Source organism: Mya arenaria, chromosome 2, assembly GCF_026914265.1.
Source record: "Mya arenaria isolate MELC-2E11 chromosome 2, ASM2691426v1".
Classification (NCBI taxonomy): Eukaryota; Metazoa; Mollusca; class Bivalvia; order Myida; family Myidae; genus Mya; species Mya arenaria.
In genome coordinates, this window is record NC_069123.1 from 641,339 (window position 1) to 781,787 (window position 140,449).

General features: G+C 34.8%; 7 protein-coding genes and 1 non-coding gene across 16 annotated transcripts; 4 read left to right on the forward strand and 4 right to left on the reverse strand.

Annotated features, from left to right (window-relative positions):
* Positions 1–2,566: 2,566 nt before the first annotated feature.
* LOC128225267 (uncharacterized) lies at positions 2,567–4,351 on the forward strand. 2 transcript variants are annotated; one of them, XM_052935381.1, is made up of 2 exons: positions 2,567–2,683; positions 2,897–4,351. In XM_052935381.1, exon 2 carries the CDS (start codon positions 2,991–2,993, stop codon positions 4,116–4,118), a length of 1,128 nt encoding a protein of 375 aa, XP_052791341.1. In that variant the 5' UTR covers positions 2,567–2,683; positions 2,897–2,990; the 3' UTR covers positions 4,119–4,351. The 2 variants fall into 2 exon arrangements, with proteins under 2 accessions (XP_052791341.1, XP_052791340.1); XM_052935380.1 differs by having other exon boundaries at positions 2,573–2,749.
* A 10,783-nt stretch (positions 4,352–15,134) lies between these two features.
* LOC128219944 (uncharacterized) lies at positions 15,135–19,666 on the forward strand. Of its 3 annotated transcripts, none has more exons than XM_052928154.1 (4): positions 15,135–15,260; positions 16,040–16,600; positions 17,249–18,428; positions 18,692–19,666. In XM_052928154.1, the coding sequence occupies exons 2-3, from the start codon at positions 16,257–16,259 to the stop codon at positions 18,399–18,401; spliced, it is 1,497 nt and encodes a 498-aa protein (XP_052784114.1). In that variant the 5' UTR covers positions 15,135–15,260; positions 16,040–16,256; the 3' UTR covers positions 18,402–18,428; positions 18,692–19,666. The 3 variants fall into 3 exon arrangements, with proteins under 3 accessions (XP_052784114.1, XP_052784096.1, XP_052784105.1); XM_052928136.1 differs by lacking the exon at positions 15,135–15,260 and adding an exon at positions 15,682–15,795; XM_052928145.1 differs by lacking the exon at positions 15,135–15,260 and adding an exon at positions 15,775–15,885.
* Positions 19,667–25,205: 5,539 nt separating this feature from the next.
* LOC128220454 (IQ domain-containing protein K-like) lies at positions 25,206–30,438 on the reverse strand. The gene is made up of 7 exons (XM_052928865.1): positions 30,302–30,438; positions 29,769–30,020; positions 28,845–28,942; positions 28,337–28,389; positions 27,840–27,917; positions 27,432–27,516; positions 25,206–26,481 (listed from the first exon to the last, which is right to left on the reverse strand). The coding sequence occupies exons 1-7, from the start codon at positions 30,354–30,356 to the stop codon at positions 26,281–26,283; spliced, it is 822 nt and encodes a 273-aa protein (XP_052784825.1). The 5' UTR covers positions 30,357–30,438; the 3' UTR covers positions 25,206–26,280.
* Positions 30,439–30,561: 123 nt separating this feature from the next.
* Positions 30,562–33,820, forward strand: LOC128218778 (ragulator complex protein LAMTOR3-like). The gene is made up of 6 exons (XM_052926471.1): positions 30,562–30,646; positions 30,935–30,969; positions 31,159–31,217; positions 31,925–32,058; positions 32,711–32,774; positions 33,348–33,820. The coding sequence occupies exons 1-6, from the start codon at positions 30,611–30,613 to the stop codon at positions 33,419–33,421; spliced, it is 402 nt and encodes a 133-aa protein (XP_052782431.1). The 5' UTR covers positions 30,562–30,610; the 3' UTR covers positions 33,422–33,820.
* A 6,027-nt stretch (positions 33,821–39,847) lies between these two features.
* Positions 39,848–70,215, reverse strand: LOC128205015 (zinc finger protein DPF3-like). 6 transcript variants are annotated; one of them, XM_052906419.1, is made up of 13 exons: positions 70,047–70,215; positions 69,202–69,368; positions 68,230–68,349; positions 65,981–66,037; positions 63,624–63,838; positions 62,645–62,732; positions 57,463–57,570; positions 56,361–56,396; positions 49,805–49,834; positions 43,749–43,874; positions 42,886–42,998; positions 42,236–42,317; positions 39,848–41,622 (listed from the first exon to the last, which is right to left on the reverse strand). In XM_052906419.1, exons 1-13 carry the CDS (start codon positions 70,085–70,087, stop codon positions 41,555–41,557), a joined length of 1,251 nt encoding a protein of 416 aa, XP_052762379.1. In that variant the 5' UTR covers positions 70,088–70,215; the 3' UTR covers positions 39,848–41,554. The 6 variants fall into 6 exon arrangements, with proteins under 6 accessions (XP_052762379.1, XP_052762372.1, XP_052762395.1 ...); XM_052906412.1 differs by having other exon boundaries at positions 65,981–66,043; positions 70,047–70,206; XM_052906435.1 differs by lacking the exon at positions 65,981–66,037.
* Positions 70,216–70,234: 19 nt separating this feature from the next.
* Positions 70,235–80,065, forward strand: LOC128205052 (E3 ubiquitin-protein ligase CHIP-like). The gene is made up of 7 exons (XM_052906461.1): positions 70,235–70,456; positions 71,506–71,704; positions 73,159–73,324; positions 74,003–74,093; positions 74,803–74,859; positions 75,878–75,994; positions 76,396–80,065. Exons 1-7 carry the CDS (start codon positions 70,367–70,369, stop codon positions 76,519–76,521), a joined length of 846 nt encoding a protein of 281 aa, XP_052762421.1. The 5' UTR covers positions 70,235–70,366; the 3' UTR covers positions 76,522–80,065.
* A 45,333-nt stretch (positions 80,066–125,398) lies between these two features.
* On the reverse strand, positions 125,399–125,475 carry Trnah-gug (transfer RNA histidin (anticodon GUG)). Its single transcript has one exon. It is a non-coding gene; the product is annotated as a tRNA-His (tRNA).
* Positions 125,476–135,328: 9,853 nt separating this feature from the next.
* On the reverse strand, positions 135,329–135,853 carry LOC128204847 (neurogenin-1-like). The gene has a single exon (XM_052906258.1). The coding sequence runs from the start codon at positions 135,851–135,853 to the stop codon at positions 135,329–135,331; it is 525 nt and encodes a 174-aa protein (XP_052762218.1).
* Positions 135,854–140,449: the final 4,596 nt, after the last annotated feature.

The window sequence follows — 140,449 nt, forward strand, 5'->3', positions numbered from 1 at the left end:
AAATAAACGTTTAATTAAATATGTGGCATTGACTAAATACTTATTTGACGATATTGTTTCGTACGCACATTGATGGCCCAATGATTGTCTTTGATATGGAACAACAATATATATGCCTATAATATGTGTATATTTTGGTTTACTGACCATGCTGTTACCCATTATCGGTTTGATATCTTTGAAATAGAACAAAATACTTTCCTTGTGATTTTTTTTTCAATTACGAAGATATCCTATTCGTTTGTATATCAATCTAATGCAATCTTTTGACCTCTTAAATCCCTCTTTATCCATTTAAATAAACCTAAAGCTGAACTCTCACAAATTAAGCGTTTTGAGATTTTTTTGTCTTCGAACGAGCCAATTTTTGCGAAAATCCATGGCCACCAGTTATATAACACTGCTGACAAAAGATAAGATCGCAGATTTTTATATTTAAGTTAGAAAATTGATGTTTAATGCATTTTTCTTAAACCGTTAGTAACGGTTTAAGCCATAAAACATTAATTTTCCAACGGAATTATGAACATCTACGGTATGATCTTTTGGCAGCAGTCTTATATCATTAGTTTACAGATATTAACGCAAAAAATGCTCTTTCCAAGACAAAATATGAAAACGTTTTAAAAATAGTAAATCTGTTAGAGTGCAACTTTAACGCTCTCGTACCAAACCGGCCCAGAGTTGCGATCGCAATTACTCATAAAACGGCCAAGTGTACAGTTTTCTGTTTTGTTTATTGATGTTTGACTGCAAAATTGTCCTTTTGTGTTATTGGGACTCGTTCACATTTTCACCCAATTAAGTACTCGAATATTGCGCGTGAAATAAACAAGACCTGTCACAAAAACAGCGCGATCGGCGGCTATTCCGCCGATTATTTGTTTAAGAATTGCAAAGGTTTGGTGAAATTTGCATGGATCACTTTAGAATTTGATTAACCAGATTAACCTTAACCAGAACTTCTTATTCAAATCACGAAGGGGCAAAATTTGCATTATATGCAATAAATAGCTATCATACTTGGTTGTATATGGTTTCAATACTTTACATAAAGTATTTCTTGATTTATTGACTAACATGCAAAACCTTAACCTATATTTCGAAGTCCAATACTAAAGCAGCAATATATATATATATATATATATATATATATATATATATATATATATATATATATATATATATATATATATATATATATATATATTACTTTATTATTTAAGACAATTGAATGGTTTGGAGACGTAATATAATGTTTCAGTGCAATACATCATGTATTTGCTGATATATTGCCTTAAATGTGGTAACATGCAAAATCTTTCCATATTGGTGCGTTTTTCAGTTTCTCTGCATTAAGTATAAACATATTGTTAACAACAATTGTGAAAACAAGATATTACAACATAATGTCTATCACTCACGATGACACTATATTTCACGAGAGTGTGGTCTTGTGATGTTGGTAAAAGCGTACTTGGAAGAAACCAACTTGTCGGGCTTGGTGACCACAAACTGTGTCCACATCCGCCTAAAATCGCTGCAGGGTATACTTGTTTTTCAATCGTCATTACTCGACCATCTCCGGCAAGCTTCGAAATAGATATTAATGCTGTTGGATAATGGCCGAGTTGTTTCGTTTGCTATTTTTTGTCTCGCTATACAAATGCATACAATGCAAAACTGTTCTCAATACACATATTATACAAATGCAATGTTTTAAATTTAAAACACTAAGATGTATGAGTAAATCTAGCCAATAATGATCCTTTTTAGCATAGCATGTCATCCTGAGTTTCAATGAGTTTTAATGCGCAATGAGAGTTTTAGAGTGTTTTTTTAGTCATACTTTTGCTTTGAAAAACTAATTTTTGCATGTCAATTGCATGCATGTTCATTTCAATTTTCATTTTTCATAAATGTATATGAAATTATTAATTTTAAGATTCCTTTACTATTACTATATGACTAGTTTTTTTATGTAATAGTTAATAGGCCGTCTCAATCATTAAGATATTACTTCAGGGCATCTAACTGACCTAATGTACAACCTTATTGGCTGACACATTGTAAACGCATAAAAATTTGACGTAGGGAGTGTGTATTGGATGTGAAGCATTCGGCGGACCTTTAAAAACCGGCGCAAGTTGGAACTCGTTAGGATTTAGTGTAGTGCTTAATGATTGTTTATCTTTAATTTCTTTGGGTGAAAGGTAGGTTGTATTACCCATGTTGGGTATCATATTCTAAATTTAAACATGAATATGCCGCCATGTCATTTATGCTTATTTTATATACCTCATTTGTCAAAAAATATGATATGGAAGAATAACTGTTGTTTGACTTGAGTTGACTATTCTAATTCATCATTAACGTTAGTCACTTGTTTTATAGTTTTACTTTTAATAGTAGCATTGAATAGAATTATTATTACCGTAGCATAACAAATGAATTGGTTTTTCCATCGCAGATCGTGGGACTCCCAAATGTTCTTTAAGTAGAGTATTTGTCATGGTATAAATAACATTTAATTTTAATTTCAATAGTTTATTAGCTCAAACATTCACGTTGATCGCCTTTACTACTGGCGGTTACATTTTATTTACATACAGGAGAAGAGCATGATAATAAGATATCACAGATTATTGACACTATTAAGATATTATTAATTCAAGTAAAGAAAGTAATTATTAATGTGATATTGCTTGAAAAACTTGGATTGAGTTTATACTGCGTACTACTGCATTCGGTATCTTTATTGTTTTATACTAATTATAATGATTTTCTTCATGTTCTTCTTCTTCTTGTTCTTCTCATTATTATTGTTTAAGATTTATAAGATATTTTGGCTCCAAGGTATGTGAACGCAAAATATAACATATAATTTACATTACAGGTTGTTTTAATGTCGAGGGATCGAAAACATTTCGGGTTCTGTCGCTTACTGCTCTTATACAACGACCGAGCACATAGAAGCACAACTTTTGAAAATGGATAGGTGTTCGTGCGGAACAAATACGTTTGATGAATACCTAGGCAACGATAACAACTTATTAGGCGTAAAATGTAAATCATGCGATCAAGAGTGGCTGAGAGAAACCAGGAATCCGAGAGAGAGAATCATTTTACAAGGACAAGAAATGGGCAAATACACTCATAAAGATCGCGTGGAAAGTGGCTGCTTAATGACTAGGTCAGAGCGATCCCATATCCCCCCAAGCGATATGAATTCGTTGAGAAAAGCGGATCATATTACTTGGCATAGGACGTGTGGAATCTGGCATCATGCCATTGTGTTAAACACATTTCCGTCGGAATTCATAGAAATATGCCATTTTGATTCAGGCAAGTATGGATGGAAAATAAAAGCGATTATCAAAACCAAAAAGATAAATCTGCGAAAGGAAGATGGTTTACTGTACAAAATAAATTACAGCAACATTCCTGAAGAAAATTCTGCTGAATTAGTAGTCGCGAGGACAAGGGTTTTACACTCACTGTCAAGAACTGGCGAGTATTGTTATAACGTTTTGACGAACAACTGTGAAAATTTTGCGACATTTTGTAAAACAGGCACCAGCATCAGTTACCAGTTTAAGTGGTTGATATCACAGGTACAACGAGCGGTAATTAATGGCATGCAAACTACATATCGTATTAAACGTCTGTCCTTTCTGCTACGACATATACGGTGTATAAGTGACGAAAAATTAAGTCGCTTTATAGATGCCGTATGTGCTGGTGTGCTGGTGCTAGGTGAAGTAAAGATGTGCTACGAAGACATTGGTAAAATAAACTCAAATACAGGAATATCAGGTGAAGATCGCTTGCTTGAAAAAGTCAAGCGGATATCTGAATGTGTAGTAGGAGTGATTGCTGTGGGTGTTGGTAGCTACGCGAGGGGACATTTCAGATCAAGATTCGGTAGCCTGATCGGTGGTCCATTGGAACTTTGTTTTGGTAAGATTGTTGGCGCCTGGGTCGGTAGTCGGATTGCAACAAGTGTAATAATGAATAGAGGTTTTTGCATACGCGATGTGCTCATGTATTGTTGGACTGTGCTGTGTAAGCATTCTTTTATAGGTATGGTTTTAAAGTTTATTGTACTGCTCATATAATACATTTGCTCAAAACATATTAGTGTTATATCGAATAAGTCTATATTTTCTTTTGAACAGTATTTTAAGGGTGAAGAGACACAGTCGGATTATTTGTTCCTATTCATTTCCAACATGCATAATTATTTATGACATTCTTCTGCATATATTGTACAAGTAAACATGAAAATGCGCGTATGCCATTGTATCAATGTAATTTGATATGCAAATAAATAGTTATGTTATTTTTTCGATTCCTGTTTTTCTTTTTGTTATTGTTTTGTGAAAATGATTTATTAAAAATGAAACTATTTTGAACTTTGACATTTTATTATCAAAATCGCATTGGATTCAAGTTGCTGAAACTTTATGGGCTATCCTTTTAAAAATATTATTATTACAGGCAAAACCTAGTTCCCTCTTTAATAAATATAACCTCCAAGTATAATGTATAACACAAGAGTGTAATATAATGTTGCTCACTAGCTATTGATCAGAACAAATATCAGAACCTTGGCCTTTTCCCCTCTGATCTCAAACTCTATGGCGTTCATCTGCTATTAATGACCAACCTGTCTACCGAGGTCCCTGGGCTTAAACACTCGCAAGATGTTTATCGGAAATCTTGGGGATAGACAGACGGACTGTTCACTTACTATATGAAGTCCTTGAAAAAACAGCAACAAAAAAATGTCAAAGAAAAGTATACAACTTATTTCCAAAGAAACATGAATCGGTATCATTTAAAAGAGCAAACTATGAACACGAAAATAAAAGACACTGCACGATAGAGTGGATGTCAACTCGTGCTTGTTGTAAGTTTAAATGAGATTGATTGGCTTTATAAAACTTGTATGATTATTGAACTTTACTCTGATGTTAGATTATAAACTGACGGTTTTGTTTTTATGAAGCCTAGAATAGGAAAAAGTTGTATTTTTATGTTAAGGAGAATGAAGAAACAAGGTAAAAGTAGATTACTTTTAAGTGAAATGTGAAGATAAATGTACTGATCATGTTTGCCGTTTTGTTACTCCGGTACCTGTTTTCAGTAGGGGTCACTGCTAATAGTGTTCACAACGTCCATGACCTTTGACCCACTGACCTCAAAATAAATATGATTCCTCTAATGGTCATGACCAACCTGTCGTGTTCATGATCTAAATTCATTTAAAAAATGTTTCTTTACAAGCTTTATATCATAACCTTTCTTCTTATGTTTGGAATTCTTAATCCTTCGGTGCATTGTTTAGTGACATAAAAATTACACAAATAAAAATAATGAAGGTTACAGTCTCTTCAGTATTTATGCAAAAAGCTTAAGGACTAGTTTTTTAGACGTTCAATTGACATATTCAACATTATTATAATTAGAATTATGAGACTTGATACAGGCATGTACATTTTCAGTGGTTAAATGTAATCTTAGAAAAAGTTCTTGCCTATTTTTTATTTGCTCAAGCTGTTGATAAGAACTAGCTTGGTTGAGAGTCACACACCATAAAAAGCATCAAATAATCACTAAACATTTATCCCGCAAATTGATCACCTGTCGGAAGCGCCTTTATTTTTTCTAGTAAATATCATTATGGTCTTTGACTTCAAAATCAACATTGATCTTCTATTGACCATGACCATTATGCATACCAAGTTTAAAGACTCTATATGATGTTACAACAACAAATACTCTAAAAAGGGAAACTTTAAAGGGAATTCTATATTAACACATAGAAGTTCTTAATGAGTATGATATCTACTGATATTATAGGATCTCACGATGTCTACTTACAAATGCGAAAAAGTAGAACAATCGATTAACTACAAACATGTGATTAAAGAGAAAAAAACAACAACAAAAAACCCAGAAAAACAAAAGAAAAAAATAACTATTTTTCTCCAAACGTTTTACCTTTTCGAAAAAATAGTTATCATATCATGATTTTCATTCTTTTTTTGCAAGTACAAAACAAGCGTCTCTAAACTCGCCTTAAGAATTAATTATGTTTATATTTTCACTTCGACTATTACTTATCATATATGATTTATATATTGCTATTCCAATGTAGGCTAGCAGTAAATTGATATCACTATATAATTTATGTAGTGCCACTTAACCGGGTTTATGTTTATACTTTTTGCTACTGAGCTTGTTTCTGTAGCTTTTTGCATAAATATTCATATAACAATATATTAAAGTGATTCAAATGAATGGTGAAAATTACAACTTTGGAATATACAAGTTATAACTTTCCAGAAGTTTCTACATATCTGCATTGAATAAAAAAAGTCGTCGAAATATTCCGTTATATTACACACGGAACACATTGGATTATATCGCATTTTTTCAGGTGTATATGTTTTTATTTGTAGCTGTTTTTCTATGAATCAATTTGAACTTAAATTGTTTGATTCGGTTCTCATTTTTTTTTATTTAACACAAAATAAACCGAATTCCATTCAATATCAGTATCATCAAGTTCTATTTCTCATGACTCTTGTGTGTATGGTTTTGTGAATGTCTTGCCAATTAAGAGTTGTTTTATGCTCTTAGAACTATTCATAAATATTTGGTAAAACTATAGTACAGTCCATTCTAACGTTTGCTCTTATTGACTGATGCGTGTTAAATGCGGTGAAATTCAGATATCCAATTATATTTTGATTTTAATTTTCTTAAGATATATGCTTCATTAATCTTTCCATCTTTGAATATATCGTCAACATATATAAAATTAGATTAAATCCAGTTATTGAATACAAGGGATATCCCTTTTTCGTTAATAAAGCGATTACCCCATACGATTTGCCTTCTTATTATTGTAAAGGATGTTGGAAGACTAACAAAAGCAGGGTTTTTTATTCAATAAAAGCGTCCGAAACACGTTTATAAAAAGTTCTAATTGTACTTGCCGCATATTTATATATATATTTAGGTATAATTGCGGTAGTATTTTCCAATTTGCCATTTCTTGATTCTTGAGTGTGATATGTTCGGGATTAGATATTCTTCTTTGTTTATTTTTAGATCACTTAGTGTCTTTATTTCGTACCATTTTCCATTTTCTGTAAGCTCAATAGCCTTTCTTATTGTACTGTCACTTATCGATGCTGATTTTACCTCATCTAATGTCATAGCATTTGGAACAGCTCTTTCAGCGATAAAATTCACATATTCCTCTGCTAGGTTTCTATCGTTACCAACATCTTTCAATGGATGTCTTGACAGGTAGTCAGATGGATTGTCTTTTCCAGGCTTGTAGACAATGTTCATTTTGTATGGCTGAAGTCGTAAACCCCACCGTTCAATTCTTAGAGGCGGTTGTTTTTTCTTCCATATGCATTCTAGCGGCTTATGGTCGGTTATGACAGTGAAGCATGGAGCACCACGAAGATACATGTTATAGTGTTCGCATGCCCATACAACACCTAACGCCTCTCTTTCCGTCTGACTGTACCTAGACTCTGTTGGTGACAATGCCCGACTTGCATATGCCACGACTTTGCCCTGTTGGGTAAGAATTGCTGAAAGTCCCACCGGTGAAGCGTCTGTCACTACTTCTATTTCCTTCCCTGGGTCGAAATACACCATCACTGCGTCACTTGAGAGATCCTGTTTGAGCTTCTCGAACGCGTTTTCTTGCTCACGTTCCCATGACCATGGTGTTTCGTTTCTTGTCAGTCTTCGGAGAGGTTCTGTTATTGTCGCATATTCCTTTATAAAACGGGAGCAATATGCTGTCATTCCAAGAAAACTTCTTATTTCTGACACATTGGTTGGTTGTTCCATTTTCCGGATAGCTTCCACTTTTAACGGATCTGCTGAGATCCCTGACCCATTGAAAACAACACCAAAGAACGTAATCTCTGACTTGTTGAATTCGCATTTTTGTTTATTAAGTGTCAGTCCGTTGCGATGAAGTGCATTGAACACTTTGTCTATTGCAATGTCATGCTCTGTTTGGTTTTTCCCATATACAATTATGTCGTCTGAAATGTTCTTTGCTCCTGGAATTCCTGCTATTATTGAACTTATTGTCTTTTGAAATACTTCGCTTGCGGAGTTTGTCCCAAAGTTCAATCGTTTGTATCTGAATAGACCTATGTGCGTCGAAAAGGTTGTAATTGGGCGTGACTCTTCTTCGAGAACTAGTTGATTGTATCCAGATTTCAAATCCATTTTACTAAACACCTTTGATCCATTTAAATCATGTATAAGCTCATCGATGGTTGGCATTGGGTGTCGTTCCCTTTCAATCGCTTTGTTTGCTAATCGCATATCAACGCAAATTCTGACGTCACCATTTTTCTTCGGTGGTGTCACGATTGGAGACACCCATGGCGTTGATTCATTCCTTATTTCCTCTATTATGTCGTTTTTTAACATTGTTTCAATTTCCTTTTCGACCTTTTTTCGCAAATGAAAAGGAGTTCTTCTGCCTTTTTGTGCCACTGGATGCACGTCCTTGTTTACGTGAAGTTTCACGGTTTGCTGCTTCAATTTCCCAATACCTTCATATATTCCTGGGTATTTCCTTTCGATCGTTTCCTGTGAAATGTTGACATTTTGGAATATTTTAACAACACCTAAGTCTGAAGCCGTTTGAAATCCCAAAAGTGTCCCGTAATTACCTTTGACTAGGTAAAATTTGTCTACAACTATTTTGTCATTTTTCTCAGCTGTCATTTCACAACAACCTTTCACTTTCAAGTTTGAACCCCCTCCGTATGGTAATAATTTAGGTAAATGTTTCGTTTTAAGTGTTGGTTTTCCGAGGAATGCGTATGTGTTTTCATCGATAATATTTACACTCGAACCGGTATCTATTGTTACTTTTATTGCTATATTGTTAATTGAGATGAGTGTTTTCGGAGTCTTGTTGTTTTTGCTAACACTTTTTACACTGACTTGGTAATTGTATTCATCTTCTGAATCGGACTGTAGCTTAACTTCCCTAATACCCCTCTGTCGGCAGCACCTACTAAAGTGATTAAGCTTTTTGCAAAGATTGCAAGTTTTGCCCTTCGCTGGACAGGTCTGCTTGTGTGGATATTCATAACCACATGCTCGGCAGGTATTTTCATTCAGTGGAGCGCGATCACGTGGTCTCGCCGATAAGCCAGGGTGATCACGTGGTTTCGCCGATAAACCTCTTCGCATGCCAGAATTTGCATAATGCTGACCACCGCGCTCTCGTTTATGTCCACGCCTGTTCACACTGCCACGTGGTCGTTGTGAAACCCTTTGCACAGTGTCCGAATTCTCCATAACAGCAGCCTGTCGGTCGGATTGCTCCAGCATTCGACCCATTGTTAATATGTCGCATAATGCCTTATCCGGTTCTCGCAGGGCACGACGTCTTAATTGGTTCGATCTGCAGTTCTGAATTACTTGTTGTAGAATTTCCTTGTCTACGTTTGTGAACTCACAATTTTTTGCAAGTGTCCGGAGTTCTGTCACGAACTCATCTAATGACTGCGTGTCATGTTGCTTGCATGACCGAAAATTGTATATTTCCATTTGAACATTCTTTTTAGGGGCGAAATAATCATTAAGCACTTTCCTCGTTGCCTCGAAGGTCGCATCCGTGTCCCTTTTTTCTACATCGTATATGTCATACACTTTCTCACCAGCGTAATGAAGCAACAACGCCCGTTTTTGGTCATCATCTGTCACTTTTAATCCTACAAATAAATTTTCTAACCGCCCTAGCCATTTCTCCCAACGCGTGCCAGCGTTTGATTTGTCTGTGTCCACATCAAAGGATGGAAAATTCGGAAGATTATTCATTTTATGTTCACTGTTTAACGTCTTTATCCATTAGTTAAACAAAATGATCATTAATCCAAATATTACACTATTAATTCACAGTATCCTCGTCGCCAGATGATATGTTCGGGGATTAGATATTCTTAGAAACAACAGATGACCGTTCACTAGCTTTATTCATGATAGTATCTCTTCCGGAAGTCCCGGTATCATATTACATGCACATACATATAGAGTGGCTACTGAGGACACAACAGAGTGTTTTAACCCATTTTATTTGAAGAGTTTTTTAGAATGTAAATATATCAACCATTTCTAGTCCTCCATCTAATTTATTACCGATAAGTGTTTTTGTTTGATTTTCTCACTTTTATTGGACCAGAGAAAATTAAACAATAATGTTTTCATTCATCAAGTACCTTCTATGGTGTGATAAGGGATTGCCTTATATATGATAATTTAGATATAAGAATTTATTTTATAACCGTTAATTTTCCAGAAAATGTCAGTGTTCTTTTGCTCCATTGATTAATTTTTACTTTGATGTTTTCCATCTTATCATTCAAATTCTGTTCTAGCATCTGGCTTATAAACGTACCGAAGTAAACACCTAATACTTCCATGTATGTTTAAAATTGATACTAGAAACGTTTTCAGTTTCACATTAGCTAAGTTTACCTATACATATTGCCTCGGTTCATTTGGAACTCCTCGGCCATCTTTATCGAAAACATTGCTATAATTGCTGTCGAAATTATCTCGTTAAAAAAAGGCTAGCGACATTAAAGTGTCAAAGAATGCATGCATGAGGATAAAACAACTTGCAGATGATACTACAGTATTTGCAAAAAATGAAAATGATATCCCTGTTATTTTAAACATAATTAATGAATTTAATCGCGTTTCCGGGTTGTATTTGAATAACTTCAAAACCGAGGCCATGCGGAGCTCCTCGGCCATTTTTATCGAAAACAACGTTACTCTACTTAGTTAAAAAGGAATAGCACATTATACAAAGACAGTCCCACTGATTTCAATATTCATAATAATATATCTACCAGTTTTGTCAAATGTTGTATTTACGACTTTATAAAAAAGTTATCTTTTAATAGTATAGAGAAAAACTCTGCTGGATGAATAACCTTATGCATTATGTGATTACCAGTTTTTGAACTCTGAATTTAACGTATTGTTTATGTCTTGCTTGAAGTGTGTTTCTTGTAAAAACAAAATATCTGCATTTTGTTGAAGTGACCACTGAAGCGGTCTAGCTCTTTTACTTTCATCTCTAATTAAGGCCCTGTTCATTCAGGGATATAAAATGTACTATTTTATCATTCATTCATGATATTATTTAACTGTTTGTTATATTTTGATTTCAAGAGAGCATAGATAGTTTTAAGATAATCAAGAGTACTTAATTAGCCGACGCGAACGACACCGGATGCTCCTATCTTGTCATCAATGGAACGAACAATTTTTAATCGATATTGCTGTGAATAAGAATATTTTAGTGTTTTTGAATTTGCAAATAAAACATTGAATGAAATATGAGGCATTGACTAAATACTTATTTGACAATATTTGTTGTACGCACGTTGATAAAATGGTCCAATGATTGTCTTTGATATGAAACAACAATATAAATGCCTATAATATGTGTATATTTTGGTGTACTGACCACGCCGTGACCCTTTATCGGTTTTATATTTTTGAAATAGAACAAAATACTTTACTTGTGATTTTTTGGTAGTTACGAAAATATCCTATTCGTTTGTTTATTAATCTAATATAATCATCTCATCTCTAAATATATCCATGTGAATAAACTTAAAGCTGCACTATCACATATTAAGCGTTTTGGCAACTTTTTTATTTTTTGTCTTGGAACGAGCCAATTTTTGCGAAAATCTATGGAAACAAGTTATATAAGACTGCTGACAAAAGATCAGATCACAGATTGTTATATTTAAGCTCGAAAATTGATGTTTTATGCCATAAAACATTAATTTTCGAACCAAATATGAACATCTACGGTCTGATCTTTTGTCAGCAGTCTTATATCATTAGTTTGCAGATATTTACGCAAAAAAAATGCTCTTTCCAAGACAAAAAATAAAAATGTTGTAAAATTGGTAAATGTGAGAGTGCAGCTTTAACGCTCTCTTACCAAATTGGCCAAGAGTTACGATCGCAAGTACTCTTAAAACAGCCAAGTGTACATGTTTCTGTTATATATATTGATGTTTGACTGCAAAATTGTTCCTAAAGAGACTCGTTCACACCCGTTTTGCACCCAAATTTGTACGCGAATAATGCATGTGAAATAAACAAGACCTGTCTCAAAAACACCGCGCTCGGCTTTTCCGCCGATTTCAGTTTAAGAATTGCAAAGTTTTGGTGAAACTTGCATGGATCACTTTGATTTACCAAATTAACCTTAATCAGAACTAATCTTGGTCAAATAATAAATGGGCAAAATTTGCATTATATGCAATACATAGCTATCATACTTGATTGTATAAGGTTTCAATACAATACATGAAGTATTTCTTGATTTATTGACTAACATGCAAAACCTTCACCTGAAATTCTAAGTCGAATAATAAAGCATCAAAATAAATATTGATTTCAGACAAGTGGAGTGTTGGGAGCCCTTGTATAAAGTTTCAGTGCAGTACATGTTGTATTTGCTGATATATTGCCTTAAATGTTGCTATATGCAAAACCTTTCCATACTGGTGCGTATTTCAGTTTCTCCGCATTAAGTTTAAACATATTGTTAACAACAACTATGGAAACAAGATAGTACAACATAATGTTTATCACTCAATCCGGCACCATGTTTCACGATAGTATGGTCTCAGTGTGTGTATACCACGTGATAAATTGCGTCATACATGCTACGTCGGAAGGCACTATTTTGATTTAAAAATAATTTAAAACAAAAGGGCCCTGAAGACCCTGTATCGCTCATCTGATCCAATTCAAGTGTGAAATAAGTGTTTTCGGCCAATTGTGACAGGGGGGTGGGGTGAGTGTTTTTTTCAGGGCGATGGAAAGTGCAACGAGAGGGGACTTAATTAAAACAAATCTAGGACTAATTTTCAATGCTACACATTAAATATTAAGTTAAGGGTGTTACAGTTTTAGAGAATTTTCTGGTGGTCTGCTACCTTAGAATTGATGCATACTTGTCTTTGTTTGTACATTTTTATTTTCTGTTCTTGTTATGGTTGGAGTATAAACATGAAAATTGTTTCATTTAATTCAGAATGTATTTTAGCAGTGAGTGTTATTAAAACACTTGTTCTACATGAAAATGCACGAAACATTGAAAACGTGTTATACATACTTTTGACTACATCATTGAAGGACTGTTTTATTAAATTTCAGAGTATATTTTCAACAAATCTGCATATAATCATGAGGTATGGAATCAAAACATTTATACCTGCTGGAATTAAAAAATATATTACTTAGATCCTTCTTATTGACCAAATTTTTAAATATAGATGATTTCTTTTAATATCACGGATGACCCAGTTGCAAACCTGACCTTGCTGTTATAAGTACATTCTGACCAGATTTCATATAGATAAAGTTGAAAATATGGCCTCAACAGTGTTTTAACAATGTTTTCTATGATTTGACTTCGTGACGTAGTTTTTGAACTCAGGTAACCCAGTTTTAAACTTGACGTAGACCTCATAAACACAATCGGTCTGACATAGTTTCATGGTGATCAAAGAGAGAACGTAACCTCTACAGTGTTCACAAAGTTTTTCTATGATTTGATCTAGTGGCCTGGTTTTTGACCTCTGATTACTCAGTTTCAAACTCTACCTAAAGATCACCAAGAATAACATTCTGATCAAGTTCCATGGACATATGGTCATAAATGTGGCCTCTATAATGTTAACATGCTTTTCCTATCATTTTTACTTGGTGACCTAGTTTTTGACCGCACATGACCCAAATTCGAACTTGACCTAGAGACCATTAATTTTAACATTCTAAACAAATTTCCTGAAGATACAGTCATAAATGTGACCTCTATAAACAAGCTCTTCCTTTAATTTGACCTGTTGACCTAGTTTTTAACCCCAGATAATCCAATATCGAACTGGTCCAATATTTTATTGAGGGTATTATTCTGACAAAGTTTCATTAAGGTTGTGCCAAGATTGTGACCTCTTGAGTGTTAACAGTCCAATTGTTGACGACGGACGACGGACATAGGGCGTTCACAATAGCTCATCTTGAGCACTTTGTGCTCAGGTGAGCTAAAAAAAATAACTATTTCTTCACCTTTTAAAATGAAACAACGCGCAGTATACGCCGCTTACTGAGCCCTGCCTTCGGTCTTTACCAGAGTTTGATTGAGAGTTTAGTATCTTTAAACACTTCGACAAACTTTTTCACAATACGGCCGTCCGAAGGTTTGTCGAAGTGTTTGATGAAACTAATGACTTTATCAAATTTCTGTAATAAAACAAATGCGGGTCTCTTTAAGCGGCATAGACTGTCCTTTAATTCCTTTAAAAGTGTGTTGGAAAAGAAAAGTAATCTTTGATTTAGTCATCATTTAAAGCAAAATGTTGCCTTCCTACGTAGCATATATGACGTAATTTATCACGTGGTATACACACACTGGGTCTTGTAATATGGGGAAAGGCGTACGTGGAGGAAACCCACTTGCCCGGCTTTGTGACCACAAACTGTGTCAACACCCGCCCAAAATTGCTGCAAGGATATACTTGTTTTTCAATCGTTATAACTCGGCCATCTTCGGCAAGCTTCGAATTAGATAATTCTGTTGGATAATGGCCGAGTTATTCCGATTGCTAGTTTTTGTCTTGCTATACAAATGCATACAATGCAAAACTGTTCTCAATACACATATTATTCAAATACAAGGTTTTACAATTAAAACACTAAGTTGTATGAGTAAATCTAGTCAATAATGATACTTTTAAGTATAGCATGTCATCCTGAGTTTCAATGCGCAATGAATGTTTTAAAGTGTAATATTTTAGTCATACTTATACTTTGAAAAACTAATTTTTGCATGTCAATGATGTTAATTTTCTTCATTTCAATTTTTTTCATAAATGTATTTGAAATTATTTTAAGATTCCTTTACTTTTTTACTAGTATATTTTATGTAATAGTTAAAAGGCCGTCTCAATCATTAAGATATTACTTCAGGGCATCTGACTGACTTAAAGTACAACCTTATTGGCTGACACATTGTAAACGCTAAATTTGACGTAGTGAGTGTGTATTGGATGAGAAGCATTCGGCGGACCTTTTAAAACCAGCGAAAGTTGGAACTCGTTAGGATTTAGTGTAGTGCTTTATGATTGTTTATCTTTAATTTCATTTGCTGAAAGGTAGGTTGTATTACCCATGTTTGGTATCATATTCTAAATTTAAACATGAACCTGTCGCCATGTCATTTATGTTCATTTTATATACCTCATTTGCCATAAATTTTGGTATAAGAGAATATTTACGTAACTTGACTTGACTATTCTAATTCATCATTGATGTTAGTATTTTTTTTACTTTAGTAGCATTAAATAGAATAATTATAATAGATTTTAATTTAGCTCCACTTAGAACGTTTCATTATACTGAGCTGCTTCGATTTATCATTGTGTGTATTTAATGTATTTTTTTCTATTATAAAGCCTAAAGAACCGTAGCATGCCAAATGAATTGGTTTTTCCATCGCAGATCATAGGACTCCCAAATGTTCTTTAAGTAGAGTATATGTCATGGTATAAATAACTTTCAATTTTAATAACAATAGTTTATAAGCACAAACTTTCACGTTGATCGCCTTTACTTCTGGCGGTTACATTTTATTTACATACATGAGATGATCTCGATAATATGATGACACAGATTATTAACACTATTAAGGTATTAATAATTCAAGTATAAAAAGTAATTATTAATGTGATATTGTTTGAAAGGCTTGGATGTAGTATAAACTGCGTACATCTGCATTCGGTACCATTATTGTTTTTATTCTTAGTACTATGATTTTCTTCTTCTTCTTCTTCTTCTTCTTATTATTATTATTATTATTATTGTTAAAGATTTATAAGATATTTTGGTTCCAAGGTATATGAACTCAAACGATACCATATAATTTACATTACAGGTTGTTTTAATGTCGAGAGATCGAAAACATTTCGGGTACGCTCGCTTACTGCTCTTACACAACGACCGAGCACATACAAGCACAACTTTTGACGACGTTAAATGAACACCGAGGCAAGGATAACAACTTATTAGGCGTAATATGCAGATCATGCGATCAAGAGTTGCTGAAAGAAACCAGAAATCCGAGAGAGTCAATCACACTTTAAGGACAAGAAATGGGCAATTCCACTCATAAAGAATGCGTAGATAGTGGCTTCTTAATGACCAGACCAGTGAGAACCCGTATCACACCGAGGAACGTGAACTCGTTGAAAGAAGGGGATCATATTACTTGGCATAGGACTTATGGAATCTGGCATCACGCGAATGTGGTAAAAACATTTTCGTCGGGGCAGATTGAAGTTCGTCATTTTGCTTCAGACAGAACGGGATTGAAAGCTAAAGCGATAATCCAAAACAAAGTCGTGGATCCTCTGAAGGAAAATGGTATCCTCTACAGAATCAATAACAGCAGCATTCCAGGCGGAAATTCTGCTGAATTAGTGGTAGCGAGAACAAGGTATTTACATTAGCTGTCAACAATCGGCCAATATTTCAACATGAAACTGCCGCCATGTTAATTATGCTTATTTTATATACCTCATTTGCCAAAAAATATGGTATGGAAGAATAAACGTTGTTTGTCTTGAGTTGACTATTTTAATTCATCAATAACGTTAATAATTTGTTTTATAGTTTTACTTAAGTAGTATTGAATAGAATTACTATTACCGTAGCATGACAAATGAATTGGGTTTTCCATCGCAGATCATAGGACTCCCAATTGTTCTTTAAGTAGAGTATATGTCCTGGTATAAATAACTTTCAATTTTAATAACAATAGTTTATAAGCACAAACTTTCACGTTGATCGCCTTTACTACTGGCGGTTACATTTTATTTACATACATGAGAAGAGCTCGATAATATGATGACACAGATTATTAACACTAATATATTAATAATTCAAGTATAAAAAGTAATTATTAATGTGATATTGTTTGAAAGGCTTGGATGTAGTATAAACTGCGTACATCTGCATTCGGTACCATTATTGTTTTTATTCTTATAAGTTAAACTATGATTTTCTTATTATTATTATTATTATTCACATTATTATTGTTAAAGATTTAAAGATATCATATAATTTACATGTTGTTTTAATGTAGAGGGATCGAAAGCATTTCGGATTCGATGGCTTGCTTCCCTTACACCATGACCGAGGAAGTACAAACACAACTTTTGAAAATGAAAAGGTGTTTGTGCGAACCAGAGACGTTAAATGAATACCGGGGCAACGATAACAACTTATTAGGCGTTATATGCGGATTATGCGATCAAGAGTGGCTGAGAGAAACGAGGAATACGAGAAAGAAAATCATTTTCCAAGGACAAGAAATGGGCAAATACAATTATAAAGAATTCGTGGATAGTGGCTTCTTAATGACCAGGCCAGAAAGAACCGAAATCACACAGTGGAACGTGGGATCGTTGGGAGAAGGGGATCATATTACTTGGGAAAGGACCTATGATATCTGGCATCATGCGATTGTGGTAAAAATATTTTTGTCGGGGCAGATTGAAATATGCCATTTTGATTCAGACAATGAGAGAAAAAAAACTAAAGCGATTATCAAAACCAAAGAGATAAATCCGCTGAAGGAAAATGGTACCCTCTACAGAATAAATTACAGTAACATTCCTGAAGAAAATTCTGCTGCATTAGTAGTCGCAAGAACAAAGTATTTTCGTTCGCTGCCAACAATAAGCAAGAGTTGCTATAACCTTTTCAAGAACAACTGTGAAAACTTCGCGACATATTGTAAAACAGGCACCAGCATCAGTTATCAGGTTGAGTGGTTGAAATCAAGGGTAGAAGAATTAATAGCTGATGAGCTTGAAAATATACCTCAAATTCGAAGGCTGGTCATTCAGTTAAGACATACACGATATGGAGGTAACGACCTATTTAATCGCGGTGGTGATGCTAGTTTGCTGATGCTATCTGAAGTCCGCATGTGTTACAAAGACATTGTTAAGATAATCTCAATAACAGGAATGTCAGATGAAGATCGCTCACGTGAAATAATCAAACGGATATCTCAATGTGTAGGAGGAGTGGTTACAGTGGGTGTTGGTAGTTACGCGCTGGGATCTTTTAAATCAAAATATGGTACCCTGGTCGCCGGGCCTTTGGAACTTTTTTTTGGTAAGATTTTTGGCGCCTGGGTCGGTGGTCGGATTGCAAGAAGTGGAATAATGAATAGAGGTCTGTGCGAAATATCGGATTTGGATCTTCAAGTCCAAAGTTACCAAGTTTAGCATGCATGATGCTTTCCTACATAAGCAGTAAGTTTCCGTTTTACTTTATACTTAGTATTGGTGATTAAACTACAGAAACCAAATATATGGTATTGATTAATCTATGGCATTTCTATCTTATGTAAAATGTATTAGCTTTACTGTTTTTGAACACTTTTATCGCAAGTTATTTATTATTCATAATCTGGTGTTTGTTTCTTTTTCTTAAGATGGTTTTAAAGCTTTAACCAGATCTAATATCAACCGTTACGGTAGAGGTTTCACTTTTAAGAATACAATGACATTTGCAGGGTCCATCAGAAAACCCTGCCTAGAAGCGCAAGGCTTGGGCTATGAAGAGGCACTGAACAACAGTGGACAGAAAACATAAAAAGAACATGTTGTGGTTACTGTGTTCGAACGGTCCGCGAAAATTGACTTCGCTGTGGGTTTAAATAAGTAATGTGGAATCCCTCATACTTGTCCTTCAAGTACTCGACGCCTAGACAAGACATCATCTGCAAACAACTGTTCTTGGATTAGTTGTATATTTCATAGCAAACACTCAGTGACTTTTGTCCACATATTCCTTTACCCTTATAAATTACATCCTGATCAACATGTTTAAGAAAAACGGGTGCTCAGTAGCGTAGTCAAAAGAACCACTTGATTTCAGTGTGTGAATATTTCAGAATTTTGCGACATAGAAAATACTTTCAATGCATCTTAAATGTTTAATAATACAGACATGTTTATTTAATATGTTTCGACGTCAACTCTCAATTACTGGTTGTGCAATTATTTGATAGTAATCTCTTGTTATATTATTGTATGTATGCATGTCATTATTTATAAAGACATTTTTGAAAACATTGCTTGACAAGAGCAAAAGCAAAGCTTGCGTTGGCATGTTATGTGCAATTTGTACGGTTTTGTGTCCTTGGTTGTTGACTGAGTGATTTGTAACAAACTGTATTATTGGCATATCTCATTAGTTTGGTCTCTTTCACACATCGAGGGTAATGTAAACTCAGTCAATTGAGAAATAGTTGAGAATATTATAAAATATAATTAAAAGAATCATACATGTATGATGGTATGACTTCTCCTCTACTCAAACGTGATGATATATTATTTTTGAGAGAGACATGGTCGGTTTTAATATTTCCTATTTACTTTCCTATTATATTATACATTTGACTATGCATATCATAAAAACGTAATAATACTATTGTACCCATGCGTTTTGATGTTAAAAAATAATATTTACTGTTATGGTTTCTATTCATCTTTTCGTTCAACAAGTGGGCAGGCTGAGCCATTTCAGGCAAATGGGGTTTAGAGTAACGAACATTTGACCATTCATCTAGATGTTTAAATAAGAACACTGCAAGCGGATGTCACCGCTCATATGCTGTTGCTCATATGCTGGGGCCTTACAATTGGACATATGGGGCTTGCTACACAAGGGCGTAAATATTCAAACAAATGTGATAAATGCTGATGTGCTTTTGAGTTATGGTCAAAGACCGCCTGGTTAGCTCAGTTGGTGGACTGTGAATCGGACAACCCGGGTTCGATTCCCGGGCGGACCAGGTCACCTCTGTTGTGATTGGTTATGGAATCCTTTCTTCGACCATTCGCATTGTATCACTGCCCCTGACATGTACAGAAGTTGTCAGTTCCTTGCAGGGGTGAAGGCACCTAGTACTGGTTAACCTCCCAGGATAGGTGTTGGGTGGTTGAACTGTCACTCTGGGACCCTTCGATGCGCTCACGCCGGGACCCGGAGTATAAACTACTAACACCACCAGTTATGGTCAAAACGATCATTTTGCGTAACTCAAATTATATTAAAAATACATTAAGTCACAGGGACAAACCCAGTAGTAAAATATAAATTATGTTTGAAGACAGAAGGTAATGGCCTGATTTATTAACCATGCTACATGTGCATACATGTATACAGTTATTGGTGCGATGGAATCTTTTTTGCGAAAATGCATGTTAATCAGTTATATTAGACTGCTGACAAAAAATAGATCACGTTAGAAACGGTTTAAGCCATATAAAACATTAATTTTCGAACGAAAATATGAAATCTGCGATCTGATCTTTTGTCAGCAATCTTTTATCATTGGTTTTCAGATATTTATGCAAAAATTTGCTCTTTCCAAGACAAAAAATGGAAAAAAATGTAAAACGGTATATATCTGTGAGAGTGCAGCTTTAACTCAAATGTTTTATTACCGGCACATCACTAATGAATTGGTTTTGCCATTGCAGAGCATGGAAATTCCAATTTTTCTAATTATAGACAATATGTCATGGTATAAATAGAGGCATCAATGGAGTTCACACTGCGAACTGAGAAAGTAGTAGTAGAAGTAGTTGTTAAAGTAGTAGTAGAAGTGGTGGCAGTAGCAGAAGCAGCAGCAGCAGCAGCAGCAGCAGCAGCAGCAGCAGCAGCAGCAGGTAAACACGGACGATAGTTGCCACATGCAAAAGTCGTATATGATTTAATTTACTGCGGTGCCGTTTATAATTATACTGATAATTACGCCTTAAACCAGGAATATTTAGCGGGTAAAGCTCTTAAGGCTTTAAATGTATCATTGAATAAATGTAAAGAATATGATTTAAAACCTCATTTATTTTGCCAGTTGTTTGATGTCTTTGTAGGGTCTTTATCAAATTATTTATGTGAAATATGGGGTTTTAATATTAGCCATTTGAAATTTTGTGAAATGTTATTATAATTAAGTAAGAACAATACTGATGGAAATGCAAAGCATCAAAGACGCACCGAATGTTTTTGAAACATGACTTTATTAAAGCTGCACTATCACAGATTGAACGTTTTGACAACTTTTTTAATTTTTGTCATGGAACGAGTATTTATGTGAAAATGCATGGGAACCAGTTATGTAAGACTGCTGACAAAACATCAGATCGCAAATGCATAAAACATTAATTTTCGAACGGAAATATGAAAATCTGCGATCTATTGTCAGCAGTCTTATGTCACTGGTTTGGTGATATTTACGAAAAAAAAAGAATGCTCATTCCAAGACAAAAATAAAAAAGTTGTCAAAGCGGTAAATCTGGATTTTCAGCTTAATGTCACCACGACCTTGACCTTTGACCAACTCACTCAAATAGCAAGGGTGTTGGTCATGTTTGAATGACCTTTTCCAAGTTCAAAGACACTATGCTTAAGCAATTTTCAATTATTGAAAGGAAATTTTGAGCTTGTCAATTTCTTTGAAAAATAGTTGATAATGCTTTAAAAACATAGTAAAAAATATTATTTATGCTGGTACGACAGCGTTATGTTTCAAATTATTAAATTTTCCTTTTAATGAAGAGACATGGTCGGTATATCTGTTTTCTTATTAACTTCCAATATATTTGACATTTAAGTATACATATCACAAAAAAAATGTACTTATACTATTGTACCCATGTAATTTGATGTTGCAAACTTATACGTACTGTTATTCTATTTCATTTTATCTTTCTATGCACATGTGGGCAGAGCATTTTGATGCAAAAGGATTTTGAAGTAACAAGCAGTTTGACCATTCATCCTGATGTTTAAATAACATATGCATTGTAGGCGGATGTGACCGCTAATATGCTATTTCAGTCGATCCATTGGGCATAATATTCGTTAGTTATGGGAAACTCACCTTTCACCTTCTGACCTCAGTATCAAAAGAGGTCATTCCCGTGATAGTTTTGAAACTGCCTACCCAGTTCGAGGTTTCTAGGCCCAAGTGCTCAATAGTTATTGGCCATTGCCTTTGAAATACTGACCTAATATGGCCAACATGCCTACCAAGTTTGAGGTCCCTTGGTGTTAGCGTTCTTCAGTAAGTGATAGAAAAAAGATTTTTGACTAAAGGTTACCACGACCTTGACATTGGCCCACTCACCTCAAACTCAATAGAGTTCATCTTCTGTAGTGACAAACCTTTTTACCAAATTTGGGGTCCCTGGACCGAAGTGTTCTAGGGTTGTTGATCGAAATCTGATAGGGTAAACGGACGGATGGGAGGACAGACGGCCCGATAACTATGTCGTCCTTACGGGGGTAAACAACACATGAGCAGTCACATGAATATGATAAATGCCCCCGAAAGACGTCGTTGGACAGAAAGTTTGAGAGAGCAAAGTATGAACACGAACATGACAAGTCACTTCAAGATGGAGTGGATGTCAACTGGTGCCTGTTGTACTTTAACAAGGGAATGTAGGGCATAACTGAACTTTCTGTGTAAGTGAACATTGTACATGCCAGAATTCAATATTTTAATGCAACCGAGAAAAATAAATGGAATGAACAAAACAAATGTTAAAGAGAATGAAGAAGCAAATTGACTAGAGCTTCCGCTGGTAGTGTTCGAACTGCAAACGAAGTAAGAGGTTCTAGACACAAGTGTTCATCAGTAATTGACCTTCACCTTTGACCCACTGACCTCAAAATGAAAAGTGTTCATCTGTTGGTGATGATTTACCTGCCTACCAAGTTCGAGGTCCATGTGCGTAAGTGTTCATTAAGTCATGATCGGAAACCGCATTACAGATGTACATACAGACGGTCCATTCCTTCGGGACCATAAATAAGCTAATATTTCAGCACGTCTATTTCTCACTGTGATTTCTCGGAATAGCGTTGCTCATTTTCCATCTAAATCATTGGAGGAAAATGTATGAATATTTAGCATAATAAATGTATTTAATTTACTTTTAAATGAAAACGCAATATAAACTTTTGTAAAATGTGTTAGCTACTGAAAAGAATGCTTCTGTATGGATTCATACCGCTACATTGAAACCCACAAAAGATTTGTAATCCTGTACTAAACAACAAAGGCTAAAAGATTAAAATTGAAGAATTTCAAGTAAAGATTTTCATTAGGGGTGTTCTACCTTAATACACATAAAAGGGTCATGGTACTTGTGCACTGCACTTCCTCTCATTGCTAACTTAATATTAAGTTATATTTCAATAATCAGCGCTATAGTTAGGGTAGATAACTTAGAAAATATGCACGAGAGGATTATGGTTCTTGTGCACTGCACTTCCTCTAATTGCCATCTATCTATATACCAAGTTTAATTGCAATCCCATCAGCAGTTTTGAAGTTATGGCCCGGACAAGCACTTATTATGGAAAAAGGTTAAGGGGAGATAACTTAAAAATATGCAAGATAAGAGTATGGTGTTTGTGCACTGCACTTCTTCTCAATGACATATATCTATATACCAAGTTTTATTTTAAATCCCATCAGTAGTTTTGAAGTTATGGCCTAGACAAGCACCAATTATGACCTTCCTCTCTTTGCCATTTATCTATAAACAAAGTTTAATCTAATCCTATCAGTAGATTTGAAGTTATTATCCAGACAATAAACAATTATGAAAAAATGGTTTAGGGGAGATAATTTGATAAATATCATGATAGGATTATGGTTCCTACTGGGAGCATAAAAATTGTCATAATATTTCTTAGTATACAAAGGGCAAAAGGGGCCATAAATCTGTCAATATTTAAGCATTAGTTACATTACCTGTCACAAAAGTGTGTATTGTTACTGTGAGGAAGTTTAGACATTATGAATTTGATATCCTGAACGGCTGATAAGTAATTAATAAAATAATTTGTTTTTTATCACAGACAGACTATAGGGCATCCACACTTTTTTACGAGGCCCTAATTAACACGATCTGATATATCTTTTGCTTCATATTCTTCAAAGTACTATATATATTCCTGGGTGCAAGTGTTCTTTAGTTATTGGGCGCAAACCGTTTTTTCACCTCTAGGTCATCACAACCTTGACCTTTGACCGTCTGATCCCAAAAGCATTAGGAGTCATCAACTAGTCATGACCAACTGGTATACCAAGTACTAAGTTTCCTGGTGCAAGCGTCATTTAGTTATTCAACGGGAAAACATCGTTTTAAACCTCAAGGTCACCTTGACCTTGACCTTCTGCTCCAAAAATCATTAGGGGTCATCAACTAGTCATGACCAAATGACCAACTGGCATACCAAGTATGAAGATCCTGGATGCAAGTGTTCTACAGTTATCGAGCTGAAACCGTTTTTTTTTCAACTCAAAGTTAATACGACCTTGACCTTCTGATCATAAAATCAATAGGGGTCATCTACTAGTCATGACCAACAGGCATACCAAGTATGAAGCTCCTGGATGGAAGCTTTCTTCAGTAACTGAGTGAAAACCATATTTCAGCTTTACATTTAGGTCAGCGCCAACATATCGTTTTTCACCTGAAGGTCACCAAAACCATGACCTTTAACCTACTGATCTCAAAATCAATAGGGGTTATCTACTGGCCATGACCAACTTTCATACCAAGTATGAAGATCCATGACCCAACGGATCTTCACCACAGAAACCATTTTTTCACCTCAAGGTCACTCAGACCTTGGCCTTTGACCTTCTAATCACAAAATCAATAGGGGTCATATACTGATCATGACCAGCCTGCATACCAAGTATGAAGTTCCTAGGCCCTAGCCTTCTCAGGTTATTGTGCGGAATTGAAGTGTGACGCACAGACTGACTGACAGAAAGTGCAAACAAAATATGTCTCCCCCATTCATTGGGGTGACATATTGACATCAGCGACTGATTAACCGCAGAAATATTGAAGCAATAAGCCCTAGCCTTAGTGTTATGTGTGAATGTCTTGTAAAGTATTTTTAATTAAGGCCAAGACAAAAGTTGTAGCACAATGCCACCCCTGACACCATCCTATAACAATTCTTCGAAAAACAGACAGGCTAAAACGTATTCTGAAAAAAGTGATTTATTCCCATACAATAGCTTATTGTATGAACCCAGGTAGTAACAGGGAAAGTAAAACATATAACATCAGTGGTCATAGAAGACTTTTAAATAAAAAACAAAATCCATACAATGTGTAATTTTTTTTGTTTACTGACCAGTGACAATTTTCAGTTAAAAATTAGCAAATCAGATTTGTCAATAGAGAGTACACCACTGAAAAACATGTGGACAAGCCGATTTAGCAGTCATTATAGTAAAATCGTATTTTTTTCATCAATCTGATACACCTTGTTTAAGACAAAACAAGTCCCCATCCACATCAAAGTTACATATTGCCCACTTGCACTTATGTCAGTAAGCAAAACAAAAGGGTTGTCATCAAAGCACAAGTCAATTGATAGGCCGGACTTGTCAGCCATTCAAATACAGAGTTTCATTCTCCTTCACCAGAGTGATGATACAATGCATTAGATTTATCACGATCAAACCTCTGATGAATGAGAATGTGATAGATATGCATCACATATAAATAACCTACTTCCATGGTTAACCTATGTGGGAGTAGTAATAAGATCTTAAATTTAAAAGGAAGTGTTGTAAACAGTATTGACAACAGTTATAACAATTTTTTTTGAAGATTTATGACCAAAAATGTATTTTCCAAACAAAAACTGTTTTGTCATACATATGTGAAGTTCAAAATATAAAACAAAAATATCACAGAATGTATATGCATTTTAGAACAAAAATATAATTCAATATTATCACAAGCAATTTAATGTATCAATTAATGACAAAAACACAGATTCCCAGACAAATAAAAGATTGCAAATTTGTTTGTGTTTAAATAGAATATATACTAAACAGACTTTCATAGATGTCCTGGTTCTGTACAATAAGTCCCATACATCCATTTAATATAATGAATAGCTCATTCAGTACAGGGATATTAGAAAAACCATCATTTACACTTAATTGATAGCCAAAAAATAATGAAAAGAAAATTTGAACCAAATATTTCATTTTATACAAAATGCAACAGTACTAGAAGTAAACATGTTTACTCAGAGTCTGGATCACACAGGTGGAGTCTTTACAGTGTCTGTTTTATTTTCTGTCGATTTATTTTCTGGGGTTATACTTTCGTTGGTGTTGTTTGGAGATTCTGGCATCTTTTTCTCCCAAAAGTCGCTTACACGGCGCGATACATCACCCTTTTCCTCACGCCATTCTGCCTGCCACTGGCGTAGCTCCTGTACCTCTGGATCTTTGCGAACCTGAAGGGAGATGAAACAAATGCGTCATGAAACAACTTGAATGTTTTTCAAATATTATTTCATAAATTTATTTTGACATTGTCCATGTCCATGATATATTATCTTTTATGCTGAGTAATTGGTCGCTTGAAAAAGTCCAGGAAATCAGTCCAATTTCAAACAATTTCAATTAAAGATCAGGCAATATGCAGATACCAAACCAAGACATTTTCAAGTACACAAGTTTGAAACTGCAATAGTTTTCGAACACTAACTTTCATCTGGAATAAATGGGTTGGTTTTATTGTATAGGTGTCTGCCTCTAACCAATGATGATGTTGGTTTAAGAACCACAAGTAGGAAGTCTTCTTGGTCTTTTCAGCAAGGACAATTAGTAAATGATCACCTGGCCCCAATTTCTCGAAACTTCTTAAGTCCCTCATAACAGGATTAAGCTAATCTCACTATTTTGGTTTTTCAATAATTTGTGTAATATTTACTTCCTTAACAATTTTTATACTTAAGATATGAACTATCTTGATGATAATCACAATAAACCATTTTTCACTTATCAAATTTCAATTTAAGTATGGGTTTTGGCTAATTGAAATAAGCTACTGTTAAGCTTAAGAAGTTTTGAGAAATTGGGGCCTGATTTCTATCACAGAAAAGTTCTCAGACAAACCTGATCATTTCAGTTCATTAATGTCTACAATATTTAATTAAAATCAATTAAAATGTATTTTCTATGTAGATTGTTTCATTCTTGCTTGGTCATTTTTTTCAATTTTGTTTGTTTTGATCATTTTTTTAAGGTTTAAAAATTGTGCTGATATCATTTAATCAACGAAAAGCTTTGGTAAATTTGAGTTATTTGCTAGGTTTTAAATTTGCAACATGATTGAATTACATTTAAAAATAAATAAATAAATGATCTCCATTGAACTAATTTGAATGTAAACCACATGTACCTGGTAACCCCTCCAGAAAGCCTGGATTTTGAGAGCAGCTTCGTCTTCCGTCCAGATCAAAGACAGTGGTAATGGTGGCCGTGGACTGAAATATAAAGGACAAAGTGTAAATATTAAGGATGTACATATATAGATAGATTAATATACAAATATAAAGGATGTTCTCACATATATACAAAACATCTTTTTAGTGTTGCTATATATATATAGCATGTAGAATTTAAAAAACATGAAAGCATTTACTTTTATAAAGGACATACTTTTGACACATTGATTTTGTTCCGTGAAACTGGACATCCTGACACATGTTTGTTTTTTGTTTGGCTACACAGGACATACCATAAATGCAGTAACTGAGTGTCCACCAAGCCAAGTAGTTTAATAAACAAAACACATCAAACTACTTACTGATCTTTCAGCCAATCTTTTACAAACGGAATGTCTTCCAGATTTGTCTTTGGTTTATCTTTTCTAGCAGAATTGTTGCTGTAATAGTTAAAACAAGTGAGAATTATTCTTGTAACTATATGTTTTTGTTATAGTACGAGTATGTCAACAATTTTATTCATAACTATACAGATTTTTAACTTTACAATTATATGTTTGTTAAATAATATTTCAACAATTTAATTTGTAACTATATGTTTTTTTAATAATATGTCAACAGTTCTATTTGTCACTTTATTTTTTAACAATATGTCAACAATTCTATTTGTTACTATTTTTTTTAATAATGTGTCAACAAATATATTCGTTACTATATAAGTTTTTTAATAATATGTAAAAAGAAAGATTTGTAACTATTTGGGGGTTTTAATAATATGTTTTTGATTTCTATAACTGTAAACAGGTTTTTAATTTTCTTATACTTATATCAAAATTAAGTGGAATTTGATGTAACTTACTTGTATAAAAACTCAGTTACGTAGTCAAGGGCATCAAATTTTGTTCTTTTTCTCTGAAAATAAATTGACATTCCATACAGCGCTAACAACATAAAGTTCTGGTGTCATGAAACACAAAAAAGATGTATAACTAGAAATAATTCCATTCATCAATAGATGTGGATAAGCACCTGACCATTGCTACCTTATTTTGAATTCATGATGAAAGACTGACAACATCAAGATCGAGGTATTTAAGTATATTCAACAAAACGAAAAATTTATACTTCTCAAGATCTTGAATAATTTCATAAATAAAGACAATATACTTCTCAAGAACTTAGAAAATCAGGGTGACTCTGTGTTGTGCTTGTGCAGTTTCAATTTATATTATGATAAGGGTTTGGTAGATTCAGATTCTGGTGAATGATTGATCATTAAAGTAAACTTGCAGTAAGAAATGATCTGCTGTTTTCCTTGTTATTTTTATTTATTATAGATAATTCCAAACAAATTCATTATAACATACCTCAAAGCACTTTTCCTTCTTTGCTTGTTCAAGCATTCTCTCCATTGCAGGTAGAAGAACTGGGAAAACATGGTGCTCTAGATATTCACTGGGGCTACCTTAAATAATAAAACAAGGGAAAATTACAGCCCGGACACAACCACATATACTTTATGTCCTTATATGCAGCATTCCATTGGGAACAAACACTTAGTGTGACCTTGTTCTTAAAATTGGGGACATGGGTCTTGCATGGACGCTTTGTCTTTGTATGTTGAACACATATGGCCATATGATCATACCAATGGTTTTAAACTTACTTTTAAAACGGTAACTGTGAACTCTGAAAGAGTTTATAATGGTAAGGACTATGTATGGACATAATGGTTACCAAAATAAGAGTACTTTCAAAATTGTCACAATAAACTGGTACAGAGACTGCATACTTACAAACAAGTACAATTAATAGAAGTACATATTGGAATGATTATTCAATACTACGTTAAAATTAACGAATGTTGATAACAACATCGTTGTTAACTTTCAAATCTTTACCACTCTGGAAGTTTCAAGGACACACTTGTAATCAGCTTACTTAAATCTTTATCTTAAATACATTTTTTTTAAAATAACACATTATTAGATTTCACTTGAAAAAGTTAACAACAATGTTGTTCGTTTATACTACCAGTAATTTCATAAGCTTGATTGTTAAGACAGTTGAAAGCTGATATTTTAACAACCTTCTGTCTGTTTCATGGATAAAACTAGTACAAGTGTCCTTTTTGAGAGGTCATTAAAAAGTACCCATGGTGAAGATCAAACAAACAACCTCTTGAGTGAGAGGCAGACGACGATACCATTAGACCTCTCTCACATTCTTTACAGTTAACAATGTCATAAGCTTTCATAAATGTCTAGCCAATTGGCTCATAAGTAACATACATTCATATTTTGAAGGCACAGGAGTAGGCGGTGGAGATGGTGACTTTGTTGGCTTCTCTGTGAAAGCGTAACCAATTACTGATGGATGAGTCTGGGCAACATCAACTTCTTCATATGCCAGTGTATCAGTCGGAATGTGGCTGTACATTTTCCCGAAGAACACTGGATTGTGTTTTGAAGGATCATAGTCCTGGTAGTCTGTAGCCACTGAGAGTTCATCGTCCTCTCTGATTTGTTTGTATCCAGAGAACTCTGCAAAAAGCATGTCATATAAAAACTATTGCCATATCAAAAATAACCAAAGAAAATTTTAATCTACATTTATTTGGACTATTGTTTTATCATACAACTTAAACGACAAACGATGTAAACACATACGAAAAGTAAATTAAATATTTCATTATTTGTAATGTATTTTCGCGAGTATATAAACCTAAACGTTTTCCGAAATGTCAGTGAGAATAAATTAGTTCTAACTAGATTTTACGACTTGAAAATAAATAAAAATGTGATTGAATCAACTAGCATCATACCTTTACATATTTCTTCGTATATATTTGGCTCGGGAACTTTTGTGATGACTGACATCTTGACAGCCAAACAACAACTGATGTAAACAATTCCGCGTAAAAATAGGGCGAAATAAAAAACTGGTTCTATCTGAAGGCACAATTAAGTCTATACAGGAATATTTAATTCATTTTTAACATCAATTTTTCTTATAATTTTGCTACTTTTTAAGGCTTTAATATGCGAAAATATATTTTATTTCTTTATATATTACTACGATGTTGTTAGGGACTATTTCTTGATATTTCAAGGGAAATAACTCATACCAGGAAATGAAAGTAGAAATTGGTGTCACAATGGCCACTGAGGTAATATTTTCTAATTATTGTAAACAAACCATGTTTTAAAATTTGTATAAATAACAATCATAATCCTGACAGTTTTATTTACTGATTTTGGTATGAACCATCCCACATGTTAAAGCTGTCATTACATTTTAATTATGTTATTATAAATGAAAAGTGGGTGTGCACATCACAGCTGTTCATGTACATTTTGTACATTGCATGTTATTATGATATAATGAAATTATCCTGGCAAAAATATGGATGCAAATTACAGTTCTCCCCTGTTAATATGTATGTACTCTTTTACAGGAACTAAAAGTCTATTTCACCAGGCTCATGAAGAGGTATTAAGTCTTTAGATTGAATTATTTATTAGAAAATATTTTAAGAAGTTAAAAGTCTTAAATTATGCTATAAGGATTTTTGAAAAAACGGAAGCTCTATTTTGCGCTACCTTAGCGCTGTTCTTTGACTATGCGTACTATTTATTTTCGGAATTGTTAAACAATGTAGTCTGGCTTGTTGTGTTTTAGCGTTGAAGGTCTGATGGCAATTGTGATCACAGACAGAGATGGAGTACCTGTCTTTAAAGGTATGACAAAAATATATTACCGTAGACAATTTTAGCTGGATGTTGCACTAAATTCTCTTTTTACGAGAGTCATTGTTTTGAATTGAGAGTGAAACTGTGCAGTGTGAAACTGTGCAGTTTAAAACAAGCAGTATCTGGAAAAAGGACTATTTATGGGATGATAATTCAATAGTTTTCATATTAAATTGTTTTCTTTTGACCTATAGTAAAATGCCCTAAATAAAATACATGAGGCCTTTCTATCACGATAAGGATATTTTACTAAGGATAAAGTGAATACATATCATGATTACTGGCTGAGAAATAGTACATGTATAATATTTAATTACAAATATTTAGTACATTTTGCAAGTGAGCTTGAAATAGCATCAGATGAATCTATTGATCAATTTCGTATTTTGTAAATTGGTCCTGGCAGTAAAAGTGCACTTGGTGTGGGGCTCAAACCTAAGACCACCGGAACACTAGCACAGCACTCTAACCAACTAAGCTAACCGGGCGGCTGATTCTTAGCCACACACATAACATTTGCAATCCAGCCTGCATAAATCATGATCTATTGTTAAAGTTTTAATACATCAGAAATAGAGTACATGTAGTACAAGACTTTCTTAGATGATTACACTGTAACAGCACATACATTATCAGTTCAAAAAAGTCCATACTTTATTAACATTATGGTTATACATCTTTCTTTACAATTACAGTGGCCACTGACCAGGCTCCAGACCAAGTGTTAAAGCACAACTTTCTTGGAACATTCGGCCTGGCTGCAAGTCAAGCCAGCAAGCTTGGGATGTCTTCTAATAAGTCAATCGTCTGTTTCTACGAGCATTACCAGGTAAGTAAATATTCATATGAACTAATGTATTGTTAGTAAAAAAAAAATGTTCTTTAGTATGCCAGGCCAGGCACATGTTTGAAAAAAATAGTGAGGAAAGGCATTGTGAATTCAATAACTGTTTTCACTCATTCTTATTTTGTCCCTTCTTCATTTAAGTTTTGTCCAGAGCAGAACTTGAAATTTTCTTGAAGGAATTGATAACTAATTGGTAATGTGAAGTTGTGCACACTGCAAGAAATATGACTTCTGGGCATTTTGTTATGTTCACTTGTTTATTTTTTAACACAAACAAATTTTTAGTAGCATTACTGTGAAATCTGGAACATTAATAGATGGCAATGTGAAAATTACACAATGCAAGGGTGCTTTCTTCTGAAATTAAGAAGTTATCTCCCCTCAAACTTTGGTATTTGTCCAGTTTATGCTTCAAAGATTGCATTTGGTGAAACTCAGAAAATTGATAGATGACAGTGTGAAGTTAAACACCAGCATATGTTTTTAGTAGAGATTTTAAATATTCCAAATTGTTGCTAGTTCTACGAATCTAAATCTACCGTACCTCAACTTTGTCTCATTTATTCTTAGGAAATCTTGTTTAACTATGCATTTTAAAATGTGAACCTCTGCTGAACATATGTTGTAATTGCAGGTTGTACAAATCAACAAATCACCCCTGCTTCTGACATTCATAGCTTCCAGTGAAACAAGTACAGGTATATCCCACAGAACATTTTTAGCTAATCTGCTTTTTTTGAGAATTTCTTTTTGGATATTGTCATAGTCTCAGCGTTAACTTTGGCTTAAAAACACTTTAAACTTGGTCATCACTCAGAATTGTTCAACTCTTGGTACACATGTTGCGAGAGACATTTGAACAAATGGAAAGCAAAGCCCATAATTCATAATTGTTGAGTAATGCCTGTCTTTAGACTGAGAATCACAGACGAGTGTTGGTGTTTGTGCCATGATGCTCTTGTTTTATTTCCAGCCAATGAAATGGCTGATTAAGCTTTCATTAAGTATCATGTATTCAGTATGATGCTTCATTGTTAAAAAATTCAGTTACATATAATAATAAACATGATACTATATTTGCTTCTCTTACTGAACATGTTTTATTATGTCTTAGTAAGAATATAAATCATGTCAAATCTTAATAGCTAAGATATATTTGCCCTTCTTAATCATAAATTGGTATTAATATCTAATTTTTCAACTTTATCCCAATACATGTTTGATGGCATTTTTTTTTTAATTATCTTATTTTACGTTTAATTTGTTTTCAGGACTTTTACTAGACATGGACAACACGTTTACAGACGCTTTAGATGATTTAGGTCGGGTAGTGGGTACAACTTAACTGTGCAAAAAACACCGACATTGTGAACAATTCAGGTGCAAAATATAACTTGAAAAGACATTTGTCCATAAAGATGTGTTTGCATACAAGTATACACCTAGCAAGATTATTGGAAGTGGACATATGGCTTCATACACAGTTGTTATTGCTTTAAAAGTGAAATTTATTGCAACAGTCAATATACACCTATATGCATGCCGAATAGGCAAGGTTTAAATCCAATTTTGTAAAGAAATGTACTACTGAATATTAGACTGTAAATTGATACACTTCAAGTAGTTAAATTATCACCCTGGTACTCAATATATCTTTTTTCCTTTGTTACAGAATTATGTTTGCAGAGTATAAAACATGTGTAACAAATTTGTACTAAGAAGTGCAATAAAATTATTATTTGGAGTCCTCTTTTTCAAGCATTTTTACTGTAATTATCCTTAACGAAAGAACGAACGAAAGTTTATTCAATGAAAGGCCTCCAGCCCATAATACATGTTACAATGCAAATCAAATATAACAAAATGCATATATGTAACTTAATAAGAGTTGTGTCTCTTGGTTAACAAGTTAAGTGTTATCTATAGCTAACATGAGTTTATGAATGTAAAGAGCAATGGATTTGATATGGGTAACATTTTCCGATGCCATCATATTATAGAAATGAAAAATGTCAGTATTTCCACGATACCAAGAGAACAAATAATTTTCCCGGATGTCATTAAATCTTGAACACTTAAAAAATACATGATATTCATCTTCAATAGCAAGTATGTCTTTATCCAATAAACAATAAATACAAAAGCGATCATTTCTATCAATACAAAAAAAGCGACCAATTTCAATGTGAAGTTTATGACTAGATGTTCTAAATCTTGCCAATGACTTCCCCCACAAGCTGCCTTGATGCAGACAATGACACTCCCCACATGCTGCCTTGATGCAGGCAATGACACTCCCCATATGCTGCCTTGATGCAGGCAATGACACTCCCCATATGCTGCCTTGATGCAGGCAATGACTTCCCCCATATACTACCTTGATGCAGGCAATGACACTCCCCATAATGCTGCCTTGATGCAGGCAATGACCCTCCCCATATGCTGCCTTGATGCAGGCAATGACACTCCCCATATGCTGCCTTGATGCAGGAAATGACTTCCCATATGCTGCCTTGATGCAGGCAATGACACTCCCCATATGCTGCCTTGATGACACTCCCCATATACTGCCTTGATGCAGGCAATGACACTCCCCATATACTGCCTTGATGCAGGCAATGACACTCCCACATGCTGCCTTGATGCAGGCAGTGACACTCCCCATATGCTGCCTTGATGCAGGCAATGACTTCCCATATGCTGCCTTGATGCAGGCAATGACACTCCCCATATGCTGCCTTGATGACACTCCCCATATACTGCCTTGATGCAGGCAATGACACTCCCCATATGCTGCTTTGATGCAGGCATTGACACTCCCCATATGCTGCCTTGATGCAGGCAATGACTTCCCATATGCTGCCTTGATGCAGGCAAGGACACTCCCCATATGCTGCCTTGATGCAAGCAATGACACTCCCCATATGCTGCCTTGATGACACTCCCCATATACTGCCTTGATGCAGGCAATGACACTCCCCATATGTTGCCTTGATGCAGGCAATGGCACTCCCCATATGCTGCCTTGATGCAAGCAATGACACTCCCCATTCAACATTCAATAAAGACTTAAAGCATTTATAAGTATCACAACGTGAGGAATTATTTACATCACCAAGCCATGTTTGTCTACAACAATCAGCAATTCTTATTTTAAAATGACACATAAATATATTTATATCTCCCACATCCTGGGCAATCCAAGCATACCCAAAGCCATATGTAAACAATATTTCTTTTATATAAGTTGCCCAAGTACGCCTACCTAAACTATCCAGATTTTTTATCATAATATATGAATTTCTAGGGAATCTACTTTCAGGCATTTGTAATACTTTGCACCAATATTTTACACATTTCGAGACATAAATAGTGGACATTGGTAATCTACCACATTCACCTAAAGCCACACAATTATTTACAGAACTCTTAACTCCGAGAAAATATTTACAAAAGAAAAGCTGTACTTTTTCAATCTCATTACATTCCTTGAATCCCCAAATTTCTGAGCAAAATATCAGTATCGGGGAGACCATTGTATCAAAAAGTTTAAAAAATTCATTATGATTAAACGTACCAAATGACAACTGATAGTTTTTAATTGAAAAAATAGCTTTCCTTGCCTGAACTGCTAATTTGGATTTAGCTGCAGACCAAGATAATGTTGGGAGTAAACAATAAACCCATATATTTGTACATCGATGTAATTCTGACGATGTTACCATTAAGTGTCCAATTTTCATACTGGCGTAATGGGCCTCCGTTTCTAAATACAATAATTTCAGGGTTTTTTCAGATGCATCCCATATTCATTACAGAAGTCGGAAATAGCGTTTAATTGTCGTTGAAGGTTTATGGCAGTATCAGCACAATTTGCCACATCATCTGCGTACAGTAAACAGTGTATATGTATCAGGAATATTGTCCGTGATAAAAACACCCTGGTTACAACTATCTTTAAGATATTGACATAGATCATTGATAAAAAGATTAAATAAAATTGGAGAATATAAATCTCCCTGCCTTGTCCCAATATTACACTTAAAACCCTCAGTAGCATAAACTTTTTTTGTATTTACGTTGTAGCCAAGCTAATGTATGATTTCATATTTGTTTCACACCACAATTTATTACCCAAATATTGGAAGCCTTGATTTGAAAAAGGAGATAACATGTAAGTTAAACTATATCAATAGAACTGGGGATTTTCAGTCATTTAAGGGCATAACTCAACAGTAAGTATGCGCTTTTGTACCAGTGAGCATTTATAGCAAGTTAAATGTGAAGTCAACAACACTCCGGCTATTTGTCAGTTTAATTTATTTTACTTCAAAAGGCAAAGCTCACAGGACAGTGGCAATACCTTCAACCACATAATGCCTTGATGCAGACAATGACACTCCCCACATGCTGCCTTGATGCAGGCAATGACACTCCCAATATGCTGCCTGGATGCAGGCAATGACACTCCCCATATGCTGCCTTGATGCAGGCAATGACTTCCCCCATATACTACCTTGATGCAGGCAATGACACTCCCCATAATGCTGCCTTGATGCAGGCAATGATACTCCCCATATGCTGCCTTGATGCAGGCAATGACTTCCCCCATATACTACCTTGATGCAGGCAATGACACTCCCCATATGCTGCCTTGATGCAGGCAATGACACTCCCCATATGTTGACTTGATGCAGGCAATGACAATCCCCCACATGCTGCCTTAATGCAGGCAATGACACTCCCCATATGCTGCCTTGATGCAGGCAATGACAATCCCCCACATGCTGCCTTAATGCAGGCAATGACACTCCCCATATGCTGCCTTGATGCAGGCAATGACACTCCCCATATGCTGCCTTGATGCAGGGAATGACACTCCCCATATGCTGCCTTGATGCAGGCAATGACACTCCCCATATGCTGCCTTGATGCAGGCAATGACACTCCCCATATGCTGCCTTGATGGAGGCAATGACACTCCCCATATGCTGCCTTGATGCAGGCAATGACTTCCCCCACAAGCTGCCTTGATGCAGGCAATGACACTCCACATATGCTGCCTTGATGCAGGCAATGACACTCCCCATATGCTGCCTTGATGCAGGCAATGGCACTCCCCATATGTTGCCTTGATGCAGGCAATGACCCTCCCCATATGCTGCCTTGATGCAGGCAATGACACTCCCCATATGCTGCCTTGATGCAGGCAATGACACTCCCCATATGCTGCCTTGATGCAGGAAATGACTTCCCATATGCTGCTTTGATGCAGGCAATGACACTCCCCATATGCTGCCTTGATGACACTCCCCATATACTGCCTTGATGCAGGCAATGACACTCCCATATGCTGCCTTGATGCAGGCAATGACACTCCCCATATACTGCCTTGATGCAGGCAATGACACTCCCACATGCTGCCTTGATGCAAGCAGTGACACTGCCCATATGCTGCCTTGATGCAGGCAATGACGTCCCATATGCTGCCTTCATGCAGGCAATGCCACTCCCCATATGCTGCCTTGATGACACTCCCCATATACTGCCTTAATGCAGGCAATGACACTCCCCATATGCTGCCTTGATGCAGGCATTGACACTCCTCATATGCTGCCTTGATGCAGGCAATGACTTCCCATATGCTGCCTTGATGCAGGCAAGGACACTCCCCATATGCTGCCTTGATGCAAGCAATGACACTCCCCATATGCTGCCTTGATGACACTCCCCATATACTGCCTTGATGCAGGCAATGACACTCCCCATATGTTGCCTTGATGCAGGCAATGACACTCCCCATATGCTGCCTTGATGCAGGCAATGACACTCCCCATATGCTGCCTTGATGCAGGCAATGACACTCCCCACATGCTGCCATGATGCAGGCAATGACACTCCCCACATGCTGCCATGATGCAGACAATGGCACTCCCCACATGCTGCCTTGATGCAGGCAATGTTACTCCCCATACGCTGCCTTGATGCAGGAAATGACACTCCCCATATGCTGCCTTGATGCAAGCAATGACTTCCCCAACATGCTGCCATGATGCAGGCAATGGCACTTTCCATATGCTGCCTTGATGCAGGCAATGACTTACCCCATATGCTGCCTTGATGCAGACCATGACACTCCCCATATACTGCCTTGATGCAGGCAATGATACTCTCATTATGCTGCCTTGATGCAGGCAATGACACTCCCCATATGCTGCATTTATATACACTCCCCCTATGCTGCCTTGATGCAGGCAATGACACTACCCATATGCTGCCTTGATGCAGGCAATGACACTCCCCATATGCTGCCTTGATGCAGGCAATGACACTCCCCATATGCTGCCTTGATGCAGGCAATGACTACCCCACAGGCTGCCTTGATGCAGGCAATGACTACCCCACAGGCTGCCTTGATGCAGGCAATGATACTCTCCATATGCTACCTTGATGCAGGCAATGGGGCACTCCCCATATGCAGCCTTGATGCAGGCAATGGGGCACTCCCCATATGCAGCCTTGATGCAGGCAATGGCACTCCCCACATGCTACCTTGATGCAGGCAATGGCACTCCCCCTATGCTGCCTTGATGCAGGCAATGACACTCCCCCTATGCTGCCTTGATGCAGGCAATGACACTACCCATATGCTGCCTTGATGCAGGCAATGACACTCCATATATGCTGCCTTGATGCAGGCAATGACACTCCCCATATGCTGCCTTGATGCAGGCAATGACACTCGCCATATGCTGCCTTGATGCAGGCAATGACACTCCCCATATGCTGCCTTGATGCAGGCAATGACACTCCCCATATGCTGCCATAATGCAGGCAATGGCACTCCCCACATGCTGCCATGATGCAGGCAATGACACTCCCCATATGCTGAATTGATGCAGGCAATGACACTCCCCATATGCTGCCTTGATGCAGGCAATGGCACTCCCCATATGCTGCCTTGATGCAGGCAATGACACTCCCCATATGCTGCCTTGATGCAGGCAATGACTACCCCACAGGCTGCCTTGATGCAGGCAATGACTACCCCACAGGCTGCCTTGATGCAGGCAATGACTACCCCACAGGCTGCCTTGATGTAAGCAATGACTTCCCCAACATGCTGCCTTGATGTAGGCAATGACTACCCCAACATGCTGCTGAGCAGCATGCAGTTACCTCAATATTGAAGCTAGGGACCAGAGAGTGGCACACCACTTGTCAGGTTATGGTGGTTACTGACGCCAAATCCTTTCTAAATCTGGCCATGAATGGCAATGTTATGAGCCATATTATTCATTAACTTTTGTCAAGAAGATCTTAAGTAATGGTTTTTGACTGTCAAATTTTACCTTATTATAATAATGCAATTTAAGTACAACTGATCCGAATCTTGCATGATTGTGTTCCACCAACTTGTCTTTCACACTTGAAGTAAGTTACATTAATGGCTGTTACTTAGTTACATAGTAATGCCACATATTAGCTTTTCTTTCATTTATTAAAGGGCAATTACTCTTGTGTTACTGACTTCGAGATGGTTCTTGCAAGTCCATCACCACATATAGGTTATATAATTTTCATTCTAGTATGTAGTAATGGCTTCTGACAGACAGATGGATGGATGGATGGATGGACCCAATGCCATATATATCCCTTCATTAAAATCTTTAGTAAGGGAAAACTAGTATGCTTATCAAAAGTGTATTCGGTCCCGTTTGTTAAAGCGTCTTTTTTCATATAAAGGTGATAAAATACTCGTTAAAAGTAATATCTTTCATTATTTATTATTCTTCTACATGCACATAATATTTTAAAAAGAACAACATTCATTTTATGTACACAGACATACTGTATTGTTGGAAATGATGAAATATAGATCAGTGATAAAATGAAGATTATGGTTAAGAAAATGCTGTATAAAAATGCCTGCACAATCTGATGATAAATTTGATGAAAAGGAAATGTCTCGGTCATGGTTTTCCACATATTACATTTATATTAATACAAAAAAAAAATGTTTTATGTAATGAGGTTGATATTTAATATATCTTTGATATATCGAAAGCATGACATACTTTTCATATTCTATAAGAATTAAATTCTGTTGTCTAAATCTTTTATCTTTGCAATGATCATTAGTCTTTGTAAATTGTACAATATTTTGTAATATATTCTTTCTAATCAAAACAAACATACCATAACATCATGAAAATGACAAAATGAAAGCACAACAAGCATGATTTTCTGTTCACAGGCAATAAATATCAAACACAAAATATACTTTGAGTGGCCCCAAAATGTAACCGATAAGAGCCTGTCATTACCTTATAACTGGGAGTAGGACTTAGTTAGTGGTCCCAGCTAAGAATAGGTAATGTTAATTAATAATTTTTTTAAAACAATTAATTTCAGAACAGTTACTGATAAACCTATGTACTTAAAAATATGAACATTGCTTTCATCTCACAAGTGTATTACTAGTGTAAAGTTTATGAAATGAAATGTGACATTGGTTTAGGACATTTTGATTACTTGTAGAGAAAGTCAACATATTTCCATTTTCTGTGTAATTATCTAAAATTATCTATATCCCTCGGCTCCTCACCAAGATTTATTTAAGATTCTTCAGCCTGCTTTTAAATTAACATTAACATTGCAATCATATGAACATATTTAAATAAAGTGGTCTTATAATTCACTTTCATGATTAATTCCAAATAACACCGTAATTGATTTGCGGAACTACAGCCTAAAACACAATACAAATTAACTAACAACATTAAAGGAAAGTAATCACTTATTTATACTCATATCGTATAGTATGCGGAACAAGGTCACTTTACAAAAACGTAGCTTTAAATAATTTTCATCTTCATCTCCTTTTTTCCAAACACAAGATAACATCTAAACCATCTCACACTTACGCAATACTCATTAAAGGTCCAATATGTTGCCATGGTAACAACTGTTTTCATAACAACTGGCCTCAAAGCTCATTATTTTATGTAACTTTTTTTAGAGCTTTTGGACTTTAGAACTCTATTTATATGATAATCATGGCAAATTCATAATTAAAATCAGGAATAAGTAAGAAATTGGTTCTAATGAGATCAGATACTAAAGCTTTTTACGCTGAAGAACTTTTGAGATATAGGGGCCAGGAATTTGAACTCAATGAAAAAAATAACACAAAAAAAAGCCTGATTTATTGGTTGTCACGGAAACCATTATTCTGTGTAAACAGGAATTTAGGCCATAATGAAACACCAATGAAAGTGACCTCATATAGATATCAGAGATAGTTATCAGAGTAACCACTTTAAGCCATACACAACACCAATAATATGGCGATCCCTTTATGGCTGCCATAGCATTCCATGAAAATTATTTCAAAAGCCATAATGCAACACCAAAGAAAATAGACAAAATTAAAACAGTTGCCATGGTAACCACTGTTTCCATGACAATACAAGATTTAAGCCATTCCAGCTGGCTTCTTTCCACCATGGAATTCTTCAATACACAGATGACAGCTCCAGTTCCCTGAAAAAAAGCAGGATAAAATGTTAAAACATCACTCCTTAAGAGCAATGCAAATGGCAGCCAACACTTGCTCAATTTTCCCACCTAATAAAGGAGCATAATTAGACAAATATTTTTTCCAGAGTAATGGGCCTTGCTACACGCTAGTGTGTTGCCCTTAAAGCTGCACTCTCTCAACTTGACTGTATCGACAACCTTTTTTTTATTTTTTGTTTCAGAATGATGATTTTGACATCAATGATTTCAAATCAGTAATATAGGAAAACTCACAGAACAGCTCTAAATGGTTTGGAAAACTGTCATTTTTCTTAAAGCGTTAGTAACACTTTCAGATCCAAATCATCAATATTTCGAGCGTAAATATTATAAACTGCGATCTCATCTTTTATAAGCAGTCTTATATCACAGATTTTCAGACATTTACGCATAATTCGGCTCATTTGAAGACAAAAAATCAAAAAGTTTTCAAAACTTTCAATCTGTGAAAATGAAAGTGTATGAATCTCTGTATGCCAAGCCAAGGACGCATACAACACCAAACCTAAAAAAAAATCCCTTAAGAAAAAGATTGGCTAGATATTACACATGCTTAATTTAGTTTAAAATTGTATACCTTCTGGGGCCTCAGCCAGGGGCGGGTTGAGGCAGTACATGTGGTAACCACGGTCACAATCATCGCAAAACAGTAGCTGCTCCTGGAAACAATGTACAATGATTTGTTTCCATGGCAACAGATATAAGATTATTAATTAAGATGACCATTTTGAAAATTTATAAAATCATATGTCTACTTTAAGGTTATAACAACAATTCATTTACAAGAGTATAGTAAAATGTTGTAATAATTTTTCTGTTCTTTTAAGTCCATCAGGGGAGATTAATTAAGTTGTCTGATTAATAGTACTAGCATCCCATTCCTATCACATTCCTATTTCTATGCATAATACATATTCATATTTTTATTAAATTAAAACTTATAAGACTGAAAATGAACATATGACAAAACCCATGTTTTTTTGACTACCTTGCTTGCTGGTTTTTGCAAATTTTGATCACTAAAAAAATATACAAGTCTGCTATTCGAACAGTGATTGAAATCTGTTCAAGCCGCTGATGAAATTCTGGAATTATTTTTTTGATTAAATTGACTTTGTATAAGTAGGAAGTATACAGGATTGTATATTTGCCAATTCATATAAGAAAATATGAAAATTCAGGCTAGTCCTTGAAAATGGGAATTTCTAACCCTGCTATTAAGCTTACATCATTCTCAGAAGTTCCGCACAGTCCGCAGGATTTACACTCAATACACTGCCATGGGTATTTCTTCACGGAAACAGTCATGTTTGCCGTGAACTGCAGGCAAGTTGGGTGACCTGAAAAAGAAAAATCATGTGACTAGGTATATGGTAAAAGTTTCCTTCAAACTTGCATAATAATTATGTAAAAAAAATATACAATAATTTTTTTATACATTGCAAAGGACGATTCTTCACTGAGATTGTCCATTTGAAACTCCTCAGCCATTTTCCATTGAAAACACCCTCATATTTATATGGACGGTTTACCTCGTCAGAAATCTTTACAGTACATTTAACTACGCTGCAAATTGATCAAGTAGTAACTTCAATTTAGTAATTAAACTTAATGACTTTATTCATAGGAATATTAATTATTTATGCGATAATACGCCTTACAATACGCCTTACAATCAAATTAAACTGTGATGTACAAAATTCATGTTAAAACACTATTATTAATTAATACTATTATTTAAATCTTATAAACTACTTCTACTGATGTACCAGCATACATCCGAGGTGGGTTTTGATGGAAAATGGCCGAGGAGTTCTGAATGGTCATGTTTATTATTAACTGCATGAAAGTGGGGTGCCCAAGATTTAAGGACGTAAAGAGTTTAAATACCATGACATCAGTTGGGTTATATCAGTCAAACAAAAGGATAGAATATCCAATTGCTGCAGAAAGCAATTAAGCCAGCAAACTAGTTAATAAATATCTTTTTTTCTCCTGTGAGCCCCTAGACAGAGGTTACTGCAAGACATGTAAGGTTTAATAATATTCCAGTTTTCTCCCTATTACTTATACAATTTGAACCTAGTTACCAGATCTTCCGCAATCGCTGCACGAAACCAGCTGCTCAGACTCCCCAGTCTTCTTGTTTTCATCGGAGTCTCCGAGACAGAAGTCACAATAGTTGCTGTTCTGCACTTTACCATCTTCACCACGCTCTGTTAATACAAAACTATGACTAAAGGCTAGAATTTAAAGTCTAAAAATGACTTTGTTTCCTTATCTATCCTTGTACTTCACATTAGGCTTGACCAATTTGATTCTATGTTTAGCATCAGGTTCTAATTTCAATACCTACCTACCAGACAGGAAAAATAAATAAATGTCATGAAAAAAATGTGCATAGTATCCTTAATTCAAACCGTTTCCAATATATACAGCAGATAAGCTTTACGGCAATATAAAGATTAAAGAGGCTATACACCAGATGGTCCCAAAATCCGCAAATACATTATTACCCCAAAAAAACAAACCTAGAATTGCTAGGAGGCAGATATTAATACATCGTTTTACATGATAAAAATAACAAACACAACAATCATGCTTCTGTCTGTGTTTCCTGTTTGAAAATAGCGCACAATGGTTTCCCAGTTTAAATCTAATCTGTTTAATAGTAAAGATAAAAATACTCACACTATTTTCAATCTTACTGGAATTTAAGGGATATTCAACCCCTGTAAATTTCTATTCGGAAAAAGTGAAAAAACTGCGAAAGATGCTTGTGTCAAAAGCTATGTGATACATAAGTAAGTAGGATTCAATGCATTGTACACAAGGATGTGAATTTTATGTAAGTTCTTTTACAATTTTCTTTTTTTATCTTGCAATTGTATCATCTGTGTCTAGTCCCTTTAAAGACAAATGTAGACACATGCATGTTTATAAAACATTGAAGGCTTAACACGAGTTTGATTCATGATACATCTATACTTCTAAACTTATGTTTTACTAACAGTATATTTTTAGATTTACAAATGCACTTTAAGTGGATATCTTTTGATTGTTTTTAAAAATGGTTTAATTTTTAGCTTTTGAAAGGCTAAAACCTACCAGACAGATGATGCTAAACATCAGAATCAATTTGGCATGGCCTTATCATAAAACTACAGGACAATATCAAGTACAAAATCTACATTCTAATGTATCACCATGTATACATGACATAAATTAGTATTAACTAAGCCATAACCTATGGTACCATTATTAGTAAGTATCACAAACTGTAAATTCAAAGTATTAAATAAAAAACTTGAAATAATTTTTCATTCTTGACACAAAAAACCCATTTCCATAAATGGTAAACAATTTATTCCATTATTTTTGTTCGAAATTATATTTTGTCCAATATGTAGTGTTTTTCAAATCTTTTAATTCATTTTGGTAAATAAGCAGTCAGCCATTATTGACATTAATGAGGTGAATTTGTATGATTTCAACAGACGCTTGGCCATCAGACAAAATATAATTTGAACACTATCCTGATTTAGTGTTCAAAATTATATTTTGTCCAATGAAATGTCTGTATTTTTCAAATGTTTCTAATTTATTTTGGTAAATCATCAGGAATCAATTAAATTAAATGGAGGCTGTGTTAGTTGTAAAAATATAATGTCAAACACTAAGCTGGTTCAAGGGTTGTTAATATGCGATTACCGAATAAATGGGTTGAGTGTCTGCAAAACAGTAAGCCCATTTATTTTGGTAAATACATACTAATAACCTTTATCCATAAATAAAAAAACTTGAAAATGAGGTTGCTTCCCTTAATAAACAATAGCGCCAACTGTCACAAAATACGCCCGTCTTAAATTAAGGACACAAACTAAGTTAGGGCAAACTCTGTTTTTACAGTTTTTGACGATTCAAGGGTCACAACTCAGGAGGCGACATTGCTGGATAACGAACCTGAGCAAGATATTTTGCCTATACCACAATCTGACCAAATTTGGTGATGATTGGACAAAGGTTTGTTAAGGTATTGGTCGGACAAGACCAATTTGAGGTTATTCATATAATCAAAATATAATCGAAGGTGACTTCCGTACTCTTGAGTGACTCAAGCTATATGGCTAGTTATTAAACTTGTTGAGGATATTATGCCCATACACATTTTGACCAAAAATGACAAGCGCTATATGACTGGTTATTACCATGATCGAGATATTAATATGCCCATACGCATTCTGACCAAATTTGGTGATGATTGGACAAAGGCTTTGAAAGTTATTGAGAGGACAAGACCGATTTTTTTAGGTACTTTCTATGAACGAGATATTAATATGCCAATACACATTTTGACCAATTTGGTGATGATTGGACAAAGGCTTTGAAAGTTATTGAGAGGACAAGACCGATTTTTTTAGGTACTTTCTATGAACGAGATATTAATATGCCAATACACATTTTGACAAATTTGGTGATGATTGGACAAAGGCTTCGAAAGTTATTGAGAGGACAAGACCGATTTTTTTAGGTACTTTCTATGAACGAGATATTAATATGCCAATACACATTTTGACCAATTTGGTGATGATTGGACAAAGGCTTAGGAAGTTATTGAGAGGACAAGACCGTTTTAAAGAAAAAGGGAATAACTCTGAAGTGACTTTAGCGATATGGCCAGTTATTGAATTTTCTTGCCAATACACATTCTGTCCAAATTTGTTGGTGACTGGACGAAGGCTTCTAAAGTTATTGAGCGGACAAGACCAATATTAGGTAATTTATATAACTAAAGGGTGATAACTTTAAAGTGACAAAAGTGATATGACTAATAATTAAACTAGATGTTATGCCCATACACATTCTGACCAGGATTGGTGATGATTGGACAAAGGCTTCTAAAGTCATTCAGAAGACAACATACTAGACTCTGTCTGCCCGCATGAATGCCACAGGTAAAGCAATAATATGTCCAGTTGTTTTTTTTAAAACGGGCGTATAGAAACAGGGTTACATCTTATACATAATGTTTGCTAGCTTTTGTCCACTTCTACTGAACAATACAATGAATTGAAGTTCCAGTTTTAAAATTTTATATTTTTTTTTTAAATAAAACAACAACCTTGTAAACCACATGGATACCAATTTCTAAAATAAAGTTAAAAAGAAAAACATATGCCATTAGGAAAAATCAAAAGTCTGGTTTCAGTAAGCAATTCCACAGCGTATTAGAAACATAATTATCACACTATTGAACAAGATCATGGCTGATTTCGGCACTGGACGCAAGCTAATTGATAAGACTAAAGTCTTGTTGTTAATATGCAGATTTAGTGGGCACAGACACAACAACATCCACCCCCAACCCACCTTTAAATTTGCCAAGAAAACCTTTTTTACGCAATATTCGTAGAATTATATGTTTAGAGTATATATCAAACTGCACCATTTTAGGCATAAACATGCATTTACAAAACATTCTAGAGGGAGGTCTACTGAAGTCCTAGCATCAAATGTGAGACAAATCTCTTTCATTTAAATTTCAAAGAGGGATATGGCCCAAAGTATGTATCCCATAACATCAGGTCCTGGATATGCCCCTGGGTACCATTTCAATAAAGTTCTTAGTCAATCTTAGTTGTAAATTGAGATTATCTTAGTGTCATATTTTCGCTATTTTGCAACATTTTTGTATGAATAAAATGTTCAGTCAGTATTTAAATATATAGAAAATAATTGTTTGTTTCAGTGTAAGATTGTAATATAATTCACTGAGTGAGCGTAGCCACTTGTGAAATATTCATTTTTGGTGTTCATGAGGTGAAATATATTGCTATTTAACACTGAAATAAATATTTTTATATATTATATTTTTTTATAATATGCCTTAAATTAAAAGTCATTCAATTACACTAGAAAAAAAACATGCCAATTAAATTTTGTATGCGCACTTAACCTCATTTAGGAAAAGACGTTGGTGAAATTGTGTCCCAGCCCTGTGCATGCTGATGATTAATTTGGAACCAAGAGCGGGCGTCAATTTCAAAACAGTGAAGAATATCAAATTGATATTATCACTGATTTTAACAGTGAAATAACTATTTATTTCACTGAGTAATCTCTATAACCTTCGGCAAGCATATCGTAAGAAACCCCACATCATTATTAAGTAAGATACTTTAATGAAACAGGCCCCAGGTTACTTTCTTGTTACTTGCCGAGTGCAAGTAGATCGACAAGCCTAGCCTTAGTAATCAGAAATCTAGCAATATTAAAATCAAAGTTTCCATAGTTAGCTCCAGAAATTGAACCACATTATAACAGACCATATTGGTCAATGTTAATGGCAAATCTACTTAAAAGGGAGGCAACCTCACCAATAGCTTCAAAGCCAGCTTGGCTTTGATTCTTTGATTGTCATCTGGACACTGCAAACATATTTATCATTTTTATGATCTATAAAGATTACAATAATTTAACTTAAGATTCATTACGCTTTGTTCCAGGAAAGAAGGCATTAATTATGTAGAACCAAAAATATAAAAAAGAAATCATCTTTTTAAAACCAGACGACAAAGCAAAAAATATTGCACTAAAAAAAGAATGTAAATTGATAATATTAATTATTTTCTACTACAAAAATAAATAGATTGAAAATAATCTAAATCAGACTTGATTCATGTAATGTAACAACAAAATATCCGTGACAGATATGATGGAAAGATACAATGTCAATGTGATACTATGGCATGATGCAAGAACGGTGGATCAGGTGTGTCGGAGGACATGCAAAAAATGCAATAAATCATGTCTTTCACCAATCAAGATTGTTTCTATTGAAGGTAAAACGCAGATCGATATATATATATAGATATATATTAACCCTTTGCATGCTGGGTAAATTGTCGTCTGCTCAAAAATGTCGTCTGGTTTATTCTAAATTTCTTTCAATTTACTTGAAACTTTGGGGATATATTGACTAAGTGGCAAACAGCTTGGAACCTGACCAGACGCCGAGTTACTCGGCGTCTGGTCTGGTTCCAAGCTGTTTGCAAAGCCTTTAAAATCGCCATCAGCAGCCTAAGGGTTAATATTATAATTACATAAACGATGTGATACTCTAATTTGCACAAGCTGATACAGTAAACCTGCATTGGGTTACTTGCTAAGCAACATAATGTCCAGCAAAGATATAACAGCAGATACTTTGTACACAATTAAATGGTACACTAAATTAAACATTTTTTTTATTTTCGTTTATGATATGATAATTAAAAAGAATATAAAATGACAGTTAATTACATGTGAATATAAGGTTTTTTCGGTAATGACGTAATCAAAATTGTGTCCCATTCCCATGTACGCTGATGTTTGACTTGGAAGTGGGAGTGTGCTAAAATCATAATGAGCATAGAGTGAAAAATATCAAATTGTTTAGTTTTTTTTGTTTGAAACCGATATGCATATCGTTTTTATTTCTCTGATAAATCTCAATTAATCACTCGAAAGCATGTAAGATAGTTTTTACATTTAAATAATGCAACGCATGGACCTTGAGCAATGAATTGTTAAAACTATGTTCTGTTTACCGGTACACTGTTATCATCAGAAATGAATGGAAACCTACCCCGGTATTCTCAGTGATATTTATTTTTCTAACCAATGAATACCTGACATACGTATATATATATAAATTAGGCTAAAAATAATGAAATATAAACAGAATGAGCTTGGCTTATGGAAATCGGAAAATGAACGATGATGTTTTTGACAATGATAAAGTGGCTACAATACTAAAATATCGAAGCAGATTGCAAAGGCACCAATCCTGCATGATCACCAAGCTGAAAAAGATGAGTTCAATGAGGCATGCTGCACCTATCAATGTTTTTCGACACTGCTGACCCCGGAATTTTGACAAATTTCCCTGCTCCTGGGGTGGGGTTAAGAGGACAAAAATGTTTGCCCTTGGTGTACCCAACACCTGCATGTTGTTTTAAAAAAGAGCTGAAAAAAAATGAGGTACACAAGGCATGATCTGAAAAATGAGATAGGATGGCAATGGATGATGCGAATGCGACCCACTGACTGCACAAGATAATGTGAACCACATCCACAGCACGTGTCACGACGACACAGCCCTTACCTGGGAATACTAGCGTAGGTGTGACCTTCACTGAAATGTAAGGTTATTTGAAGGCTCAGAAAAAAGCTGTCCAATTATAATTTTGACTTTAACTTTCAAGCAGATGTGTTTAATTGTGCCTTATATATAGAAAGAAATGTGTTGTTAAAGCTGCACTCTTACAGATATACCATTTTTACAACTTTTTCATTTTTTGTCTTGGAAAGAGCAAATTTTTGCGTAAATATCTGCAAACCAATGATATAAGATTGCTGACAAAAAATCAGATCGTAGATTTTCATATTTCTGTTTGAAAATTGATGTTTTATGGCTTAAACCGTTACTAACGGTTTAAGAATAAGAGCTGTCACAGAGACAGCGCGCTCAACTATTACGCCGCTTTTCAGTGTAAGGATTGAAAAGTTTTGGCCAAACATGCATGGATCACTGTTAGATTAGATTTCAATGCAATTCATGATGTGCTGAGATAGTACCGGTAACATAAATGTGATTACATGGAAAATTTCAACCAGATTTTTTAAGTCTAATAATAAAGGGCAATTATTTGCAAAATACAGTTATATATCTTGGTTATTCAATTACGTTGAGTGGTTGAATACCATTCTATAAAGTCTCAATTTAATACATTGAGTAGTTGCTTAGAAATTAACCTATGTGTGCTTACACGCAAAACCTTAACCAGAATTTCTATGTCGAATAATAAAGGGCAATTATTTGCATTAAATGAAACTAGAGTTATCTAATTTGGTAAATTAAGTAGGTTGGATGGTTGAGTACCATTGTATCGAGTCTCAATGCAATACATCAAGTAGTTGCTTTGATATTAAAATAATGTGTGCTTGCACACAAAACCTTAACCAGAATTTTTAAGTCAAATAAAAGAGGGCAATTTTTTGCATTAAATGCAAAATAGATTATCTAACTCGGTTAATTAATTAGGTTGGATGGTTGAGTACCATTGTATCAAGTCTCAATGCAATAACTCAAGTAGTTGCTGAGATATTAACCTATGTGTGCTTGCACACAAAACCTTAACCAGAATTTCTAAGTTGAATAATAAAGGCCTATTATTGGCATTAAATGCAAAGAAGAGTGATCTAACTTGGTTAATTAAGTAGGTTGGATGGTTGAGTACCATTGTATCAAGTCTCAATGCAATACCTCAAGTAGTTGCTGAGATATTAACCTATGTGTGCTTGCACGCAAAACCTTAACCAGAATTTCTAAGTCAAATAATAAAGGCCTATTATTGGCATTAAATGCAAAGTAGAGTTATCTAACTTGGTTAATTAAGTAGGTTTGATGGTTGAGTACCATTGTATAAAGTCTCAATGCAATACCTCAAGTAGTTGCTGAGATATTAACCTATGTGTGCTTGCACGCAAAACCTTAACCAGAATTTCTAAGTCAAATAATAAAGGCCTATCATTGGCATTAAATGCAAAGTAGAGTTATCAAACTTGGTTAATTAAGTAGGTTGGATGGTTGAGTACCATTGTATAAAGTCATAATGCAATACCTCAAGTAGTTGCTGAGATATTAACCTATGTGTGCTTGCACGCAAAACCTTAATCAAGGGGTGACGCCGACGCCGACGCTTGGGTGAATAGTATAGCTCTCCATATTCTAAGAATAGTCGAGCTAAAAATGCATAAAACATCCATTTTTTAACTTAAATATAAAAATCTGTGATCTAACTTTTTATCCGCAGTCTTATATAACTGGTTTCCATGGATTTCCGCTAAAATTGTCTCTTTCCATGACAAAAAAAAAAAAAGTTTTCAAAATGTTCAATCTGTGAGAGTGCAGCTCTAAAAATATCTATAAAAATTAAGTCAACTAGATTATTAGAGCTCTATTACAAAAAGATAATATTAAAGGAAATGATAACAAGAGATGTTTGTCAAACATTATGCCCCCTGAGCGCCAAGTTGCCAGAAATATTTGGACAATTGAATGAAATATGCATGGACTGAAATGACAGCTGATTTGTCATTGGATGCATATGAGGCAGGTCATCTACTTATAATAACTTAAGAAGGCAAATAAATGCCCAACTAAAATAGTAACATAAAAGAAAATCATTTCTATACAAACATTTATACATCAATCCCAATCATCTGTGCATGCATTAAAAAAATATGGACAATCAGAAAACCTTTTTTCAGCTTACAGTCACACTGACCTTGACCTTTGACCCACTGACCTCAAAATCAATAGGGTTCATCTGCTGGTCATGACCAATAAGCCTACCTAGTATGAGGTCCCTGGGTCAAAGCGTTCTCAAGTTATTGATCGGAAACCGTTTTTCATGTTAAGGTCACACTGACCTTGACCTTTGACCCACTGACCTCAAAATCAATAGGGTTCATCTGCTGGTCATGACCAATACACCTACCAAGTATGAGGTCCCTGGGTCAAAGCGTTCTCAAGTTATTGATCGGAAACCGTTTTTCATGTAAAGGTCACACTGACCTTGACCTTTGACCCACTGACCTCAAAATCAATAGGGTTCATCTGCTGGTCATGACCAATAAGCCTACCTAGTATGAGGTCCCTGGGTCAAAGCGTTCTCAAGTTATTGATCGGAAACCGTTTTTCATGTTAAGGTCACACTGACCTTGACCTTTGACCCACTGACCTCAAAATCAATAGGGTTCATCTGCTGGTCATGACCAATACACCTACCAAGTATGAGGTCCCTGGGTCAAAGCGTTCTCAAGTTATTGATCGGAAACCGTTTTTCATGTAAAGGTCACACTGACCTTGACCTTTGACCCACTGACCTCAAAATCAATAGGGTTCATCTGCTGGTCATGACCAATACACCTACCAAGTATGAGGTCCCTGGGTCAAAGCGTTCTCAAGTTATTGATCGGAAACCGTTTTTCATGTAAAGGTCACACTGACCTTGACCTTTGACCCACTGACCTCAAAATCAATAGGGTTCATCTGCTGGTCATGACCAATAAGCCTACCTAGTATGAGGTCCCTGGGTCAAAGCGTTCTCAAGTTATTGATCGGAAACCGTTTTTCATGTTAAGGTCACACTGACCTTGACCTTTGACCCACTGACCTCAAAATCAATAGGGTTCATCTGCTGGTCATGACCAATACACCTACCAAGTATGAGGTTCCTGGGTCAAAGCGTTCTCAAGTTATTGATCGGAAACCGTTTTTCATGTAAAGGTCACACTGACCTTGACCTTTGACCCACTGACCTCAAAATCAATAGGGTTCATCTGCTGGTGATGACCAATACACATACCAAGTATGAGGTCCCTCGGTCAAAGCGTTCTCAAGTTATTGATCGGAAACCATTTGGTATTCCGACCGACAGACAGACAGACCGACCGACCGACCGACCGACCGACCGACATGTGCAAAACAATATACCCCACTTTTTTCAAAAGGGGGCATAAATATTAAGCTTTAAATTATCCTTATTATCATGTAAAATTATCTTTATGCTCATTTAACTGTTAAATATTCAAGCTTTTGACATTTTTTTTTAACTTATGATCAAGAAAAGATTTCGAGAAGATAGATTATCCAGCATAATCATTATTTGATTTAATTGAAGTACACAACCATCAAGCAAATTTTCAAGCATTTAATGCTGCCAAAGAATGAAAATTAACAAAAAAAAGCATTCTTCCTTTCACATGGGACATTTTGGACTAAATTTGAGAAAAGAAATACCCCTCATCAAGGAGAAATTAGCATGACCAAAACAAGTTTAAAAACTTTTCAAAAACCCAACGAACATCCAATAAATAGATAAATGACAAACCACAGCCAATGCCAGTCAAAATGCACATAAAAACTATCACAGAAAGTGACAAATACCCTGGGATGCTGCTTTGATGTGTAGGAGGTGCAAAATAGTTCTTTTATTACATAGCAAAGCATGCATTCCCTTAAAAGCCAAAACATACATTGACTCTTCCATGCATAGAAAATGCCAAAATAAAAGCATTAATTCATTTTACATAAATATTTGCAAAAGTCAGATTTAAGCGAATTGCATCAATCAAATCACAAAACCATCATTTTGCATGATATCAAATCAAAGCAAAGGCATATGGTGAACATGGACAAGCTAGACTGATCACAGGACTGTTTATTACTCCCGCAACGCCAGTTGTTGGTTGCTGTTGCTTCAAGAACAAGGAAGTAGGTAAAAATGTCACAGACAATGTCACCAAAGAAAAATAATTAAATTTATCTGCAAAAATGAAAAAAAATGGAAAGAAGGTCAAGGGTCAAGGTCATCCAATGACAATATTCATAAGCAGTTACAATTCAGTTAAAAACTTCCAAGTTTCGTTGCAAAAGCTTTACAAATAAGAAAGTTGTTCAAAAGGTCACAGTAAATGTCATTCAGCTGCAAAATCATCCAGTCACATTATGTTGTATTTTCAATACTGTACAAATTAAGTCAGTGGGTCAAAAGGTCATGGTTTATGTAATTCAGTGACGACATTGAAATTTGTTTGCAAAATTGTACATATTGTCCTAATTTCAATGCCATTATTATGTCTTAAAAAAATTAAGTATGTGAAAGGTCATGGTAAAAGTCATCCAAGGACAATATGAAAGTTTTTTTACACATGGTCTAATTTTGATCACAATAACTTTTAAAAGTAGGTCAAAAAGACACAGTCAAGGTCATCCGAGGAAAGACAGTTGCAAATCTGTACAAAAGTAAGTAATTACCACAAAAAAAACGTAGGATTGTTTCAATCACAAGGTTGTCAACCTTAGTGCATAAATAGTATGTACTATATGATAACCTCAAAAGGCAATAACTTTACACTGCAAAGGTCAAGGTCAATGTAACTGAAAAAATATCCTCACTACTACTCCTGGTAAAGATGACAGCTAACCATTATTTCATTAAAATCTGGAAAAGGAGGTAGTTTGTGTCGTAAAGTGATCACTTAAACTGCATAGATCTTATGTTATACGAATTTTCTAATGGCAACAAAAAAATATATATATATATATATATTTTGCAATACTTTTTTTCATACTTGTCACTTCTACCAAAATTAATTATAAAGTGATTTCATGAAAAACTGTAGAAGTAGTCTGTGTTTTGAAGAGGTTACCAGAAGTGCATATTGGTACATTTTATGTAATATATATGTCTAAGTTGGAAGGTCAAGGTCAACAAAATGTACATCTTGCATTATTTCTCACTGTGCTTGTTAATCCATTCCAAGAACTGTTGTGGTGATTCTCGTCACAAGGTTTATATTGCAATATATAGATGAACAGATGGTGGACCGCAAACATGACTCCTTTATACCCCCTTCACAATATCGTTATTGTGGGAGCGTTATAAAAAGCAGATTGGTCAAATGGTCAAAATAGTGTTTGAAGTGGTCAATTAAGCTGAAGCTTAAGACTGACCAATGGTCAGCAAGCTAGGAGTGTATGATTTACCATTTGAGTCAAAAGTCCCATTGTATTAAAAGTAAAGAAAAATATACAGGGTCCTACTAACTACATGGTTGCATGTCTGTATTAAGGTGTCACATGTACAAAAATGTGAATTTTGAAGGCCTGGGTGACCTTATATTATTTTGGTATCATTTCATGAAAGGGTAAGAGAATTGAGAAAGAATATGTTAAAATTTTACAGAAAAAATGTTATCATCACGCTTTTTAAGCGTTGACAAAAATGCAAAATAGGACATGAAAGGACATTTCATGTCCTAATTTACTTGCAATAAAGATCCCAAATAGAAGTTGCAATTAGTTTATCTATAATAATAAGTAATCAGTAGACAATAACCTTTCAAATGATACCAAAATGATATGATAAAAATATATGTGCACCAGGTGCACCCAGGTGAGGGGTGAATGCGAAAAGGTTCTAAGTGACATTAAATAAAGAAGCAGATAGAACCTTTTCGCTTTCACCTAGGTTCCTCTACATCTTTATATTTTTATAGAGGTGTATCTCTATATTTGGAGGTGGTGCATCTTAACATATAAAATATACACCTCTTAAGTCAGGGGTAATGGATATTGACCAGGTAGCTGAAGGGCTGAAAACATTTCTGTGGGGCATTTCGGGCCTGCTTTCGGCCCCCAATGGGAGTCAAAGGGGTCAAAACCCCAAGCCACACAAGCAAAACTGGCTTTTAAGAAAGCCCCTTTAAGGACATTCTAGGCTTCAAGTTTTAAATAAACTAGAGTGTTAACATTAAACAACAAATGAAGTAAAAACCAAAAGCAGCAAGCTACCTTTTTTTAATCGATTTAAAAAATATTATGTTTTTTTTACTTCTTATTATTTATTTTTGGGTCCGTGGAGCCATGAAATCTCCAAAAATCTACGCATCTGCGGACAAATTACATCCCTGTAGGTGAATATTTTGGGGACCTCCTAAATCTGGTTTTAAAAAGACAGCTGTATTTTTTACCCAGCTACTGGTTCATTTTGAAAACCATGAAAGTGGATATAAGAACACCCAATTTTGGCATAACTACGGTATAATGTGACTTTTGACTGCAATGGTGCATCATAGGAGCGGAAACTCACCTGGCTCTTCACGCTCCAATTTTGGAGGAGTTTTAGCTACCGAAACAAGGAAAGTTTAACATCATGACAAACATATTTTGAAAATTAAATCTGGACCATATTAAAAAATAAAGATTTCTCTCAAAGGTGTTGACAGTTAGTATTCTTCTGCAATAAACAAAGAAATGGCTGATTTTTTTTTCATTAAATTTAGATTTTCAAGTATAAATTTTATAAAAGATTATGAATATGAACATCAATCTATACTTAACTCCATATTACGTACATTGTCAAAAAACAGCTATATACAATCAAATTAAACGTTAGACAAATAAGATTCAACAACAAAATTCTCCAATCTTAAAAAAATGGGCATTTGACTTTCAAACATTAAAATCTGATACAGAATTCATTATTCAAGATCAGACAAAAAAGAACACTATTTGCTACAAAATAAACTGCTCTAGTACAACCCTAGAATATACATTTACATATAAACCGCAACAACCAAAAATAGAACTTATGTTCAATTTGACATCAGCAGGATATGACATAATTTCCGGTGACTAAAAATAGAATGGCTGCACCAATCAAATAACAAGTTTAAAGGTTTATAATACTGTAAGATATTTAAAGCGTCTTTTTTAATATATAGGGCCGGTTGTTCAGAAATTTGTTAAAAAAAAACATTGCAATCAATGACAGTGTTGTTAACTTTTAAAGGTGAACTATTTTATGACGTGCTCACTGCGGTTTACTATAGTCTCAAATGGTAGAAAAACCGAGTTTTATGCTCATTTCTTTCAAATCCTTCATAAGAACCATTGTTTTCGGTATTTATTTATCCTTTTTGGAATATTGAAACAAAATTATTAATTGTGGTGAATCATATTTGGGAGTTAGAGTGGATCTTTAAACTCCAAGAATAGTAAAGATTTGGAAGTTAACAATGACAATGTTAACAACGTCGTTAACTTTTACAAAGTTCTGAACAATCGGCCAATGATAAAATTAATATGATTCGAAAAACTTAAATTAAAAAATTTCCTTTAATACCCATCTTTGCTTGTCGTGGTTTATATACATTGTACACATGTAGTAAAAAGCAGCTTACAAAACCTACCAACGGACTTGGGAGATGGTTCTGGTTCTTCTGGTTCCATCATACCATTGTGGAAATGGTTGTAGTGGTACGACAACCCCGGACGGGTCTTGTAGCGTGCGTTACATACTGAAGTGAACAGTGAGTTTAAGGTTGAACACTTAAGATCATAAATGCATTAAAGCTGCACTCTTACAGATTTACCGTTTTTACAACTGTTTTATTTTTTGTCTTGGATATGATATAAGATTGGTGACAAAAAAACAGATCGTAGATTTTCATATTTCCGTTAGAAAATTAATGTTTTATGGCCTAAACCGTTACTAACGGTTTAAGAACAAGAGCTGTCACAGAGACAGCGCACTCGACTATTGCGCCGCTTTTCAGTGTAAGGATTGAAAAGTTTTGGCGAAACATGGATCACTGTAAAATTAGATTAGATTTCAATGCAATACATTATGTATTTCCTGAGATATAAACATGAATGTGGTATCATGCAAAATTTTAACCAGAATTTCCAAGTCCAATAATAAAGGGCCATTATTTGCAAAATACAGTTAATTAACTTTGTTATTCAAGTAGGTTGGGTGGTTGAGTACCATTGTATAAAGTCTTGAGTCAATGCAATACATGAAGTAGTTGCTGAGATATTAACCTTTGTGTGCTAACATGCAAAACCTTAACCAGAACTTCTAAGTCGCATAATAAAGGGGCAAAAATAATATAATATAAAAGAGTTATCTTTCCTGATTAATTAAGAAGGTTAAATAGTTGGGAGCCTGTGTATAAAGTTTCAATGCAATACATGATGTATTCAAATTTCTATGTCAAATAAAAAAGGGCCATAATTTGAATTTAATGCAAACTAGAGTTATCTTACTTGGTTATTTAAGTAGATTGGATGGTTGAGTACCATTGTATAAAGTCTCAATGCAATCCATCAAGTAGTTGCTGAGATATTAACCTATGTGTGCTTACATGCAAAACCTTAACCAGAATTTCTAAGTCAAATAATAAAGGCCCATAATTTGCATTATATTCAAGAAAGTATTAACTAACTTCATAAATTTAGTAGGTTAGATAGTTGGGAATACATATCTAAAGTTTCAATGCAATACATGATGTATTTACTGACATAGTGACTTAAATGTGGTTACATGCAAAACCTAAACCAGAATTTTTAAGTTGAATAATAAACGGAAATAATTTTGCATTAAATGCAAACTAGAGTTATCTAACTTGGTTAATTAAGTAAGTTGGATGGTTGAGTACCATTGTGTAAAGTCTCAATGCAATACATCAAGAAGTTGCTGTGATATAAACCTATGTGTGCTTACATGCAAAACCTTAACCAGATTTTCTAAGTCGAATAATAAAGGGTCATTATTTGCATTAAATGCAAACTAGAGTTATCTAACTTAGTTAATTAGGAAGGTTGGATGGTTGAGTACCATTGTATGAAGTCTTAATGCAAAACATCAAGTAGTTGCTGAGAGGGCTATTCCAGTAAAACATATGTCCCACCCCAGGAAGGCACTTTCAAAATGGACCATCCCCCTTCAGAAGTTTATTTGATGAGAAAAGAACCCCCTTTAGAATATTTTTTGAGCAAATTCGGACCCCCTTGAGAAGTTTATTTTTTTATACGTCTATATGCAAAGATTATTTGCAATTACTCTTTTGTAACTCTTTGATCAGGTGAGCTATATAGGACCTTATAGCTCACCCTAGTTTCTAAGCCAATCATCACCCAGAGATTTTCAAATCTTTGCTCGAATAGGTTTCATATAAGATCACATCTGCATCCAATAAGTTAATTATTATAACTAGGTCAACAGACATGGCGTGCGCCAAATGAACTTCGAGCAGCCAATGGGCACGCTGTATACGGCCTTGTTCGATGATTGGCTTAGAAACTAGGGTGAACTATAAGTCAGTTACAGCTCATGTAATGGAAAATAACAAAACTTATTGCTGGGCTTCGCTTGTAATAAATTTTGTTATTTTCCATTAATAAATTTGGTTATTTTCCATTATATGGACTATAACCTACACACCACGGTTCTCTTGTTTCTTCATATGTTGCTATAAGTGCATATTAAGCCACATGAGGCTGAAACTTTCACCCATGTAATTATATACAACCTTAAAATAACTTGTGGTCGAAATGTTAAGGGGACGAAACATTCGGATTTATAACATTTACGCAATACGTACAAATTATGATTTCTAATAAAATTCTAGACAACTGTTGTCAATTTCAGGGGTCGACACTAACCATTTTTCCAAGGGATCCCGAAGGGACACCAACATTTGAAATCAGGTGTCCCTTCCTGAAATTAGGAGTCCCTTCCACTTTTTACATTTTTTCATTGTTGAGCCTGTTTTAATATTAAATTCAACATCCTTTTACTTTTCAATTTGTAATGCAAGTATAAACCACCATAATTATTATACATGTTTTCAGCAGCATGTAATGACAGGTTAGTAGCACTGAATCAATGGCAGTGAGGTATATTTTGGTCTCTAAGTTGGTAGATTGGGTTCAAAAGCGGGAGAATGTCTAAGTCCCTTTTGTTTTCAGTCAAAAACAGAGATGGATACAATGTAAACAAAAACTTGATGTTGTTACTATTTTTAGATTTTTGGAAAATACGCATAAAATACATCATGGTTCAGGGTCTCGTCAAATGTCGGTGCTTTTCATTAAGAAACTGTAGGAATATTACATCTGGCTTGTGAAAACTCCAATCAATATTTAGTAGAGCTGTTGATTAATCAATCAGACTGCCCAACAGTCGTAGTGCATACTGGAAGAGCAGACGACCAAAAATTGTGTATACATGTTAATTTTCGCGCCAAAAAGTCATAAAATTTTATAAATTTATTGAATTAATGAATAAAACCCTGCAAATTTTATTTCTATTATTTTTTATCAAGGCATAAAATATATGTCTTTAAAATTAACAAAGAATATTGATAAGTTGAATGCCAATTAACAAAGAATGCTGAATGTAGGATGCAGTTCTTTTGTGTCGTAAATGTTACTGTAAATACTCAAAGGTCGCATCATATTATATAAAAGGTATCATCAGAGTTGGCATCTTTTTGGGCGGTTCTGACACATAAGCAAAACAATTCCACAGAAGTATTTTACCGATAATAAATCTCTGTCAGCTCTGACCTTGTTTAAAATGTAAACAACAAAACGGAAGCGTTAACCTGCATGCGCCTGTGAAATGACCTGTTTATTTATAGATTCATGACGTAACTTTAGTCAAATAGTCAGCTATACTTTCGCTTTGATGAGTCCGATAATGATAATTAATAATATTGTTTTGACATGTGCTGTCAAGAAATTTAGGGAGCCCGAATTTAGGTAATAAATTAATTAAATGCTACTTATTTATTGATATTTAGCGTTTATCAGTCAGAAATTTAAAGTGTCCCGACGGAATACCGGACTTCGAAGTTCAGGTGTCCCTCCTGAAAAACTGGTGTCCTCGGGATCCCGGGACCCCGTTAGTGTCGAACACTGCAATTTGGTATACTTACCACGAAACGTATCCACACATGCGGCGCAACTATTGGTTTCTAGCCAATTTTGTAGGTTGGTCTTCGACCACGACTTTACAAATTCTGGCGCCTCCGCCATCTTGTTGTCAAGGGACGCAACTTCTTCTGATTTCCGGTACCGCGGAACCGACTCGTAATATCGCGAAAATTTGTATCCAAACCAATTCTGTACACGACGTTCGGTAAAATATGTTATATGGATAAAAAAAAACCGGTATTTCACCATCGGGCAGTGAATATAAATGAGCAGATACGGTCAGAAGCAAAAAAGAAAATGACGCCCCCCTATAGAAGCGAAATTGGACTTATCACCACCCCCTACAGTAGCAAATTAAGAAAAAGACCTACCCCCTACAGAATTTCTTTATTTTGCCGTCCTGGGGTGGGACATATGTTTAACTGGAATAGCCCTGAGATATTAACCTATGTGTGCTTACATGCAAAACCTTAACCAGAATTCCTAAGTCAAATAATAAAGGCCCATTATTTGCATTAAATTTAAATAAGTGTTATCTTACTTCATTAATTTAGTATGTTAGATAGTTGGGAATACATATCTAAAGTTTCAATGCAATAACTGATGTATTTACTGAGATAATGACTTAAAGGTGTTTACATGCAAAACCTTAACCAAGGTGTGACGCCGACGCCAACGCTTTGGTGAGTAGTATAGCTCTCCTTATTCTTCGATTTCAAGCTAAAAATGCATAAAACATCAATTTCTGAACTTAAATTCAAACATCTACGATCTTATTTTTTGTCAGTTAAATAAACTGGTTTCCATGGATTTTTGATAAAATTGGTTGTTCCAGGACAAATTTTTTTTTTTGTCAAAACGTTCAATCTGTGAGAGTGCAGCTTTAATAGGTTCACTTCATCTTACTCTATCAGACAACTTTAAAAAATAGTTGTAGTAGCTCAGCTTACCTGGAAGCGTTTTGTAGCATGCAATTCATGCAGCAGGAAAAAAGCAAATAGTTAGTTAGAATCTTAGACTTAATAGAAATCTTAGTATATCATTATGGAAAAAGCACCTGTGTCAGGGTAGGCCATGTAGCCTTTAATAATGTGCATTATATTATGCGGATAAAATTGTATTTATCTGAAAAGTTCTAATAGATGCAGAATCTGACACGTCATGTTCATATATGGCGTAAATTACATTCAGAAGAAACTGTAGATTTTTCTATATCACTTTTGTGATATTATAATTTGAAAGCAAAAAGTTTCAATGATTTGACACTGACTAACCCTTATATTTCACAATTATAACTGTTTATTAACTCAATCAAAAGCTAAATCTAATACAAACAAATGTATGAGAATCCCAGTCTCGATATGTTCCCTTAGGAAGTATTCTAATGACCAATTAATTTTACAGTCCAATAAAAACACTCAGATTCTATCATTCCCCTGGGCCCTGTTACAACATAGATTGTAAGGCTTAATTTCCAGGCATAACCCCATTTATCCCCCAAACATATATCTTCGTCCAGATTCTGCCCGTAACTTTTATAGTGTTTCAAAGCACTCTGAAGCAGCTTAAGGATAACAACTCAGATATTTCAGTTAAACAGGCCCCTGATCATTAACCTTATACTAATTCATGTAATATATATCACCGTACCTTCACAAGCATAAGGTTTTTCCTTTTCCTCATCAAGTTTTTCTTTTTCTTCTTTGTCTATCTTCTTCTTCCTCCCACGAGTACTTCCCTGTTACACAAAATATATTTCACTTTGTTGAAGATTTTAAAATACACCGTAAAAAAATAATATAATAATATTTTAAAAGACACAATAGATTTGGCTAGGCACATGTATTTTAAGATCTTTGTCTTAAACTTTTTATATTTTACAATGATGGTGAAACAAGTCATTACAAGATTATATTAATCACTCTTGTACGATTTTAGGCGAGAGTGTGGTCTTGTGTTATGGGGGAAACAGGAGAACCTGGAGACAATCCACTTGTCCGGCTTGGTGACCACAAACCAAACTCATATGCGCCCAGGCCAGGAGTCAAATCCAGGGCAACTAGGTGAGAAGCGTGTGTGCTAACCACTGCGATAACTGGCTAATTTGCGCATTAAATATGAACCCCATATCTGTTTATTACCATAGTAGTGTTGCATAGGTCTACAATATTTTGAACATACATATACCAATACAGGTTTTCCAGCCCTGTCCCATAGAAAAGCAGGAAAAATAGGATTTCTAATAACAACTAGAATTGAAGGAAAATAAGGACAGTTCAACATTTTTAAATCTCAACATGCATTATTCAATGCCTTAGATATTTTTTTAATTAAAACTGTGATGAAACTAAGCTCTGTATGACAGTTTAAAGTTCTTTGAATTAAATATTGGCAGACAGGGCACTACAGGTCAGCATTGTTTAATTGACTAAAACACTCCATTTTGGTTTCGCAAGGTAATCTTGTAAAACAAATTAACAAAAAAAATCCTGATCTATAAATCAGCACTTTCCACTAAAGGGTTTAGAATAATAATAAATATTGACGAAAAGAAGGAAAAAAGGAGGCCTTACGAAAATGTATAAATGCTGGAAAGTCTGCGAATAAGTACATTGTGTGTTTTTCTTACCTTTCCCTTTCGTTTTTTCTTCTTAATGTAGGTATCCTCAAAGTCCGAGATATCAGACTGGTCATCGCACATTTCCCCGGCATCTGGCGGCTCCATATACTCATCGTATTCGTCGTACCATTTATCCTTGCTCGTCTCACTTTTAAGATCAGGGATCTCTTCATCGGCTTTACTCGTGGCAGCTGGATTCTCCACAGTGCTTATTTGATGCATGTCTGAAAACATAAGAGAATGGACAGTGAATAAGTTTATAAATGAATCACATGTTGAAGGTTACATATTGAAAATTGGATCTGTGGAAAATTAGTTTTGTAGACAATAGAAATGTATGTAATATTTATAAAGCTATTTAAAATAATAAAGAAGTTATATTTTCAAAACATTACTTTTATATATAAAGACGTTAGCAAAGTTAATTTATTTAACAATTTTCTCATTCAATACTAGAGATATTTAAAAACTAGCTAAATTTGTAACTATAGCTCATTTATTAATTTTGTTAAAAATTCCAGGAAAAAGGTGAAAATTCAACAAGCAACACACCCTGAAATATAATTTGTTTTCATGCAGCTTTATTTGCTAATATTTTATATTCTAATTTCTAAAAGAAAATCTAGTTGTTCACTGGATTCCGTAAACCTTTCATTACTGTAAGATAAGCAAACCTTTCAATACCTATGATAATTTTGTATCAATTGTGTGTTAGACTATAACAGATATAATAAAACACATTTAGTACTTACTCATCTATTAAAGCTAAAACAAAGCCAAATTATATGCACACCCAAATGCCAAGCTTCTCAAAGTAGGGTAGATTTAAAGACCACAGAAATGCATTGCAGATAAAAGTGAATCTGAAACCTTTCATAGGGCCTGTATGCAACTTTCTATATACCCCGGTAGGTGAAATTCTAATGATTAAGTTTCTGTTTGTTATATTAAATTTTTGGTTGTCATAGAACTAAAGAAGAAGTTACATTTCCAATTACATTATTTATTTCATTAACAGTTGTTTCTGGCTAAAACCCTACGCTTAAGTGATATTTTCCATAAGTTGGTCTATCCAACAAACATACTAACATAAACTATGACACCCATAACAACATTAAACATCTTATCCCCAGACTCTAAATCTTATACATTGTTTTTTTTCCAATGATTTTGTAAGGAGGTAAGGGTCTTTTTGATAGGGAAAATGCATTATTTTAACTTCATTTCAAATAGAAAGGAACAATAAGGCTAAAAAAAATTTTTGAAAGACTTCGGAAGTGAAAGACTTAGATCAGGTTTGTTCCTAGAAAGGTAAACAATGATTCTTAATCATAAAAACCTTAAATGAGGGCAATTTTTCTTTTTTTTCTTTTTATTTTGGGGGGAAGAGTATGTGTTTAAGCATGGAATGGAGCCTTATCATTGACCATAATTGCCCAGAGACAACTCAATAACATAAGGGAATTGACATGTACACTGTAAATAATAAGTTCTCCCCAGAAAGATGTGGACAATAAAAACAACAGCGCTGAAATTCTAAATACTAGCATTCTTACTACAATACAAAATCCTTTTAATTTTCAAAACTAAAACAATAAATTTTATTTCTAATGTGCAAACTTTTTAGTCACTTAAGCTTAAGCAACTTCGGCAAAAAAATAAAATTGTTTATTTCTGATTCAATAACCTGGGTACTGAAAAGGAGGGTCAGTGTGTGGAGAAATTTTAAAAATATGCCCGTAAGAGAAAAAAATGGCAAGAACAAAAAGTGTCTGTAGACAATAAATCAAGAGGCTCATGAGGGCCAATGCTCTAATGGCAGGACTTTTTGAATATTTTTTTATCCAAAGCACTTATCCAAAGTAATAGGCAACATACTAAACCCACATTCAAATGGAAGCAATCAGTGAAACAAATGTTTTTCACAAAGGTCAAAGGGAGAGTAACACTACAATAATACACATCTCTCTGTACAAGTTGTCTCCCTTAGAGTATACTCATTTACAAGAGCTGCAGCATTTAAAAGGCCATAATCTATTCATGCATGGGTTGATCTGGCTGGATTGAAAAAGGAACCAAGTTTTTATTGATAGCGAGCTACTGTATAAGTTTGATTGAGATATATATGTTTGATTGAGATGCAATCAAAACTGAACACTGTATCAAGTTTACAAGCAATTATTTATTGACCGTCAGACAGACACACAGACAACAGACACCACGTCATGTCATAAGCTCTTCTGGTCTTTGGCTAGTAGAGCTTAAAAAAGGCTTTGTCAGAAACCGGAAACAAACAATTTATTTAAGCCGCGTCTTAAGGGATAGTGATGCAAGGCAGCATTCAGCAACAATGGGTTACATTATACCTGGGGTTGAGACATCAGCCGACCTGGGTCGGCGTTTACTCGCGCCAATCACTGATTCTGTAACTAATGAAGGCTTCTATCTAACACACAAACACACAAATCACAACACATTGTAAACAAAGAAATTGAGGGGTGAATTTGAAAAAGATGAACGTGAACATATATTTTTAAACGTTACTCTGAACTAAAAACCCTCAAGATGTTTTATAACATACATATCATATAATTATTATTTTTATCAGCAAAATCAAGCTGCACTCTCACAGATTAACTGGATTGACTTTTATTTTATTTTTTGTCTCAGATTCAGCTGATTTTGGCATCAATGCCTTTAATTCAGTCATAATAGATAACTCACTTAAGGACAGATCTCAATTGTTGTATTGAAAACTCATTATTTCTTAAAGCATTGGAAACGCTTTTAGCCATAAAACATCAGTTTTTGAACGTAACAATTGAAAAATGGGATCTGAACTTTCTTCAGCAGTCTTATATCACTGGTCTCAGACATTAATGAAAAAATTGTTCATTCCAAGACAAAAAATAAAAGTGGTCAATCTGTGACAGTGCAGTTTTAAGGTTTATTTTCAGTGATCTTAAAATGTAAGGGGTTAACAGCATTACTACATTCTTAAAGTATGCATTTATAACAGCATGACTGTAGAATATTTTACATTTATAATGATTGAATATCAAAAGTTTGATTTGTCACATAAGTTTAAAATACAACAGACAGAACCAAAAAATAAGCAAATTGGCATTCTACTTTAAAACAAATTAAATATACATACAAATTGACACAAACATATGCAGTGCTCTACAAACAAATCTTGAACACTATACCAGAAATAAGAATGCTAACACTGAATCTGTTCCTTCAGTTTATATGTGTTATGCACCAGTCAATTATAACCACGCCCCCCCCCCCCCCCCCCCCGGGACCCTAGGTAAGGCCCATTCCCCGCTATATTTAAAGCGAAGACAGACCACCGCATTCACCCGGCACTGCAGGGCCACCTGAAAGGTAAAAACACCGCCCATTTCCCCAGCTATCCCCGGACCTGGGGGGGGCGTGGTTACAATTGACTGGTGCATTAGGCCAAAACCAAAAATAAGTCTGGTCCGGGTGAAAAATTGAAACAAATCAAATATGATGTACTAAGGAATTAACTTAGGAGAAAAAGTGTCAAATAAAGACTAAAGCAGAAATGTAGTAAAAACATAAAATAAATTAATTCTACATTATGGTATTTTACAATATTTTTTTTTTTTTGACATTTCATCAGGCATTTCAATGAAGCCAGATGTAATTTTATTTTTGGCCTTACAATGATCAATATAACTGATGTTTTGTTCAGTATATTTTGGTTATGACATTAGCAATGTTTGTTAACTGAAGGAACTTATATAGATGTATTCCATGAGGAAATATTACAGAGTGAGATATAGTCTCAATGGTTAAAAGTTTGTCTCAGTGTAAGACAGCAACATTTTTCACCGTGTGAGCACCAAAGTTATATTTCACAAATGGTTTTCACATGAGAGAATTACTTTCTTCTAGTGCTCATGCATTGAAATATATTCTTATCCAAAAATGACACAAACATTTTTTTATTTCATGCTCTAAAACTGAGTAAAAATGATATTGAATACACTTTTTATTTGCTAATCCTGCATTACTTAAGGTTAATGATGTCATACTAGATATCACATTATTGATTTATCTCCAAAGCACTACGTGTATTTACGTTGATGTATCATAGAGGAATCGGGCTTAAAATATATCAAAAACAGTGGATTTTTTTCTGATAAACACTCTGTTTTACACACAGGGATAATTCTAGCAAGGGATTTCCGGGATTTCTCGCATAAAAATCGCTCATATCACATAAATGCTAGATATTCTCGTGCTTGATCGCAGTTTGTGTATTTTGAACCTTTTCTCCTTTGTTGTTTTACAAAATAAAGCATCGTAGTCGTCGATGGCTTCTTGTTTATATTAATTGAATTACTGACGAATTACCTCCCCTACATTAAATGCATTTGTCTTATCGAATGTTTTGATCGATATCGCCCACACACTTGATTTCAAGCGTTTTTGAGTGAGGATAGTATATTTTAATACAACGTCATTTTTCTATAACCCACTGAAAAGCATGAAATAAACAAAAAATAATTCTAGGTCGATATAAATTTATAGAATTTAATGTAGTACATTTCCTTCCCATAAACAATCATTTGCAACCAACCTGCTTCACCCGTCTCAATGTCTCCTGTTTTGTTGTTTCGTTCTTCGGGAAATAGGAAATAATGGCGTTTCTTCTTCCATCTCCGCTCAGGATAGGAGTAGATCTGGCCAGGGTACTTCCCTAAGATGTAACAGTATCATTTGTGTGTGTTTTTTATTCTTAAAATTTCATTTTCAATGTAAGCAGTGAAGGTTTTTGAGCTTTAGACAGTGGTTGAAATTAACACAAGCCCGCAAGCCCTGCACTGGTAAAATGTCTTCTGGGCTTGCTCAAATTCTGAATTTTATAAAGCAGGGCTTGTTCAAAAATTTGATGCCAAGCTATAGCATATGAATTCGGGCTTGTTCATCCAAAAGTCTAATTTCAATGACTGTTTAGAGCAATGAGGAACATACTTAGGCATAAATCATCATCATCACTTGGGCTTAAGTCAAATTTTAAAAAGGACAAGGTGCTAAGGCCTATTTTTTTTCAAATGTCTGTTTCGTATAATGCACTGACCCAAACTTTTTACCAATAACTGAAAAGTTTTTATTGAGCAAAAATTGAACAATCAGATTCAGTGATCTCTAGCCTGTTCTAATAAAAATGTTTTAGTCGTGTCCAAACTGTTCACTCGAAATAAAACTCATTGATTGTTCATGATGTTTACAGAAACCTTTTTTCAGTATGTTACAGAAAACAAATATTCTTTATTAATAAAAACAAAAGAAATATTTATTATTTATTTAATTCTATGAAGGCAGGAAGGTGCACATCATCATCATCATCATCATCATCATCATCATCATCATCTTCATCATCATCATCTTCATCATCATTTTCATCATCATCTTCATCATCATCATCTTCATCATCATCTTCATCATCATCATCATCATCATCATCATCATCATATCATCATCATCATCATCACCATAAAATAAAATGTTAAAAAAAAGCAATAAAAAACACAACACATTCAATCTCAACCTGGTCTTCTGTGACGGTAAGAATGCCACAGATCAGTGTGACTTTGGGCCACTCCAGTTTGAGAGTCCAAGAAAGGCAGCCGCATCTTCCTGTCATTCTTCATACGCAGGTTGAAGTTGGCTGCCTGCTCTATTGCCTCATTGTAAAATGCCTCAGAGCCGCCAATACTATAAAAGAAACAAATAACATTTATAAATTAATTTATTTATAAAGGTTTAATTAAACAGTTAATGAAACACATATTCATTGTGACATGATTGTAACAACTTGGCAGTTGAATACAGCTAGGCTAGCAGACATGAGTTTGGAGATGATGAATTTCTCTAAATAGGGAAATTTCTCCCATAATCACGGTTCTGGCATTCATTTTTAAGTTGTGAATATAATATGCATGCTCAAAGACAATATATCAACTATATATAGGTAAATGTATTAATTTGCAGTAATAAATTGAGAGTATAGAAACATCGCAGTTGTTGTACATTGTGCCCCATAGAGTCTCCTTGACAAACATAATTTGTAACAATCTGACATTATTCAACTATCAATAACAATCACTATTCAACTATCGCTATTCATCACCAAATCTTCATAATGGATCTATTATCTTATTCTGGGCACTCGTTCGACTTTGGAGATGTGTCTTTTGACGACATGTCGTGCGCCGTTTTGCCTAATATATTTTGATTTGCAAAATAAACTGCAAAAACTGTTGACTGCTCCTTGAAAAAAAAAATTATTTAACAAATTTGACCGAATTACGAGTCTAAACTTAAGCCTCCACAAATAGCCGGAAAAGCATATCATATAAGGACATTTGATAAACAAAACAAAACGTGATAAACCTCTTCTGAACAGCGCTATGCCTCAAAACAATTTCTGTCATTTTTCTTTGTTGATTTTTAATTTAACACCTGCAGAGTGATTTCCCTTCATTGGGGACTAGCTTTTAAAAATACTTTTGATGTATTAACCTTCATTATCTCTATGACAGACATGATAAGCTTGAAGTAGAAAAAACATTTCTTATACATCCCAGTATCTTACAATATCTTACAAACTGTTTTATCATTATTGTTAGCTTCATTCATTTATATTAATAGCTGATCCCTCATCTTGTCTTGATATTTTTTTTGACAAAGTTCAGTATTGCAACGAAATTACAATGACAGACACAGATTTGAAAGAGCAGGGAAACCGGCTTTTCTCTGCAAGAAAATTTGATGAAGCCATAGGCTGTTATTCAAAAGCTATCGTAAGTATGTCGGCAGATTTTTCTTAATACAGGATGTGTTTATCAGTTATTTGTTTGTGCATCTTTTCAAAGATACAATAAATAATAAAGAACGCTAAAATATTTCAAATGCATTTGTTTTCTTAATGAAATTCATCTTAAGGAAAAAAAAATCTGAAATTGTTAATTATTCGTAAAACCTATGGTTGTTTAATGTTAAGATTCTTACTATACATAAACAGCAGCTTCAGAGTCTGATTTTTGTTTTGACAACTCTATGCTAGATAACATGATGAATGTCCAAATGTTAAAAAGTTCCGTTAACCTGCATTATTGTGGCTAGGTAAGGGGTTAGGACACAGAATTACCAGTTATAGCTAAAAGCATAACATTAGTGGGGAAACAATTGTAAAAAAAAAATCTGCCATTTGTATGTTATTTTCATTTTTTTTTCACATAATTGAAAGTGAAAAAAAAATATGACAACAGGCTGTTCTGGCTATTTGATGGGTAACAAACAGGTTAGCTTTAGTCGTATTAGGTACTGTTAATTTTTTGTTTAAAAATACATTACTGATAATTTATAAATATCAAATACCTGATAACACTAGGATCAGGGGCGCCCAGGTTTTTTTTCTTATGGGAGGCTTTATCAATGAATTCATGATTTTTTTTTCAAAAGACAAACTTGTTGTTTATACTTTTCATGCTTGGGTGCTTGTCTAAAAGACAAACTTGTTGTTTATACTTTTCATGCTTGGGTGCTTGTTAGTAAGTACAATCCTATTAAGACTCAAATAATATGGATGTTTTTCTCGGTATAATTCCTAAGACTTAATGCATCCTAGCTTATGTGGATTTTACTTTCTCAGAAAATAACACAACAAGTCCATGTAGTACTAGATGACAAGTATACGTTTAGACTAGATATTGCGAATTTGTTTAATGTTTCGCTTCTAAGTTATTTGTAACATCGTATGCTCAACATAATCATCAAGTTCCCCCTTTTTAGTAATGAAAAAAATAATTATACCGGTAATCAAAATGTTTATTCTATTCCTTCAATTCAGGTTAAGAACCCCTACACTGCGACATACTTTACAAACCGGGCACTCTGCTACATAAAGCTGAAACAGTGGGAGAATGCTGTACAAGATTGTCGCCGATCGCTGGAGCTCGACAAATTACTTATAAAGGGACACTACTTCATGGGTCTGGCGCTCACTGAGCAATTACATCACGATGAGGCAATTGCATCTTTAAAAAGGGGTAATAAATGTTGTAAATTTGTAATTTGAACAGTAAATAAATGATTTTAGTATGATTACCATCAAACTACTACCCCACAATCAATGGATTGTGCTAGAATAAAATAACAACACTGAATTAATATAGATATTGGTTTCGTTTTTGACTTTTATGAAAATAATCAAAATTGTTATACAAATGCATCGGTTCATTTTGAAATCTGCTTGAATGCATATTTAAAAGCTGCAATCTCACAGATTTACCAGTTTGACAACCTTTTTTATGTTTTGTCTTGGATTGAGCCAATGTTGTGTAGGTAAATGTCTGACAACTAGTGATATGAGACTGCTGACAAAATAGCAGATCAAAGATTTTTTATTTATGTTCGAAAATAGAAGTTTTAAAGCTAAAAGCTTTACCAACGCTTTAAGAAAAATAAAATTTTCAGCAGTTTTCCCAAACTTTTGAGATCTTTTTTCTTGTGAGTCAAAATGAGCTGATTCTAAGACAAAAAAATAATGTGACATTGCAGTTTTAAAGTCATATATCCTGAGCAAAACATTTAGCAGGAAAACAATTCAGTGTATGATGATGATGATGATGATGATGATGATGATGATGATGCAGTAGTATATACATATGAAGCATAACAGGGCTTCCATTAAGAATTTGAAACTGGAAGTATAAACTTCCTGTCCATCAATTTTGGAAGTTTTTCACTGAAATGTGAAAGTTTAAGTCTCCCGAAAACGATATCTTTTTCCACTCTTTTTCAACTAGTATGTTAAAATACATATAAATTGCAACCTTAACATACCAAATTCAATGACTTATACTATAATAATTCATTTTACTTAAAGACTGATTAAAAGTGTGACTATAAAAGTAATATTGACACATTGTCTTGATATTTTGAACTTCCAATCTTTCTACTTAGGAAGTTTTTTTCAAAATTATGGAAGTTTTTGTACTTCCAAGGAATCAATTTTGGAAGTTTTAACCCATTTCTAGGGAGTTATGTACTTCCAAACTTCCTTTAATGGAAGCCCTGAGTATAACACTCTTAATAGTAGTACACACACTTAAACATATTTAAATTTGAATTAATTTATTTCCTGTTTTCAGTATTAAGAATAGAAAAGTCCATCCTATATTAATACATGTTATTTGTTCAGTGCTCTTGTTGGCTACAGTAAGATGGCTCATCATACCTTTCTGAAGTTTCACTTGCACATGTTTATTCGTTAGAAATTGGTAAAAATATTAGAAAATTACAGTAAGGAATGTAGCGATCAATTTGTCTATTAATGTGAGTTTATTATATAAGTTTGTAAGCTAGAACGTTTACATTTTAATTGGTGAAAAATACATATTTTTTGCATAGTTGGAACATAGCCAGGAAACAGCTATAAAAACATGAAAACCAGTTGATCCATGTTTTTCACCACCTTTATGGTAGTCGGCTTTCTTTTTAGCCCATGACCTTGCAAAAGATGCCAAGAAAAACTTTGGAGATGACATCACAAGTGCATTACGACATGCTAAGCGGAAACGGTGGAACCAGCTGGAAGAAAAGCGAATCCAACAGGAGATAGAATTGCAGTCATACCTGAACAAGCTCATACGCGAAGATATGGAAAGGTATGGTCATGAATACCTCCTGCTTCCACATTTTACACTGCCTAGTTTCAACTGGATAGTTCAGCTCCAGATTCATAAAAACTAAATTGCGATTTTAATTTCATGTATCTAGATGTGTATAGACTTGTGTAGCAATTCAGTGCAAAATGCAGAATCCCCATATGGTCTGTATTATCATGACTTGTGTAAGGTAATTGTATGTTATTAGGTGTTAGGTATATTTATTTTTTTAATCTGTTTTTCGAAGAAGTAAGTTTATGTAGATATGATTGCCAATCAAATTTGATTGCCTTGGTGTCATTGTTGGCATTCAAAGACTTTGCCATTACTCAAAAACCGTTCCAAGATATTGAATATAACTTGGTTCTCCTTTAGCCAGAGGCAATGCGCATGTGTATAACAAGGCTCTGGCTTTATATGATTGGTGAGTGATGCCCCTTGCTCAACTATAAAAAGTTGATGAGCATTCACTGTGTGACTCACTTGTTTGTTTATTGTCTACAAGAGCATTGCAGACTTATTTGGACATTGTAATAAAAAGTTCAAGATAAACTGCAGAGTAAAAATGGTTTAACTATTTTTATTGTAAAGAATACCGATTTCAGCTGCTCATTTTATAGCGACTTTTTATTATCATAAATTCATCTGTTATTTAAATTGTACATATTTGTTTTGAAGGCGTCGCTTGACTGTTATGGAGAGTGCTGAGCAAGAGGGACTGTCGAATGATGAATGTGATAAAAGCATAAGGACTTTTGAAGAAGAACAGGTAACATATTCTAATAGAATTGGTGGGTGGGTAAGAGTTGTAAGGTTGGCCCGCTCCCACTGGCTGCATTATGGTTGACCCCACTACATTATCTATGCATTATATTAAGAGGAATTTAGGAGCTTAAAAGGGGGAAATTTACCTTCATCTTTAAAATGGGTATAAAGCCAAAAAATAATGACTTCACATCAAAAAAGTGGTTGTGTAACAATGATAAATTACATCTGAAACATTACACAACGAAAAAAAGAGAGGAAAGAGTGGTCGCCCCAGTTAAATATTAGATTGTTCAAGGCTTAAAATAAATGTGGGTGAGAACCATTTTTGCCTTTATCTTGTTAAAATCTCTACCTGTGGCATTTTGACGCTTTGATAGATGGCTTAAGTTATTAAAGCTAATTCCATATTTATGTAAATGCCAGTTTTGACCGTATAAAGCTATGGAGACTAATTCACTAAAGTATTTGTGCAAAACAAAATCATTTGACAATTTACAGCATTCCCTCATGGACTTACACTTTTGACAATTTCATATTAAATAAAGAATGATATACTCACATATTCTTATATACTATTCTTCTAAAAATTGCTGTTTGAACTCGCACTGTTCAGATTTAAGTAAGAACCTTTCTTTCGGTAAATGGTTCAAGTGTGAAGATAAATGTATATATGTCTAACATGTATATCTTGGTTTTACTTTTTATTCCAGGATCGAAGAGTGGCCGAGGTTAACGACTTGTTTGCTCAGGTGGAAGAAAAAAGACAGGTACTGTAGGCGAAGTAAATAAATCTAAAGTTTTCAGTTATTTAACAGACTGGGTTGGGAATGAGTTTGTTTTTTTCATATAAATTCAAAACTGAAGCCATTTATGCAATTATATTATATGTATGTAAAATAATTTACACATAATGTACACATTTATTGGTTTATGAACAAATTTATTAAACTGTGTTTTACATAATTAATAGGTATTTGTAGTTGACCTTAATTTTTTATTTTTAAACAATTCTCCCCTAAATCATCCACCAAATTTGGCTCAAATAGGAAACTAAACAATAAACCTTTTGGCCATAGCATAATGAAAGTTTAAATATAATTTTTTAATTCTTATTGGTTGCCAAAAAGCTTGACAGTGGATTGATTGGATTGGATGTTGCCAGAGACACTATGAAAATAAATGTAAAGCCCACATATCTCTGACATTAATAAATGTCAAGATATGCACCTTAAAACCCCTAAAAAGAAGAGCATTTTCATATTCTTTGCACCTCTTGTTGGTACCCTTAGTAAATGTGTAAACCATTGATAGATTATGACTAGTACATAATAATTAGGTATACAAATCCAATTCTGTCTTAGAGGCCTAGTTTAATCCTTCTATAAGTGACCCCCCCCCCCCCCCCCTCAAAACTGTTTATTGTACATGTCAACCTCTGTGTATTGATCTTAATCTAATTGCCTAATTGTCTTAATCTTATCAGATCTAAAATCTGATTATCCTGCTGTGCAGTTTTGGACGTTTTATTATGGAAATGAACCCTAAATGGCCCTTAGCCAATAAACGAATAAACAGGAAATTGGCCCCTTCTGTGACATTAGTGCAATTATCAGGAGATACACAGCAGGGGATTGTCATGCCAAACATTCCTTAAACTAGGCCTTTAAATATGTTACTTAATAACTTTTTGGTCTTTCAACCACAAGATAGTTCTTTTATTGATTAGGAAATAACTGGTATATATATTTCACCTGGGAAACTAACCAAACTGCATTGTTTTACCAGAAGAGGGACGTTCCTGACTGTCTGTGTGGACGTATCAGTTTTGAGTTAATGCGCGATCCTGTGATAACGCCGAGTGGAATTACATACGACAAAAAAGACATTCTTGAACATTTACAGGTAACATTTTGCCCAATCATACATACGGATGGTACACATATCTCTTCACGTGGATATCCGAAAAAGTTTTTGGAGATGATAAGTTTAATTCCCAGTGGAGTATGATATCTCCTAAGAAATTGACAGCATACCAGTTAAACTGTTTAAGGGACTTGACTTCAGATGATACAACTGCAAAAAATAGAGAAAATTGTCAAAAACTTTCATAAAATTGATATCGTTGTGGACAACGCATTGAATTTTAAAAACTGATGTACTTCATCGCTAAAGACAGATATATCTTTTCACACCATCAAATACCTTAATCCAATGAAAATACTTTGTGATAAGTGTGCGTTCGTTTATGATAAATATGTACAATAGCGTAGAACACAAATCCTAATTTTTCTGTCTTATTTCAGAGAGTAGGCCACTTTGACCCAGTCACACGCACAGATCTTAACCAATCACAGCTTATACCCAACCTTGCCATGAAAGAGGTCATCGAACACTATCTCGAACAAAATCCCTGGGCAGAGGAATTCTGATAGAAAGGATAACTTCTCAAGAAGAATTTTAGCAGATGTGTACTTCAACAAGTATTAGCAATTCCAAATTGATTGCTGTGTAGTGTGGAAAACTCCTTCAGTTAAATCTTGCATTACTTTGAAGATTTGTACACACAGTGACATCGTTCTCAATGCTGAGGCCATGGACAATGTGTTTATCTACATGAAATTGTATGATAAGATTACAAGAAAGTATTGGAACTATTCTTATTTTTCTGAGCTTCAAACCTTGACCAAAGAACGGCTCTCATCTTCGTATTCAACAGCTTCAACGCCTTTGTTGATTATACACTTAGTTCTATCCCCTTGACTTATGTAAATAGTTGCTAACTTGGTATACAGTCGAACCCTGTTGGCTCGAATTCCCCGTTGGCTCGAACTGGATGTTAAGGACCGATTTCTACATACTGAATGTAAACATTCCCACTTGGCTCGAAATTATTTCACTGGTCCCTAGGACTTTGAGCCAAAGGGGTTCGACTGTATTATAAATGAAGTAAAAATAAAAGCACTTCATATGTAGCTGAGTTAATCAACGATGTCCAGTATATGCTTTAAGTGCCATTAAACATTTTCATAATTTTACATTTGGAAGACGATGGTTATCAAACTGTAGAATTAAGAATAAAAATGTACATGTATATTGATACTACAGCGGTTGCCAATTGTACGGTTACATGCGTGTAAATAACTTTTGGAAGTATGAGATTCAGGTATGTGAACCAATCACAAAAACCAGGCCACAGGTGAAAATGACGTTATGCTTATGATTCCACACGCAGAATGTTTAAGGATAACAAAGAAATAGTTAAATAAAACCAAAGTGACACTTATAAAAAATCAGTGTTTTAAAACGCCTTGATTTTTCATCATTTTCACCTATGTCCTGGTTTTCATAGATTGCGTCATATTATGGTTAGAATCAATATATTTCAACTTCTGGCCAGAGTTGAGAGAACATAAAAATGTGTGATCTTGGTCAAACAGGTTTGAGTAATTCTGTACAAAACTAGCTTTCATTTATCACATTTTAACATAAACACATTGGTTATGAAGTATGCAAAATCAGCCTACACATTCAGTGTTGGGCAAATGAAATTTAAAGCTGCACTCTCACAGATTGAACGTTCTGACAACTTTTTATTTTATGTCTTGGAATGAGCCAATTTTTGAAAAAATCCATGGAAACCAAGTCAAGTCAAAGTTTTATTAAAAATTCAATTAGAACATTGCCAGTACACAAACAACATACTAGATGGCATTTAATGACAACAAAATAGAGTGAAATATAGATATGAAATAAATATGAGATAATTTTTACAACAATTAATCTTAAGGAGAAACGTATGAACTATAACTATACATGAAATGTATTTAGACATGTTAATTATGCTAAGCAACATTTTTTTTATCCGTAGCGAATGATAAATAAGTAGCAATATTATTTTATATTTTATCATTATTACAGGACATCACGTTATTAAATTTGGTCTTATTAGGCCAGTGAATATAATACATGGGTATATATTTTGTACGTAAACCAGTTATATTAACTAATGACATAAAAATAGATCGCAGATTTTTATATTTAAGTTCAAAAATTGATGTTCTTGCATTTTCATTAAACTGTTAGTAATGGTTTTAGCCATAAAACATTAATTTTTGAACGGAAATATGAAAATCTATGATCTGATTTTATGTCAGCCATCTTTTAACATTGGTTTGCAGATAATTATGCAAAAATTTGCTCTTTCCAAGACAAAAAATAAAAAAGTTGTAAAAATGGTATATCTGTGAGAGTGCAGCTTTAAGTCCAACTGCAACTTCTATTTGTACTGGAAGATGCATATACATGAAAAAGTATGAGAAATGTTTCGCAACTTTTTCGCAGCTTTGATACGAAACTGCACGTTTCATTTATGTTTGTACCCTTTGGTGTTGGCGTCTTACTTCATACCTCAAACTTACACACATGTAAAAGTGTAATTTTTTAAGAAGTGATCAAATACGCAAGTTCATATTTCATTGACTGTAATGATAACAGTATGATTCATAGCATTATTGTCAAGTTCATTGGTGTTTTATGTTTTTTGTTTCATGATAAATATCAGGATTGTTCATTAGGGCCCCTCAAAATGTTTTCATACTCTTACAGTGACAATTTGCCCTTTCCTGACAAGTTATACGAATATATATAACTCCAACTTAAATATTGTATAGTTATCGCCCGTTGTAATTATAATTATTATGCTGCAAGCTACATGTAGTCTCGATTCAAACAATTAAAGACACATGTTTTTATATAATGTGTTATAAAATAGTCTCTATTTATACAATTAAAGATATATGTTTTAAAATGATCTGTAGTAAAATTAATGCTTTCAATTATTCCATTTTTTATGAAAAAAAAATGGATTATAATGTACTTGGATTTAATTTGTTTCAACCTAATCTTGTATGATACACATGTAATTTTAATTGATTTGGATAAGACATCCAACATGTTACATATTGTCAATTTAGGCATCAAAATAAACATCCATGGAATTTGCAAGTTGCCATTTTTTATTGGTAATAATAAACGTACAGTAGTATTTATTTCCAATGATTAATTGCAAGTTGCCCTTGTATTCTGTTATTATAAAACATACCATAATTATTATTTTAACAATGAATTACAAGTTGCCCTTGTTTTATTCTGTTATTATAAAACATAAAGTAGTTTTTTTGCTATGATTAATTGCAAGTTACACTGGTTTTATTTTGTTATTATGAACTGTTATGATTTTTTTTTAATGTATTATGTTGGATGTGTTTAATAGTCAGACAATGAACTATTCAAGAACAATACACAATATATTATCATTATTGTGTTTTATTTAGTCTGTGATAACCATGTTAATGTTAAAACAGTGTTTTTGTTAAGCATAATGATAATCATCCTATAGATGGAAAACAAATGATAATTACAATAATTGTAAATGGTTACATATAAACGCCGATCAGGCAGTTTTTGTTAGTCAAAAACATTTTTTTTTTTAAATCAATTATAATATGAATTTTTATCTTAAACCAAATATGCACATTCAATTTATAGGTCATTTAATCATTTGATGGTTTGATTTCTGCATAATCTTCACTTTTCTAATTCAGCGTGTGGAAATAGTATTGTTGAAATTTCATAATTTCGCTTGCAGTGAAAATTTGAATGAAGGAAAAAACTTGTTTCATCTCAAGTATTAACCATGTAGTGTTCCCACGAATAGGGATGTTTTTTTATGTTGCTTTACCTGTTTACACTAAGTACTTCTGAACTACACGTGTATAAGTAATCTTCATATTTGTCCTTGGCATTCGATCTGATGCTTTACTATACACAATTTACCACTCAACATTAACGTTATTTGAATCACAATATCTATGCTGACATTGTAATCATGTTTAAACTTGCATTGGCTGTATGTTGGGTAATAAATGTCATGGATTTATTGTTCTTGCTATTTAATTAAATAGTTTAAAATTGTGTCCAGTTTGTTTAATTTCTTCCTAGGTAATTTGCACCAGACTTATGTAATTCTGTTAAGATACTTTGAAGCTTGAATGGAAGAGAATGCTATTGCAGACACCTTTACCTCGGCATTGCAGACATCGTTACCTTGGCATTGCAGACACCTTTACCTCGGCCTTGCACACACTTTACCTCGGCATTGCAGACACCTTTACCTTGGTACCTTGGCATTGCAGACACCTTTACCTTGGCATTGCAGACACCTTTACCTCGGCATTGCAGACACTTTACCTCGGCATTGCAGACACTTTACCTCGGCATTGCAGTTCCTTCAACGTTTTGCTTGCAAGCTACCATCCGACAGTAACTGTTCACAGGATTGATTACAAACATCCTTGTCCTCTGTGGCATTTAGGGAAGTCTTGGGGCGGCATTATTGATGCGGTTTGCTCTGGAGCTCTCTAGAACATAAATCCTACAAAATGGTTCATTGCACAAGAGGTTGTCATAGTCTCCTGTGGTTTAAATTTAGCTGCCTTTCAGCGAGTGTTTTTCAGCATCATGCCATTACATAGAAAATCTGCATTTCAAGGTCCGAGGAGGGTAAAGAAGCCCTAAACAGAAGAGATTTATTGTAGTTGATGCTTACACAATATGGCACAAATAGGGTTGTTTGACTCTTTGGTAGTCAAGTTTTGGATAATAGGATTAGTGATGGATAGGCATACAGAGAGACAAGAGGAATTATATATATGCTGTCAAGCCCATTACTGAATAAAAATGATGAAACAGTTCTATGAAAGGTTGTTGAATCAAATATCCCCCAGTGTTTTTATGAATATGGAACTCATTGTTTATTGGCTTTTTTCAAGCTACAGGCATTCTACTCATGGAGGGCATTTGTGCCATGTGTTTTTAAAATTCCCAAAAGGAGGGCAAAGATTTAGCCAGCAAAAGCCAAAAAATTACAAGGAATTCAACAAAATGTCCCTCAAGTGTGACCTTGACTCTTACTGAGATGGGTCTTGAACAAGATACACCGGCTTCTCATGGTGACCATTAGTGCTAAGTAATTTTAAAACCTCAAATGCGTGGCCAAGCTACAGCCAGGATAAGTTAAAATACAAGTAAAATTTACCAATGGCCCTTAAGTTTGACCTTGACCTAAGAACTACGGACATGGGTCTTGCATACCACAGCAAGCTTCTCATGGTTATTAGCATTTGTGTCAAGTACATTTTCAACATACATGACAGATAAAACATTATTTTGTACAAAGTTATTTTAAAATCCATGACAAAGTAGCAAGCAAGTTTGACCAATGTCCCACAAGTCTGACCTTTGACCTGCACACATGGGTCTTGCAAGCAACAGAACACAGTCTGGTCACAGTGGTCAAGTTATTTTAAAATCTTCCTATTCATTGTTCAAGTTATAGCTAGAAATGAAATATTCATGCCATCTTTCTTGCTTGCTTAACACTATTATCTTTTTTTTCACAAGTTTGGATACAATTTGAAAGTTTATATGAATAGGAGCTATTAGTTTAGCTAGTGATTGATGAAAGGTGAACTGCAACAAGCATGTTTTTAAATGTTGATGGTTAGATACTAATGTAGTATGTTCTTTTACCAGAAATATTTGCTATGATGACAAAACCTTATGTTTAAAATATCTACCCCTAGACCCATTTCTAGTTCAGGGGTTTTTATGTGATTTTTAACGTCATTGACATCGACCAAATTTACTACATGTGAATTATTAATTCTTATAAAATATAAAAAACACAACAAAGGAGTCTCTTTACAAGTTTTTACTTGGAGAAACATAAAACTAAAGGAGAATATAAAAGAATAAAAAACGAAAACAACAACAACATTAAAAACGACTTAGTTGTTTGAAGGTTTTAGCTTTTGGTTATAAACAAAACAGCTCCAGATCAAATAAAAACACAACAATATAAAATTACAAATAATATAACAGTATTACAGAAAATAATCTCAGCTACAAGTCTTGACCTAGCATGAACACAAGTAGTCTTGACCTAGCATGAACACAAGTGGTCTTGACCTAGCATGAACACAAGTGGTCTTGACCTAGCATGAACACAAGTGGTCTTGACCTAGCATGAACACAAGTGGTCTTGACCTAGCATGAACACAAGTGGTCTTGACCTAGCATGAACACAAGTAGTCTTGACCTAGCATGAACACAAGTAGTCTTGACCTAGGATGAACACAAGTAGTCTTGATCTAGCATGAACACAAGTGGTCTTGACCTAGCATGAACACAAGTAGTCTTGACCTAGCATGAACACAAGTGGTCTTGACCTAGCATAACAAAAGTAGTCTTGACCTAGCATGAACACAAGTAGTCTTGACCTAGCATGAACACAAGTAGTCTTGACCTAGCATGAACACAAGTAGTCTTGACCTAGCATGAACACAAGTGGCTTAAAGCAAAACATGCTGCAATAGTGGACTTCATCCACTTTTCTCAGACAAGAGTATATCTAAAGAAATATGGAATTTGGGCTTAGCTGGTTATAGGCCTTCTGTGAATGTAAAAAGTAGTCCGAGATTCACATGAATTATATATCTGATCATTTTCGAGGGGTAATGGTAATGGTCAAAGATTTAAGGTTTTGCAAGTAAACAACAATGGCTAATTTGACCATATCTCTGAATTTTTCTGCAGCCAAGTATTAGGATATATAAATTTACAAATGAAATTTAATCATATTCCAAAAAATACAAGTAATGCTATCAATTTGAAGAACAAAAACTAAAACACTATTACTAAATCTCTTCAGTACATATTTTTTTTTGGATTTCGATGTTAATATCTCTAATATATATCTAGAGCATTTTTAGGAATATTTCTAGAGTTTTTGTTTTTTAAATACTATAAGAAGGATGGTTAAAATTGTCCTATTCAACTAAAATCAAAACAAGTACTTTCAAAACAAAATTTAAGATTCAACTTAAAACTACTTGTATTTTTATTTAAGGATCACAATTATGTTTCTTGGATCTGAATAAAGTCAACTTTCACACTACCAGGCCATTAACATACATGTTAAATAATATAAGCACTAAAATCATCTTGGAGACAAACATACCGGTAAAAGTCTTGGCACTAAAATAGGTCTCAAGTTGTTTTATCCATTCAAAACTAACAATACCGGTAAATGACATGTTTTTAAAAAAAGAATATGTCATAAAATGAACACAACCAATAAAAACAAGATACAGCATATAGTAAAAAAGAGCACCTTAAGACAAAATATGAAAACCAATTTGCCAAAATGTTTTATCAAAAAGCAACTTTTCTTAAAGAGAACAATGAAATATCTTAAACTTTGATGAACTTCCTTTGGGAATCAACAACATTTACCTAAAAGATATAAATCAACAAAAAACCAGGCTGTAATAACTACTGTAAAAAGTGCAAACAATTGAAACAGCTTCCTGCTGTACACTGTAAAAATCAAACAACTGTCAAAACATTGCTTTAACAAAGATACCATAGTGTTTTTAACATAATATAAAAACAAAAAATCAAAAAGATACAAAATCTTCAACTTTTTAAACATCTCAAATGTTAACTCTTCTTCAATGTTAAACTCACTGCATTTTATATAATGCTAAATGCACAGAGACATTTTAATGGAAGTCTGCCGACATCGTGTTGGAAAGTTCTGTCGCTACTTTATTGGAAAATTCTTCAACCATTGATTCAGTTCCCATATCAACATCCACAGAATGAATACTAGAATTTGCAAGGTTATTGTCATTTTCTCCAGTTTCCATGTCATTTTCAGGGTTTCTTATTTCCACAGTAACATAATTGTCATCATCTATGATCATCGTGTTGGCGGTGTTGCTGCTCAGATTAAAACTTTCTTTCGTCAAAGTCTCAACATTCTCAATCACACAAAACCCTTCAAGAACCACTTCATTATTACAATCACCATCACCTGAATCATTTCTGGAGTTCTCTTCACTAGTATCCACAAAGGTGGCCATATCTGTATCCACACCTTCATAAATCGGATCAGCTTCAGTATCCGGTAATTCTATCTTGCAATGAAGGAGTTCAAACTCATTTCCTTCCACATCATTCATACCGCCAATTCCTTCAGCCATCTTCATAGTACCATTATCATCATCATCATCATCATCATTATCATCATCATCATCCTCATCCTCCTCCTCCACCTCAGTATAATCTCTCTTCATGATCTTAAACCCACTCATCTGTTCATCCAATTGACTCGGATCACCTAGATTGATCTCGCACTCTGTCATTGAGGCCAACACATTCTCCCTCTCATAACTCACTCGTCTATCCTGCCCTGCCACTTCAGACGAAATATTCTTAACCAGCAAAGTCGGACTACACCTAACTTGGTTCATCTCATAGCCATCATTAGCTTCATTTGGCGTAGATGCACAAAACTGACCTTTGACAAACTGCTCCCCACAGGCTTGTGTAATAACTGTAGACGACTGCGGAGTTGCTGGCCATGAAGATGATACAGGTGCTAGAGATGACTTGTTCTCATAGACTGGTGACCGGAATACAGACCTCATTCTTATGGTTAATTTGTCGTCATTCTGTACTGCTTTGTAGATTTTCTCCCGTTTCCCTGCAATAACAACATATATTTGTTTATTTCTTCTGACTAAGAACCCATTAAAACAGATTGTTTTTCTTGCAAGTAGTTTGCCAGTTAACACACTTGCTTCTGACCAAGGTTTGATTCCCAGCCTTGGAATGTGGGAATCTGGATCCTGTTTTAATAAGATATCTTAGTCGTAAACCATATGCTACTTAAGACTGCTCAGGTACACCCGTAAAGTTATTGGCAGAATCTATACAATAATTGTCCGTACAATTTTTTTATTGAAACGCAGATTATGCCAAAAACAGAGTTACACCTGGAAATTTACAATCTTAAGCCTTATAAACTTTATTGAAACGGGCTCTGGTGTTAGTCACCAAGCCAGACAAGTCAGTTTCTCCAAGCACTCTGCTGTCCCACACAATACAAGACCACACTTTCTTGCGCAACATCATTCCGACAAGTGTCTTCATAGCAAAGGTTAACTTCCTTCAAAATCATTCTTAAATTAAGTTTTGAACTAACAAGAAGATATTTTACTAAGAAACATACATAAATTCTAGTAATGAAACTCATATAGAAATAATAATGTTAAAAAGGTTTTGAAGATATATTTTGCTTTAGAAAAAAAATCTTGTAAATATGCAGTTTTGAGAGTATATTGAACACATCTTAAGGATTTCTTGGAATGTTTGTAAAAGTCTGAACCATGGGGTGTTACCTTTTAAAGTTTCAGACAAAGTTATACTAAGTGACTTATGATTTAAATGGAATGTTCGAGAAGATGCTGCAGTACGAACCGTCTTTTCCAGTTTCACAACCTCCTTTCTTTGCTCCTTTTCCAACCTCCTTGTCAACCATTGGTGGACACGATGATACACTGGAACATGTATCCTCCCCAATACTTTCAGCAAGGGATCCAACAGGCGAGCCAAATGAGCTTGATTTCAGCGATATCACTTCATGGCTTTCCTGCTCACTATCTTCATCAAGCAAACCATGCTCCATCTTCCACACCTCGACTCGCTCAAAATGTGATTTAGCCTTGATATGTGATGAGAACTTCTTGTAATACCTCTTACATGGTATACAGTATGTCCCGTCATCTGTCGTCTCTCCTTTTATTGGAATATCCAAATCTTTCAACTTTTTCTCTTTCTTTGTAACATGTACCTCCAATTTACCTACTTTGTTCTTTTTCTTTGTAACAGTAACTTCTGATTTTTCTTCCCTTTTCTTTTTCTTAGGCTTACATGGTTCTCCCTCATCATCAGTCTCCTTGCCCTTCACTTTCTCTGGTTTAACCATCATGTCCTTGTGTTTCTTCGGCGTATCTTCTATAACATAGACGTCCCTATGGCGGCTATCTGACCCAGTCTCATCTTCACTGCTGATTGTCACGGTCAACGCTGCCGAACGAGGCTTCTGTTTTCGCTTCTGATAATCCTGCAAAACAGAATGTGATACATCATCAGCAAAAAGGAATCAGTCGTGTGCTTATGCAAAATTTGTGCCCTATAAGCTTGCAAATAAAGCAATTTTGAAATGCTTTAAAAATGATCACAAATTTAATTTTATACCTTTTTTATACATTTACATGTATTAGTTCTTTTTTAATCATACCACTTGCTAATGCTCATCTTTTTTTGTTAAAAGTTAACAAAAGCTGTCACAGGAGTGTGACAAATACCCTCGAAAGGCCATGTTGGACAGATAATCATTAGTATTTGGGCATGAATGGATAATAAGCCTGGAGAATGTGACATGTACACCTACTCTAACTTCCCATGAAACAATTTTAAAGAACAAAGTATGTACATGTAAATGATAATTCAATGCAAGATAAAATGGATGTCAACATGTTTCTGGGCATACACATTCTTCATTTATTGATGAATATGAGTAATGAAATTTCAGCTTAAGTTCATGACGACCTTGACCTTTGACCCAATGACCCAAATATCAATACTGTTCATCTGCTGGTCATTACCAACCTGCCCACCATGTTTGAAATCTCAGGCCCGAAGTGTTCTCAAGTTTTTGATCAGTAACAGATTTTCAGCTCGGGGTCACTAATACCTTTATCTTAGACTCACTGACCTCAGATTTAATAGGCTTCTTTTCATTACCAAACTGCCTACCAAGTTTGAGGACGAACAGTCAATCAGTCTGGTTACTATATGCCCCCCTTTGGGGCCCCCAGACTTCAATTAGTATGACTCCAAGGCCCATGTTTACGAGAATTCTCCAATCAAAGTTCTGACCTAAGACTCCAAACTGCAAATCATCATTTCATTGTAACGTTCCTTCTAGCATAGCATATTATTATATCATGTCAACATTGCTGAAATAGATTACTATATTATTTGTTTTTTCTACTATTTACATCTTATTTAATAGGAAAGGGAATACATCTATGGCATTTATTAATTTATTATTTACTAAAAATTCTTATCTTAGTCCGAGTCTAGACATGGTCTTGAGACAGTTTGTAATCATGAGCAACTGAAAATATCTGGTATCATAAGACGGTTTTACAAATTATGCCTCTTAATGCCAACGAGATCATTCACAGGCATTTTTTAGCAACATTGTGAACAGGGTCATGTTCTTCGGGGGGAAATATTTTTTTTTTTTTTAAATTTGAAACTTTTCTAGAAAAACAACAACAACAGAATTCTACATATATTTGTATGAATATTTACACGTTTTGTACTTGTCTCCATTTTTGTATGATATTCGGCCACATGGGTCTATGATCTTCTGGTAAATAAATGATGATCTGATCTGTTCATATAAAGGTTTGTTACTAACAGAAAAAGAGAGCATTGATTTTTTTCCTATTTAAAAGGGAATTCTCATTTTACAAGTAGGAAAATTTAGGAAAAAGAATTTGGGCATGGGGAGTCCAGCCAAATTTCAGACTTCAAATTGGCCAGAAAAACAACATCTTTACCTGCAAGTTTTTCTCATGCATGGCGGAGGAGATGTGTCTCGTGTAGTGAGCCTTGTAGCAGAACACAGTGTTACATACAGTACAGCAGGTCATGACGTCATGGTTACGCTTTTTGTGAACAACAATTGCATCCTGGAATTATAAGAATATTACAATGGCACATAATTTCCCATATAAAACAAGAGCTGTCACAGTAAATGACAAATACTCCCCAAGTGGCGGACAGTTCAAGGGATTATGCGTTTACTAATATGTCTACATTTAGGAAGAGCTATCATAAAATATACCGGTAAGCATATGCCGGCCCACATGATGTTTGTTCCAAGTGTGGAGAAGTGATGAAGTAAGAGGTAGGGACATACTAAGGTGACTTGCATCTGACAAGCCTTGACCTCAGGAAGAGGTAGGGATCTGGCTTTTGCACCAACATGTTGTCTTTATGTATTGAATACATGTACCAAGTCATTTCAAAATACCTCTCTGCATGACAAAGTTGCAATAAAAATGATTTTATTTGCATTAATTGCCATTGAATTTTTTTGTTTTTAATATCGAGTTAATCAATTTTGATATATTATTAATATAATTATGTTATTATTTGCTAATTTCTTAAGACTGATCAAGTTTTTAAATGTTGGCATTATTTCCCATACAATTCCCATTCAACTCACATTAAACTTTATTGCTCAAGTTTCCTCAAAAATATGTAAATACTATGTCCTAAATGCTTATATAATTTAACAATCCAAGTATCTTAATCAGAGAAGAAAATTCGAAAGCCAAGAGCTTTTCACACATTGAATATATAAAGGGTGACTTTCTTTTAATTAATCGGCCGATTGTTCAGGACTTTGTTAAAGTTAACATTGTCGGTTATGTTAATGTTGATACTTTTAAAGGTCATACATGCCATATCCCCCGGTGGGGGGAAAAATCCCCCGGAATTTCGATCCATCCCCTGGTCTCCCGGCGGGAGATAAAAATCCCCCGGAATTAAATTTTTTTTATTTTTATTTTTTTAAATTTTACATCAGGCAATAATGACAAAGTGAAACCACAGTATGTGAGTGAAACTCTCCAAAAGGAAACTTTTACAACAAGTGATCAATTAATCTGTAGTTATTATCAAAGGTAATGAAATATTACTCTTTTGGAAGGAAGTAATTAATAATATTTATTCTATTCTATTATTGTCTGAAAGTCATCAAAGCTGATTTTTGGAGGAAGGTAAATTTAATTTAATTGTCTCGAAAACATATTTTTCCAATGACATATTTTGTTCTGCAAGTGCATTACAGTATGACATGACAGTGTATCATAAAAATATGATAAATCATGACATAAAATAATTCTGTATAATGAAAAAGTTAAGAGGTTTTCAAAGCAAACTATATGTGAATACATTTTTTCATACTTGCGTCTAAAAATACTTTAAAATTTCGCCAACTTAGACCTGCTAAAAAAATCCACCTGAATACAACCAAAATCCCCCTGAATTTTCAACCTTTTGAACAAATCCCCCTGAATGGTCTCCAGAAAATATGGCATGTATGAAAGGTGGAATATTTTATCAATACTCATATATTTAATAAGAACAAGCACATTTGAAACAGTTGTCTCAAAATTTGCAAGACATATTGCAATCACAAGAAAGAGAAATAAAGTCTTGAAACATAACAATGGTAACTTTAACAATGTTGTAAACTTTAACAAATTTTTTACTGATCGCCACAATGATACTCACCTCACTTTCAAACTGCTTGCTACACTTGACACACCAGGTAGGATGGGCGCTCACATAATGCTTCTCCATTTCATCAACACTATCTGCTTTCAGCTCACAAACTTTACAGGTCAATAGATCTGACAAAAACTTTCTTTTCTTTTCTCTCAGATCCTTCAGCACAGTCTTATTCAAGTTCTTGTTTTCCGTATCTGTATCAGTCTTGTAGTCATCAGTTTCCGTATCGGTATTCTTTGAACTTTTGTTTGCTTTGATTCCTTTCCTTTTCATTATTTTCCCAGAATTTGTTTTCTCTTTTGCTCCTTCAGTGTCCAAACAGGGTGATGATACACTGGTATTATTAAATTTCTTCAGAGACCATACTTTTCCATGCTCACTAATCTCTTTGATTGTTTGAAGTCTTATTGTTGGAATTTTTGGTTCACCTAACTCTGGTGCATTGCTCTTACTGTTTGGGCCCGTTTTGCTAACATTCTCTCTGATTTTGCCACACTTCTTTTCAATGGAAAGTCTTTCTTTCGGCCGTTCCTTTGAAGTGGATCTTGTTTGGATTGTTTTCTGAGGAACATTGTCTACTTTGCTAACATGGATCTTTTCCTTATCTTCTGTAACCTTTCCAGCATGTTTTTCTCCTTTTTTCATGTATTTCTTCTTTGCAATCAGTTTTATAGATACCTTTGTTCTTGCTTTTAAATCATCTTTACTTAACTCATCATTTTTCTTTTCCTTATCACAACAGTCATGCTCTTTAACAATTTCTTTTACTGGTTCCTGATCAAAATTCTTATTTATTTCTTCCACTGCTTCTGTCTTTTCACTTTCAATCTTACTTATGCCTTTTGCAGAATCACTTGTTATATTTTGAGTTCTTCTTCCACTACTGTCATAAATTTCCTCCACTTTATCGACCACATCAGATCTTGGTGTCCGGTTTTCTTTCTGACTTTCTTTCTTCGAGCTCGTATTTTCCCTACATGCCCTTTTGTGTTTGTGGTCAAAATCTCCTAGGAATCTTTCAGCGGATTCTATCAATCCTTTTGTATGAGAAACAGATTTTTGTGCTTTTTTCGGTTTCGCTCTTGGAAGAGAATATGGGAATTTCTTCTCAAATCTTGGAAGCCTGCCAGATTTTGGAACTCTTGCTGATCTGTACTCAGTTCGTTGAGAATTCAGCTGTTGTCCTGAATCTAATGGGGGAGAATTCTCTTGCTCAACTTTTTCATACATATTAAACTGAGCACGATCAGTGATTTCTCCAAAATTGAGCTCAATATCCCCAACAGTGGACAATTCTGGTGACGTAGACATTTCGGATACAAGATCTTCTTTCAGCAAACCATTAACTATATCTTCAAAGATACTCTTCTCCTCTTCCTCAGTCAAATCTAGCCCTTCTGAATTCCTTGTTTCAATACTATTGTAACTTGTGTTTTTGTTCGGCAACAGACTAGCATCAGTCTCAGCATTTCCATTCGCTTCTTTATAAGCATTTTGCATATCATGAATTTGCTGGCAAACGAAATCACTAGATGTTGGTATTTCAGTATTTCCTGAAACGGACATCAAATTTAAATCTCCCTCAATAACCTCTTGAACAGTATCGGCAGAAACATTTGAACTCGCTTCAATAGTACTACAAGACTCATTACATGTTCCATCTGCTTTAAGATCAATTCCAAAGACAACAGACTTGTTCACGCTATCATAACTATCAGAAACCTGGATACCCAATTCTCCTTCCTGATCCCAAACTTGTGAAAGAAGAGGGTCATTCATTAAGTTAGTATCATCCTTTTCTTCTTTCCTCTCATCTGTTTTATACTGATATGGATCTTCATTAAAATTTCCATTCAAATCAGCAAGGTTCTGTTCTTTTTCATACACCGCAGTCTCATCTTCTTCATCATGAATTGGAGTTGCAATGTAGTCTTTTCCTGAAGTAAGTTCAGAACACCACAATTCTTCAACAGCTGTGGTTGGTACATCAGATACAGTCTCTGGTCTTGCATTAGTTTGAACTGCTAAGGAAGGCCCAATGTCTGGACTAAATACCTCAGGAATCTTCGTTTCTAACCTAAGACTCAAGGATTTCTTGTATGCTTCAAAATCTTCTAGTGATGGGCTATAGTTTACACTTGCAGAAGCATTTATGCACTGGATTGGAATGCCATTGCTTGTTGGTGACTGCAACACCACATCTCCTTTGTGATCCTTTTTAGCAAACTCCGGTACTGGTATTAAAGCTGGAAGCATTGGCAAATCATCTCTTTGGTCACTATGACATTTCTGCTTAGCCTTCAGATAAATATGATGAGACTTAATCTGAGTAAGGAGGCCTCCCTCATCATCTTTCCTCTTAGCCAGCCCCTGTTCAAATCCATTTTCACCTGCAGCTTTCATCTCATTCCTTCTTCCCATTCTAGAATTATTGTTCACTATTTCTCTTCCAACATCTACCATTTCCTTCCCAGATAGGCTATCAAAATGTTTTGCTCTTGATCCATTGTCACTTCTTTCAGTACTTTTCTTGTTCTCTTTACCTTTCTTGAAGCTTTCAGAAGAACATATTGGTCCCTTTATACACTGAGTAGGAACACTGGTTAGTGTAGGTCTTCTAGGTATGTACTTGGTACACGGAGTGTCCAATTCAACAACTGATCCATTACCCAGTTTAAGAGCATGTTTCTTTTCAATGTCTTGTGGGTTTTCTTTTGATACTGATTTAGAAATACTTAAACTTTCAGTCATATTCTCCTCTTTTTCACAATCTGGTACCCATCTGTTGTATAAACCTCTCTTAGCTGATATGCAGCCGTTCATGATTTCATCAGAACTGTTCTTGTCTTTTCTCTCTTTCCTTTTCTTGTTCTTAATCACAACAGTATTAGGATCATACAGGACAAACTTTCCCCTTCTTTTGCTTGGTGCTTTCTTCATCTCAGTATTAAGTAAACCTGATTCACTTAGCTGTCTTTTAATAGTTTTTGCATCATCTGCATTACCTTTTGAGCTATACTTCCTTTTTTCTGATTCCTCTTCGCAAGATTTTTCTTTCAACTTTCTTTTTCTCTCAACTTTCTGTAATGCACTAAGGCCTTCATCAGATTTCTTAGCTTTTACTTCTTTCTGACTATCTACAATATGATCCCGTTTTTTACTTTTTCTACGTGGAGTGGGGTCTTTCTTGTCACATTTCTCCAACACTACTGCAAGCTTCTTTTTAGCTGGTTCAGAGGAAACTCTTGATGTAATGTTATGTTTATGTCTTAGCTTAGGGTGAACGCCTTTGATAACTGCATCATTTTCCTTGGCATCTTTCTGAATGTCAGTCTTTTCTACTGTAATTTTTGCTTTTTTCTGATCTGAAATTCCACTTGAACTATCACTACCAAACTTCTTCTCAGTCTTCTTTTCTTTTTCCCCCTTTCGTTTTTCAAGGATGTTTTTCACATTTGTCAGTTCAATAGATTCATGATAATTTCTCAGCTTACCATCAGTCTTTGTCAGAGCAAAAAGTCCCTTATTCAACTCAAATGGCTTGTAAGATTCCAGAATTCTATTCTTCAAGGATATCACAGGCTTAGCAACTTTTGACAAGCTTTCAAAGGATGTATCTACCTTTGGATATGCAACACTACTTAGGGAAGAAAATCTTGTATCAATGAAAGGCATCAAAACAGAACTCGGTGTCAATTTTTGTCTGAGATCAGTTATCTTGATATTCTTGTGTTTAATCTTGTATTTTGTCTTGTTCTCTAGTTCAGAGGTTGAATCAGCCTTAGTAACAACTTTTTCATGTTTGGAATGAACATCTTGTTTTTTCCATTTTCCTCTTGATGTTTTCTGCTCTTCTGATTTTCTATTAACCCGTTTTTGATTTGTTTCCAACGATTCTTTTACACATCTTTCTATTGTGTTTGGTTTTGAAGTCCTCTTGGGTGTTTTGCCTACATTCTTTTGTAATGTATCTAAGTCACCACCAACTTGCTCAAAATTATTGTTTTCATCAGGTAAACTACTTAGCTTAACAAGACTGCCAGCTTCATTGTTATCGCACTGGGAAGAAACAAAGTCTTCACTCAACTTGTATTGACCTCTATTTGGATATTTGTCACTGTGTCCTAAATCAATACCAGCTCCTTCCCTAGCCCTGTTTTCACTCAAGTTCTGATATTTATCAGGATGTCCAAAATCGAAACCTGCTCCTTCCCTTGGTCTGTGCTGATGTTTATCAATCTGTCCAAAATCAAAACTTGACCCTGTCCTAGCTCTGTTTCCACCCATGTTCTGATATCTATCATCATTGTGGAACCTTCTTCGATCTCTCGGAGGATATCCACAATTTTCTGACCTAGCTTGACTGTTCCTGTTCCAAGGTCTAAAGAACCCTTTCTTGTTTTGATCCCATTCTTCTCTTCTTGACCATCTCCCTGGTGATTGGGGGCCAAAATGTCTGTAACTATCATCCCTGTTACTCAATCCAGCCCTTCTGCCATAGTATGGCCTATCATTTGGCTCATGATGTTTTCCATCATCTGGATATCCAAAATCATTCTGATGATAATTTGTCTTTTCAGAAAAACCTCTGTGACCTTCAGTAGTTTTATAGGACTGACTATTGACCAAATACAGCGGACGAGTAGCGCCTTGTTCAAAATGTATCTCGCTGTTAAGGTGCTCGCTTCTATTCAGGCCAGAATCAGGATTAAAATGCTGGAAGTTCCTGCTATTCACAAATCGATGTAAATTCTGGTCACCAATTTGGTTATGTTGATCAATTGGACGGTAATTTTGACTTTGCTGATCACCATAACTATTTGGTAAACCATGTGGCATCACAAATGCGTTCACATTTGGATGTTGAGGGAGGGAAGCCTCTTCAGATACTGGCCTTTGTAACTGGAAAGCTTCACCATTGAAAGACATAAATCCATCATTTTGCCTATTTTCTTCATTCAACTGCTTAGGCATTTGAGGCCATGTTCCAAAACTGTTAATTTGATTGTTGGACTCAGAAATTATATGAAATGTAGGGTTAAGACTGTTGAGTCCACTACTCACTGGAATGTATGGGTTACTATAAGGCATGAACTCAGGCTTTAGACTTTGTAATCCACTGCCTACTAAAGGTAAGGATGGCTGGCTACAAAAATTGCTTCCAGTCATTTGTGGAAAAGGTTGAGATGGAACCTCTGGCAAAGTAGGTAGCTGAATCATTTCAGAGGCATGTACATGGCTGTCAGAAGTTGAAGTACCAGGAAGGTTTGAAGGACCGTCACTATTGGCACACACAGTCCCAGAAGCTAGTACTTCTGAAAAAGATGAAGTACATGGTACACTTGCAGTTTTTGCACTCTCGTCATTCTCTGACCCATAAGGTAATGAACTAACACTTGGCTTACCATTTCCCTTATCAGTAGTATCATTTATGAGACTTGCCAGTACTTCAACAGTCTTTGTATCACCATGTAATGTCTTATCTTCTTTATGCCTCTGTCCATTATCATCAGAATGTTGCAAAGCTTTTTCACTTCTTGCTTCACTGCTTTGTGTCACTTTTTCTTTATCCCTTTGATCTTTACCTTTTTTGTTTTTTGTTGGCTTATCTTTGGCCATTGTTCTTTCTTTTGTTGGAGGTAGTGGTATCTCATCAAGTGAAACATTAATTTTCTCTTTCTGAACTTTGTTCTTTTTCTCACAACCAGGAGTATATTCTATGACATTTGCTTCATTCAGAACCTGACCACCTTTCAATTCCATATCTTCAACATACTTGGATCTTGTTTTGTTGCCATGTTTTTCAGAATTCTTATCGGCTCTTTTGATACTTCTTAATTCAACCTCCTGTGAATGTCCGCTTGAATGTTTCTCAAGCAATGCATTTGCAGTTTTCTTATTTCCGGTTCTACTTTCAAGCTCAACTTCAGCACCTTTTCTCTCGTCATTCAGTCTTCTATAGGGTCTCATTACATTGATATGAATAGATGGTCTCTTATTCCTATCAGGCAGAGAAGTATCATCAGTTTTGCGGGCATGGTGAAAATTGTCTCTTGGTCTTTCATTCCCCCTGTTCCATCTCCTTGACTCCATGTCAGTATGCTGTTTTGAAGAATTCCATTTGTCACTACTAACAAAAGATGACATCTCTGAATTTGTTCCATTCCTATGTGCATCATTAACATGACTAGCATTCTTCACAAACATTGAGTTATGACCCACATTTTGATATTTTGATAGATCTTCTACATGACCATCAGGCCTCATTGCATTGGCCTTCCTATTGTAAGGATGTGAAGGCATATTACCTCCAGTTCTTGGACCATGACCAGCATTGTTTTTCTCTTGCGCAGACTCCCAAACCTCTCTACCATCACCAGGGTGATTAAAGGCTTTTACCTTAAATCCATCATTATAGCACAAATGATCAGTATTGTTAGAGGAAGGAGACTGATTCACAGAATAATCCATTGGCAAATGAGATGAACTCAGCCCTATTGGAATTGTTGTTGCTTGTTCAAATGATTCTCGTCCTTGCCAATGGGGAACATTAGAACTCCTTAAAATGTCATGAGGGTATGGAGGCCTAAAGCCGGCCTTGTTGAGATTTCTTGGAATGTCAGGAAGGTTTGGAGGCCTATATCCAGAATTGTTGTGACTTCTTTGAATGTCATAAGGGTTCGTCGGCCTACATTCAGCATTGTTCTGACTCCTTGGAATGTCATGAGGGTTTGGAGGCCTAAAGTCAGCATTGTTTTGACTCCATGGAATGTCATGAGGCTTTGGAGGCATACATCCAGCATTGTTGTGGCTTCTGGTAATGTCATGAGGGTTTGGAGGCATACAGCCAGCATTGTTGTGACTTCTGGGAATGTCATGAGGTTTGGGATGCACACAGCCAGCATCGTTGTGATTTCTTGTAATGTCGTGAGGGTTTGTAGGCCTACAGCCAGCATCATTGTGATTCCTTGGAATGTCGTGAGGGTTTGGAGGCCTACAGCCAGCATGGTTGTGATTCCTTGGAATGTCGTGAGGGTTTGGAGGCCTACAGCCAGCATCGTTGTGACTCCTTGGAATGTCGTGAGGGTTTGGAGGCCTACAGCCAGCATCGTTGTGATTTCTTGTAATGTCGTGAGGGTTTGGAGGCATACAGCCAGCACTGTTGTGATTTCTTGGAATGTCATGAGGGTTGGGAGGCATACAGCCAGCACTGTTGTGACTTCTGTGAATGTCATGCAGGTTTGGAGGCATACAGCCAGCATCGAAGTGACTCATTGGAATGTCATCAGGGTTTGGAGGCATACATTCAGCTTTGTTGTGACTTCTGTGAATATCTAGTCTCTGATAGTTTGGAAGACCCTCGCTTGTAAAGCTTTGTTTATCACGATTTTCACAACTCCTACTTTCTAGTCCTACTGGGGTTCTTAGCAGATAATTCATATCATAACCCAATATGTCCTGCATAAAGTTTGCATTTCCCTGTATGTGATGTTGCGGCATATTGTTTGATATGACTGGTTTAGGCACAAGGTTTGTTTTCCCATTCATAACTATCTGTCCTGGTGTTTGCATAGGAGGTCCTGGCGGAATACTATTTTCTAACAAAATTGGCTCACCAGTCCATGGTCTTGCTGTTGATGCACTAAACGGACTTTCACTTTCAGATTCCTGAATTGCAGTTACAGCATGGTGAGAGAATGAATCTCTGTCTTCACTTGAGGGTGGGGGAGGAGGGGGAGGGGGCAAAGATAGTACAGGTAATAATTCATGAGCAAAAGGTAATCCTGTCTTAAGTGGTACACAATTCTTGTCACCATTGTATGAGTTTGGTGCATTGTCAGTTGTCTGACTTTCAGTTTTTGTTCTCAAAGCACTGTTTCTATTTTGATTAACATTTTCCTGCACACAGCTACTAGCCCTATTGTCTTGGTGCAATGTCCTACCACTCCCAGGTTTAAACCAATCACTATTCTCTTTATACTGAGAACCAGACCATTTACTTCTGTCCTCCCTAAAACCAAACTTATCACTCTCCATTCTTTTGCCTGTAAAACTATTTACTTTATTTCCCCACTTTCCATCATTTTTTCTCGCCCGAATATCTTGCCCTCTTGTTAAACCATTATTTTTCCTACTCGGCCAACTATCATCTTTTGCTCTGCTTTGGACATATCTACTCTGGTATCGACCCTCTGCATTCTCCACATATTTGAATTTATACCCTCTCTCTGAAGGGATGTTACTGCTGCCCAAACCCTCTTTGGCAACATCAACTGGTCTCCCTTGATCTGTGAAGGAACATAGTCTTGCACCTTTTTCTTCGATGAATCGCCTGAAATGATAGTAAAAGCATTTGATTATATCATCCTTGTTTAAATACCATTAAAAAATCTCCGTTCTATAAGATTATGCTTATGTATATTGCAGGCCCCCTTTTTAGTTACAGTAACCATGACCTTGATCCTAGCCCCGAACGCAATTTGATGGAAGGTCAGCATAAACTACCTATATACCAAGTTTGGTCACAATATGTCACCCTAAATTTACTCACTACCAACTCTATTTTTAGTAACAGTGACAATCACATGAAAGGCCTCCATAAACTCTTCCTGTATACCAAGTTTGATCACAACATGTCATCCCTAACTATACACCAGGTCACTATATTCTTATCACTTAAATTATTAGATACCAAAGGCAAGTTTGAAGCTGCCCGCCCACCTAAACAATGATGTAGGTCATTCTAATTAACGACAGTGCACTTAGTAAGGCGAGCCTTTACCTTACGTAAGCAAACCTTTTCATTTTCTATCCCTTTAGCAACACAGCACATCTATTGCAAGCAGGGAACCAAACAGCAAAAGTATGTTAGCCGCACACATGTTTACTTAATGCATGGCACGTTTCCTGAACTATGGTTACATAATTAATATGAAGCTGACACCAGGGCAGGGAGTATAGCTCATCTTATTTCTAGAAATAGTTGAGCCGAAAATTATGTTAGCAGCTTTCCATTGTTCATGTGATTTTCATTTGCTTTGTTTTCCCTGCTTCCTGGACTTTGCGTTGATTTAAATAAAATTTGGACTTATATAAAACATTTTATTGTTCCAATCTAGGATTTTCACAAAAGATCAGAACTTCTATGGGATGTCAGGAAACCATTGTCAAAAAAACAAACAAAACTTTTGGACAGACCAATTTTGTAAATACGCAACAAAGAAGTCAATAGTTCAAGGAATTCAATTAAGATTTTGGATTCGATTTAAAAGGAGCGTCCAAACAAAAACAATTTACCAAGAGTTGACAAATTACACCGTATAACCCTTTAATCACTTTCTTTAAGATTATTTCCTTTTCTTAAAAAAAGATTCAATTTTGCAGATGTATAGTTTTAGAAATTTCCATCAAAGCTTAATAAAGGAATCTTTTTGCCGCATTTTCTTTAGAAACCCTGATATACCCAGCACATAAAAAGGATTTCAAAACTGAGCAGGCCCAACTAAGCAAACTAATGTTATATAATCAAAGACCATGTTACCACATCTTAACTGGAATCAATAATTGGATATTGATGAACTGCATTGATGAAAGTATAAAATGCAGTGTTAAAGTATCTTAACCTAAAACAATTAACTGGTTTCAAAACCAGATGCCTAATTTTGTTTATTGACTTGTTAATTCACATTTATCTTAGTTTAATGTTATGCAAGTTTACGCTTCATCACTCTTCATGATTCATTATTCGAGTTGTGGGAGCAAAAAGAGTCTATCGTCTTCTTTACATTAGTTGCTTTTAAGCCTTTTTGCTTCTATCTCTCCAATTATGAATGATTCTTATGTTACAATTTCTTTGTAAATTAGTCAGTCGTTGTAAATAACTTAATAAGTGCACCATAAATAATTCATGGTGATGATTTTAGAGCATAAAAAGATGCCATATATAGAACAATTGCATTAAAGTTAATGAAAGTGTAAAATGCATCTTTTCACTGTGCTCAAAGCGTGAAATATTTGTCTAAATTTATCTGTTTAAGTCTGTTTGAACATGCCCCAATAGCCACGATTGACACAAGAAATCATATGGATGATGTAACTTCCTACAATGTACCACATAGATACTAGGGGTTTGATCTGGCCATTTTTATAGCCGATATTTTGTTATGTTCCAAACGCCAAATAGTATGGGGGGGTTTTCTCTAATGTTAAGTAAATAATCCCAATCAGAAATTCAAAATGTTTGTTAAAAGGGGTGGGAGTGGTCTAGTGGTATAGGTGTCCGCCTCTCACCCAAGAGGTTGTGGGTTCCATCCCCACCAGGGGAACTTTTTCATGGCCTCTCAAAAAGGACACAGTACTGGTTTCTGCCCAGGAAATGGATTCGAGTGTAATCTTATAAGCTATCAGCTTTCATCACAATAAAGCTTAAATATATTTGTATAAACCAAAATGTTAGTTTTTCAGTTGAAGATAGGATTAAACAAGAGCTGTCACAGTATGTGACGAATGCCCCCGAATGTGACATTGACCTACGAACAAGGTCAGTACATAAAAAGTTAAAGTTGATCTTGCCTTTACGTGTCAAATACATATGGCAAGTTATTTTAAATTGCCTCTGAACATAAAAAAATACCACCCATACTTGACAACCTACACTGTTTTGTCCTTATATTCAGAATTCCCTTGTGAATAAACACTTAGTGTATCTTTCACCTTAGAGGTAGGGACATGGGTCTTGCACACGACACGTCGTCTTGGTATGTGGAACACATGTAGCAAGTGATTTTAAAATCTGTCCATACAAGGGAAAGTAACAGCCCTGACATGACAACCTAAACTCTATCTCCTTAAATGCAGCACTCCATTGTGAATAAACACTAAGTGTGACCTTGACCTTTGAGGTAGGGACACGGGTCTTGCACGCGACACGTCGTCTTGGTATGTGGAACACATGTGGCAAGTTATTTTAAAATCTGTCCATACAAGAGAAAGTTACAGCCCAGACACGACAACCTATACTCTATGTCCTTATATGGAGCACTCCATTGTGAATAAACACTAAGTGTGACCTTGACCTTTGAGGTAGGGACACGGGTCTTGCACGCGACACGTCGTCTTGGTATGTGGAACACATGTGGCAAGTTATTTTAAAATCTGTCCATACAAGGGAAAGTTACAGCCCGGACACGACAACCTATACTCTATGTCCTTATATGCAGCACTCCATCGTGAATAAACACTAAGTATGACCTTGACCTTTGAGGTAGGGACACAGGTCTTGCACGCGACACGTCGTCTTGGTATGTGGAACACATTTGGCAAGTTATTTTAAAATCTGTCCATACAAGGGAAAGTTACAGCCCGGACACAACAACCTATACTCTATGTCCTTATATGCAGCACTCCATTGAGAATAAACACTAAGTGTGACCTTGACCTTTGAGGAAGGGACACGGGTGTTGCACGCGACACGTCGTCTTGGTATGTGGAACACATGTGGCAAGTTATTTTAATATCTGTCCATACAAGAGAAAGTTACAGCCCGGACAAGACAACCTATACTCTATGTCCTTATATGCAGCACTCCATTGTGAATAAACACTAAGTGTGACCTTGACCTTTGAGGTAGAGACACGAGTCTTGCACGGCACACGTCGTCTTGGTATGTGGAACACATGTGGCAAGTTATTTTAAAATCTATCCATACAAGGGAAAGTTATAGAGCAGGACGGCCGGACGGTGCGATTTTAATATGCCCACCTTGGGGGGCATAAAAAGATGGATGGACAGAGGTGACATGGCCGGTTATCAAACCTGAATCCAGTGTGCGAATTTAAAATTTCAGAGCAAACGCATATAGGACTATGAGTTTGAAATCTTTCATAGCCAATGTCAAAATCTCATGGATGAACAATTTCAACATGAACAATTAACAATTTTAGAAATTAACACAAAAAGACCACTAAAATAACAACTTTTAAACAATCATCTACTAGTATTGACCTTTTACTGGCATACTTAGTTAAAATTCCTGGGTGCAACCATTCTAAATATATTGAACAGACACTGTTATTCCTTCAAGAGGTCGACATGACCTTGACCTATGACCTACCGATACCTAAATCAATAGTTGTCGTCTACAAGTCATGACCAACTGGCATAGAAGTATAAATTTCCTTGGAGTTTTTTAGATATTGAGCGGAAATAGTTTCTTCACCTCAAGGTCACCACAACCTTGACCTTTGACCTAATGATCCAAAAGACAACATGGGTTATCTACAAGTCCTGACCAACTAGCATACCAAATTCCTGGGTGCAAGTGTTCTCAAGTTATTGAGCAAAAACCATTTGTTTACCTCAAGGTCACCCCAAATTTGACCTTTAACCTACTAATCTTAAAATCTATACTGGTCATCAACTGGTAATGACTAACTCGCAAACCAAGTATGACGTTCCTTGACCCAAAAGATCTTCAGTTATTGAGTGGAAATCGTTATTTGATGAGACCTGCCTCATTGATTATATTTAGTCTATTGGTCAACTATATTTACTGTTCAATCAAAGCACTTGGATTATAACCTTAAATTTAAGATCAATCTTAGTTTGATATTGAATATGACCCCTGGTCTGAAATGCAATGCCCACATGACTTTACCTTAGGCTTGCTGCGATGTATTTTCTCTTGGTTCTAACATGCTCCAACTTCTGGTGGTGTAGCTCCTGAAAGAATATTAATTTTGATACATACAATCTAGCTGGCATCCAGACTCTGTTTTTGTCTATTGTCATTATAATTTTGGCAGGCTATACATTGTCATGCGTTACTGCTCTTTGAAAATAAACATGATAAACAATGAAATCAAATATTGTGTAATATGACACCTACATATAGTTGAAGCCATTTTTATAAAATTAAAGGTAAAGATTGCTTGTAACAGTTAAAAAAAACATCATTTTAGATGATACAGTATTGCTCTAAAATAAAATAAATTTGAAAAGAGTTATAAATACTTTCAAATTTTCAAATGCAAGCATGGCTAACTTTCAGCCACAAGGTTTACCTGTAAAGGTCTGCTTTGGATTTTTTCTTCGATTCCCTGGGAGCATTAGAAGTGAAGGGAAGTCTAAATAGCTTTAGAAGTGAAGGGAAGTCTAAAAAGCTTAAGAAGTGAAGTAAAGTCTAAAAAGCTTAAGAAGTGAAGGGAAGTCTAACAAGAGGGCCATGATGGCCCTAGATCGCTCACCTGTAAAACGGTCTAAACTTTGAGCTGAAAATGTAGCCTCTAAATAGTTTACAAGGCTTTTCAACGACATAGAAATCACAACAAGAGGGCCATGATGGCCCTGTATCGCTCACCTGTAGCTTTGCTAAATAAAGTGAACATTCTGACCTATTATCATAAAGATCCAATGAAAAGTATGGCCCCTAGAGGCCACTCTTTTATTTGTCCCACTGACCTAGTTTTTTACCCCACATGACCCTATCAGTAGGCAATGCTTCAAACCAAATATTTAAGACCTAGTCCTTGTGGCTTCAGACAAGAAAATTTTAAAGTTTTTTCCTATATAAGCCTATGTAAAACTTGTGACACCCAGGGTGAGGCCTCTTTCCACCACAGGTGCACAAATTGAACAATCTTGGTAGCGGGCCACTAGGTTATGCCACATATAAAATGCCAATGTCTTGTTGGTTTAGACAAGAAGTTTTTTGTTCTATATAAGCCTATGCAAAACTTGTGACTCCCCCCAGGATAGGGCCTCTTCCCCCCAGGGGCATAAATTGAACAATCTTGGTAGAGGACCACTTGGTTATGATACATACCAAATATTGAATGCGTAGGCCTTGCATTTTCAGACAAGAAGATTTTTAAACACTTTCCTTATATAAGCCTATGTAAAACTTGTGACCCCCTAGGTGGGGCCTCTTATCACTTCAGGGGCATAATTTGAATAATCTCGGTAGAGAACCACAAGGTAAAGCTACATACCATATATCAAATGCCTAGGCCTTGTGGTTTTAGACAAGATTTTAAGTTTTCACTAAATAAGCCTATGTAAAACTTGCGACTCCAGAGGCATAATTAGAACAATCTTGGTAGATGTCCATAAAGTAATTATACATGCCAAATATCAAAGCCCTAGGACTTCTAGTTTTGGAGAAGATTTGTTAAGTTTTCCATATCTAAGTCTATGTAAACCACGTGACCCGGGGCGGGGTCATTTTTGACCCCGGGGGCATAATTTGAACAATCTTGGTAGAGGTCCATTAGGTGATGCTACATATCAAATATCAAAGCTCTAGTCCTTGTGGTTTTGGAGGAGAATTTTTTTTAAGTTTTTCTTATCGGTTACCATGGCAACCAGAGTTTCGCATGGAATCCATGTCTTTGAACAACTTTGGTAGAGCTTCATGCAAGGAACATCCCTGCCAAGTTTCATCATGATTGGCCAAGGGATTAAGGAGATGTTGTTCGAAGCAAAATGTTGACGAACGACGTACATCAAGTGGTCACAAAAGCTCATTATGTCACTGCGTGACAGGTGAGCTAACCATAGGGCCATGGTGGCCCTGTATCGCTTACCTGCCATCGATCCATACTATTGGGACTTTCAGGATTGCAATGCATCAATATTTTGAGTTACTGGTTCTTCCTTAATTGTTAGTAATTAATGGATGCCACCAGGCGACAAGTTTACTTTGTTGTTAACAATCATGAATGAATGGAAGTTGTCATAGTATATTAATGAGCAAACAAAATACAAACAACATCTTCAAAGGGTTTTATTAAGAGATGATCATTCTGACCAAGTTGAATTGAGTTAAGCCTAAAATTGTGACTTCTATTGTGTTCACAAGGTTTTTCTACTAATTGACCTAGTGACCTAGTTTTTGACCTGGGTTGACCCAATATGGAACTTGACCTAGCTTATGTTAAGATGATCATTCTGACCAAGTTTCATTAAGATAAGGCTAAAATTGTGACCTCTATTTTGTTCACAAGGTTTTTCTAATAATTGACCTAGTGACCTAGTTATTGACTGCGTATGACCCAATATCGAACTTGACCCAGATTTTATAGAGATGATCATTCTGACCAAGTTGCATTAAGATTAGCCTAAAATTGTGACCTCTATTGTGTTCTCAAGGTTTTTGTACTAATTGACCTAGTGACCAAGTTATTGACCGCGGATGACCCAATATCGAACTTGACCTAGATTTTATAGAGATGATCATTCTGACCAAGTTGCATTGAGATTAGGCTAAAATTGTGACCTCTATTGTGTTCACAAGGTTTTTGTACTAATTGACCTAGTGACCTAGTTATTGACCGTGAATGACCCAATATCAAACTTGACCTACATTTTATAGCGATGATCATTCTGACCAAGTTGCATTGAGATTAGGCTAAAATTGTGACCTCTATTGTGTTCACAAGGTTTTTCTACTAATTGACCTAGTGACCTAGTTATTGACCGCGGATGACCCAATATCGAACTTGACCTAGATTTTATAGAGATGATCATTCTGACCAAGTTGCATTGAGATTAGGCTAAAATTGTGACCTCTAATGTGTTCACAAGGTATTTCTACTAATTGACCTACTGACCTAGTTTTTGACCCCAGATGACCCAATATCGAACTTGACCTAGATTTCATAGAGATGATCAGTCTGACCAAGTTTCATAAAGATTAGGTCAAAATTGTGACCTCTGTTGTGTTCACAAGGTTTTTCTAATAATTGACCTAGTGACCTAGTTATTGACTGCGGATGACCCAATATCGAACTTGACCTAGATTTTATAGAGATGATTATTCTGACCAACTTGCATTGAGATTAGGCTAAAATTGTGACCTCTATTGTGTTCACAAGGTTTTTGTACTAATTGACCTAGTGACCTAGTTGTTGACCGCGGATGACCCAATATCGAACTTGACCTACATTTTATAGAGATGATCATTCTGACCAAGTTGCATTGAGATTAGGCTAAAATTGTGACCTCTATTGTGTTCACAAGGTTTTTCTACTAATTGACCTAGTGACCTAATTATTGACCGCGGATGACCCAATATCGAACTTGACCTAGAATTTATAGAGATGACCATTCTGACCAAGTTGCATTGAGATTAGGCTAAAATTGTGACCTCTATTGTGTTCACAAGGTTTTTCTACTAATTGACCTAGTGACCTAGTTTTTGACCCCAGATGACCCAATATCGAACTTGACCTAGATTTTATAGAGATGATCAGTCTGACCAAGTTTCATAAAGATTAGGTCAAAATTGTGACCTCTATTGTGTTCACAAGCAATTGTGAACGGACGGACGGACGGACGGACGGACGGACGGACGGACGGACGGACGGACGGACGGACGGACGACGGACGAAGAGTGATCACAAAAGCTCACCTTGTCACTACGTGACAGGTGAGCTAAAAACAACCTTTCAAACAAATTTCAAGAATATTTGGGCTGAAAATGTAACCTCTAGAGTGTTAACAAGGTTTTTCCATATTTGGGCTCTGTAACCTAGTTTTTGACCCCAGATAACCCATATTCAAACTTGACTTAAAAATTATTAAAACAACCTTTCTGACAAATAAATTATTGCGAGATGCTCTTGAGCGCACTTGCAGTTTATTTTGAGCCTTTATGCATTTGTTTTTTATCCAATTACAATGCCGTTGTTGCCTATGGCCCATCTTGTTGATTATTGAATTTCGGCATTGAAAGACCATGGTCTGCCTGTACCTTATCAAAATTTTTACACAGATAGTCTTCACACTTTTCTTATTAAAAGTTTCACTGAAATTCACCAATTTTGGACAAATGGGAGCAATTCTCTCGTCGAAAATCTGACATTTAATTTACCCTGAAGTATCGCATGCTACATTTGTACCAAGTTTTAGGTGTATATAAAATAAGTCATATTGAACAATTTTTAATCTTTGGCCAAGGTTTTGAATGACGATATATGTAACATTACCGGAAAAAGACAAACAATTGTGCTACAAATGACTCTTCCCTACCTTAAAGTATTGAAGGCATAACTGCCTGTCGATCTTGGCCTGCTCATGGATAATTCTACCCAAGTGATTGTCTACATCACCGTCGGAGAGTTTTCCCTCATCTGCGAGGAAGGCAATCTCCCCAGCAATGTCTTCATCTACCCCTGATGATTTCAGCCTCTGTTTCGAAAACAAATGCTAACAACTCAACTTCTGAATAGTGTTCAAGTTTCAGTGCTTAAATTTAGCAATTTTTTGCAAATCAATCAGGTCGTTAAATATACCATTTAGCTAATTGCTTTCAGATAATCTTGAATTTTAAGTCTTGCAGGTTTAAGCAAACTACAAATATAAATACATTGAGCGGCATTAAATGAAACACAATATTTCGCTACATCATGGGCAAAGTGTTTTGAAATGTAACATATAGACACTCATATTTATGGTAATCTGTTATGTACTTGAAATATGGCATCCTACATTTTACTTCCAAGGGCAAATTAATTCTTTTTTTAGCTGTGAATGATCTGATGGTGTTCTTAATGTGACTTATAAAAGCCTTTTGCAAAACATACACTCATTATTTATTGGTTCCCTAAGAAAGTGGTAGACAAATTGGCTCTACCTCATTAATAGGTAGAAGCACTTGAAAATCTGATTTTTACACCTTTCACTATTTCATCTATGCCAGAATGTCATGTGATTCGATACAAGTGCACCGCAAGCCAATCTACAAACTTATCAGGTTTTTTTTCATTCACTATATATCAAGTCAAATTACTCCACATTTGTCAAGACCAGAATTAAGTTTCATAAGATTCATGGAAAAAAAATGCTGATGATGTCAATAATGTAAAAGGCTATTAAGTTCAACTTTTTTAGGTGAACCTATTAATGATTATCATAAAAAACTAGAGCTATCACTGAAGGTGATTAATACCCCCGAACGCCGCCTCTCATTATGATTTATCATTGTATGAAGTTTTATGTTATTCCATCTAATAGTTTTCAAGTTACTGTCCGGACAAAAGTTTGACAAAAAACAACAACACACACACAAAAAGGCAATAACTCTGTAATTGGCTGAAATAGAATTGTGGTTCCTGTACACTACACTTCCTCTCATAATGATCTATCACTGTATGAAGATTTATTAAATTCCATCCAATAGTTTTCAAGTTATGCTCTGGACAAGATAAAGTAACAAAGGGCAGTAACTCTGTAATAAGCTGAAATAAAATTGCAGTTCCTGTACACTGCACTCCCTCTCATTATGAGCTATCACTGTATGAAGTTTAATTAAATTCCATCCAATAGTTTTCAAGTTATGCTCCGGATAAGAAAAAAGTAACAAAGGGCAGTAACTCTCTAATAAGCTGAAATAGAGTCATGGTTCTTGTGCACTGAACTTTCTCTCATTGTGCTTTACCACTGTATGAAGTTTTAATAAATTCCATCTAGTAGTTTGCAAGTTAATGTCTGGAAAAAAAATGACAGCAAAAAAAACAAATAAAGGGCAATAACTCAGTAATTAGTTTAGGTAGAGATATGGTTCTTGAACACTGCACTTCCTCTCACTGTGCTTTAATATTGTATGAAGTTCCAATGAATTCCAACCCATACTTTTCAAGTTATACTCCGGACAAAAAAAAGTAACAAAGGGCAATAACTCAGTAATAAGCAAAAATAGAGTTATGGTTATTGTACACTGCACTTCCTCTCATTATGCTCTACCATTGTATGAAGTTTAATCCAATTCCATCCAGTAGTTTTTAAGTTATGCTCCGGACAAGGTAAATTGCAACGGACCGACAAACCTACAATCCGACCGACCTCAGGGTGACTCCAATATACCCCCTTCAAACTTCGTTTGTCGGGGGTATAAAAAGAGTGGTGATTAATTAAGCAAATTAAAGTATACAAACGTCGAAAAGGGCTTTATTTTTCATCTGTACTACCATGACTTCTTCTACGCACAACCTGAAAAGGTAAAGCATTGAATTATATATCCGTACACCAGTGAACATACAAGTACGCCGACTTGCATAAACAAGAGCCCCGCCTGCGGGTGTTAAACGCTCATCTGGTTTTATCCTTTTACAGTTTATTTATTTCATTTTTTACATTTGATAGTGAACAGGTATTCCAAAGTTTGAAAGTGAAAGCTTTGATAGTTTGCATGTAAGTGACCCAAGCACAAAACAAAATCAGACTACTAGCTAAACATTACAAAGTCCAAAAATGCTAACATATCCCCCACCCTCCTCCTACCCTTCCAAATGTGTGACTCAAAAACCCGTTTGATATATATATATGTATATTGAAGTGCATCATCCATTCATTGTCTGTGAAAAATATTGAAATAAATCCAACAAAAATTGAAAAAGCCTTGTCCAATTCTCAAAATCAACCAAAATTCATGTTATTAACCCAAAAAAAACAGGCGAGGCTCAGCATCTTTAGGCTACAATGTGAAGAAGGGTATAAGATGAACAAGTTCCCAAAGGTACAAAGTGATAGCTTTGATAGTTCCCATGTAAGTGACCTAAATGCAAAACTTAACCAACAACCTTAGCCACCTCCTCCGACTAAGACAACAATCAAGTAGCTCGTCATTTTTTTAAAAAAATCAGATGAGCTAAAACAAAATCATATCCTATTTGATATTACTTGGGTCCATAATAGGAAATCAAGTAATTTGCCATGGCTATCAGCAAGAAACCCAGGGCCTAACCTTTTTGGTTATTGCCATTGGGTCTGACAGTACTACACATAATCTCAACAAGTTCTGACCTTAAACACATGTCCGTCCAGACCATATCTCTGCACATGCATTATCTTAAGACTACAAACTCTAAAGAACTTTTCGTGTCCGTTTCAACCAATTTTTTGTGTGTTAATGAACTCTTTGTTTAGCAGAATGACATCGAAACCATAAAAATAGAATACTTGAGTTGGGCCCCGAGTATGAGCTTGTTCTAGAATGAAACTCATTCCAGAGATTAGCCAAAGAATTAACAGAGATGATTTAAATACCCACTGCCAGTGTCCTATCTCCTTATTTATAGCTCTTCATGGTTTGTTATCTATCATAACCCGACGTGACCCCGAAGCACCCTTATTTTTCATGTTGCTTTTTTAAAATCACTTTTATGAGATAAGAAGTAAAAATGATTGTCTGTATGTCAAACTAGTAGTATCTATCACGTTTTTAATGCTTCAAAGATGATTACATGCATGCTATACAAAGTTTCTATTATTTCTATAATCTCAAACATGTAAGAACTTTTAGGCGTATATTTACAATGAAAATATCAATATGACTACAAGAGATACAATGCTATTAACAGAGACAATCTATTTTTGAAGCCCTAAATTTAGGGGGTTCAGGTGAATTAGTTTTAATACACATACAGATTGATTTTATAAATAATGGGGTTATGGTGACCTGATATGGGATACCCATATTCGGGTAAGAGCCAACCCCATAACGTATATATCACGTTGACAACCTGTTAATATGTTTAAATGTTTCTTTTATTCATGGTAATCGGAAAATAGACAGCATTTTGGTACGATATAAATTTGGTGACCCAATATGGAAAAATATGGGGTCACCACGTGACCAGTCCTTGACCAACGGCATTGTGTCATTTATGTTGGAGGCGTGATATTGTTAAATATTGTCTATCATAGAATCATAACATTTTATTTCATCCACTTCAGTAAAGTATGTGAAAGTGATGACTTCTTTAGTTTTGCCACTGGTGGTAATTATGTAATCAATTACATCATGGAATTATGAAGGGTTTTTGATCGGCTTGTTATTCGATCACAAGGTTATGCTACTTGTATAATAAATAAGAAGAAAGTTTTGCTCACGAACATATGTAGTATGTTTTTCCTGACTTGTCATTCCGACTTTATCGTATGTTTTACTGTCTTAGTCACGTTTCCATAGCAACTGCTTGGTGAAGTGTGCGATGAATAAATAACTTTGTTGCAGCTAAAATCAGATATGAGTTACTTGTTTGTTAGCATAAAACAGGTTTCCAAAGAAACAATTATTGAGAATCATGTTAAGTTTTAAAATTCTTTATTTGAATGCAAGGGTAATATTTGCATTTAGTAGGTAAAATTGAACATTAACAACTCTTGATACATAATCGCTGACAAGAAATACTGCATATCAAAATATATTATAATATAAGAAATGCGTTGCTATGGCAACCATTTGCGCACATACAGAAACGTTTCCACATTTCGAACAACTTCAGTAATTTGTCTGCAAATATCTGATATTGAACATAACAAGGTACAAAAATGAAATCATTGGCAAAACATAATTCATATCAAAACATTATTAAAGACTTGTATTGATATGGCAACCATTTGCATAAATACAGAACCTATTATTTTTTAAGTTTTTGTATTAAATTTATTATAAATGTTTCTGTATTCAATTAAGTATTATTGAAAAAAGCCCATGTTATTAACTTCTGTAACTAAATTGACTTGTAATCAGATGGATTTGCAGAGATATGAGCACATGTCTCCTAAATCTGACCGCTCATATGCACTCAATCTCTTCCTAGTTGTCATATATATATATATATAAATAAATATATGCTACTGGTAGAATACTTTCCAGCATTCTGATGAAACAATGTTGGCTGATCCTTGATCTGACATGGTGGTTCTAACAGAACAAATATTTGTTGAGATCTATTCAGCATCTACTTGGCCAGGAGTATTCGTTGTTCTGAGATCCTCAACTCAACTCAGGTGGAAGACTTCATCATGGGTGTGTCTGCACCACCTGTTCCAGAATTCAGAATATGCCCTTCAAGGTTTTCCTTTTCCTCTTAAATGAAGAACTCTTTTCACCTGCTTTTCTCCAGAGCAACAACGCTCATTTGAGATTTAATTCTATGTATCTGATCAATGATAATTGCAGTTGTGTGTTGTTTTATCAGTTGCTCAAATCTAAGTGAAATAGCTAAAAATGATAAGTTTTTTTCATGCTTTTTATCCCATCCTAGCTTCTTCTTTCTTCTGTTCAATTCGAAGAACTCTTAGCTGGTCATCTCTGGATTTCAGGGCTGGAAATCTTTCCTTCAGCTCAAGAATTGCACATATATATCTTTATTCGATGTATTCTTCCTCCACACCACCAAGACATGATCATGAGTCAGTTGAACTGTAGTTATAAGAATAAAAAATTTAGACATATTGCTATCAGTATAAAACATATGAGTTATATTGAAAATAAATTCAAAAAAGAATACAGAAAAAGAAAACTTATAAATCTTAAAGGGGCTGTTTCACGTATGATAAAATAGCGAAAAAAAGACAAAATTGTCGAAAACTGACATCAACTTGGCATCGATGTGTACAATGCATTGAAACCTACTAAGGCCTAAAAAAAAATACATTTGGTTCGGGTTACCCGACCCTACCTACGGAATATGCGCCGACCCTAACGTTTTTATAGTCAGTTTGAAAAAAAAAAAATGAAAAACTAAAAAAAAAAAAAAAAAAAAAAAAAAAAAATATTTTTTTTTTTTTTTTGCTTTTCAATATGTAGTTTAAAACCTTAATTGCTTATATAGAAGATAACTTTAACACCATTCTCCAATGATTAAAATGACATTCTTATATAAAGCCTAATAAAAAAAAAAAAATAAAAAAAAATAAAAAGCCTACCTACCCTACCTATTTTTGAAAAGGATGTAACACTAACCAAACAATTTTTTTTTAGGCCTAACTGAAGTACCACATAGTTTACAATTTATTTAAGTTTAGCAGTGATTTTCGTATATTTCCATTAAAAAAGATTACTGGGTATGTCTACCAGGTAGAATTCATTCCTTGTGCGTGATTGGCTTGTCGGTGTTATCACATGATATTACCGAGGTAGGTGTATAGCTTAATTATGTCACCCGATTAGAGTAAGCCTTTGTAGCTCATTAAGTACGACGCTGGACTGCAATTTTGGTGACACGGGTTCGAACCCGGTCTCCGACACATTTGTTTTTTTTACATATTTGAATTTTTTTTTATAATTATGATATCAAAGCCTAACACATTCTATTAGATAACTGTCCTGAGATTCGTTACAGAAAAAAACTTTTTTGGTGCCAATACGTAAAACAGCCCCTTTAACAGTTAGCAAGAAATAAAGTGTGTAAGATACATATGTACCAAGCAGCTGTTGTTTCACTTCAAAAACAAAAGAGGTACTACAAAGCACCATGTGTCTTAACATGTCTATAACACCAACTCCAAGGAAATGATAATGTTTCCATTACACTTGAACAAACTTGGTGATATTAGACGTAAAATTTCGAATACTTTACTGTGTTTAACTTAGCAGTTTTTTTAAGTGGCTAGAATACAGATATTCATGCAGGAACTCTGCACATTATTATTTGCTGTTGTTTTAACAAACATGAAACATTTGCAGCTAGGGTTTGATCCCCTTAAATAAATAGGGGTCATCTACTGGTCAGGCCCAACCTTCATGTCAAGTTTGATTACCATAGGTCTAGGAATTGTGGAGGTCTACCAATGAACAAACAGACCAGCTGACCGACGGACATACTGACTGACCGACATATGCAAGGCAATTTAGCCACTCTTCTTCCATGTGGGGCATAAAAATACAAATGAATACTAATACAAATATATATAATAACTAAAAAGGTTGCAGCTAAGTGTTTGTATTCATTTGACAGCCTAAGAAGTTCAGCTGTTTGTTCAATATCAACAAGTGAAATATTACCTAATGGATCTGAAGCCCAGAACATAATGGCAAATATGGAAATGATCTCTTACAACTCCACAAGTAGAACAAGCACATGCCTGGTACAATAACTCTGAAATTAAAGTTACCAGTTCAAGCTGACAAAGAAAACTATATCATGGCATTAAAAATTATGTCAGAAATTATCATCTGAAGTGCAAAAAGCCAGCACCTGGTAGAAAGAAATTGAAAAAAAAATATGTGCATTCTTTAGAGACAGATTACTATTTCTCATTTTTTTGCTATTTATTGTAATCTACACAAAGGTTGTAGGAATTCACAATTCTCAATTGATCAGTAAAATGTTTATCACATGCAATTCAACTATTTCAGTAAAATGAACATGCATAAATTTCAGCCGTCCGGATAATTGGAAATTAGATGACAAACTTTACAAGTTTTCATATTTCATGAGTTTTTTTTATGTTTTTAAACCAAACCACCGCATACAACTCTACACTTAGGGGTGAAAGGCTGCTACATCAGGCAATGGATGGCAATCAAAACCAATCATGACAAAATTCTCACTAAAGCATGTGACTGTTCTTGCAGTATCTGAATGTACAACAAGACGCCTGAATGCGGTAACATCGCATTAAACCCAGATTTTTTATTTGACCTAAACCTAGGATTTGAGCTAGTGATCTAGTATTTTTAACCAAAAAGACCCATATTTATACTTATCGGAGATATCGTTCATACAAATAACCTGATCAACAGAAACTATTCCATTTGTGTGAGGAACATTTTATAAATACATCAGCTTTTCCAAAAAGATTTGTCCGAGAGAACTAGTTTTTGACCCTAGATGACACACTTTATAATCTAAGATTTCATGTACACAAATATTTTTAAATTAAATTTAAATTTTTGAAAAATATGGGTAGATATGAAATTCATGATTGGGATTTGTGTTTATAAAATAGCAATTGAATTTAGTTGTTGACTGATACTGATAGGTTTGGTAAGCAATGAACTTTTTTTATGACAGCGGGAAATCATTTCCTAAGATTTGACCTAGTGATCTAGATTTTGATCTGCAGTGACCCATATTCACAAATGTTTAAGACAACATGTAGACAAATATTCTAAGTTTCATAAAGATTTGAAAAAAATTAATGAATTTTTATGACCATGGAATTCTTTCTCCTAAGATTTGACCTTGTGACCTAGATTTTGACCGGGGATGACCTATATTAAAGAACTTTCAAGATATTATGCAGACAAATATTCTGACTAAGTTTCATCAAGATTTGACAAAAATTGTTGAATTTTATGACCGTGGAAACATTTTCCTAAGATTTGACCTAGTGACCTAGAATTTGACCAGGGATGACCAATATAAAAAATAAGCAAGATATTATGCAGACAAATATTCTGACCAAGTTTCATAAAAAAAAGAGTTGAATTTATGATGTGGAAATATTTTTCCTAAGGCCACAACAAATTGATCATTTGTTCTACGGATTTTGCCCAAAAAAAGTAGGAGCGAGCGAGCGAAAAAAAAAAATAATAATTTTTTTTTGAATTTAAGGCAAATCAGAGGCGAGCGCAAGGCGAAAAATTAAAAAAAAATAAAAAGTATATTTGTTACCAAATTTATCATACAATTATGTCAAGAAATGCTTTTTAATTGCAAACATATGTTCAGTTATTAATGAAAAGGTTTTGATTGTATCACAGTGACATGAAAATCTCTCTCAATATTTAACAAATGGCAATAAGGTCCAGTGCTTTACTATTAACTTCAATTTAAACGTGGATTATTGTAAAGACAACATTCCTCATAGTAACATACAATTATTCGAAGACCAAAAAGAAAATTATTGTATTCATTCTGTAACTTACTATTACAAAAAAAACATTTTAGACTTGTAAGAGTTATTCATGATTTGAGCATTTCTAAATATTGGGTCAGGCCTAAATTTGAACCTCTTGAAGCACATGATTAAATTGGTGTCAACTATTAGTGACTTTGACATTTCAGAAGATTGAAAATGTAAATAACACAGACAACATATCTAAAACTAGAAATGTGTCCATAGGACACGGATGCCCCCACTTCGATTTTTTGTCACAGAAAATAAGCCATAATGATTATTCAGGATAATCTCAAGTCTTTTTTTGCAAATAAAGGGCCGTAACTCCTAAATGACAAAAGCGATTTCCATGGCTATCGAACTTGATCAAGATATTATGGTCACAATCATGTATGTAAAGTTTGGTGAGGATTGGACACATACTTTTCAAGAATTAGATTGGAAACATATATTTTTGAAGTATTTTTGGCAAAAAAGGGCCGTAACTCCTAAATGACTAAAGCGATTTCCATGACTATCGAACTTGATCAAGATATTATGGTCACAAACATGTGTTTAAAGTTTGGTGAGGATTGGACAAACAGTTTTCAAGAATTAGATCGGAAACAATCTTCGGGACGTACGTACGTACAGACAGACAGACGTATGTACGGACAAGGGCAACCCTATATGCCGCCACTTTGTGGGGGCATAAAAAGACACTGTGGATTAAATTGCGGGACAACATAAATGAAGCAGTATCAAACAAATCTGCAAATGTGGCACCAGTCATTATATTAGAGCAGGTGGTGGAATAAAGATATTTCCCTTTAAAGAACCCGCCTTTACCCCGAACCTATGGTTTATAGGTCCGTGCCTTGAAAAAGAATATCATGTCGGCCTCCATAGCTTCAATGCCCATAAGAGGGTGAGAGTGGTCTAGTGGTATAGGTGTCCGCCTCTCACCTAAGAGGTTGTGGGTTCGATCCCCACCAGGGGTACTTTCTCATAGCTTCTCAAAAAAAGGACACAGTACTGGTTTCTGCCCAGGAAACGGACTCGAGAGTGATTCTATAAGCTATCAGCTTTCGTCACAATCGAGCTAAAAAAAAATAGTATAAACCAATGCCCATAAGAAACAGGCCACCTTAATTACAGACCATTTTATACAAATGGATCAAAGAAAACAAGTGGATAAAAACGAAGAATTGAGAAAATTAAAACAGTCATTTTACTTATAAAAGGTTTTATTTTCTGATTTTACTGATGTTTTTTTATACTGTCCATGTGTATGTAATGCACTAGTCAATTGTAACCACGCCCCAAGGTCCGGGGAATAGCGGGGACTTTGATTTTCAGTCCAGCCAACCCCGGGTATATCCACTGCATTCACCTGGCACTGTGGGGCCACCTGGAAGGTAAAAACTTGGCCCATTTCCCCGACTATCCGTGGTATACCCCAGGACCTAGGGGGGGGGGAAGGGGGCGTGGATTGACTGGTTCATAAATTCAATGTACAGGCTGTTTCTAAAACATTTACAAGTCCTACTATTTTTATCTGTTTATAACGATTATGATTATATGAAAACTGAGAAATGCATTTTAGAAAATTTAAAAAATAACTCACCAAAACATGTTCAATTGTGTTAAGTCCTGTGTCCGTGTATTTTAATATAAGTTTTGCACTTAAAATCCGATTTAGTTATTATTTAGCACAAAATTTTGAGTACAAAACAATGAATTACTTAAAACACACATAGATAATTATTGACTTCGACGCTGTGAAACTGTTGTTGTTTACTGAAGACTGTAATCCATTGACTTTGACACTGATTTTCATTTAAAACGTGTATTTTACATTACGAAAACTGAAAGTAACCCGAAAATTAATACCGGAAATAAATAACAACGGTGCGTCCTGCAAAATATTCCCGACAAAAAAGACTGTCAACAAATATCGGCTGTTTTGCGGTTACCCGGACCTGATTTTGTCCTGACACGAGGAAATTTTGCTCGCGAAGAATGTAAAGCATGGAAATACCTTCAAAAAAGGCGAAGTTGACGTTGAAGGAATAAATTCTTAGTAAAATAACTTCAGAAAATAGAGGAAATTCAGAAGTAAACAAAAAAAATAATATGCGCGGCCAAATAGTAAGTGCGGGCGCAAAAAAAAAGTTTTTTTTTTTTTTTTTTCGTTTTTCGAATTTTAGGTGCGGCAAATCCGACGAACAAATGATCAATTTGTTGTGGCCTAAGATTTGATTAAGACCCGGGTTGACCCATATTAAAAAAATTTGCAAGATATAATGCAGACAAGCATTCTGACCATGTTTTATCAATATTTGATAGAAATTGTTGAATTCATTACCCTGAAGTATTTCTTCTGAAGATTTGACCTAGTCACCTAGTTTTTGACCTGAGATAACCCATATTCAAATATATTCAAGATAACATGCCGACAAATAGTCTGACCAAGATTGATAACCATTGGATAAAAACTCTTGATTTTATTACAGAAAATAAAAACTTTTAACACAGAATTGTTAACGCCCACCCGCCCGCTTTTCGCCATTCTATAACCTTATTACAGTTTCTGTAGTATGTATTAAAAAATGTTTTAAATTGATTAAACTAGTACTATTGCAATTGTTTAAAATGTATCTAAATCATTTCAGTTGGTCATACCATGTACCGGTAAAGAATTTATAACATCAATTTTATTCACATGTATAGTCCAGGGGCTGTATTCATAAAGCACCATAAGGCCACTCCTTTTTTATTTTTTGGTTTACAAGATTTTTTGGAAAAAATGTCCACTGGGTGGTCGAAAAAAAAAAAAAAAAAAAAAGGAAAAAAGTCACAAAACATACTCTTAAAGGGTGAAAATCAGAAAACAACATAAAAACAGTGAAAATTTCTTTTATATCATTTACTTGTCATTTTAAATTCTTAAACTGCTATTAATGCATGCTTTAATACACTCAAAGTTTCAAAGTTCTTATTAAACACACAGTTTAAATCTTACATACTGTGCATATAAAACATCAATGATATTGACTATAAAACATGTTTACATGTATAAACTACACTTTTAATCAAAGATACATTGAATATCACTCAGCAAGACATCTGTTTAGCTTTAAGGGTATGCTAAAGCAAAAGTGAATGCAGAACACTTAAAAACTTACCAATATTAAATTGAAAAAAAGAGGAGGCGAATTTTACGCATTAAAATACACAAAAATTGCACTGTATTAAAACAATACATTACATTTTCTAAACATTATTTAAGTTATTTTAATATTGGAAAATGTCAATAAAGTGAAATAATTACCAATTTTGTAAATAAGGAAGTAACATTTATGAAGACATTTGAGCTTTAATATTGTGAAAACAATTCCTGAAAAACTAAAAGCCTAACAAGACCTAGATTTGAGTTTTAATAACTCTTACCATGCGGGGTCCTAGTTGTGTGTAACCCGATTCATGATAAGTCTGGATATTTTCGGACCGGGATACTTACCATGGGCTGTTCACCAAATCCATTTCAAATTCAAATCTTGCAGCAAATTACCACATCAGTACATAAAAATCACATAGCAAAATAATAAATCTAGCATGTGGCTTAACTTTATGTACCAATGATAGCAAACTGACAGAGAAATCCATAATTATGTATCGGATATTTTCATCTTCTCCCAACTCCGCCATTTTGTGTATATATGCGTTCACAGGGCATCTATACTTAATGCTTGTTTAATTTTTTTTCATTTTAAAGAGTATTCCTTGGTGACTACAACAAATCTCATTTATAGTAAAATATCAAGTTCATTACAAATTGAAATGGACTTATTCAAAATAGTTTTCCGTGTTGTTTTATCTAAATGTTTTGCACACAACTCCCGGCATGAGTAAATGTCATTGACACATGTGTTCAACTCTTTGTTTGTTTTTTAACCCAAACATGAATAAACATGTAATCTAGAATAAACACAAGCTTTACATTGACCCAATGACAAGTATTTCAAAACCATTATGTGATTTAAAATCCATAAACACCACCGACCGAACTTGTGAAACTAGGTCACCGGTGTCAACTTAGAAATTTTACTTTCAATTTCACCACTCACGTTTTGTGCACAGTTATTTGATATATAACCATAAAATATTATAAAATGTTTTTCTCACACATAATTTACAGATATTTGTGTCTACTTATTCGATGGCAGCCGCTGACACTTTTATTTTTTTATCTATAAACAACAATATTTTCATGACCTAAATTAGCGGGAAAAAACAACAATCATGTGACAGTTATTGTTTGTGTCGGCTGTTAAATTTGCAAATGTTTATTGCTATTGTTATTTTAACAACTCCTTCATATTTTAATTAATTATTTTATACAAAGAATGACTCCTATCGTCAATTCCGCCATTGCCAACGGCGCTGCCATAACAGTTGACTTGCTCATATGATATCACTATAAATTGGCGAATATGGCTACGGAACAACAAACCAGTCGAGATCCACTGCATTCGTACTCTTATCGATTCGTTTTTCTTTCGTTTCGCACCAAAACCAATACGGTCAGGAAAATAATTTTGAAAATAAAAGTGAAATTCATTTTTTATTTTTTTTGTACTTTTCGGAAAATTAGACCCGCCGGTTTTGTAAACCAATTTATATAAAAGTAGTGGCCTAAGTCATTTCCAAACTTCAGTCGAATTCTTAAAATTTTCAGAATCTGTAGTTGCAATTAAAAGAAATGTACAAGTGTTTTAACATTACAGTATGTTTCTTTCAATAAGGTCAATGAAAATAATGTATGCTGAAAATTATTTTTTATTTTTTTATTTAATATGACCTAAGGATTAATATAAATTAGGAAAGTGACTTAAAGCTGCACTCTCACAGATACACCATTTTCATAACTTTTTTATTTTTTGTCTTGCAAAGGGCAATTTTTTGCATATATTTCTGCAAACCAATGATTTAAGATAGCTGACAAAAAATCAGATCGTATATTTTCATATTTCCGTTCGAAAATTAATGTTTTATGGCTTAAACCATTACCATAAACGGTTTAACCCTTTAGCACATAGACAAGTGGCCAGATTACACCTCCCAGTCAATAGCCATCTTACTGATAAGCAGTCCTTATCTGTATAGGTACTTTTCAGGATATTTGAAAATGAGCAAATGAATACATTTCTGTGTATCATACACAAGAACATCAATTGTCGGCTTTTTAATCCAGATGTGTCTTTTTTATGATAGGGGTAATAAAATTTAGATCGATCCCAGCATATTATTACCATACATGTGATAACGTCCCGGACGTCCGGGATTGCCCTGGAAATCGTATCTCTGTCACGGAGTCACGGAGGGTGCATGTTTGTCCCGGAAAGTCATAAAAAAAACGAAAAAAAATAATCTCGGAATCGATTATCAGCTATTTTGCCTGTCCGGGACACTGGTCGTAAAACACAGGACATGTTGACACTAATCCGTTAATTGGTACGTGTGTCGATGAGGTCATCGTCAATCACTCGATAATTGATCATATGAAAGTGACAAAATAAATCAGAAAAAGTGCTAAAAATATTTTGCAGTCTTACAGTGACAAAATTATAACTGTACACTTTTGTACCCTCAAAATACATTGATTTCAATGTTCAATAATGTTCAAAAAGGTATTAATTTGTATTTGACCTTGAACTAAATATCTAGTTAATAGAACAGTCAATTAATAAAATCATTATTCACATACACATGCAGTTACACATACATACACTATCTGCCAGTTGATATTCGGATGGCTGTGAATGTCCGAAATACCGCTCAACTGAACGTCAAAATTAAGCTTTCTCACAGACAACACATCGTACCTTTAAGAAATTTATTTGGGATGCACTGTTTGCACTTGTTTCATGTTTCTAGACAGAAAAATACAAGCATTTTTTTAAATCAAGAAAAAAAATGTGAAAAACATATATTTACCTGTCAAAACAACAGCAGTTTTCTTGTTTTCACTAGAACCATATCATGCGTGAAAATTCTATTTTCCGGTCAAACACCGTTGTTAAGAGAAACATTTGTACTTTTTATTTTATCAATTTCATTTTTATTCAAAATCAATAAGCATCTCTGGAAGTGATGAGAAGGCGCCCCATCTATTGTCAGGCAAATGAATTTCGTGGCCGTTTTAAAATGTCCTTTTGGAAAACCATTTTTGGTAAAATTTGACGTCAAATACCTCTTTGACATCAGAAACTGAACCCCCAACTATAATTATATTCATCGAATAAGCCTAAACCTTTTTGGCATCATGCAAACTATGATGACTTTGGCTTTTTTTAAATGCCAAACCACGCCAGAAAGATGGTCCTGTTTCATGCACAAAAGCATGATACATAAGAGTACATATTTTAAGAAACTCATTGCTTAATCTTTATTACAGTCAGGGCTTCTAAAAACCAGCAATTTGCTGGTCTGGACCAATTTTGACCAAGCTAGACTGATTTCAGTTTCAAAAAGTGTAAAAAAATTGGTCCGAAATGTTCTCATTTTTTTATAATTTCAGTCCAAAACGACTAAGTCAGTAAAAATTGTGATACTCAAACATTCTTGGGTCATTCACACATTCAAAATTACCCCCAATAAAAGTGTCCTAGTTACCATCAGACCAGCGGTTTATTCCGCTACGCTGAACACTCTATAGCCTATCTGTTTATTAGCAGACGCTTGCAATCGGTCCAATCATGTGTATTGGTAGGTTGCAGAAGACACAATTAATCAAACTATATGTGTTAATAATGCGCTTGCAGCTGTCCTGATTGAGTGTTAAAATCGGTCCATATTTTCACATGGCAATATGCAATGTCGTCGTCGATATTGACATGATATATCCGTTTGTTGATTACCAAACCTATAGCCTATTTGTTAATTAGCAGACACTTGCAATCGGTCCAATCACGTGTATTGGTAGGTCGCAGAAGACACAATTAAACAAACTATATGTGTTAATAATGCGCTTGCAGCTATCCCAATTGAAGGTTAAAATCTGTCCATATTTTCACATGGCAATATGCTATGTCGTCGTCGATAATTACATGATATCTCCGTTTGTTGATTACCAAACTGTTAAATTTAAATTGTAATAAAGAAGCATTGCTGGTTAAATACGGTTTTAAAGATAAATGCAATTGTCATTGTTAACCCATGAAAGCATTAAAATTCCGAATTAATTAACCTAGTCATATAGAATATCAACTGAGACACGCTTGATTAACTCATTCGCAGTAATGAAATATTCGTCTTCGATATCAAACTTATAGCTTGAAGCCCCGATTATAAATCCAGATATATATCACTATTTAAGATAATCAGTTGAATATTGACCCACTGTAGAAGGATTAAGCAAATTATTCATAATACTGTTTCACTTTTTGTCGTTTCCCGCCGGCCGCAGTTAATTACGATCGCAGACGTTCTTGTTGAAAATGCCGCAGAACTCGATGAGGATCTCATTTAAATTAAGCTTGAATCAATGACCATCTAAATCGGCTATGAAGGCTCTAGAGGCGTAGTTACAATTGACTGGCAGGGTTCGAATTTAACTTTGAGGAGCACTCGCAAAATTTTGCGAGTGCATTTTGAGGCAACTCGCAAAATGAAAAATCAACTTGCAATTTTATTATTTGCTTTATTCCCTTATAATATTGTCTAATTAAAGTATAAATTTACACCTAAGACATATTATGAATATTAAAAAGTATCAATCTTGAGTGATTCGACTACTAGAACTTGTTGATGGCTTATTCTATTTGGGGGATACGGAAAGACTCATCTAATGCTGGCAGCTTTTTGATAGCAAAGCTGTCCAATATTTTGACATTGTTCACTTTGTATATTTACCCTCGCCATCGGGTAATTTAATACCCATTCGACAAGCACGCTACAGATATCATTAAGTCTGTAAGTATTAAAATCAATAACATTATAAATTTGAAATAAAAAAAGCAACAGTAAATGTTCTTTGGACCATGAAATATATCGATCGATGAAGTCTATTCATTTTGACAATTGGGCGAAAATATATTCAAAGGATGATGGGGTTTACATATAGTGCGCGAAAGCGCTAAATTTAGCCAATGATTGAGCTAGGTGATTACGTCATTCGTATTCACTTTGTATAATTGCACGCATCGGAGCATCCCGGAAAGATTCAAGATAAAACTCGGCCTTTTCCGTATTTGTTCTATTTTTGAAAACTTACTAAAGCGTGTCTCCGTACTGTCTTCTTTATACTGGTAGTGTAAATATGCCACTATTAGGCTGTTTACACTCGACTACGTAGCGGAGTTAAGTTCATGTTTATTCTACTTTCCTTTTAACATTTTGTGGTCTAGAAAAAGCCACTCGCAGAATTTTGCGAGCTTGAATAAAAGTCACTCGCAATTTGTAAATGTCGCTCGCATTTTGCGTGTATGGGAGTCTAAATTCGAACCCTGACTGGTGCATTAAAAGATCTCAAACATGTTGCATTTTGTATTTTACTCCCATGATTTATTCACTCATTCAAATATCAATCGCTTATTCAACCAATCAATGAACCATTTGATTGAATATTCATAACTGTTAATTTTATCACTGCATCATTCAATCAATAATTAAATCAATTTATAATACCCAATTTATTTCCAGCAATTAATAATTAATATTTCACCAATCACTCATTCATTTAATCATTCAGTCAATCAATAACTGACATATTTAAAAAAAAAATAAGTGTTAATATTACTGTAATTCAATCTTGATTGTGTCAATCATACATAGATCCTATCAGTCAGTCCATCAATCAATCTTAACACTAAATTCTTTAATAGAATTGCGGATTCTAGTTCATAATTAACACATAAGAATTCAACTGTCAAAAAATGAAAGGTGTTCCGGAATTAACTGTCAACTGGGAGCGGGGGGGGGGGGGGGGCTGGGGGGTCAGGTGGCACTTCCATCAGACTCCCTTTGATATATAGATGTTTGGCGAAATCATTTTTTATTAATTGTTACCTTGATTCTGTTTAGTTGCCTTCAAACACACGGGCAGATGTGAATTTCGTTTGTTGTCTGTCGAACTGCAATATTTTGACAACTCACGTGCATATTTCCCGCCAACTGTCTAACGATTAGATTCATTCAGCTTCAACAACAATATTGCTAACCGATTAAACCGGTTTAAATTGTAACTATCGACTCTCAGACTTATGTGCAAAGCATTTCATTATTCTTAAAAAAATATCTTGAAAATTTATGGCAAGGTATTTAACATTTATATAGCAAATTATGGATTTAGAAATATAAACACATGGTTGCTGATAAGTGTTCATGTATATGGTATTCGAAATTCCCATCACCGACAGATTTAGAGGGTGGCTCTGTGCACCCCGAAGCAACGGTTATTTCCCTTTCAATTAAACTTTCGAGATGAGGACTGTAATTATAATTAATTAACATATCATTTTATAGGTAAATAAGTTAACGAATGAAAACCACAGGGACAAGACCAAAAGCCAAATGTTTAACCAATAGTTTGTTTCACTCTTCACTCAAAATCAATACATATACATCTATAACTAACATAAAGTTTGACTGATAAACCTTTACTTAGTTACTAAATAATACATTCATGGAAAATATTATTTACTGATAATAAGATTGTAACTGTGTATTTAAGAGCAGAAAGCTCAAAAAAATATGAAATGATTGGTGAATTCTACAAGATTTACTGTGGTTTAGTCTCATAAGGTTGAAATACCGTGTTTTATGCTCATTTCTTTCATAGTAAACTCGGTATCCTTCGTAAGAGCTGGGAGTAAGATTACAGTAAGTATTGTTGGTCCCAGATAAGAGCCATTGTTTTCTACATTTATTCATCATTTTTTGGAATATTAAAACAACATTATTAAATTTGGTAAATCTTATTTGGGCATCTTTAAAGGTACATTGGTCAAAACAAAATCCTACTCATTATAGCAACATAATTATTGATCAATTTTGGGGACATGGCCTCGGATAAGTTTTCCTAAAACGAGGGTTCACTGGAGTGATTTAGTTTAATGAAAATGAAAATACACTTAAACTTTAAAATAGTTTTCAAGTGAGCAACGATAGAAAAAAAACACACACAAAACACTCATAATTACAGAGTTAAGTCGGAGGTTCAACACATCTCGTCTTATTAGTATGTATATGATGATGATGTTAGTAGTTTATACTCCGGGTCCCGGGATGAGCACATTGAAGGGTCTCAGAGTGACAGTTCAACCACCGCACACCTATCCTGGGCAGACTATCAGGCGGTTACAGTGCGAATGGTCGGAGAAAGGATTTTATAACCAATCACAACAGAAGTGACCTGGTCCGCCCGGGAATCGAACCCGGGTTGTCCGATTCACAGTCCAACGCTCTACCGATTGAGCTAACCGGGCGGATATATTAGTACGTATAGTAAGGTGAAATAGCCTAAAACCTTTGTACTGAAGGCTCTCAAGCGCTTAAGCACGGGTGTATAATTCAATTACGAGAGTTAGGGACGGCATAACTGTTTTACACCATGTTGTCAAGGACAACGTTCAGTAAACAGCGTGTTGTTATAGAACGGTTTCGTCAAATTTATATTTAAGCAAGGATGCCGGACATGCGAGCTAGTATGTGAAAGACTCTTAAATTATAGGTACAAAATGACTACGTTACTATAATGTAGCCATATTCGACTTGGCCAATTCAGACCCACCCCCCACATACACACACACTGGCGGATTCCAAGATTCGACGTTAGAGAGGGCGTGTTGGGGGTTGGGGCTGGTGGTACTTTTGCACGTATTTTATTACTTTCTTACTCAAATATTGAAATATAAAGTAAACTTGGACGCACCCCCCACCCCATGTAACGCTCCTTGTTTCAATGTTTCATCAAATTAGAACGGTTAATTGTATCGATACAGTATAGACTGGTTCCATTAAACTCTTTTCTCAAAATATATTTTTAGGAAAATTAACGTAGGGTACCAGTCTAATATAAAATATCGAAACTCAAAACGTAATAAATGCAATTTAGTTTATTATATTGACCTAAATAGTTTCTTTTTTTTCGATAACGGTTTATGTTTTAATTTTACTACTTCAAACAAATAGGCACGCGAGCGCACTTATTTCTTACTACCAGTATTTATTAAGGTAAATGTTATACACATAAAACATTAATCATAAAACGGTTAATAGCACGCCTTTTATAGGTTGCGATTCATTTCATTATATTGAAGTATAAACCTGTCAACAATGAAGTTTAAGATCCTTTTAATTTTGTATAAAATACTTTTAAATGCATATACGAAAGCTATGGTTTTGTGGGCTATATTTAATTACAACAAAATTTAACATTCAAAACATTTGTGTTTGTTTTATTGCGGTATAAATGTTATGATTTTCGCTACCCCCAAGGTTGAAACTTAAACCAAGCGAGAATGAATATGGTGGTTGGTTGTACATGTATATCTTTAATATATTTTTCCTGGACTAGGCGCTTGTGAATCTGGTTTGTGGTCACCGACCTAAATGATCGTCTAGTGGATTTTCTCCAGGTACTCCGAATTTCCCCGCACTACCCAAGACCTCACTTCTCTCTCACGCGACACCGTGAAACAAATCGCTGTCAAGTAAATACAGTTTAAACAAATACAATTACATTCCAGGACAGGCAAATATCTTTTAGTGATTTCAAAACATTATGCGGACATCTGCGCATTTCTTTAACACGTCATCCCAATCATCAAGGTTACAGATTCCCTGGTTAAAGCACATGGCCAAAACCCAACCTTCACCGAGCAAGCGTCACATAACATACAAAACAACACATTCAAACCACATACAAAACACCACAGACATACCAAAAATGCATCGATGTATATTTATAAGCAAGTGTTACCGCTTTGGAACAGTCAGTGAAATAGGAGTTCATCGGGAATTGAAGCAGTTTATGGATCATCAGATTACCGTTTTTGGGCGTTTATGTTCTGGCACGTATCCTCACGATTGATACAATCATACGAATCCATCAAAATCCGTACGGTCTCCGAAGACTCGTAGCTTCTGGTCACATGTCTACGGGCCCTTTCAAATACTTTGGAGGATGCAATCGTAGAATACCCTGGTGAACACATCAGACAAGTCGTACAAAGATCGCAATGAGCTCAGACGTACCTCCTACGAATCACGTGAGTTGGTACGGCGCTCTGACGGTGACCGCACTGTGTCTGTACGAAAAGAACAAACCAGTTCGGCGAAATCTGAAAATTTTCATTTTCGCTAGTCAGCTGAAGTCAATACACCTATAGAAATTAAGTTTTATTACATAAGATGTCCGTAGTATTGTACGAACATCGTACGTTGACCATGCAAGGTTATTCTGGGATTCGCGGTGCGATACCCGTACTATTTTCACCGGGGCCCTTGCTAGCTGTTCCCATCGAACATTTCTACGAGCTCGGTGAGAACTCGGGAGCTCAGTGCAACATTTTCATCAAGTCCCCGAGTGCTCTGCGAGTTCAAAAAATCCGTATCCGAATTTCTCGCAAGAGTCAACAATGTCCGAACGGACTCTGTGCCATTTTGCAATATTCCGACCGAAAACCTTCTCGTAAGGAGCTTGTAGCATGGGCGTGACCTGGGTATGAGGAAAGACGGTGATAATTTCGCTAGTTTTGAATAAAACCTTTTATTTGTCTGAAGCTAACCTCTTTTCTATTATAACATTAACCATTGAAAACCAAACAAAAGTATCAGTTGTAATCGTTCCAAAATTTATTTTGCTCTTTGAGAACTCGGTTTTCTTAATGTTAACTCAAAGGTTTATATCCCAAATTCGTGATAGATAACATCAATTTTATTTTTTTTCAAATTGCCATATGTGTGAAGAAGGTGTTATATGTGATTTTCGTATTTTAACCAAGTCAACGTCTTTGTTCGGTGGATGACACATGCAGATAGGATAAAAATGGCATCTGCAATGAATGTGACCTTGACTGAAATGTCGAGTTGATTAATTCTTAATTAAGTCGTGAATATTACCGATTACAAAGAAAGAAGTCTTTTATTGCCTGTGAATTCATCACCGTGTTCTTCGTATTTCAATGCCACCATGAGAGAAATTATAATTTAATAACTTAACGCATATATGGACGGAAACCACCCATAGACAGTGAGAAGATTACAGAGGTGAAGAAAGACTGGTGCACATCACGACCGTTTACAGTGTAACTTATAACATGCACGGGAAGTGGCAAACGGTATACAGCGAAGCCATAACATTAATGTTCGTTCCAACAGTGAAAAACGCGTAACATCGGAGGTGAAATACTATCTTGTTGGTAATTTAGGTTTCGATTAAATCTTGTGGTTTTCAATTGAAATCATTATAACGGGAAATTAAAGGTTTTAATTGCTAATTAACAATGTCATTCACCTTGAAAAATTGGATAGTGCGCCTTTGAATAGGATATTGTTTTAATTTCTCTAAAGTTTCCATTGTTTAATAGATGACCAAGTTGATGGCACTATTTTTTCTATCCTTTACCCAAATAGGAGCCGCCCAGCAGCCACACTGGTACTTAGCTGTCGATAAAAATTCGAAGACTCCGTAATGGACCGTACATACCAGTATACACAAGGATCACTTTGGGAGAACTTACCAACTGCGTCAAGAGCGCGAAGAGCACGAACCGCGGGGAACAAAAGCAAGCGGATATGCGGGTCAAGGAGAATAAGGATTGGCGGAAATAAGAGGAGGTTGAATAGGACTAGTCAAGACGGAAGAGTTGTGTCTGAAGATTTTGGGTGAACAAAGTGGACGGGTTTGTCTTGGAACTTTTCCTGATGAAAAACCAACAACCTGTTTATGATATGATCCAATCCCGAAGAAAAACAGAAAGGATTGAAATACGACTGAATATCAAGAAGCGAGAAACGAGATCTGCCATAAAAAAAACGAATCATGATTATGCTGTAATAACAAGATTGTTCACTTAATTAATATTTTCTCTTAAAACGCTATAATACTTCGTATACGAGAGAAAATGGCTAAGAACACAATGTAAACTACAAGGTCAAGCCTGGCAGATAAACAAACAATTACGGAGGTTCTGTTTAAGGCCAAGTTGATGCATGTGTGAATCATGTAAATGAATTAAATTGAAACAGAACATCATTTTCTTTTACTATGTCCAAAATACCGGACTTAAGAAACATTTTTAACCATGTTTTTGCCATTAGCCATGAATAAACAAATGTGACACTTTAACGAGTTCAACTTCAAGAACATTCTTTTTATATTCCAAAATTTATATATTTAACAAATCAAACTCGAATCCCATAAATTTAACGTCAAAGAACAAGCATTTTAATAGGAATTTATTAATCATATGCCCCTGCTAATTCAATGTCTTATCTATTTGATAGTGTATGTATTGTTTGTTTTTTTGTTATGAACATTGTATTGTTTTAAGAAAGAAAGGTATGGAATGAATGGGATACATGACGTGCACACCGGTCAAAATTTTACACAATAGTAAGAGCTGCTTAATATTGTTGAAATAAAGGAATCTTCATTACCAGAAATGCACATGTACATTGAATATTAAAGATATGTACACCTGAATGCATTGAGTACAGTATTTTACATTAATTCAAAATGCCTGTCAACTGCACCATTCTTTGCAAAGCCAAACAAATCGAGATATTCTACCAGTGTTGAAAACATGTATTCTAGCCACTATTATACATCAAAGATTAATATTGTAACATGAAGAAAGAAGAATTTATTTACAGAAATGTCAAAATTATATCGCATTTTCCCATCGCTTGTAATCGATTGACACGTTAATCTCTTGCTAAGCAGACGGGTTAAGATGTCGAAATGGGTCACGCTTCATTGGTTGTTGGCGTGGCATCCTTGACGCATCCATATTGTGTCCCGATAATTTATTTATAACATGTATTTAAGAAAGATTTATCTCGCTATAGGTGATTTATTGTTATTCCCCACCCCTTAACCAGAGTAGTTTAAAAACGTTTAAGATTTTATTCGATATCGTCGTAATAAAAAATCAAATTATATATCCACAGCTGGATGAACATGTAACGGAATGTGAATTCCTTTAATAACTCTAAAATAAAGCGTTTTGAGGCAGATCAAGAACGGATTTAGAAAGCGTCGAGCGATCAATCGGAACAAGGCAGAAAAAACTACGATTGTCGACAATTATGCAGAATGTGGACTTCCAAATAGAATGAATATTTATGGGAGAAACTACAGAAACATTCTCAGTAGCAAAGGTTTAAACATAAACCCCGTTTAATGGCACAGGGTAAACGCCAAAGACAAAGACCACAAAAGCAAAGAAATCACAAACAAGAAACATGGAACAACAGCATCAAACTCCACAAACAACACAGTGCATATATACTCTATAAACAAAACTAGGCATGTTTATCAAGGATTGTTAGGAATTGCATTTAAGTTAGTTGCATTGAAACGGTCAATAAAATGTAAATTTAATGGGGGTTATAACCAGCCTACGTGCACAAACCTCACACTTATCCCAAAAATCATGAATAACGTAAAAACATAAAAGGTAAATCTTATCAAAGTAAGCATTTACTTGAGGAAACTTAATAATAAAAGAAATAATTAATAATAAACTAATAGGTAAACCCCAATTACTTCAATGATTATGTATCTACACTCTTTCTGCAGAGGACGGAACTTAATTCAGAGCACTTAATGCATTAACTTTTCAAAGATACGATGCAGTTATTGTTTAAAACTATGAGCCAAACAAAATCAGAACGAGAATAAAAACATTACATTTCCTCATCACATTCAGCACTATCCACTCGGGTTTAAAATAACAATACAAGCAATATCGACGCGATGTCTTATCGACAAGATATAACGCTGAACTGCCAAAACGCAGATACAAAAATGACCGAAATGTCTTTCGCACATAAACTCTATTTAAAATTCAAAAGAGAGCAGCTATTATTATCTTAGATACGCCATTCGATGCCCCACCTGCTGGATTGTTTTTGCAATCCAAAACAGTGCATAATTCAGGAAGTTGCTGATTTTCTCCAATGATAACACAACTAAAACTACAGGGACGAGTCCAGGTAAAACTAGAAATACAGCAAAAAACAACATGTTTACTCCGAGACGTAATTCTAGCCAGTTAATCTAAACTTAGTTGTAATAATATTTAATTCGACTTCGTCGTCATTTCAAATTATTTTTTCACAGCCTGATAAGCCCATGCCCCGTTTCAATAAAGCTAGTAAGATAAGATAAGATAAGAAAATTGTTTATTATAGTGACATGTTTAATGGACAATATACATAATATCATACAATATAGACAAACTATTTTACACCCGGCCCAGTGGACCTATAAGTCACCTTACAACATAAATGGTAATAATTATAGCAAGGTCAATTAATATACATTATTACAAAACAGTAAGTAAGGCCTAAGATTGTAAATTTCAAGGGGTAGCCCAGTTTTTGACGTAAACTCCGTGTTTTTTTTAATATCTTAATAACATTTATGTGTCATACAAAGCTTTTTGTGGACGGCTACAATATTTCTTTGCGTCTACCACGCTATTTGATGACTATCATTTCCCAAGCTTGTCAGTAATCAGCACAAGACTATATAAAGAGGGCCGCATTGAAATTGATTGATCAACAGGGCTTGGGTGCACCCAATTCACCCCTATGTTAATATGGTATACAAAATATGCATAGTATACACCAAAAAGCACTGTTATAAAAATATACAAACATATCTTATGGGGGAATGAAAAATGCAGCACCACCCCTCCCCTCCCCCTTAACATGTGAACAGTTCGATGGGGGAGTTCTGAGGATCGGGAGCACGAACCAAGTTGCGCCCTTAAAGTGCCGCCATTCCCTAACGTTAAATCCTGGTTTCTCCCCTGAATCAAGTCGTTACTTACTGGCATACATGGCGACGTTGAATCATCATAAATAACTGCAGTATTGCTGCAACCCTATATCAGAATTAACATCATTGGTCGGTGTTTTATTGATTCAAAATCTGAATTGAAATTGGTGTTCAAATAATTTATAATGAACAATAAAAGCACTTCAGCTTATTTTTTGCACTTAATTAGAAATGCTTTGACGACTGCATCGCCATGCAAAAACCTATTTTTGTTATACTGCTGAAATCAAGAGTGAAAGGGCTTAAATTATCACCTGCGACTTTTTTGAACGCCTCAGTAGACTTGTATGCACGTTAACGGTAATTTAACCTAGATTATAATTTGGAACCTCGTCATAACCGATTGATTTAAATAAGGAATAATGTTTATTGCGTTATGGTCACAAATATTAACTTTTAATATGATATGCTTGCTGTTATTTTACATTTGTTTTGATCAAAAGCTTTAATTACATATTTGTTTTGAAACTGCAATAAATCAAATACTCTAATTTGGCTGGTAAACTGAACTGTCGAAGTAGACAATGGTCCATGATTAAAGAAATCTTCTTTTAAATCATATTTCAAAGAAAATCTTTACCACATTTTAAGTTAGACGCAGCAAATATAATTAATTTATGCTAACATTGTATATTTGCATAAAATGAGGTTGTTATAATACGTATTGTACATGTTCACGTACTAAACATCATAAGGAAAACACTCAGTTCATTATTATTTATATGAAAAGCTACAGAAACAAGCTCAGTAGCCAAAAGTTTAAACATAAACCCCGTTTAATGGCACAGGGTAAATGCCAGAGACATAGAACACAAAAATAAAAATCACAAACAAGAAACACGGAACAACAGCACAAAACTCAACAAACAACACAGTGCATATACCCTATTTAAAAACTAGGTATGTTTATCAAGGATGGTTAGATACCGTCTTGAAACGGTCAGTAAAATAAATTTACTTGGGGGGTTAAACCAGTTTGCGTGCACAATCATGATAAGTTCTTTTTTCACATCGATTCTGGCAAACTTTTTTATCTCTATTTCAAACTTTGCGTAATGATTGTTACTTGTTATTACTTCAAATATAAAATAGCATAATTAAATGAATAAAAGTGATATTCAGTGACTATTCAGAAGGCATTTTAACCGTGTGCTCCTAATAAACCTACACAAAAAATAATCCGGTTGACATATTTCCGGCGTAACAATGACCACATAAAGTTGAACAATGTACAAGCAATCCGACTGCCAGTTGGTCTATGCCATTCTCCAGCAACTAATTCTATGCAACTCGTTAATTCTTTGAATGGTTTAAGTTAACCTAAGTGCTTTTTGATTGGCAATATGTATCCAATTAATCATTTAAATCAATCAAATCGTGTAAATGTGCAAAGTAGCCTAAATATAATCCGTGGATAACTGATTAAATGTTGAACATTTGGCTACAGGTGTGGATATCCGGACAGGATCAAGTATCATTTTCGAATAAATACTAATTGTAATGAGCATCCAAATATTTATAATGGACCAAATGACACCAAATGTTGCAAATAGGTTCTGCAAACGAAGCACGAAATATAATCGGACAATAATGAAGCAGCCGCTGGTAATTAACGTTAATTGTAAATGAAACACTATCAACTTGCTTCAGCTAGCACCTGTTTAGGGGTTATACTACAAGTTTTTTTCCAAGATATACTATATTCTATGAATTCCAAAAGGCGAGCATACGATACGTGCCTTAATAACCTTTTTAAATGACACCAAACTTATAGGGGGTCAGCAGTATCCCCAACGCACACACTTGAGTGTCGGACAGTATGCGACGTGTTCTTAAATTATGAATTTTGTGCGTTTCTTGTTTGTATCAGGCACATGCAGGATTTTGCGTAAAAGTTCGGGGGCGCAAGTTTTGTGAGGAGGTCCTTCCCCTAAAACCTACAGCTATATGGTTTAAATATTGATAGGGGGTTTGGGTCCTCTTCAAGAAATGTTACTCTTGTGACATAATTTGACATAAGAACGAGAACTTGAAAAAATATTGCCACTCGGTACCCCCTCGCTGCTACTACTGCGACTACTACTGCAACTGCTACGGATACGACTATTGCTACTGTCGAAACCCTATATGTCGATCTCTGTTATCTCGATGTTCTGGTGATATCATTGTTTTCAAATGTGTTACGTTTAGTTAGACATGTTTTGTATTTCGGTTTAAGCGAATGGTCGTTATCACTCAGTATTTTCCGAGCTCTCAACGACTTCGACATAGCGATTTTTGACTGATTTATATACAGGTTGTATACTAAAATGCACGATTTCGAATCTACGCATAATCCATATATCCGGCAATAGCGAGTTATATTTAACTCCTAATGGCCAGTGCCTTTGGGACTCAAAATAATGCCGAGAAATCACCCATTTCATTGCAAATGAAACCGTTAGCAAACTGTTATTCTAATAAATTATTTATGTTCCGGTTTTAGATCATAAACCATAACGGTATAGCTACTGCAAAAATCACAGCACACTGATCAAGACACCATACACTATCAATAATTTATGAACGAGCTATGTAGCGGTTCATAATAAACACATATAATAACTTTGAAACCGATTATACAATGAATCTTTAGGGACAAACAATGTACCCAAACATTTAGCAAAAAACATGTTTAAAAGCACCAGGCCAAGACCTCACAGACATTGAACGAGAGACAAAAACTACAGCACAACACAGCGGATATACGCATCATAATATCGCTATCAGCCTATTTTTAATAAATCATCCCCGAAAACTTTTATACATTCTTTTTAAGAAATGACATTGCCGGAGGAAATCCTGCGGTAGAACCTTTGAATATAGAGTTTAATTGTATCAAGTGGTAGCTAAATAAGGAATGTGTCAATATACACAAATTACTTTCACCCTCATCACCCTCATCACCCTCATCAATTTTACTTTGTTTTCGTTTAATTTGTTACATACATGATATTTTGTTTTATACAATTTATTTATATGTACACAAATTTCAATTGGCCAATAGTACAAGCAAATTTTCAACAAGGATTTGAATATTTTATTGAATAAATACAAATGTAACAATTTACCAATAATCAATAAACAATATTATATATAAACTTATAATCCAATGAACACAATGTCATATTAAGTAAACAAGCACTTGAGTAACCTTCAAGATGCCAATTATTGCTGCGGAATTGCATCTAGTGTTTATAGTACAAAACAAGCACACGTGATGTACGTCACAAAAGATCTTTTAACGCAGCAATATACGATTGAGCCATTTGAAGAGTCTCATATTTTGACAGTTTTGTGTCATCATTATACGAAGGAACCACATCTCTCAGTTTATCAAAAGCGACGTTCAAACTCTCCATCCTCCGTCGTTCGCGCTCGTTCGCAGCAACTCTTCTTTTTCGCATTACGTCTTTCGTCGGAGCTTCATGGCGTCTCCTTCGATTTGGAAAAATGCGGCTTTTATTATGTTTTTCCAATGATGTCACTTTGATATTTGATTGTTCACCTGTTAGTTTGGCAATGTCTGTGAACGTGAAATGTTGCGCGTTCGAGTTTGACGCTGGACTGACTGGCGTGTTTGGTGTCACTTCTGGAGTCACGTCACTTTCCGTCATCGCGCACGAGCCTAGCGACGCGGTATCGTCATTCACATGAGCAATCGTTGGAATGCAGAAATATGTATGTACATCCGAATGCATTGTTCTTTGTGGGAGAGTCATCGCGTACACTGAACTTTGTGATTTATCCATTTTTCCTAACTTATCTGGATTGCACTTTGTCATAACACCGTCCTTTTATGCATTTAACGCTTACTATAGTTTCCAATTCCCTTCTCCGGAATCAAATCATACGCTACAGGAACGAATAGTCTTTAAAATGCTATCAATTCTGAATTCCGTAAGGTTGATTAGATTGCATTAAAATAAAGCGGTCTTCTTGCTGTACGGCTTCCATCCGACATCTTTATTACTAAGGCTACGGATGGATTATCATCTTTCAGCCAATCAAAGCTAAGTGTACCCCTGATGTCATGAGAAGCGATCCAATGTCTTCTCCTTTACGTTCGTATAACACCCGAGACTGGGGTAAATTTCAGCTACTCTGATTGGTTGTTACTTATTTTAACTTGATATATTCAGATGTCAATCATAACTGCTAACTCATTAGACTGTGAATTTCTAAAATTATTTAATCAATATTATGATTGGAGTCAACAATAACTGCCAAAACCATCGTTTAAATTAAATCTCACACAATCATTTGTCACGAAAACTTTATAACTTTTTTTAATATCACATTTCCACCAAACACGGCATTTTAATCTTCACCAAATATGAAATTATCGAGTGATGCATTAGCGTCAAAGTGCTGACATCATAGCAATCCTGCAAAGTATCGAATTGTTCATTTTGAAAGACTGTTCAATGTTCACAGTTTAGAAGACAGTATTTCATGTTCTTTGTTGACAAAGCATATTAACAAGATTTGTTACTTATCAAGTTACAGACGCGACCGTTATTCTATCTGCTTCCCCCTTTTCAAAAGGAAATTGAGAATGAGATAAAATTGAGTTTTTTAAACCATAAACTGCAGATTAACCAGGACTGTGTATTTCGATGTAATTTGGTATTGGAAAGTGGCAAACGTTATCCTGTTTGATAATGCTAGAATATTCATTGTTGACTTCTTCGAAAGACAAAAAGTTTTAGAGTACTTTTATAAGTGAGCGTTTGGTCATGCGAAACCAATAAAATATAAAAAAAAATCACGCAATTTACTCCATGTCTATTAGAGCTTTGCAGTGGTATTACCTTTGTTTAAATTAAGGACATTCGTACGGTGCAATATTATTTGTGTTTTGGTAGAAGGGTGTAATTTCTCATATTATTTGATACGATTGTGAGAAATGTATTATTCCATCGGTAGCTGTAATTAAATTATATATGTGAAATTTGTGTTTTTGGTTTAAACAATATTTATTGTATTCAAGTACATTTAGAAAATGCACGACTTTACATGCATGTGTGTTTTTGTTATGAACTACATGCCTGGTTGATATATATCTTTGTAAATAGTTGTAGTTCTATGATGTAAAATACTGTGCCATTGGCCATTAATATGGATCTCAAATTACTAAACTGAAGCTTCTTTAACTTTATGCAGCTGATAACAAAGTCAAAATACCCCTTTAAACCTGTCTATTATAGTTTTCTGATTATAGACGTAATTAAAACCATGCAAAAAATAGAACTTGTCAAATTTCAACAAAAGTGCATTAGTCACAAAAAGGGTAATTTAATGTTAGTTTTATTTACTACGCCCTTTGATCAAATGCTATAGAAATACTATTTACACCATAGTAGAATTAGTAAATCATCCGTGAAATATATAAAAACCTGTTTAAAACAGCATTAAACTCTCCTTACCATCAAACGTCACGCTTAGTATCGTTAAAGATATCTAAACGGTTAAACACCTAATGGGCGGGCAATGTCATTTGTAATATGTAATACCGCAAGCACGCGACCATTTTGAGGTCACGTGCCTGGCGCGCGCTCCCACAATCTTCATACAGAACGGCCGTTTAACAATTACAAAATCTACAAATTACAGCTTTATTGACATGCGTTGTCTGTCCATGTTTTATCTAGCTTTAGGCTGTCAGAAATGTGATTTATGTAAAATTTTAGGACATTTTACTTTTTCTTCAATATTCATTATCGCAAACGCAAGCGCGTGGACCGTCGCTCTTTGGCGCGCGCCACTCGCGTACCTCTTTCCTTTTCAAAACGGATGTATATAATTGGATTATCTTTTTCTTTATAAGAGATACCGATGCAAGAAGCGAAGCTATTTGAATCCGTAATTTGCTTTTCACGGCCTCTGCAGCAAAATTGAAGTTGAAAGGAACTTTTTTATGAAACGATTTTCAACTTTCTAAAACATGCGTGCATTACCATGGCCCTTTGCCCCTCAAATCAAGATGGAAACACCCAAGTCAAAGAGAAGCATGCTGTCAACAGAGTTCATATATTTTCAGTTTTAAAAAGAGGACAAAGTTCATATTCAATGGCACGATTGAGCGCAACTTCAAAAGTATTTAGAGGAATCTTTCTTTTATTTGAACGACATTGAAATCATGTCTTGCGTAATTATGAAAATCCCTAACGTCAATGTGCTCAAAAAGACTGTTCCATATAAAAAAAAATCTGAAAAGAAGGTAACTTTGAAACAGTGTTTTAATTTAACCAAAAAGCAATGGAAAAGACATGGACAATCAGTAACAAAGAGGGAGGGGATGTGAACGTGATCTGCGTCCAATATTTTCACAACAAATCCAGACCAATAAGTAGCCCAGACACCGTAATAATTGCAAACAAAACGATGAAAATAACCATGCAAAGATCTGAGGTATTTATGATAACGTTAATATGAAATGCATTTGTAATAACATAACTAGATGAAGATGGACGGACTTTTGAAAGGATCGAAATGTTTTGCAAAAGGCATGCTGACGCGACAGACTGGTGGGTACTTGACAGGGGACAGATATTTGGCTGGACCCGCACGCGACTCCCTTTGTTGAGGGCTAATTCAGTGGAAAGGGCAAGTGTCAGAGACGATCAGTCTGTTGTATGTACTCCACAGGAATGGCACAGTAATGAAAGGCAAGGTCAACGGGGCGATATGGGCTGAATGCTGTTGAATAATACACCCCATCAAGCTTTGCTATCTCATGATAATCAGATTATAGAAGTGATAGTTGTATGGATAATGGTTCGTTTACGACTTAACATTATTATACTCATGCTGTTATAGCCTAAATGGGATTCGTTTATTCGTAGTATGTCTGATTTAACAACGGTGATCATTTTCTCCATTCGACAATGAAATATTAAATTAAAATGATATTATATTCAATTTTCTTTTCAATGGTTAGCTTAATGTTGATCATATCACTGTCAGCAGAAGTTGACAAACTCATTTTATTTATTAACCCTGAGTTTAAACAGCTTGTTAAAGATATGAGCTACAAAACGTTTTTAAGGCAAACTAATTCAAATTACAAAAGGATTAATTGTCAACGCATACGACCCAAGAACAGGAACATCAGTAAATAACGTTTTTTATCAGTTTATCAGAAATTCATTATGAAAATGAATAATAAGAAAGCTGTAATAAAAATGCAAATGCTTTTTAATTGATCCATTCTATTAGACAGGTTTTTGTTAAGTATGGGTTTCATAAGTTTTTAAGTCCCTTTCAGATATTTAATTTTCAGATATTCAACTGATCAACTCGCTGAACCAGGTACTGTCATTTTTTTTACTTATAAATGCATTGATTTCACCAAAAATAGACCATTAAAAGAAACATGTCTTTATTACACAAGAAAGCATGTTTATTACCCATGATCTTACGGATCCAACCCTCTTAATGCATAACTCCTGTTATATATTAAAATGATGTTTTTAAACAAAAAATCTTACCCAATTGTTAAAGATGCATTCTTATTCCCAAGTTAGTTTTACCACAATTAAATATATTGTTTTAATATTCCAAAAAGGATGAATAAATGTCGAAAACAAAAAGGTTCTTATGAAGGATATTGAGTTTAATTTAAAAGAAATGATCATAAAACACGGTATTTCTACCTTATGAGACTACAGTAGACCACAGTAAATCTAATTATAGGATGTTTTATTTGTGTAAGTAATGTTGTTTTTGTTTTTTAAACTTAAATTATTGTGTTATTTTACGTTAAGCTAGAAATGAGTGCTAATCAGTTCATCTACGGTCTGACCGGGGTGATATTCGATTTTTTACACCCATTTCGTAAGTATGCACGCTTGTGCGCGTTCATGTTTTCAGTATTTTTATTTTGTTTGATTTAACTAAGTTTTAAAACAAGATTAGCATTGGTTTCTAGATTCTTACTTTTGTATATATCGATTTTAGATGTTAAATAAGTATTATGTTTTGTTGTGTGCTATTGTCTCTTATAACTCATATACTGAGTGGCAATACATATTTTGATGTATATTTAATAGGTGATGTATATATGTTGTATTGATGAGACTTTAATAAACTATCAAATATATACATGCAGTTACAACTACTTTACGACAACTTCCTTTTTGTAGTCGGATATTACTGTTGTCAGTTCAATTAACCAATTATTTATCATAGCAAAGACACATGCAATGTTTTGCATGTCTGGCTAATATTGCATATAGCGGGTGAAATTGGACCAAAATTCACCATAGGATGCATTTAGATTTCCATACTTAACAATACTTGTATATATTAAAGTAGTTGAGGTTTTAAATATTGCAGAAGTATGA

Bases quoted from the DNA above. Each gene is read 5' to 3' on its own strand.
- LOC128204847 (XM_052906258.1), bottom strand. From the start codon at position 135,853: ATGGATAAATCACAAAGTTCAGTGTACGCGATGACTCTCCCACAAAGA.
- LOC128220454 (XM_052928865.1), bottom strand. From the start codon at position 30,356: ATGTCAGTCATCACAAAAGTTCCCGAGCCAAATATATACGAAGAAATA. The intron at 28,943-29,768 runs GTATGTTACTTA...TTATTATTTAAG, and splicing joins TGTGCCTTCAAAATATGAAT to GTAGCCCCAGTGAATATCTA. The intron at 27,517-27,839 runs GTAAGTAGTTTG...TTTATATTTCAG, and splicing joins AAAGATTGGCTGAAAGATCA to TCCACGGCCACCATTACCAC.
- LOC128218778 (XM_052926471.1), top strand. From the start codon at position 30,611: ATGAAAGTAGAAATTGGTGTCACAATGGCCACTGAG. The intron at 30,647-30,934 runs GTAATATTTTCT...ACTCTTTTACAG, and splicing joins GTGTCACAATGGCCACTGAG to GAACTAAAAGTCTATTTCAC. The intron at 30,970-31,158 runs GTATTAAGTCTT...GTTGTGTTTTAG, and splicing joins TTCACCAGGCTCATGAAGAG to CGTTGAAGGTCTGATGGCAA.
- LOC128225267 (XM_052935381.1), top strand. From the start codon at position 2,991: ATGGATAGGTGTTCGTGCGGAACAAATACGTTTGATGAATACCTAGGC.
- LOC128205015 (XM_052906412.1), bottom strand. From the start codon at position 70,087: ATGACAGAAATTGTTTTGAGGCATAGCGCTGTTCAGAAGAG. The intron at 56,397-57,462 runs GTAGGTTTTGTA...TTGTTTCGGTAG, and splicing joins ACCATCTCCCAAGTCCGTTG to CTAAAACTCCTCCAAAATTG. The intron at 42,318-42,885 runs GTAAGCTTAATA...CATTGTTTCCAG, and splicing joins GCGGAACTTCTGAGAATGAT to GAGCAGCTACTGTTTTGCGA.
- LOC128205052 (XM_052906461.1), top strand. From the start codon at position 70,367: ATGACAGACACAGATTTGAAAGAGCAGGGAAACCGGCTTTTCTCTGCA. The intron at 74,094-74,802 runs GTAACATATTCT...TTTTTATTCCAG, and splicing joins GGACTTTTGAAGAAGAACAG to GATCGAAGAGTGGCCGAGGT. The intron at 75,995-76,395 runs GTAACATTTTGC...GTCTTATTTCAG, and splicing joins ACATTCTTGAACATTTACAG to AGAGTAGGCCACTTTGACCC.
- LOC128219944 (XM_052928154.1), top strand. From the start codon at position 16,257: ATGGGCAATTCCACTCATAAAGAATGCGTAGATAGTGGCTTCTTAATG. The intron at 16,601-17,248 runs GTATTTACATTA...GTTTTAATGTAG, and splicing joins TTAGTGGTAGCGAGAACAAG to AGGGATCGAAAGCATTTCGG.